This window comes from Melanerpes formicivorus, unplaced genomic scaffold (genome assembly GCF_026170545.1).
Source record: "Melanerpes formicivorus ecotype bairdi unplaced genomic scaffold, bMelFor1.0.p_v2 SCAF_4, whole genome shotgun sequence".
NCBI classification, from domain to species: domain Eukaryota; kingdom Metazoa; phylum Chordata; class Aves; order Piciformes; family Picidae; genus Melanerpes; species Melanerpes formicivorus.
In genome coordinates, this window is record NW_027142356.1 from 33,128,603 (window position 1) to 33,261,739 (window position 133,137).

A 133,137-nucleotide genomic window follows, 5' to 3' on the forward strand; every position below is an offset into this window, starting at 1 on the left:
GGTGTGGGGAGCTAAGAGTATACCTATGAGGCACTAGTAGACACCTGTTTAGCCAAATAATTTGATCTTGAGATCATAGAATCCCATGAATTGCATTGGCTTGGTAGTGACCTCTAGAGGTCATCTAGTCCAACCCCCCTGCAGTGATCAGGGACATCCCTAGGCAGCCTGTTCCAGTGTTCCACCACCCTCATAGTAAAGAATTTCTCCCTAATGTCCAAACTAAACCTACCCTCCTCTAGCTTAAAACCATTGTCTCTTGCCCTATCACTACAAGCCCTTGTACAAAGTCCCAAGCCTGCTTTCTTGTAAGCCCCCTTCAGGTACTGGGTGGCTGCTAGAAAGTCTCCTCAGAAGCTTCTCCAGGCTGAACAGCCCCCGCTCTCTCAGCCTGTCTTCATAGAAGTGCTCCAGCACCTCTGATGAGTCCATTAATAAAGATGGATTAGGATTCCACAGAAGCTGGCACTTGAAATATTCAAATTTCTGGACACAGTTACTCATATTTTGTTCATTCTTCTCTGCAGTGCTATAGACCACTAGTTATGAACATGCTGGAGGACAGCACTCAGCAACAGTGACATGCCATGGCAACACTGCTGAAGGTACAGGCTGTACAGTTGTGCAAAGGTTTTGCAGAGCATTGCTCATGGCAACAGAAAAGGCAAAAAATCTCTCTCACACGCCTTCAGTAACATCCTGTAACTGCTGGAATAGAAGAAAAGGCACAAAAAAACACAGGAAGTTGTCAGACAGCTGCTGGATCAGCTCACATCACACAAATGCTGCCTGATGTCACAGCACATCTCTTGTATCGGAACTATCCCTACACGGCTTTGATCTGCTAGAGCAATGTACTGGGCTCACATCCAGAAGAAAGAAGTGACCTCCCTTCAGCTTCATTACATGTAAAGGAGTTAGAATCAAGACTTTTTGTCTGGCCTTTTACCATTTCAGCAAGGGCACCTGGCATCAACACTACCAGTACCACTTCTTAAGAACAATTCTTGTGAGAAGCAGGTGAGGGGACTGGGGTTGTTTAGTTTGGGGAGAGGAGGCTGAGGGAAGACCTTCTGGCTCTCTACAACTTCCTGAGAGGAGGCTGGAGCCGTGTGGGATTTGGTCTTTTCTCCTTAGTAATCAGTGACAGGGCAAGAGAAAATGGCCTCAAGTTGCACCAAGGGAGGTTTAGGTTTGATATTAGACAAGACTTTTTGACTGACAGGGTTCTCAAACTCTGAAACAGGCTCCCTAGAGTTGCAACATATGATCTTTCAAAGTCCCTTCCAACCCCTAACATTCTGTGATTCTGTGTGGTTGAATCCCCGTCCGTGGAAGTGTTCCAAAGCTGGAGAGATGTGGTGCTGAGGGACACGGTTTAGTACCAGATTGGCAGAGTGACCTTAAAGGCCTTTTCCAACTGAAACAATTCTATTCTTTATCACCTTGTGCTTAACTCTGTAATGAGTAATCTGCAAACTATTTCAGAGTTGTTTATTTTCTAATGGGGAACTTTAGTTCTCAGCTCCAATTTCACAGCTATCCCCACATTAGCAATTTACATTGTGTTGCATGGGTCTGGAAAAGAGGGCTCACAGGTCTTTATCCCAGGCTGATGTAAACCCACAGGAGGTTCAAATTCTCACATCCTATCCAGGAGACAAATCATGAGCTGAAGTGTACACGTGGCAGAATGTGCACTGTATACATTTTGGTAGCTAGAGTCACCTGAGCTCCCAAACTGCCTTTCTATGCATCCCTAGGAAGTCTGCAACCTCAAGTGATGCATCTGTGTCTTTCTCCCTGATCAGCATTCAGCACTTTGACTCTTCCTCATAACACTTTTCACTTTCAACAACTCTAACATTCAACATTCTAACAAACTTTTAAAAAACCCCTTATTTTCACAGCCCAGTCATCTCACTAGAGAAACTGGGGAAAGCAGTACAGTTACTGATACACTGATTATAGCATATGTCAGCCTGACCTTTATGTCAGATGCTTCCAGTACCCTTATTAATTGCCATTTATTCATGGTCAGAGCAAGGAATGTTCCAGGAATTCATGCCTGTATTTTGTGAACTACTCTTCCCTTTCTCCTTTTCAGTCTGAAGTAACTCCATTGGAAGATTTTAGGTTCAGACGAAACTATTTTTCTTTCTTCTGCAGTACTTCCTCTCCCTTTCCTCACATTTTAATTCTCTGTCTACAGAGTGGATGATTTGTGGTTTATCAGACAAAATGGTTTTAGAATTCTCATCCTCAGCTCATGTTTTGTGCCAACTACCTGAAAGGAGGTTTTAGCCAGGTGGGGGTCAGTCTCTTCTCCCAAGCAACCAGCACCAGAACAAAAGACCAGGGGAGGTTTAGGCTGGATGTTAGGAAGAAGTTCTTCACAGAAAGAGAGATTGCCCATTGGAATGGGCTGCCCAGGGAGGTGGTGGAGTCACCATCACTGGAGGTGTTTAGGAAGAGACTGGATGGGGTGCTTGGTGCCATGGTTTAGCTGATTAGATGGTGTTGGATGATAGGCTGGACTTGATCTCGCAGGTCTTTTCCAACCTGGCTAAGTCTATTCTATAATTGCAGAATTGTTTTGGTTGGAAGATAGCTTTAAGATCATTGAGTCCAACCTTCCACCTAACACCACCATGGGCATTAAACCATGTCCCAAAGTGCCATGTCCACATGTTTCTCAAACACCTCAGGGATGGACGCTCCTCCACCTCCCTGGGCAGCCTGTTCTAATGCCTGACATTTTTCCTAGTATCCAACCTAAACCTCCTCTGGCACAATTTCAGTGTTAGATGATAGGTTAGACTCGATCTCAAAGGTCCATTCTATTCTATTCTATCATCAGCAGGAAGCCCAAAGTACGTGGGGACAAGGATAGGAAGAATGCAGCCATATTTTTGTATTTGGAACTGCTATATTAGGTCTCAGCTCATGTTTTGCACCAAAATCAGCAGGAAGCCCCAAGTACGTGAGGAGAAGGGTAGGAAGAACCCAGACACATAAAGCACAGCAAGGTCCGAAGTGTTACTAGGTTCAAGAGGTCCACAGTTTAGTGTTGCAAGTTTCAGCAGTGATGCTAGCAGCAGGCTTATTCAGAACAGGTTCATGTATTTGGGATCCTTAGATCCTCATATTTTAAATGCCACATTCTTTAAAGAGGCAGGCTATTAGAGCAGAACCCTTTCACATCATTTCCCAAACTCAAAAAGGAACACATGCAAGGCAAACCTGGTGATCCAGATAACACCTAATACATCTCAGCTCTCAGAGACATTTTTGCTTGCAGTTGAGACAGTAATTGTGGGAGAAAAGAAATAAACAAACTCAGAGAGCAGCCAGAGGAATCTGCCAGAAAAGTCAATCTGAAATGTTTTATACAACAGAACCAGCCACAAAATTCTTCAGATCAGTTATAAAGCAATAAATGAGACTAAAACAAGAAATAGGAAAGAAAAAAACATCTATCTGTAAGCACAATACCTCTCAAAGTGAGTTTGGCTTAAGGAAGTTGGGGCTGTTCAGTCTGGAGAAAAGAAGGCTCTGAGGTGACCTTATTGTGGGCTTCCAGTATCTGAAGGGGGTCTGCAAGAAGACTGGGGAGGGACTTCTCAGGATCTCAGGTAGTGATAGGACTAGGGGGAATGGAATGAAGCTGGAGGTGGGGAGATTCAGGCTGGATGTGAGGAAGAACTTCTTCACTATGAGAGTGGTGAAACCCTGGAATGGGTTGTTCACAGAGGTGGTAGTGACCCCATCCCTGGAGGTGTTTAAGCCCAGGCTGGCTGAGGCTCTGGCCACCCTGATCTAGTGTGGGGTGTCCCTGCCCACGGCAGGGGGGTTGGAACTAGATGATCCTTGTGGTCCCTTCCAACTTTGACTGATTCTATGATAATCACACTATTCGACCTACTAAACATAGGAGGGATCATATCATGAATCCAGAATAGCAAAGAGGGGGGAGGGGGAGAAATAACAGAAAGAAAATTAGAGGAGCTGAAGTCACAGAGGTCCTGAAGGCTGTAAGTTATGATAAAATTTGTCTTTGAATGCCCTCATCTTGCAGATACTGGATACCAAGCGCAGACAGGATATTAGAATCAAGTTCACACCACTGAAACACAGCCCATGTTTATTACATTTAGGGCTTCATAACAGTTCAAACATCATCTACTTCCTCCTTTATCTCTTCCAGAGTCTGAGAGGCAACAGCACTTTGTATATTCCATGAGAGCTAAAAGCCTGCGTTTCCATGGTTTGAACATTACAATCCATTTTCCAAGTGTTTAGAGCTGATAACAGGCAGAATCTCTGCTTTGAGCTCCACTTCCAATGCAACAGCACAGTCCTAGAGCACACAGCAGATGAACCTCACTGCTGGTGACAAATGGTTAAGCACATCTAAAAACTTGAATTTGCTGGGGCCCTTACCAAGCATTAAGAAATATTTCTGTTTTCCCACATGTAAGATTTGTGGACTGTTCCATCATCTGCAAACAGTTTGTTTAGTTATGTCCAGCTTAAGCCAGTGAATACCATTAGCTGCAAAATCACTTTGGTTATGAAGAAAGGCTGAGGGAGCTGGGTCTCTTTAGCTTGGAGAAGAGGATACTGGGGGTGTCCTCATTTAAAGGTGTGAAGGGCAAGTGGTGGGAGGATGGAGCCAGGCTCTGCTTGGTGATGTCCAGTGATAGGGCAAGAAGCAATGGGTGCAAGCTGGAGCACAGGAGGTTCCACGTGAACATGAGGAACAGCTTTTTCACTTTTAGGACGACACAGCCTTGAAACAGGCTGCACAGAGAGGCTGTGGAGTCTCCTTCTCTGGAGATACTCAAAGCCTGCCTGGAGTGTTCCTGTGAGACCTACCCTAGGCGATCCTGCTCTGGCAGTGGGGGTTGGACTAGATGATCTTTCCAGGTCCCTTCCAACCCCTAACATTCTGTGATTCTATAACTGGTTGTGCTCAAGTATGGCTGTTCCAAAACCTAAGCTATGGTATGCCTGAACTCTACCTTCTGTAAAGTATTAATGTTCTTCTTCGTGTGTTGGTGTTTGGCTTTTTGGTTTGGGTTTTTTTTCCCCAGTTATGCTGCTGTACACAACTTGATTTGTTTTTAACATGCACTTAGATGATAATTACTTAATGGGAAAGAGAAAATGGGTCCAGACTCTTCCACAAAGTGCACAACAGAGGAAATTGTCCACTGTGCCATGGGTCAGGTTTTGGGACAAGTTGGAAACACTCAGAATTCATCTCAACAAACCCCAGATTTTCCAGGTGAGTTTTGAGCATCCCAAACCTCCTATTTGAATGAGGTTTAAAGCAACCTCCAGAGCTTCTGTCCAAGATAAATTCTTCTCTGATTCCATAACTGACAGATAAGTTCAAATACCATTTTGGCCCATAAAGAAATCAAAGTAAATCAAAGTAAAGTAAAGAAATCAAAGTAAAGTATAGAATCATAGAATTGTTTTGGTTGGAAAAACACCCTTCAGATCATGAAGTCCAACCATTTTCTAAGCCTATCAAGGCTGGTGCTAAACCATGTCCCTCAGCACCACAATCTCTGTGGCTTTTAAACACCTCCAGGGATGGGGATTCAACCACCTCCCTGGGCAGCCTGTTCTACTCTTTGAGAATCCTTTCAGCCAAAAAGTTTCTTCTAATACCCAACGTAAACTTCCCCTGGTGCAACTTGAGGCCATTTCCTCTCATCCTATCATCTGTTAATAGGAAGAACAGGCTACAGCTTCTCAAATACTTCTTTTGAAGTTGGACCCTCCTGAAAATCTGCAGCACCTCTTTGATAATCCTTTAAAGAGCAGCACATGTGAGACATTATCATACTCTGAAATCAGACCACAGGGTTTGCTTTCTTTACCAGACACCTTTCCTTTAATCCTTCTTTCTATTATTGGTGTTGAGATATTTAAGTGCTCTACAGCTTTCAAATAACAGAAGTTAAAAGTGCCTTGCAGGTAATGTTGGTTATTTTAACTCCTGTTTGCTCTCCACAAGATATACACTGCTAATTCCTCAGCAGTTGGCAATGATGATCCCCCTTAAAGATGAGATCCTAAGTACTTAGCACCTACACACTCACTTCCTGATTCCAAATGGTGAGGTTATTACCCAAGTGGTGAGGTTGTTTATGCAACCAGCTAGGAAATAATAATCAGCTATAACAAAATTTTCCCTGCAGTTGAGTAAAGCTGCCTAAGTATGACTCCCAAAAGAGGTGTTCCCAAGCACACAGCTGGGAGCAGTGGGTGAGCACCTGCACTCCAGAAAACCAGCTGCTGGTCCTCTGTGGACCCTAACCTGCAGCTGCACATCCAGACAGCGGTGAGGGAGATGCAGAAGCTGAAAATATCTCACTGGCTTGTTCTCAGACTTCTTACATCACTTTTCCTGCAATCATCCAATAATTCAGTTCAACAAAGAACAAAAACTGCCCATCCCAAAACTTTCTGCAGTCTAGCAGAGACTGAATCACAATTGGCAAGCCAGAACTTGTTAAGGCATTGCCAGTAGATTCAAAGATATCTAATGATTTTAATGAGATGCTGCTGTTGTAGTTTAAAGCACTAATCACTTCTCACATTGAAGAGAATAGCCCATGTATGCCCAGAAAAAGCAGCACGAGCCAATCACAGCAGAAAGAGAGAGCAAATTTAAATCTGGAATTTCAGGGTGACTCATTGACCTGCCTTTTCAAAAGGAGCCTTTGAACAGCTGTCATAACTAAAACAGTGTCAAAACAAGCAAATATTTTAAGAATGCTCACTTTACTCCCTTATACAATGAATCAAGCCATCTGTGCTATACTGGTCCTTAACTGATATTCCAGCCACATAAAAGGCATCAAAAATCTTGGCAGTTGAGTCCTCTCAGCCAGTTTATGCCTCTAAGATGCTCTCCAGAGAGAGACAGACAGAAGAGGAAAACAAGCAGTCACATTTAGGATAACTAAGAGACATTCAAGGTGAAACTTGATGGGACCCTGAGCAACCTAACTAAAGATGTCTCTTCTCACTGGAGGGAGTTTGGATTAGATGAACTTCAAGGGTCCCTTCCAATCTGATGCATTCTATGATTCTGCTTCTGCCTTCCCTTTTGTCTTCTAGGATGACACAAAAGGATTCTGTGGCTGTTCAGAATCACAATGTTCTCAAAACCCTGGGAAGATCACAGAATCATTTTGGTTTGAAGAGACCTTTAAGATCAAGTACAACCATTACCTAAATCTATCAAGGCCGTTGCTAAACCACATCCCTCAGCACCACATCTTTGTGGCTTTTAAACACCTCCAGAGATGGGGATTCAACCACCTCTCTGGGGACCCTGCTCCAGTCTAAGAACCCTTTCAGTCAAGAAGCTTCTTCTAACATCTGACCTAGAACTCCTCTGGTGCAACTTGAGGCCTTTTCTTCTCACCATATCACTTGTTACTAGGGAGAAGAGACCAATCCCCAACTCATTGAAACCTTTATTTTTAGAATAAACCAAACCAGGTTGGAAAAGATCTTCAAGATCATCGCATCCAACCCACCCAAACAACTAACCCATGGCACCAAGCACCCCATCAAGCCTCCTCCTGAACACCTCCAATGATGGCGACTCCACCACCTCCCCAGGCAGCCCATTCCAATGGGCAATCACTTTCTCTGTATAGAACTTCTTCCTAATATCCAACCTAAACCTCCCCTGATGCAGCCTGAGACTGTGTCCTCTTGTTCTGGTGCTGGCTGCCTGGGAGAAGAGACCAACCTCTGCCTGTCTACAACCTCCCTTCAGGTAGCTGTAGAGAGTGATAAGGTCACCCCTGAGTCTCCTCTTCTCCAGGCTGAGCAATCCCAGCTCCCTCAGTCTTTCTTCATAGAGCTTGTGTTCCAAACCCCTCACCAACTTCATTGCCCTTCTCTGGACTCGTTCCAGCAAGTCAACATCCTCCCTAAACCTTCTTTTGGGGAGTTGTAAAGATCCTCCCGACAGCAGAGAGCTGCACCTTCAACAATTCCAGCTCTTAAGAATGTTTTTTCTCTCAGACTACAAATTCCAGTCCTCTTCTACATGCATAGATTCAATGACTTGATTACAATGCACAAAATTGCTTCTATTTAGTGACAGTGTTGAAAAGGCACAATCTTATCTTTAGTTCCTTCCAGATCTGCATGAGTGTCTTAATTAGCATTGGAGCATCCCAACTTGGCACCCTGTGGCTTTTCTATGCCTCTCTCAGCAACATGTTTATTGCTTTTTCCTCAAGGCTGTGATTGTATATTTTACCAGAACAGGGACACAATTGTAAGGCTGTGAGGAGCTCCAAAGTATGAAGAGATTTAATCTGCATTTTCTAATCTCTGAAAGCAACACAAAAAAAAAGGAGGAAGAACATTTTATCATTGCCTTCTGCTCATGCTGAGAATGAAGATTCAATTGGCAGAGCACAACACAAAAGTACAATTGCTGTTAGCAACAGGTTACTTCACAAAAAGTCAGCTGGGTTTGTTTCACTTAATCTAAACCTTGCAAATATTTAACAGGTTTTGGGGTTCAGGCTTGGGGTTTTGCTTGGGGGGGATTTGCTTGGAGTTTTGGCTGGGTTGTTTTGGGGGTTTTGTTGGAGTTTGGTTGTTAGGGGTTTTTTTTGGGGGGGGGGTTGATTGGTTGGTTGTTTTGGGGGGGGTTGGGTGGTGTTGTCATTGCCTTTTAAAGAAAAGGTTTCACTGCTTTCTAATACTGGATGACAATCACTTAATCACCACAATAAGAAGAAAGAGGGTTACAGGAGCAATTTCTCAAAGTTCTGTGAGGAATTCTTCTGGAAGTCAGATGAATTTAAGAGACTAGGAGAAACAGACCACTGCTAGTGAATTACACACACTTTCACCTCTAAGTCCCTTGTAATTCTTTGGGTTGATCAGCAACAATACCTATACATACCCAACACTTCGAGCCAGTTTCTTTCATAATGCCATAGGAATGGAGCTGGAGAGCACAGCAGTTCTCTCCATTTCATCTTCCTGTGCAGTATTGCTGAGGCAGCCAGTTGGATCCACGTTAAAGCCAGACTGAAGGTCAATGCACAGACAATACAAGCTTGATGTAATGGCTTACCAGTGAGCTCAAGCTAAGAAAAGTGACCTCCTGTCAATTGGCAGGGCTGGAGCAGCCACTAAAGAAGTGAGAGACTCTCCATGAACCCCTTTCCTTTTCCACAGGGAATAAGAGAGGGACATTTCCAGGGCAGATAATTAAAACCGCTCAAATCAAAGCCAACTGAAGATTTGCTTATCAACAGAAAGAACCTCCCTGGCCCAGAAACTCACATCACTTTTGTCAAAAAGAACAGCACTGTGCTCCAAAACCCGCAATAGGGCCTTTGTTTCCAGGAAAGCAAATAAATACATTGCAAAACCAAGAGTGACAAACAAACCACAAAACCAAAACAAACATAAGAAACACCACAACAAAACCACCACCTTTGCCACAGAGATTTTAAAAAGTGACACCAAAGCAGCTCTTAAACTTAGTGATCTCTGAAGCTAAGCTGGACTCATCCTTGAGCATTACTTTTTTGGATCAGGCTTTTGTGGAAAGATCCAAGGAAACTGCTAGACAAATGTGTAGCTTCATAGTTCATGAGGAAAATAAACATACATTCAATATTACAGAATCATTTTGGTTGGAAAAGACCTCTAAGGTGGAGTCCAACAATCAACCCAACACCACCATGGCCATTAAATCATGTCCCCAAGTGCCTTGTCTACATGTTTACTCTTCATAAGAAAGAAGAGTTTAGAACATATCTGCAGAATGAGAGAGCAAAAATCAACAGAGCACTCCTCTGAATACCTTCTGCTTCTCAGCAGGGCTATTTTTCCCCAGTGCTATGACTTTGGGATGCATCCCTAATGGCTGAATAATCTAAGCACCCTCATTCAGAGCTCTCTATGGGTGGTGCAACATGTTATGTAGATAGAGCCTAAATGTTGGCAGCGTAGGCTTAGATAATGATCTCACTCAATGATCCTAAAGGTCTGCAGTTCTATTAATAATATAAAGTTACAAGAGTAAATTGCATCTAAAGTTAGGTCATGAGCTTGCTGTAGTCAAGTCAGAATTAAGTTCTTGACCCCACCTGGAGTACTACTTCCATCTCTGGAGCTCTCAACACAAGGAAGACATGGAACTGTTCAAGCAGGTCCACAGGTGGGTCATGAAGATGATCAGAGGGGTGGAGCACCTCTCCACCCACTTTACATTCTAATGAAATGACTACCAGACACAAACAAATGAAAGGCCAACCTCCTGATCTCTAGACATAGATTAATTATTCAGTAGGACTAGAGAACGATAGACCTTCCTTTCTTTTGGAGGGCTAAATCTTCAGCCAGCTTTCTCACCAGTTCAGTTTTGAAGATGCTCACGTCAGCTGAGCACATCATTTGTGAAAAAGGGTTCCTTAGGCTAAAGTTGCCAACAAGTCCTGTAAGAAAATTGAGTAATCTCTTGATCCAGCTGAAGAGTTTAAATGAGTATAAATATGTATCGTGTGAGCATAGTTCTTCACATGTTGATGAGAAGGATTTATTTGAGAGAAAAAACAGGGGAAACAAACTCATCACTCTTTAAATGCCTTTCCTGGGGGCCTGTTCAGTAGCCACTGAAGTTAGCCCAGAAATGGCTTAATTCCCTAGAATAAGAGCATCACTATTTCCAACTGTTCATTCCTATATCCTTCCAACTACAGAAAATACCAGGAAGAGATGAAGTCACCTAAAAGCCATTTTAAATATAGAATTACAAGTGTGGCCTCATAGAGCCTAAAGATGAAAATTGCACGTTATTTAAATGTTACTATGAATTTAAAATACCAGGAGAGGAAATACTGCATTTTTCCACACCTCATTTCATATCTACAAGGTTATTTTTTTACTGCAAGACTAACATGGAAATTTTACTGTGATAGGGACAAGAGATGAGCCTGCCAATTGAGTCTTCATCTGCTAATAAGCATATTGCAAATTAAGTTATGGGATTAATTGCCTCTCAGATGTGGCACTTGAATCACAGAACTAAACCATGGCACCAAGTGCCACATCCAGGCCCTTCTTGAACACCTCCAGGAATGGTGACTCCACCACCTCCCTGGGCAGCACATTCCAATGGCTAACAACTCTCTCTGGGAAGAACTTTCTCCTCACATCCAGCCTAAACTTTCCCTGGTGCTGCTTGAGACTGTGTCCTCTTGTTCTGGTGCTGGTTGCCTGGGAGAAGAGACCAACCCCCTTCTGACTACAACCACCCTTCAGGTACTTGTAGAGAGCAATAAGGTCTCCTCTGAGCCTCCTCTTCTCCAGGCTAAACAACCCCAGCTCCCTCAGCCTCTCCTCACAGGGCTGTGCTTGAGGCCTCTCCCCAGCTTCATTGCCCTTCTCTGGACATGTTCAAGTGTCTCAATGACCTTCTTGAACTGAGGGACCCAGAACTGGACACAGGACTCAAGGTGTGGCCTAACCAATGCTGAGTACAGGGGCACAAAAGCCATGGTTTAGTTGTCAGGAGGTGTTAGGTAATAGGTTGGACTTGATCTCCAAGGTCTTTTGCAACCTGGTTGATTCTGTGAGTCAGATGTATTTTTATAATCATTTGCTCTTAAGCTTCATACAGGTCTTTTCACTCAATCTATTGGGATTTACTCATTAAAAAGCAAAAAACGTTCTGTTTGGAGCAAGTCCAGAGGAGGGCCACAAAGATGATCAAAGGACTGGAGCACCTCTGCTATGAGGCTAGGCTTAGGGAGCCAGGGTTGCTCAGCCTGGAGAAGAGTAGACTCCAGAGGGACCTTAGAGCTTCCTACTATAACTGTCTTCTAGTATCTGAAGGGAACACTTAGAAAGGCTGGAGAGGGAGTTTTCATAATAGCATCTACTGACAGGACAAGGGAGAATGTTTTTAAGCTGGAGAAGAGTAGGTTTAGACTGGATCTTAGGAAGAAGTTCTTCAGTACTTGAGACTCTGGAAAGGGATGCCCAGAATGGTTGTGGGTGTCCCCTTCCTGAAGGTGCTCAAGGCCAGGCTGGATGAGGCCTTGAGCAGCCAAGTGTAGTTGAGAGGCATCCCTGCCCACAGCAGGGGGGTTGGAGTAGATGAGCTACGAAGTCCCTTCCAGCCTAAGCCATTCTTTGATTCTATGACTATGCACAACTAAAGCGACAGAGCAACTGCCTGTTGGACAAATACAAGTCAAAAACGTGCATTTTGTGGTAAATAACAGCATAAGTACCTCTCACCAGTTTAATTATAATATACTGGAAGCAATAAGTGATTGCGTTTCGTGAAGAGGAACTGAAACGCTAATTAGCACGTTTTTAACAAGTGTTTCAGCTTATACAAGTGTTTACTGCCAACAAAAAAAGGATTAATATAGCTCTCCTTTTGCACAGTTGCATTTAAATTTGCCATTACATTAGCTTTATACAGAGCTTTTTTTTTCCTTTTTAGAAAGCCAGCATGGAGGTGCATGCATCAATAATTCTTTTAACTTTACACTTGAAACAAAGTAAGTCAGGGAAATGAGGACTGGTGCAATAGGGCTTGAATACTTCTGTTCCTATTGATCTCCAGAGTTAGGATTCCCAGTCTGACATGCTTTCACCTGAAATGTATTGCTTTTCATATCATCAGCTAAACAAACACAGGATCACATTCATTTCCCAGGCAACCAGAACAAGAGGACACAGTCTCAAGCTGCACCAAGGGAGGTTTAGACTGGAAATTCTTCCCAAAAAGAGAGATTGGCCATTGGAATGAGCTTCCCAGGGAGGTGGCAGAGTCACCATCCCTGGAGGTGTTTAGGAAGAGACTGGATGGGGTACTTGGTGCCATGGTTTAGTTGATTATATGGTGTTGGATGATAGGCTGGACTCTCCGATCTCCAGTCTTTTCCATCCCGATTAATTCTATTTTCACAGACTCTGCATTTATTTCCACAACTATGAATTTCTTTGTGTGACTGCTTCTATAGAATCCTAGAATGGTTTGGGTTGAAAGGGACCTTGAAGATCCTCTAAATTCAGCCCCCCTGACATGGGCAGGGACACCTCCCACTAGACCAGGTTGCTCAAGGCCCCATCCAACCTGGCAACACTTCCAGGTTTGCTTCCTTACTTCTCATTCATGGACAAAGTTACCTACAAACAATTCTACATGAATGACCTCCTGATCAATACCCTGTTCAAAACAGGATATCCCTAATCAAAATGTATGTCAAGTATCAGTTTCTCCTTCCTATTGATCTTATTTCTTCTCCTGAGCTTCATAGGTCACAACATACTAACCTTGTATTTGATATGTATGTAAAATACAAGCCAGACAGAGAGAGCTCTTCAGATGGGTGCAGACAAAACAATACAGGGACACTGAGTTAATCATCTACAACCAGTATGGCAGATAAGACAGCTTTGACCTAGCTATTAGGAACACAGAGTCCAAAGCCTGCTCAGGTAGTATTAAGTAGCTTGCCAAATTTGAGTTGTGACAGATCTAGGCTGTTTCTGGTCTCCCATCTCCAATGTGCTAAATGACACACCCTTAGTGTGGTGCCAGCCAGGATCGTGAGTCTAGGTACTTACAAGCTAATCCATGCAAGGTCAGAGGGGACTACTACTTCAGCTCTAATTCAGATTAAATTTATAAGGCTCTAAGACCTGTCAAACCCTGCCTACAGAGATTTTCCCTGATTTATTTGGAGGCACTGGTAGAATTGTACCTATGAGACCCTATTTTGTCAAGTCTGTTCTGGTTTCCAATTCATTTCTCACGTAGAGGTGAGACAAACTGACAAACCATACATGTTTTGGCACTCACCTGTCTTCAGTCTTAATCATAGAATCATTTGGGATGGAAAAGTGCAACCATTAACCCAATGCAGCCAAGGCCATCACTAAACCACGTTGCTCAGCAGCACAACTATGCTGCTTTTTAAACATCTCCAGGGATGGGGATTCAATCACCTCATTGGGAAACCTTTTCCAGTGTTTGAGAACCCTTTCAATCAAGAAGTTTTTTCTCATATCCAACCAAAACCTCCCCTGGTACAACTTGAGCCCATTTCCTCTCCTCCTGTCACTTCTTACTAGGGAGAAGAGAGCAATACCCACCTAGATCCAACCTCTCAGAAATCATCTGAATTCCTCCTTCAAAACCCATCATCTGCAAATCTCCTTCTAAAATGATGTTTTTGAAGATGAGTAGCAGCTTCACCCACAGCTAATTCACTCTTTAGCAAACAAGGTAGTGTATTGGAGCCGGCACAATTACACCCACCAGCACTATGGTTACTCCAGATTTATATCAAGACTAATAGAGCCCTTAAATTTTGATGACTTGCTGCTTGTGCTGAAGGTCTATTTCCTCCCTAGCTACACTACATTTCATAGGCTGCCATCTGGCCCTTGGAAAGCAGCCTTACAGAGACAAAAATAAAGCAAACTTCCATAGCTTAGGTCTATAGTACGAATGAAAGTTAAAACGGCTTAGTCGTCTCCTGAAGCTATTTTGAACACTAGTTTTGTGGTCATGGTGATGTTGGGTTGATGGTTGGACTTGATGATCTTAGAGGTCTTTTTCAACCTCAGTGATTCTATGATTTGTCCCAATATACACATTACTTAGCATTTGTGTGACATCCAACAGGGCTTACTCTAAAATCAGATTTTACTCTGTATGAGGAGATTGCATCTTGTGCAAAATGCTTGCTAGCAACCAGAACAGAAGGGTTTGCTCCTCTCTTTTAAATACTCAGTAACTGACACTGGGAGCATTTCTTTGACATGAATATGTAGATATGTGAAAATCTGTGTTCAAAACAAAACAGTCTCTGATGAAAGGTCAAATCTGACAGGCTGGGAAAACAAAGCCTTAAGGCTCCTCTTCAGATCAAGTTTGAGTTTCCTTCAAAGGTCAATGTCACTGTGACCCATTTCAAATTTTCTTCATTAACAGGCTTGAGGAATGTTTTGAAATGTTATTGTTTTAAGCATTTGGGGAAAACCTCAAAACTAATAAGAATTTCTCACTGCATGAGCAGCTCAAAGCAGCCTCCACAGCATGTCAGAGCCAGTGATTAGAGTCTTCTATCAAACAACTTTGCATTACCATCCTCATGAGGTTCAATAAGACCAAGGGCAGGCTCCTGCATCTGGGTCAAGGCAATCCCAGGCACAAATCCAGGCTGGGCAGGGACTGTCTGGAAAGCAGCCCTGAGGAGAGAGACTTGGGGGTGCTGGTGGATGAAAAGCTCAACATGAGCTCTCAGTGTGCACTTGCAGCCCGCAAAGCCAATCAGATCCTGGGCTGCATCAGGAGAAGTGTGGCTAGCAGGTCGAGGGAGGTGATCCTCCCCCTCTGCTCAGCTCTGGTGAGACCCCACCTGGAGTACTGCCTCCAGTTCTGGAGCCCCTATTACAAGAGGGATCTGGAGGTGCTGGAACATGTCTAGAGAAGGGCCAGGAGGATGATCAGAGGGCTGGAGCACCTCTCCTATGAGGGCAGACTGAAGGAGTTGGGGCTGATTTTTCACTGTGTTAAACCAAACAAACAAAACCCCAACCAAACATAAAAGTACAACCCCGCTCTATCAATATCTCACAGCCTAATCAATGTTCCCCCCATTATTTTTTGCTTCACCCTGCATTCCAAGCAATCTGATTCTTGGGCTTTATTCAGCCAATGGATTTTGCCCTCCTAGTGCATACAAGCCACTGGTCATTAGAGCACTCACATGAAAGAAATCAAGACAATACCTATTTGTGACTTTTTCCCCCAGGAGGCTTCCTCAAGCATCCTGCAAAGCTGACACATCCTGTCTGTTCAGGTCTAGTGACTACTGCAGCAACTGGCATCACAAAGAAGACCCATAATTATCAACTAAAGGTACTTCAAAACCCAAAACATTTCATAAGAATAATGAAACATGTAGGTATGGAAGACTATTAGAGTTTGACTTCGACTGGTGTCCATTTCAGAAGAAATTACACAAACTGACTGTATGAAGGTCATGTTGTGGGTAACTGCAAAGTTCAATTTAGATTTCAAGTTGAGTCTTCAAGCTATTTTTATTTCAGCTAATTTACACTGCATTAAAAGCACTCCAAAGTCATCGATTCCCTTGAAATAGTTTGCAGGGAAGACAGGAAGAGATGGAAAGAGGCAGTGGGCATGTATAGAATCATACAGTCATTTTGGTTGGAAAAGAACTTTAAGATCATCAAATCCAACCAGGATCTAACTCTATCAAGTCTGGTGCTAAACCATAGCCTTCAGCATCACATCTCTTCACCTCTGAAACACTTCAAGAGATGGGGAATCAACCACCTCCCTGGGAAACCTGTTCCAGTCTTCGAGAACCCTTTCAAGCAAGGATTTCCTTCTACTATCCAACCTAAACCTCCCCTGGTGCAGCTTGAGGCCATTTCCTCTCATCCTGTCACTTGTTACTAGGGAAGAGAGACCAAACCCCACCTCACTCCAACCTCCTTCAAGGGACTTGTAAACAGCCATGAGGTCTTTCCTCAGCCTCCTTTTCACCAGACTAAATAACCCCAGTTCCCTCAGTTGTTAATGATCAAAAATGATCAAATCCCTCCCCAGCCACAGATTAAACAGAAGTCAGGTCTAATGTTTCCCCATTGCACAAATACCACTCAGGAAGGTACCTGGACCAGGCAGTGTTCCTATCCAGTTACTCATCTTTCAAGTACAGTAAGTATTATATAATACAGCAAGAGACAAGTTAGAGAGCTCTCACTTCACCTACCTTAATAAATCTAAATGGGATAGCTACATACATTTGTCTACATCAAAGAAAAAAACCCTCAACAAAACTATTCCTGGTAGGGTCTCTCCAGTCAGGCTTGAAATTTTGTACCTTGTTATGCAAGTTTAATATTCATAAAAGTAAGGGGACATGACAACATGATATCCTAGCATCATATTTTATGAAGCACCTTTCAAAAGTGTAGAGTTTCTCTGACAAGTCACAGATCAAAGTTCTCTGTAATTATCATCAATACACATCACAACTAGGTACCTTTAAAAAAAGAAGCTACAGGTCATGATCACATTATTCCTGATGTACTGAGGATGGTCCACCCATCATTTTAAAAAGGCTGATCATGCTCTATATGCCATAAGAAGCTTTCCTAAATGGCATTTGAGTGCTTTGGAATTTTGCTTTAGTTGCAAGGACAAGGGGAAATGGCCTCAAGTTGTACCAGGGGAGATTTAGGTTGGATATTAGAAGAAACTTCCTGGCTGAAAGGATTCTCAAAGACTGGAACAGGCTGCCCACAGAGGTGATTGAATCCCCATCCCTGGAAGTGTTTAAAAGAGGCAGAGATGTGGTGCTGAGGGATACATTTTAGCACCACCTTGGTAGAGTTAGATGACTGGACTCAATGGTCTTAAAGGTCTTTGCCAACCAAAATGATTCCCTGATTCAAGGACAGGGACTGATAATGGTTGACATGATATTTGTTTTATTAGCAACATGAAATTTAATGCAAGGCCAAGTTAGCATAATCTAACTCTTGCAGACAGGGGGACATCTCAACTATCACATCTCTCTCCCTCTCACTAAGAAATTGTTTGTTGCAGCTTCCACTCAAGCACATCCAGAGCATCTGGGGACAGCACCTCTGTGTCAGCACCTGGCTAACTTCAAACCATTTGATAACATTAAACAGCCTGTTACACTGAGATCTTGGGTCAGACACCTGAAAGCCATTACAGCAAGAAAAGCTGAGTAGTCCTCAACTCCAACACCTGTAGGCCTCACAAAGCTATTTTGAAGATAAAGAGGAGGTGTGGGAAAGGGATTGGCATTCATAGGCAGCATAAGCAGCTGCAGATAGCTCTGCTGGAGGTGGAAGTTTTGCTTGCAGCTCCTGAAATTCATAATTGCTACCCTGCATGCAAGTGTTTCTACCATACTTGTACAGACAAATTTCACACTTCACTAAGACACCAATTCTCCTTCAATCAAGGAGCAGTTTAAAGAGATTTCTTTGCACAGATTTTGAGCAACTGTTTCATCCAGGCTCAGAGTTACTTCACAGAGAGGTATTGCCTACAAGAACAAAGGCCATTCTTCAGTAGATCCTGCAGGTGCCTGTTGCAAAATTTCAGTCACTAGCTCTGCTCACTCATCTGGAGCCCAGATACAAGCCTCAGACAGATGTATGGATTAGCAAACCATACAAGAACAGCAGCCACACTAGATAAAGGTTTACCAAGCCTGCTTCAGAGTAAAACTAGGCTCTATACAAAGTAATATAAGACAAATTGAGAGAACAGCCTGCAAGAAGTAGACAACATTTGAATTTCTATACTCAGATGAGGATGATTGCCTGATCAGCACAACTCAGTGGTCACTGACTGGATTAAAAACCAAGCAAAGTCTTCCTGTCCCTTCTCTCTCACCCTTTTCTCCTCCTGAAGGGTGTTTTCTTTCCTGCCATACTCAAGGAGGCTGTGAGCACACCACAGAGCCACATTTGCTTACACACAAACCCATCCTGCAGGTAGGAGTAGTGACATCTAAAGTCATCTCACTGCGCCAGCAGCAAACCAGTGTGCATGGGCTGTGCACAGAGAGGAGGAGATTGTTCAATACCCCACAACTGACAGATATCCCACTCATTAAAGAAGATTATTTATGTGCATTAGCAAAAAGCATCTCCACAGGACAGCGTGATCAAATACAACTGCAGCATCAAGGATCCAGCTGTGATTGGGGGGGAAGGGAAAGGAAAAAAATCCTCACCACAGATATTTTTTAGACTGAACTGCATGTTTTTGCAGACTTCTTTCTGAATCACAGCAATACCTCTGGCATGACCACTTGGCAGGGGGATCAGATATGCAGTTGTGTGATCCTCTGACTAATAATAACCACTTTACAAAACCTACAACACAAGAAAGCACTTCCTCAGGGAATGACAGGGACTGGAAGAGACCTCTAGAGATCATCTTGTCCAACCCCTCTGCCAGAGTAGGATCATGCAGAGAAGGTTGCACAGGAGAGCTGGAGCACCTCTTCTACGAAGACAGGCTGAAAGAGAAGGTTCTGGAGGGACCTTATAGCAGCATTTTAGTATCTACAGGGGACCTACAGGAAGGCTGGCACAGAACTGTTTAGAAGGGCTTGTAGTGATAGCACGAGGGGCAATAGTCTGAGTCTGGAGAAGGGTAGATTCAAGTTGGACAGTAGGAGAAAGTTCTTTACAATGAGAGTCATAAAATACTGGAACTGGTTGCCCATGGATGTGGTTGAGCCCCTTCTCCCTGGAGACATTCAAGATGAGACTTGCTGTGGCCCTGGGCAGCCTGCTCTATTTGGAGGTGTCCCTGATTACTGCAGGGAGGTTGGAGAAAATGACCTTTGAGAGTTCCTTCCAACCCAATGCAATCTGTGAATCTGTGAACATGTCCAGGCAGGTTTTGAATTACTCCAGTGACAAAAGACACCATCACCTCTCTGGGCAGCCTGCTCCAGTGATCTACCAGCCTCAAAGCCTCTCAGCCTTTGCATATTCCCTTTGCAGGGCAGCCTCGCAATATTCCCGAAGAAGAGAGGCATTATGGAGCAAGTTTATCTCAAGGGGGAAATCAGGGAAACATTACCAGAAATCCTTTTATAAGCCTTTCCTCTTGTATTTCCATGGAAATGCCTCATCACAAACCAGTAGATCAGAGTGCTGTGGTCAGAGCAAAGCTACAGCTTCTATTCTCCTGCAGTTGCACACATAAGTACATTTCTCCTCAGCTTCCCTTAATGGAGTCACACATTCCTTTTCAATATTTGCAAGGGGATGGAAACATTCATGGGGTTTGAGACTAAAAATCAGAATATGCTGAACCATACTACAACAACACAGACACACACACACAACACATCTTTGAGGTCCTCTTGGCTTTAAATTACTTTTTCTGATCCTACCTCAACAAGAAACCCACAGCCTCTTCCCAGAAACTGTTGCCTTCCTCTCTTTTTCTTCCCTAACTCCTAGAAAAATTAGCTCCTACTTACCCTTTTTTTTCCTCCTTCCACAAGCAGACAGAAAGTTGCATCCCACTGTATTTCATTAAAAAAATAATCCCAAACAGAGCCAGCAAACCAATCCTCCAGGCACCTTTGTGACTTCAGGAGAGTCAAAAAGCACAAAGCAATCCCCAGGAAACCACACAAACAACAACATGGCTTTCTTCTCATTTTAAAGTGCAGCTGCCACCTGGCCTGCTACACCACAGGTGGTTTAGGTTGAAAGAGAATTTGAAGATAATTTAGTTCCAATTCTCCTATTATGGGCAGGGACAACTTGCAGTAGATCAGGTTGCTCAATGCCTCATCCAGAGTGGACTTGAATAGGTTGGAAAAGACCTCAAAGATCATCAAGTCCAACCTGTCACCACAGACCTCATGACTAGACCATGGCACCAAGTGCCACATCCAGGCCCCTCTTGAACACCTCCAGGGATGGTGACTCCACCATCTCCCTGGGCAGACCATTCCAATGCCTAACAACTCTCTCAGTGAATAACTTTCTCCTCACCTCAAGCCTAAACTTCCCCTGGTGCAGCTTGAGACTGTGTCCTCTTGTTCTGGTGCTGATTGCCTGGGAGAAGAGACCAATCCCCTCCTGGCTACAACCACCCTTCAGGTAGTTGTAGACAGCAATAAGGTCTCCCCTGAGCCTTCTCTTCTCCAGGCTAAACAACCCCAGCTCCCTCAGCCTCTCCTGTCCAAGTCCCTCTGGATGGCATCCCTTCCCCCCAGCATATCACACAGACCACACAGCTTGGTGTCATCCACAAACTTGCTGAGGGTGCCTCAGTGTCATATCTCTGACAAAGATGTTAAGCAGCAGTGGTCCCCCAGTGAGGGACACTACTTGACACTACTTGTCACTCTTCTGCATTTGGACATTGTGATGCTGACTGCAACTCTCTGAGTGCAGCTACCTAGCTAACTCCTCACCCAGCGGGTGGTCTACCCCTCAAGTCCACAATTCCCCAATTTGGTGACCAGGATGTCATGTGAGGCAGTATCAAATGCTTTACACAAGTCCAGGTAGATAATATCAGGTGTTCTTCCCTATTCCACTGATGCTGTAACTCCATCATAGAAAGCCACCAACTTCATCAGGCATGATATGCCCTTGGTGAAGCCATGCTGGTTACCACCAATCACCTCTCCTTCATTTTCTGTATGCCTTTACAAGGACTTCAGGAGGATATGCTCCATGATCTTGCGAGACACAGAGGTGAGACTGACTGGCCTATAGTTTCCAGGGCCTCCCTCTTTTCCCTGTTTGAAGATGGGCGTTATGTTTCCCTTTTTCCAGGCAGCAGGGACTTCACCAGACTGCCATGAGTTTCCAAGTCTGATGGACAGCAGTTTGGCAACTTCATCTGCCAGTGCCCTCAGGCCCCATGGACAGATCCCATCAGGCCCCATGGACTTGTGCACCTTCACATTCTTTAAATAATCTTCAACCCACCCTTCACTTACAGTGAGCAGATCTTCCTTTTCCCACTCCCTACCTGTGTTCTCTGGAGCTTGGACTTGGAGCTTGGAGCCCTTGCTGGTGAACAGAGAGGCAATGTAGTTGTTGAGCACCTCAGCCTTCTCGGTATCCATCATGACCAGGTCTCCATTCTGGTCTCATCAGGGTCAAATGGGGAGCACCTGTTCCATGGCCTCTATTTTTCTTTATATGCAATGAGTTCATAGCCCTTTCAATTAGTTTTCAGAGCTTAGAAAGAGCTGCAATGTCAGTAACTGGGATGTCAGTAACATCACTAATTCTAGTGACCCCTTGCCAGGTTTCCACAGGTCTTTCACTCAGAGGCAGCTAATAGCACTGCTGGTTAAAAATGCCTGTACTGAGGCACTATTTTTCAGGAAGCAGCAGCTTGAGGGGTTGGGGTTTTTTTTTAGCTGTTTTTAAATGATTTATGAGAACTTTAGTTCTGTGCAATCTGGAACACATTTTCTTCAATCAAATAGTAGCTTGCATTCTTTTATTAGTTATTTGTTTTCTGTAGACAAAACCAGATGCCCTAATTATCTCTTCTGGACCTCATCAAAACAGGGCAGTTAGTCTGTGGCATTTCTATATGCCAGAGATTGCTGAATAGCCTTCTTTTACTGACTTAAACCTTTCACAGACCCTGAAAAGGAAGTAATTGACTTACAGTTTAGGAACCTTGAGATACCAGAAAGGAATTGACTGAGTAAGTCTTAGCTACCAAAACATGATGTGTTAGCACCAGGGCAAATTAATCCCAACCAAGACTAATCTTCTGACGCAGATGACCTGAGACAGATTTAACTCCAGCTGTACCTCTTCATCATAGTTGCAGCTGAGTTACTACTTTGTAGCCTCTCTCTTTACCAAACCAAGGCACTTAAAGGGTCAGTTTTCATTCTGCACCCCTCTCAAAAACAGAAAATAAAAAGCTGAACCAGCAAGAGAATAACAGGCTTGTGTCTAAAAAAGGCACAGTGCTGTTGTGCTTTTCTTTTTTCATCTCTCCTTGATTTGCACATGCTGAGGGGACTGGAACATCTCTTTTACAAGGAGAGAGTGAGACCTGGGGCTGTTTAGCCCTGAGAAGAGAAGACTGAGAGGGGATTTTACCAATGCTGATCAACAACTAAAGGGTAGGGGGCAAGAGGATGGGACAGGGCTCTTTTCAGTGGTACCCAGTATAGGACAAGGGGCAACAGGCACAAACTGGAACACAGGAGGTTCCACTTAAACTTAAGGAAAATATTTCCTTTGAGGATGAAGAGCTGGAACAGGTTGCCCAGAGAGGTTGTGGAATTTTCTTCTCTGGTGACTTTCAAAACCTGCCTGGATGTGTTGCTGTGCAACCTGTTCTGGGTGACCCTACTTTATCATGGGACTTGGACTAGGTGATCTACGGAGGTCCCTTCCAATCCCTAGCATTCTGTGATTCTGTGGAAGCAGCTTGTTCAGTGAATTCAGCCTGAACAGTGCTTCCTTCTGCTTTTGCTCAAGCCATGGTTTGACACAGGGACCGGTGCAGCTGCTGCTATAGGTGTGAAGCTTTCACCTCTCACCACAATCACTGCCCAGAAGCCAGCAGCACCAACCAGCCATATCCCCACTCCCAGCAGTGAGAAGAAAACACACGTCACAAGGGATCTCAAAGCCCAAATCTGTCCCATGCAGCTGACAAAACTGTGGCAGGCTACAGCTAAGCAAAGAAGACATTCCTTATCCAAGTGCTGGATCTCTTTTCCCTAGATGCCATACGTTTGGGATTGTTGGGAAACGTTTCTTGCAGGAATCCTAGTTAGCATATGTGATGGAAGTTATCTGACTGCCAGCAGCTAAGGAAGTGTGGGTGCCAGTGTGTGAATACCAAATAATAAAGGAATCCCCAGGAGACATCTGATTCAATTTCCTCTCTACTACAAGACAAACATGAAAATTCATTGTCTTGATTAGCCCTAGTGCAGGGAAACATCTTCCACAGCTGATTGTAAATCTTCTGAATGGTCTCATTTAGCTTTTAACCTTCCTCTCTTTTCCATTCTGCAAAGATTATTCCAGCCCAGACATCCATTTATTTAAACAGCCTAAGACATGCATATGTTGTCTCCAGTCACAGTGAGAAGCTTCAGAAGTGTGCAAATAAGTCTAAGAAAATTATAAACATCCTTCAGAGCTTCTTAGTGCAGCCCTAGAGCAGCATGGACTTAGCTTGGACATTAGGAGGAAGTTCTTCACAATGAGGGTCCTGAAATAGTGGAACAGTTGCCCAGAGAGGTGTTACAGGCCCCATCCCTGGAGATATTAAAAATTAAACTTGATGGGGCCCTGAGCAATCTGATCTAGTTAAAGATGTCCTGGCTCACTGTGGGGGGATTGGACAAGATGACCTTCAAGTGTCCCTTCCAAACCAGTGCACTCTATGATTCTGTGATATACTGCAGACAGAGGTACTTCTTTAATTTAAGGGTGATAGAGTACTGGAACAGACTGTCCAGAGAGGTGGTGGAGTCTCCATCTCTGGAGGTATTCAAAACACACCTTTATTTTTAGAATAAACCTTTATTTAGAATAAACCAAACCAGGTTGGAAGAGACCTTCAAGATCATCATGTCCAACCCATCAACCAATCCAACCCACCCAAACAGCTAACCCATGGCACCAAGCACCCCATCAAGTCTCCTCCTGAACACCTCCAATGACGGCGACTCTACCACCTCCCTGGGCAGCCCATTCCAATGGGCAATGGACATGTTCTGGTGTGATCTTCTCTAGGTGAACCTGCCTTGGCTGGGGGCTTGCACTCAATGATACCCAGAGGTCCCTTCCAACCCTTATCATTGTGATTTGTAGATTCATAGAATGGGTTGGGTTGGAAGGGACCTTCAAGATCATCTAGGTCCAACCCTCCTGGCATTGGCAGGGACACCTTCCACTCAACCAGGTCACTCAAGGCCTCATCCAGCCTGGTTTTGAACACCTCAAGGAAGGGGGCATCCCTGGGCAACCTGTTCCAGTGTCTCACCATGCTTACTGTACAGAATTTCTTCCATTCATATAAGTAACAAAACTATAAGGAGCATCCCCATCACAGATAAATTACACCTACTCTCCTCAAGCATGCTAGAATTAAAGTCAGGGACTGGAGGAATAGTTCAGAAAGTGGAGACTGCACCCTGTGTTTTAAATCACCACATTTCTAAGGATCTCCACACTGATATGAAAGCCAGGAATGTGCAGAAGTGTGGTGCCAGGGTAGGTCACAGAATGAGGGGGTGAGTGCTGTGATCTAAGGAGACACTGGCAGCATGCATTTTTCTTACCGCATCTGGTTTATCTGTGCCGACTCCTCTGCCCTTCCACTGCTTCATCTCTGATGTTTCCCTTACACTTACCAAAGGAACTTTTCAACTGTCAAAAAGTGTTATGACCAAGAGAGAAATCACTCTCTGGCATGTCTTTTTTTTTCCCCAGAATTTTATTAATGCAAATGATGATGGAAATTACTGATCAGCTCTCCAAAGGCCTCTGAGTGATTAAATCACAAACAGAACGTCATACCTGGTTTCAATCAGTATTCTTCCTCCTAGGTCAGGAGAATCTAAGATCAAAGTTGTTCCATGCTTCACTAGGCAAAACACGAGGAATCAAGACTTCAAAAAATAAAGAGTCTTACCTCAGACACTCTTTGGCCTTCATCAACTTCTATTAGCTATTAATTTTACAGGATCTTCATGAAATAGCTAACCATTGCCTTCTCATAGCTGTAAAATGTCCAAAGAAATTAGAATGTGATTTTTCTTCCCCCCACCATCTTTTGCTAATACAAACATCAGGAAGCAACAAAGGTGAGGAGTATTTTGTGTGTTCTTTATTCACACACATGTCAACAAGACTTTAGAATGATGATGAAAATAATGCCTACCTTCAATTGCAGCTTAAAGACACAAAGATTAAGGACATCTCATCTTAATTCTTCAAGTTTATATCTCATCTAAACTAGCTACCTAGGTTTCCTCCACAATCTGCAGAGAAAGATGGGAATGTTTAACCAGGTATTCAATTCATGTATCTCAAAGCCTCTCAGGATGCAATGTAGAGCCTATTTTTTCTTGGCATGAATGATGACAGCCCAAATGATTGCTTTAAACTAGACTTAGAAAACTGACCTACAAAAATCCTACCTAAACTCTTCATGGTAGATTTTCTGTACTACCTACCCAGAGAGAAGAAATAAGTAACAAATAATCACAAAATGGTTTGGGTTGGAAGTAGCCTTAAAGATCATCTTGTTCCAACCCTGCTGCCAGAGGCAGGGACACCTCCTGCTAGACCAGCTTGCTCAAGGCCCCATCCAGCCTGCCTTTCAATAATTCCAGCCTTGGAGCCTCCACAACTTCTCTGAGCAGCCTGTTTCAGTGCCTCACGACCCTCATGGGGAAGAATTTCTTCCTTATGTCTCATCTCAATCCAGCTTCTTCCAGTTTGAAGCCATTACCCCTTGGCCCATCACTATGTGCCTCTGTAAACTGTCACCTTTTTTGTACACATTTTGTCTTTTTCTAGTTATTTTATTATAAAATCAATAATACAGCAAAAGTGTTGAGACAGACTGAGGATACCTGGCCAGACATCCACCAACCATTGTTATGTCGATGCCAGATGCACATGTGGTCAACCAAAATCAGAGAAGTCTAGAGGGAACTGATTAAAGACTGCCACCTCTTGGTGAATTAAAAAGTACCAAAATTGCCTTATCACCTGGCAAATGACATGCCATGTGTATTGACTTCACCTTCATTTGAATGAATGCAGTCAGCAACACATAGAACCCTGGAATGCAGTGGGTTGGAAGGGACCCCCCTGCAGCAAGAAAGAACACCCCCCTCAAGCCTGACCTTGAATGTCTCCAGGAACGGGGCCTCCACCACCTCCCTGAGCAGCCTGTTCCAGTGTTTCACCACTTAAAGTACTTCCTAATGACCAGTCTAAATCTACCCTTCTCTAGTTTAAAACCACTGCCCCTTGTCCTAGTGCTACGAGCCCCTGAAAACAGTCCCTCTCCAGCTTTCTTGTAAGTCCCCTTCAGGTAGTGGAAGTCCACAATGAGGTCTCCTTGGAGCCTTCTCTTCTCTAGGCTGAAAAGTCCCAATTCTCTCCACCTGTCTTTGCAGGAGAAGTGTTCCAGCCCTCTGATTATTTTCGTGGCCCTACTCTGGACCCTCTCCATCAGGTCCATGTTTTTCTTGTCTGACTCTGGAGCTGGACAGAGTACTCCAGGTGAGGTCTCACCAGATCAAAGTGGCAGAATCACCTCTCCTGATGTGCTGGCCACATTTCATCATTGATGTCATACCAGTATGCTTGTCAGTGCCATAAAACAATTACATAAAATCACAGAGTCATCCACAGGCCAAGATCACAGAAGTTCCATAAGAGAAGAGCTGAGTTTCCATTCAGAAATATACCTAGACTGTCCAAGTTTAACACCAGCTGAGGTGATGTCTTCCATTCCAAAGAGATGATGCACAGTGAATAACATTAAAACAGGCCCCATAAATTTTGTATATGTATCATGTCAAAGAGATCAGCCCTCCCCAACCTCTAAGATGAAGTCACTGCTAAGCTCTTCTTCATCTAACCTTCAATGGATGAGAAGCCAAAGTGACTTCTATGCAGTATGCTTAGCACACACTGATATGAGCTAACAATTTCCTTTCCCCCCCCCAAAAAATCTAAGATTGCTTTGTAAAAAATTACCAATTCCTATAAATTGTCTGCTGGTTCAACACCACAATTTGAATGATCCTTTTTTTCCCTCATCCTTGGCAACAGTTCTGAAGCTTTCATTAAAGTTTTGTAATATCAATAAAATCCCCAAAGCAGCAATAGCAGCAGTGCAAGAGTTGCTGCTGTTGCTGTTTCTATCAAAGACCTTCAGATTGAATTCAATCTAATAATAACTCTGCAAGGTGTCAATAAATATCAACATGCATTTGCAGTAACTTTGCTCTTGTATTTATATCTGGTGCCTTGATCCAGCTCGTCCTCCTGCCTGACACTGGACAGCAAGCTGACAGGGATATAATCCACATCTTTTTTAATTCAGGTAAAAGCCTATGAGATAAATACAGAGTTGATGCATTGACATGACATTTGTTTCTGTTGCATTTCTTCTTGATGAAGAATTGGCACATTTATTCCTCTGACCAATACTAAGAAGATCACAGAATCATAGAATCATAGAATTGTTAGGGTTGGAAGGGGCCCCAAGGATCATCTAGTTACAACCCTGCTGCCACAGGCAGGGACACCTCACACTAGATCAGGTTGCTCAGAGCCTCACCAGCCTGGCCTTAAAAACCTCCAGGGATGAGGTTTCTACCACCTCCCTGGGCAACCTGTTCCAGTGTCCCACCACCCTCATAGTGAAAAACTTCTTCCCAACATCCAGGCTGAACCTACCCAATCTGAATCACAGAATGATAGGCATTGGAAGGGACCTCTGAAGATCCTCTCATCCAATTCCCTGCTAAAGTGGGATCACCTAGATAAGGTTGCACAGGAACACGTCCAGGTGGGCTTGGAATGTCTTCAGAGGAGACTCTTCCCTGGGGGTGTTCAGTGCCAGGCTGTATGAGGCCTTGAGCAGCCAAGTCTAGTAGAGAGGCATCCCTGCCCATGGTGGGGGAGGTTGGAGTAGGTAATCTGGTTGATGGTAGGCTGAACATGAGCCTGCAGTGTGCCCAGGCGGCCAAGAGGGCCAATGGCATTCTGGCCTGCATCAAGAACAGTGTGGCCAGCAGGAGCAGGGAGGTCATTCTGCCCCTGTACACGGCACTGGTTAGGCCACACCTCGAGTACTGTGTCCAGTTCTGGGCCCCTCAGTTTAAGAAGGAGGTTGACTTGCTGGAACGAGTCCAGAGAAGGGCAACGAAGTTGGTGAGGGGTTTGGAACACAAGCCCTATGCGGAGAGGCTGAGGGAGCAGGGGCTGCTTAGCCTGGAGAAGAGGAGGCTTAGGGGTGACCTTATTGCTGTTTACAACTACCTGAAGGGGGGTTGTAGACAGGCAGAGGTTGGTCTCTTCTCCCAGGCAGCCAGCACCAGAACAAGAGGACACAGTCTCAGGCTGCGCCAGGGGAGGTTCAGGCTGGAGGTCAGGAGGAAGTTTTACACAGAGAGAGTGATTGCCCACTGGAATGGGCTGCCCAGGGAGGTGGTGGAGTCACCATCACTGGAGGGGTTCAGGAGGAGATTTGATAGGGTGCTTGGTTGTATGGGTTAGTTGATTAGGTGGTGTTGGATGATAGGTTGGACGTGATGATCTTGAATGTCTCTTCCAACCTGGTCTGGTCTATTCTATTCTATTCTATTCTATTCTATTCTATTCTATTCTATTCTATAAAGTCCCTTCCAACCTAAGCCGTTCTATGGCACAGTTGCCCTCTGTGCTGCCAGTGACCATTGCCAGCTCATGTTGATTTTTTCACCAACTGACACCTTCTCCTCAAGACCACTCTCAAGCCATTCCTTACCCAGCCTATACTGAATGTGCTCAGGAAAGTTGTATCAGAATAATTGCTTTGAAGAAGGCATTTTTGATGCTGCTCATTGGCTCCATGTTCACAGCTGGCTGTGTCTCATTAGGCATTATATCCCTCTGCAGTGTAGAATAAGGTACCACCAGGTATTTATGGAATAAATAAAAACATTTGAGCATCAAAGAAGTATTTAAGCCTTTCATGGATGGATTACCAGCTCTATCTCTGAAGAGGTGAACAGACAAATAGACGTATTGTTGCTAAACTGACATAGAAGAATTACTCCCACTACAGACATGTCCTGCAGAAGAGAAAATTAATTAATCTCATAGTGCAGATAAATTTGCTTCATGGTACAGGCCTCACTTAAGCAGCAGAGTAAATTGTGGACTGAATTTTCACAGAAGATCTGTACAGGATGACTTAGCTTAATGACACCTAACTTGCCAGAGATTGTTTTTTTTTCCTGTTCTCTGCAGAGCTTTCTGACTTCTGAGCAAAATCCTCAGTCCAAATGATGCTTAGAGTAAGATGCTTAGAGAATCACAAAAAAGAACCCTTGAGTGTCAGCATGAAGAGTTTGATTTTACAACAGCAAAGACGTTCCTAGTAGCATGAAACATTCTTGTAGCCTCTTAAATTCTGTTTTCTGGACTTCTGAGTATGAATTACTTCTACAGCTGACTATCTCTCTAGTAGGCATTTCCATATTATTTAGAGATGACTTATTTTGGCCTATTAAGGTCCAGGGCTTACTCTACACTTTCATTAGTCTAACCATCACATGCTCCTCCCCACAGCTGGCCTCTGACCATTATCTGCATCATAACTGCATATTCATATCATAGAACATAGGATCATAGAACTGTTTCATTTGGAAAAGACTTCTAAGACCATTGAGTCCAGCAATCAACCCAACACCACCATGGCCACTAAACCATGTCCTAAAGTGCCATGGCCATACATTTCTTTAACATCTCCAGGGACAGAGATTCTACCACCTCCTTGGGCAGCCTGTTCCAACGCCTGACCACTCTTTCAGGAAAGAAATCTTTCCTAATATCTAATCTAAACCTCCTTGATGCAACTTGAGGCCATTTCCTATCTTGTTACTAGGGAGAAGAGACCAACACCCACCTCATTCCAGCCTCCTTTCAGAGAGTGAGATGGCCTCCCCTCAACCTCACCTTCTCAGACTAAAGAACTTCAGCTGCTCCTCACAAGACCTTTTCTCCGAACCCTTCACCAGCTTCATTGCCCTTCTCTGGACCTACTCCAGCATCTCAGTGTCCTTCTTGGTGTGAATGCCCCCAAACTGAACTTAGTACTCAGAGTGTGGCTTCACCAATCTTGAATACACAGAGACAATCACTTCCCTGGTCCTGATGGCCACACTATTGCTGATCCAGTCCAGGATGCTGCTGGCCTTCTTGACCACCTGGGCACACACTGGCGCATGTTCAGCTGGCTGTCCATCAATGCCCCCAAGTCTTTCTCTGCTGGGCAGTCTCCAGCCACTCTGCACCAAGCCTGGAGCATTCATGGGGTTGTTGTGACCCAAGTGCAGGACCCAGCACTTGGCCTTGTTGAATCTCATACAGTCAGCCTCAGACCACGGATACAGCCTGTTCAGACCACTCTGCAGAGCCATCCTATCTTGGAGCAGACCAACACTTCCACCTGATTTGTTGCCATATGCACACAGCATTGCCACCTGCTAGACTTGGAGTCACCCAAGCACACAATGAAAAATACAAAGCACTAAATTGAGATCAAGTCACCTCACCTAGGATTTGGCCTGCATCATACTTGTGATCTGCTCTCTGGGTGCTAAACAAACCTCTTCCATCCTGTTTTATGTATCCTCTTAGCAGGGCTGACATACTTCTCACAAAAAGCTTTTTCCCTCCCACAGGTGGGCTACAGCTACTCTGTACCTGTCCTAAAGATTTGATATATTAGGGGCAACTTGAATGAGTGGCAAGCACAGCATGTGTGCTGTTTGAGTCCAATCACCTTCTTCAAACACTTCAAACATGTCCATCTGGATGCAGCTGATTTGAGCTTGGGAGGCACAGACTGCTTCTGAGGGGTCAGCAGGTTGCTGGCTGGAAATGAGGATGTTCAGAGATTTGGCACTTTTATCTTTGGGGCAAAATGAGCTTGTGGTGTAGAGATTTGTGAAGTAAATGTATCACTGGTATCTGAGGAGGTACAGAAAATCTTATCCTCCTAGTAATGTAGTAAAGAAGTTATGCCATTATGTCAGGCTCTGCTGCCATTGCAGAACCTCATCTGTAGCCAGGAACTCTGAAGCATTGCTATCTCCACTGCAAAATAATCTAGCAGAGGATCAGAGCAGGAGCTGTAGATGCTGTCACCAACAATTTGTGATGTCTAGGTGGGTGAGGCAAAGATAGTCCATATGGCAGAGATAACACAGTGTGGAACTTGAGCTTAATTCCTCAGAAAACCCACTACACAAGTATTTTTAAAAGCTGGTTTTAGGTCCCTCATCATTCATATTTAATTCAGTAAAAAAATCATCCATGTTCTACTTTGAATAGTTGGTCACTCTGAATATTTTAGTTGGACACTTCAGAGTTAATTTACTCATAAAATTTGTGTTTAATTCTGACTAGACAAAGGCATTTAAATCAATCCAAAGGCATAATGCAGTGGAATTCTACAAATATGTAAAATATCTACCTTGCCTCCTGAAATATCAAGATAATTCCATCACACATTATCATTTCCCTGGCCATTTTAGCCACTGCTTAGTAATTTTTCATATCAGCTTCTCTTGTGCTTCTACTAGCTATGAGCTGCCTGGACTGACAATAGCAGAGAGGATATTAATGTAGCACCGAAGATCCTTGCTGTAGTTTGACCCAAATATATCCCATTGTTGTGGGATTGCTTGCTGAAATCTTGTGGCTCCTGGAGTTAAATTTGTTCTGGAAATGTTCTGGTGAAGGCTGAGTGCTCCAGGAGATGGAACTTAGTAGACTCAAGAGCTCTTGATGGTCCAGGAGTGCCTGTACCCAGGATCTTCCCAAAGTCAGGAGTACAGCTCTTTCCAGGTCCACATTTTCAGGGAGGATCTTTTGAGGAACACCCCAGAGTTTATAGCCATCCACTGCAGCACTCAGTTGTGTGAGTCACCTCACTGTGCTTCCATGATGTCATAGTTTCCCTGGCTTCTATCTCCTTCTGTTTGTTGCCCATGCTATGTGCATTGGTCTAGATGCACTCATTTGGGCTATTTATCCCATCACCTTTTGTAGGGGTGAAGCCCTAATTTCTTTGTGACCACTCTCAGGAGCTCCTGTTCCATCAACAACCCTGGTGTCTTTGCTGCTGCATGGATCTCCATCTTCTGCTTCCAGTGAGACAGCAGACTGAAGGACCTCACAAGCACATCATCCCTCAAACATCAGTGTGCTGCCCCCATGCAGTCTCATTTTATATCTTGCTCCCTTCAAACCTAGTGTAAAGCCCTTTTGACAAGCACTGGCTACTGCTGTGCTAGGATCCCTTTGCCTTGTTTGTGACCCTGTCTGTTGCCAGTGGGCCTAGTGTTCTGTAAACCAACCCATAGTCAAAACCCCAAAACTTCTGCCTGTGACACCAGGCTGGGAGCCAGGTATTGATCAGCTGGCTCTTCCTGTTTATTTTCTCATCAATCCCTGCCACCGGAAGGATAGAGAACATTACTTGTGCTCCTGACCCCTCAACCAGTTGTCCCAAGGCACTGAAGTCTCTCTTGATTGCCCTCAGATTTCTTCTTGGAACATCATCACTGTTTTCCTGAAAAGCCAAACAAACACTTATCTGAGGGTTGTACCAGGGTAAGAAGCTTTCTCTTCACATCTTTATCCCAGGCCCCAGGCAGGCAGCAGAGTTCCCTAAGAAGTGTGTCCAGTCCGCATATTGGACCTTCAGTTCCCTTCAGAAGGCAGTCAAGTCGCCTATGACAACAACCCATTTGTTTTTCTTTAGGGAAGCAGGTTTGATGCCAAGCACTGCACAGCTTAACCTCAGCAACACCTCCAAGCCAAATGAGACAACATCCTTGCTATTGATAGGTTTCACCTGCAAAGCCTCATACCTCTTATGCAAAGGCACCTGGGAAGGTGGTGTAGTCCCAGAGGAGATGGATAGGATAGGATAGGATAGGATAGGATAGGATAGGATAGGATAGGATAGGATAGGATAGAATAGAAATAGAAATAGAAATAGAAATAGAAATAGAAATAGAAATAGAAATAGAAATAGAATAGATTTAATCAGCCAAGCAGGAGCTTGTCACTGTTGCCCCTTGTCCCTTGAGTCACTGTGTTCAGTCAGCCACAGAGAGTATAGGTAACCCCTGGTACCATGTCCTGTCTGCCTGTTGGGCCTGACCCAGGCAAGGTAGAGTACAATTCCAGTAGTCAATCTCCCTCTTGCACTCCCCAATGCTCCTACTGGAGCTCTGCCACTAAGTGGAGAAGTTCTTCTAGGTGGACACAACTACCACAGGTGTGCTCACTGCTGCTGTCCTGTAGCAGTGTGCCTGCATGGCTGCACAGGAGCTCTGCCTGGGAAGCTGCATCAGATGTGGTGGATGCAGAGCTCAGAAAAGCCATGGCTTTCTGCTGTGTGGATATCATCATCAAAGCAACTCCCATCATCATATACTTATGTATTTGCTTATTAATAGCTAATCCATTCCTGCATATGAGCAGCTGATCTCCAGAGAAGCCTACAGTTAGGCCTACTTGTCTGAATCTAGAGCTGAAAGCTTGCAAGACAGATGCATCCACTGAAGAGAGAAAAAGACTGCTCTTTTCTTCTGAGAAATGTTGGTGTTCTTGCTAGCAGATAGACTAAGAGTGCTTTTCTGGTATGGGTGTGGAATGGCAACATTGATAGTTCCCTTTTGTCTTCATTGACCTTTCTGACTCTTTAGATGGAGATAATCTTCAGTGAATAAAATCTAATTATACTCCTTTGCAAGCCCACTGGAAAAAATGAAAGTAGAAGGAACCTGCAGCCCCTTTCCTAGCTCAAAAAAGCACAGGAGAATAGAAAGAGTTAAGGATATCAATGCACTGAGAATATTATTTTAGTCAGCTCTGTGTGCAGAAGTCAACTTGAAATTACTGTGATGATGGAGCTGAGCAATGACCTGCTTAAAATGTGGGTTTAAAATATTAGTCTGGGATTTGAAATCTGGTAGTAGCTACCTCTAACAGAGACTTCCTCATCAGCTTAAGCAGTGCAGAGGGCCCAGGAGACATGGAAAAAAACCCAAACAGCTGAGTATTTTGTAAATATGGGGAGGTTTTAATGAGAGCTGTCCCCACAAAGCACAATTGCTAAGCAGTCTTGCAGCGAGCCAGTTCTTCTCCTTTCATCTTTTCTGAGTTTAGAAATAATTTATCAAACTCAAAGATATTAAAATTGTGGAAAGAAAAACCAGAAGAGAAACCATGACACAGGTCACACACAATTCTGGTTTGTTTTTTTTCCCTGAATCTCCCTCAGGATCACTGCAGAATTGTAATGTCCTACTCGATAAACCAAACTGAAGCCTTCATTCTGTAGTTTAGCCCTGTTAGGAAGAGCATTAAAGCTGCCATCCACAGCTTCAATACTCAAACTGCCCACACAGAAACGGCTGCTCAAAAGAAATAATCAAATTCCACTTCCTCTAAAAGATCAGAGCAAACACAGGAGACATCAAGAGGAAGTTCTTCACAAGGAAGGTAGTGAAATGCTGGTACATATTGCCCAGGGAGGTGGTGGAGGCCCCACCTCTGGAGACATTCAAGGTCAAATTGATGGGGCCCTGGGCAACCTAATCTTCAGTGGGGTCAGACAAGATGACCTTCAATGGTCCCTTCCAACCTGATGCATTCTTTGAGTTTTGCCTCTGAAAACCCATTGCAACAGAAGTCTCCAGCACAACTTCCATCAGGACTAGACATGCCCCTTCTTTAATACCTGGATGGTCTCAAATTAAGCCCCCAGGCATCAGTCCCTTCTTTATTCTCCTCATTTTGCTTGGCAGGAGCCATCTCAAACCTTTTTACAAGGGCTGGTAGTGATAAGACAATGGGCAATGGCCTTAAGCTGGAAGAGGGGAGATTTAGACTGGACATGAAGAAGAAATTCTTTACAGTGAGGGTGGTGAAACACTGGAACAGGTTGCCTGGGGAAGTGTGGATGCCCCCTCCCTGGGGCTGTTCAAAGTCATGTTGGATGGGGCCTTCAGCAACCTGGTCTAGTGGGAGGTTGGAGCTAGATGACCTTTAATGCCCCTTCCAAGCCAAACCATTCTGTGATTCTATGATCTGCCTCACATCCTCCTGTGACACCTCTCTGAAACCCTTCCCAAAGACACTGCTCTGGTACCTGACTGCAGGCACTTTTGGCTGCATAGTTGTTAAGCAGGGAAGTGCAAATCATCTCAGCCTCACCAGATGGGAAATAGTGGTGCGATCAGGACATGGCCTCTGCAGTTTTCTATGATGACTGTCACTGTGGGGAGGTAGCTGCTACATCCTGAGTCTGTGCAGGCAAAATGCCACCAGGAAATACTATTATAGATGTTTCACACTTAAATAAGCAACAGAATACATCATTGCCTTTCATTCATACCAGAGCTGTCTGCAACTTAGCTAAATGCTTCTGAGTCTAGGCCATGCCACTCTTACTGCTCCTGTAATAAACCATCTTTATCCTGCCACAACCTCTTTCCTCCTCCATAACCTTCTCCTGCTTGACTTTGCTTGCTACTGTCCTTCTACTTTTTCACTACACTGGCATCTTTCCTTCTCATTGACACCCAAGGATTCACTGGTATTTTCTGCTCTCTTAACTCTAGTTTCTCTCTTTAGCTTTTGTTCCTGGTAATACTACCATGGAGCATGGTTGCTCTGGGAAGAGAATCCAAAATACATTTGTGGGTCCCCTTCATTTCAAAGCTCCTTGAAAAGGGCACTAACCTCTACTATACCACCCTTCTTTATGTTGCTTCCAGATCTTTCTGGGATACCGAGCATCAGTAAACAGTGGTGAGCAGTTGTGTTGTGCCTCCTTGGCTTTCTTGGGTTATACTTCATCTTCTTCCTGTTATCTTCCTTTTCATCACCATTATTATTGCAATTATTGTTTTTAGTATTTTATTCTTATTGGAATTATTGAACTGTTCTTATCTCAAGCTATGAGTTTTACTTGCTTTCAATTCTCCTCAGGGGGACAGGAGTAAGTGAGCACCTGTGTGGTGCTCATTGCTGGTGGGGTTAAACCATGACACACAGCATGTTCAAAAACTGTGGAAAGGACCCTCTTATCCTCCTGAGAAGAGGATACTCTGTACTTTTATGAGGAGAGTAAGAAGAGAATAATTCTAGAAATCATAGAATCCCTTTCATTCAAGAAGTTTCTTCTAATATCCAACCTAAACCTCCCCTCCCATTTCCTCTCTCCGCACTTTCTACTTACATCCATGACACAGAGCTTCAAAATGGACACTGCAGCAAACAAACTAAAGCTTGCTCTTTGAAAGATCTTCATTTTGGATAACTCTGGTTTTCACCATCCACTTTGGGAAGACTGGAACTAGTTTTCTGCTTACTATGTACCACTCTGACAGAATATTTGCGACTATGGGAACAGGTTGCCCAGAGAAGTTGTGGAGGTTCCAACCCTGGAAGTGATCAGAACCAGGTTGGATGAGACCTTGATCAAGCTGGTCTAGTATGAGGGATTGCTGCCTCTGGAGGGGCACTGGAACTAGGTGATCTTGAAGGAGTTGGAATTAGGTGTCCCTGACCATGGCAGGGGAATTAGAACTAGGTGATTTTGAAGGTCTCTTCCAACACAAACCATTCTAGAATTTCATAATTGGCTCAGCCCTAAAAATTACTGACCCTCTTTGTAAGTATACAGGGTTTCCTGTGACCACCAGGATGTCCATGGAGGGCAGTCACTCTGGGAAGACCATTGCAATATTGCAATATCATTCTTTTTGCTCTAGAGTGTTCAGGTTTTTCTCTGGAATGCTGCCCAGTTCTTCCTGACAAGATGGTTCTGTTGCAAGCCCACTGGTGTGCTGTAATGCAATTAAAAATGAGGGGAGTTTGCATCAATTTCTTCCAATTTAGAAGAAGTAAGCTCTGTCATTCCTCTTTGCTCCCCCACGGGAAATGCATCATCAAGTGTAGAGCTTGCACCACTCAAATGGGAAATTTTCCCTTTTATTTGGGCAAATAGCCAGGCAATGAAGACTTTATTATCCAGAAGAACTAATGGCTGCCTCTGTCACCTTTTCCCTTCAATTATTTAGACTTCCCACACACTTAGGCTGGCTTCCTGCTGGGAGTGCTGAGGATTATGTCTATTAATCATTAACTGTCATTGTGCTTTAAAAGAAGGAAAGTGAAAAGATTTGCTCCAGAACAAAAATAGACCCTTCTGGTGGTTTTTTGTCATTTTTTTTCCTGACAGCTCTGTGCTATCTGGATTTGCAGTGTCTTCAAATATGTCTCCTTTTTTTCCCAAGAAGTCATTAACATTCTAGACAAGCAAGGCAAATTGGCTGTTCCCAGTAAGTCCATATTTCAGGGCTCCCTTGTCATAGCAAGGTTTGGTAGCCTCTGTTAAAGCTTCAGATTCCTCCGCTGCCACCACCTCCAGACAAGTATCAAGGGCACAGGATTATGTTCTACATGCAATTCTGGAGGCCTAGCTTGTTAAATCAGTGGGAAGCTATCTTTTCCAGTGGGCAACTTGACCTCCTTCACCATTGCCCAGCAACCCTCCCAGCAGTACCTACTCTCAGCCCTTCTCTGGTGTCGCTTCCTGCACAGACCTCTTGTAGACCACAGCCAGGATCCTCCTCTTCAAGTCCTTCTACATGGTGATGAGGGACATGGGTTGTGTTCACCTGGCAGTGCTGGGTTAATGGTTGGACTCAATTTTAAAGGCATTTCCCACTTCAAGAGGGACAAGGATATATTAGAGAGAGTCCAACAGAGAGCTATGAAGTTGACTGTGGGACTGGAACATCTCTCCTGTGAAGAGAGACTGAGACCTGGGGCTATTTAGTCTTGAGAAGAGAAGGCTGAGAGGCAACCTTCTCAGCATCTATAAATAACTGCAGGGTGGGTGTCAAGGAGAAGGGTCCAGTCTATTTTCAGTGGTGTGCTGCAATAGAACAAGGAGCCATTAATGGTTCCACCTCAACATGAGGAGAAATTTCTTTACTGTGAGGGTGATGGAGCACTAGACCAGGCTGCCCAGAGAGGCTGTGGAGTCTCCTTCTCTGCAGACTTTCAAAACCCACCTGGATGTATTCCTGTGTGACCTGCCCTAGATGATCCTGCTTTGGCAGGGGCATTGAACTAGATGATATTCAAAGGTCCCTTCCAACCCCTACCATTCTATGATTCTATGGCCTCCCTGTGGAGTGCACAAAGAACTTCTAGGTCCAGAGTCTCTCTCCCTAACACCTGGACTCCCCACAGCCTGTTTTTTTTAACAGGTCTTCCTCTCCCTGAATTGTGTGCTCCTCCTCTGGAAACCATAGGCACAACTGAATGCTTGTCAGTGCCAAGACAGACATTGCAGAACACAAGTGTTTCCCAAGCCCTGTGCTTTAAAGAGACATAAAGCTCACAACAGCTTAGAAGAGGGGAAAACACTCCAGCTTTCACTTCAAAATACACTCTCAGTTTCAGTTCTTAGAGGCTGAAAAGCCACTACAAGCAGAAAATCACATCGAACTGCTTCTATTCACTGCACTCTTTTTCATTTGGAACAAACTCTTGCCACATGCCTGACCCAGTCACTCCAATAAATAATTCATGGTAAGTCTCACTCCAGTGCCTTCCTGCAGGGTCCCAGAAAAGAGGATTTCAAAGTAAAGAATATGTCCTGTGAAGATATGGCCTTGGATAGAGCATAATGAAAATCCTCCTTGAGCTGCAGTATATCCTGCTAGAGACAGAAGTCAGCCCCAGCTGACAGAAGTGAAGCAGATGCAAGAACTCAAAAGAGTGGAATCTCTATGGCCAAAACACTTTGAAGTGTTGGTTGGTTTGGACCTAAGTAACAAGCTCTCCCTTGTCTCATTAGGAATTAAATACACAGGCTATGCTGTGCAGATGCTTCCATATCAGCTTCCACTGCATTTTATTCTGTTATGGACACCATGTTGCTGAATATTTTGGGAAACACTCTCCAGGGAAAAACATCTGCTGTTTATAGCACTAAATCTTGACTTCATTCACCACAGGGTATTCACATATTTATAATATTACACTCTTACTATCATGCCATAGTATTATAATACTATCTATGTACTATTATCACAGTATCACAGTATCACTTAGGTTGGAAAGGACCTCGAGGATCATCGAGTCCAACCTATCAACACAGACCCCATGCCTAGACCATGGCACCAAGTGCCACGTCCAATCTCCTCTTGAACACCTCCAGGGTCGATGACTCCACCACCTCCCTGGGCAGCACATTCCAATGACTAACGACTCGCTCGGTGAAGAACTTCCTCCTCACCTCGAGTCTAAACCTCCCCTGGCGCAGCTTGAGACTGTGTCCCCTTGTTCTGGTGCTCACGGGAAGGACATTGAGGTGCTAGAACTGGTCCAGAGAAGGGCAACAAAGCTGGTGGAGGGTCTGGAGAACAGGGCTGGTGAGAAGCAGCTATGGGAACTGGGGTTGTTCAGTCTGAAGCAGAGGACACTGAGGGGAGACCTTCTTGTTCTCTACAACTCTCTTCTCCTCTTCTCCTTAGCATCAATTGATAGGACAAGAGGAAGTGGCCTCAAGTTGTGCCAGTAGAGATTTTGTTTGGATATTGGGACAAATTTCTGTCCTGAAAGAGTGGCCAGGCACTGGAACAGGCTGCCCAGGATGGTGATGGTGCCACCATCCCTGAAGGTGTTCAAAAACCTGTGTGGACATGGCACTGGACAACATGGTTTAATGGCCATGGTAGTATTGGTTCAGCAGTTGGCCTTGATGATTTTGGAGGTCATTGCCAACAGAAAAAAAATCTATGATTTTATGATTCTATATTATTACATGCTATTAAATATTTGCAATAGCATTCATAAGAATTGTCCTCATAAATGTCAGGCACTCGTGGCTTTAGATATATTAGCAACAATTAGAATGCTAATCAGTTTGGATGGGCTCTGTGTGTTCAAACAGGGATGTCTAAGTTCTCACCTAGCATGTACACCACAGCTGTCAGCAGATGATGCACGTGGCTGGGCTGGTTTGAAGCATCTGAAGTTTCATCACAAGTGAGTTTTTATGAACAGTGGAAGAGAATGATATCAAAGGTGCTGACTATAAGGGAGACAAGACATTAGCCACATTTTCTGCCTAAAACTGATTATCTAGCAGTACAGAGAAGCTGGATCAGCAGATTAAACCATTTCCTGGCAACCTTATTTCTGATCTTTCAGTTGCACAGCAATTAAAATGGTGCCATTCAAATAATCAGTAATAATGCACAAAAATGTTATTTCTTTTCTGGCTGCTGAAAAAAACCCATACAAATCCTGAGGCCTGCCTTTTTTACAGAGAAGGGAGATTAATGCTAGAACAGGTTGACCAGAGATGTGGTTCAGGCTCCATCGCTGGAGACATTAAAGTTCAAACTTGATGGGGCCTTGAGCAACCTGATCTAGTTGGAGATGTCATTGCTCAGTGCAGGGAAAGGTGGAAAAGGTGAGCCTGGAGGTTGTCTTTGAACCCAATGCATTTTGTGATTTTGTGATATTTTCTGGTCCTTGTTTTCTGGAAACTACCAACAGGAAAAGGTATGTTCATGACAGCTTTGTCAGGTAGGTCTACATTAGCAAGAAGTGCAGAGTAAAACTGTTGATGCAGAGGTCTCTACACCAACAGCACACACATTTTAGGGTTTGATATTTTACTTCAGATTATCTCCAGCCTGGCCCCATGGGCTGAATGCCACAGCTTGTTTTGCAGTTTAGTACTACCTGAGAAGAATCCAGTTCATGCACTCCAAGACTACTGTATGATGCCAGCCAAAACCCAGTGAGTGGGGACAACTGGGAGAGGCATCTCAAGGTGCACTTCAACCCACACTGAATATAGATGCACTTCCCTGTAAGGTAGTGGTGCCTGCCCTTTCACTGCTGTCACTTGTAGGTTTCAAAATCAAATCTGCACCACAGAATGCAAGGCTCTTCAGCTTTCACTACTTCATTAACTATAGTGTGGATGTTTAGTTGCAAGGGAAAGCAGGGCAGATGGGACCAAAAAATAGTAATGCAAATATCTCTTAAGAGATTAATTACATTATGGCATGGGTATGATAGCAAATCAATTCACACTTAAGAAAACTACAACTAGATGTAATCCTGTTTACCTGGCATACACGTGAAAGGGGCTTTGAGAAAGCTGGTGCAGTAGGAGGTGTCCCTGCTCATGGCAGGGGGTTGGAACTAAGTGATCTTTAAGGTCCCTTCCAACCCAAACCATGCTGTGATTTTCTGATTCTATGAGAAAAGATATCTGCCCACCTTGGTGCTTCCTGCAAACACAGCAAGACTGAGATGTAGCAGCTGGAAGGTGCCACCTACTTCTATACTGGTGAAAAATGTCATCAAAGCCCTTGAGAGTACAGAAGTAAACAGCTCTATGTGTTTCACTGTGATAGCTAATTAAGTTTATGAGTAATAAGCTTGTGAGATGAGAGTTTGTGAGACTTCACCCCTGACAGACATTCTCAGTGCTGTTTTCTCTGAACAGCCATGGTACCATCACACTCTGAAGACAGAGCCAGTTATTTGCTCAACAGATTATCTGGCACTGAGCTTTTATCTTCTGAACAGCATAGCTGTCCATCTCCTCTGTGGAGCAGGGAGCAACCTCTGTGACACCCTCAATATGAGGAATGAAACTTTAATTCTTTCCTAAACACAAACTACCTCTATGTCAAGAAGCCTCTGTGCTTCTGGCTTCCCAAAACACCTGCCAGGCAGCTCTGTAGAGGTGGCCATGCCCAGCAATGCAAGCAGCCTCAGCACATGGTTTGAGCTCACAACATCTCACACATCAAATGTTGTGTTTTCAGATAAAACTGTTTGATCTGAAAAGCTTGGTCTCAGTGCTACACCTGAAAACCAAACCAGAAACAGGAAGCAGTGTCCTGAAAAATGCAGTTCTCTGCTGCTCAAGGGAACCATGAAATGGAAATCACCAAGGAGGTACCATGGTAACTTGCAACACCCATCTGCTCTCACAGATTCAATACCACAGAAAGAATTTAGCACAGGATATGGATCAAAATAGTGTTTTCCAGGTGGAAAGCTAAATGGCATCTTATGCACTTGGGTTACAAGAGTACCAAAAGTAACCCTGTCAAGAGGAGTAGATTTAAGTCTGTTCTCCTGGTCAACCTCTGACTTGGCAAATTAGATTATTTCAGGGTTTTTTTAATTAAGATCTTCCTCTTTAATGATCACAACCACTGAAATCAGTAGTAGCTGGAGGGTCTCATGCTCGTGACAGCTAATGCTTACAGCATGCCTGTGAGGTGAGGAGATATTACTGCTTGTATCTTAGCTTCTTGACAGCTTACAAATGAGGAAATGGTGCATAGAAACTCACTGCTAAAGCTGCTCAGTCCTCAGCCCTTAGCTTGGACTCCCTGGCTCCAGAACATCCATGGGATGAATTATTCTCCAGACTAAGCAACCCCAGTTCCCTCACCAGACCTCTTCTCCAGACACTTCACCAGCTTTGCTGCCCTTCTCTGGACACATGCCAGCAACTCAACGTCCTTCTTGTAGTGAGGGCCCCAAAACTTAGTGGAAAAGAGCTGCCCATTGTACAAATTGTGGGGACCCCTCCCCAGCGCTGACCCTGGAAGCAGCCCTGGGACGTTGAGTGATGCTTTAACGGCCGTGGTAGTGTTAGGTTGACAGTTGGACTCAATGATCTTTGAAGTCCTTTCCAGCCAAAACAATTCCATGATTCTATGAAAGAAGCTCTCAGAAGACATAAGGTTGAATGAACTAAATTAGTAATTATGGAGCTAAGGATTCAGCAGCCAAACAACAATTGTGATCACCTGGAGTTGTATCTTTACATTTCTCAGTAGACCTAGTTGTAATTCACTTGCTTAGTCATTGCACAGGAAACTTTGACAGGCCTGTGAGTTAAATCCAAGTCTCCTGACACCCTGAACTTGCCTCATTCAGTAGACAAGTCTCTGAATGACTTGAAGAGAACACATAACATATATTTGGGCCAAAGCAAGCCTATAAGGAACTCCCTTTTACTTAGTTACGTCTTATTTCACACTATAACACATTTTTCAACACCCAGCAACAAACTGAAGCCTGTATATTTTCCACAACACTATAGAGTCACAAAATTACTGAAGGCATGAGAATTTGTGGGGTGAAAATACTCACTGACTGCTTGAAGCAGATCAAGCCACAAATAAGTGTGAGGAGGAACAATAGCCAGCAGTACCAGCCAACCTGGCCTTTAGGGAATCAGCTTCCTGACTCAGATTTAGCAATCTAGCTATGTGTGTGCACAAAATATAACCTAGCTGGGAGCAGAGGTTTCAGTGAGGTGGGGGTTGGTCTCTTCTCCCTAATAGCAAATGATAGGATGAGAGGAAATGGCCTCAAGGTGCACCAGGGGAGGTTTAGGTTGGATATTAGTAAAAATTTCTTTCCTGCAAGAGTGGTCAGGCACTGGAACAGGCTGCCCGGGGAGGTGGTGGAGTCGCCATCTCTGTAGGTGTTCAGCAAATGTGTAGAACTGGCACTTTGGGGCATGGTTTAATGGCCATGGTTGTCTTAGGTGGACAGTTGAATGCAATGATCTTAGATGTCTTTTCCAGTCAAAACAATTCTATGATACCATCTCTAGCTGAGTTCTGTCTCTTACTGAAATCACCAGGACTCACACCCTCAGAGGAAGGGACTTCTCCTCGGCTTGCACACTGTTATGTGCTTTCATGAACACAGGGGCAGAGCAGGATAGGTGATAAAATGCTGTCAGTTGACTTTTTTCTTTTGTTTTTATTAACCAAAAACAAGAGTAAGAACTGAACTGAGTTTCAGGCAGTTCAATTGAGACCTAAGAATTCAGGATTCGGTCCCCCCCTTCCCCCTCCCCAAAAAAGGACAATAAGGGAAATTTATACAATCCTTGTAGAAGAGCTCTATTTCTGCAGGAGAGGGAATTCATTACTTTTAGGGTTTGGTTGGGGTTTTTTCGTTTGTTTGTTTGTGTGGTGGGGTTTTTTTTTGGTTGGTTGGTTGGTTGGTTGGTGGGTGGGTTTTTTTGTGGGTAGTAAGATACCTTAAAGCAAAGCTCTTCATTAGAGTGTGACCGTTTCAGGCTGTGCCTTTAAGAAAGGGACAGCTGCTGGAACACTCTGGCTGAGTATTTTGAAAACAAAGATAGGTCTAAAGGAATTTCGTTGGTAGGTTGGTAGAATGCAACTTGAAGTTTTAGTTCAGTTTGAGTCTGTCTCTTTTTCAGTCTGTTCTGCTTTTCCAGCCTCTCTGCTTCTGAGCAACTAGCCGAAGCTGACCTTGAGATAAGAAAAACTAATCCCTGCATGTGCTTTTGAAGCCTAACAAAATTTCATCCTTATTAATTACCTTTTCTCTCAATCTAGCCCTTTTTGGGGAAAAAGGGAGGTAGGGGGAGAGAAGGGGGTACAGGAGGGGAACCCTCCTCTATCCGGAGGGGGGAGTTTTGTTCTGTATTACTTTCTTTGCTGTGTATTTCTGTATATATTGTAAATACTGTACATTGTGTATATATATAACCTGCATTTCATCTTGCTTGTAAATATAGCCTTTACCCTTTGCTTCTCTGACTGAGCTAGCTGTGGTTTCTTTCTTTGTGAGAGATGGAGAACTGAACCTTCTCTCACCACCACATTGAGAATAACTTTTAGAAAAGATTTAGAATAGAATAGAATAGAATAGAATAGAATAGAATAGAATAGAATAGAATAGAATAGAATAGAATAGAATAGAATAGAATAGAATAGACCAGGTTGGAAGAGACCTTCAAGATCATCACGTCCAACCTATCATCCAGCACTACCTAATCAACTAACCCATGCAACCAAGCACCCTGTCAAGTCTCCTCCTGAACACCTCCAGTGATGGCGATTCCACCACCTCCCCAGGCAGCACATTCCAGTGGGCAATCACTCTCTCTGTGTAAAACTTCCTCCTGACCTCCAGCCTCAACCTCCCCTGGCGCAGCCTGAAACTGTGTCCTCTTGTTCTGGTGCTGGCTGCCTGGGAGAAGAGACCAACCTCTGCCTGTCTACAACCTCCCTTCAGGTAGTTGTAGAGAGCAATAAGGTCACCCCTGAGTCTCCTCTTCTCCAGGCTAAGCAGCCTCAGCTCCCTCAGCCTCTCCTCAGAGGGCTTGTGTTCCAAACCCCTCATCAACTTTGTTGCCCTTCTCTGGACACGCTCCAGCAAGTCAGCATCCTTCCTAAGCTGAGGGGCCCAGAACTGGACACAGTACTCGAGGTGTGGCCTAACCAGTTAAAGCTGTCCAACTCATTTCAGTTGGCATTCAAACAAACAAGAGAAAACTGTGTCTCTTGAAAAGCCAGGCACCAGTTCTTTCACACAGGAAAAACTAAAACAAACAGTAACTGCACCCATCAGGCAGCTCAGCCAACGAGCAAGACCCTTCTCCCCATAAACAAGTGACAGGAGGAGAGGAAATGGCCTCAAGTTGAACCAGGGGAGGTTTAGGTTGGATATTAGAAGAAACTTCTGGAGTGGAAGGGTTCTTAAACAATGGCACAGGCTGCCCAGGGAGGTGGTTGAATCCTCATCCCTGGAGGTGTTTCAAAGGGATGAAGTGACATGGTTTAGCACCAGACTTGGTACAGTTAGATAATGGTCAGACTGGATGACCTTAAAGGTCTTTTCCAACCAAAATGATTCTGTGGTTCTGTGATTCTAAATCACACGTTCAGCACTTACCTGCTCACAAAATACTTTGCAAAGACTGAGTCAGAGGCTGGTGTCTGGAGTAAGCAGTCAGTGAGTATAGGGACATTTGTCTCTCTGTCTGGTGCCTGTTTGCAGCCCAGCCATGCAGATTTTCTTCAGAAGGGAAGCAATGCACAAGAGGGTGGTGTCAGCTCGATGGCTGGACTTAGGATGGATGATGTTAAGAGGTCTTTTCCAACCAAAGCAATTCTATGATTCTATGATCTCACCATTACAGCAACCTTGATGTAACTGTATAGCTGAGAGCTTTGAAACATTTTGGGACCTTACAGTTCATAGATACCCAAACTGCTGAAAGGGCAGATTCTGGGGCCATTGTTTACAATAAGCAGTGCATAACTCACTATAGAAACCGACTGAATTATTTAAATGGCATATCAAATATGATTAACTCTCAAGAGTAGATCCAAACTGGTCTGTTAAAAAAAATTAACATCATTTTAGAGAAGCAATGACCCAAATGACAGATTTTATTTGGGGAGAAAGATTCTTTCAAATTAAAATTCACCCTTGGATGACGATAGTCGTCCTCATGGTTCTTCAGCAAATGTTTTTACATCCCAGCTGCCTAAGGGCCTTCATAACACTTCAGAGCACAGCGCTGTACAATTGTGGCACAGTAATGGTTGCAAAACATGTCTGTGATGGCATTTGGTAATAAGGTACTCCATGCTCCATCAACTTACAGAAATCAGGATTAGCAACAGTAGACTAGAGACAGAAATCCACTGCCATCATCTCTGTGGCAGAATGACCAGATTCACGCAGACAAATTCCCATTTCCTCTCAATTCCTGTCTCCAAGATTATTAAATACTTTGTTCTGGACTTGGAGCAGGTGGAGAGCTTCCTTCTCCCCCAGCAGTGCTGCAGTATCAATTCAGGAGCCAGATGAAAAATGATGGCATATACTAAATACGACTAAAAAAAGTGACAGCTGCTTTTCCACAAGCCCTGCAGGTAAAATGAAGCTTAGCAAGTATAGTTTGGGGTGTTTTTTCTTTCTTAGCACTAAGAAGGCAAATTAATGTTGCTATTATAGTCCCATTCCCCTGGATCTTCATATGCCTAAAATAAACTTGCCATGTCAATAAATCTCATAAAATCACATTAACAATGGAGTGCAAATGGCTTAATTTTCTATTAGCATAGAAACATCAGAGCGTAGTGATTTTATTTCCCATCTCCTATGCACAAACAAACAAATACACACATACACAGACGTGCAGAACCACACCATCGAGCTTTATTCAGCAGCCTTGCAGCAGGAAATGCTTGGACTCGCCTATTTCAAATTCACTTGCCACATGTGCAGCAGGTGTAGATCAGAGAGAAGAAGAAAACCCTCCTGATATGCTGCAGAGCAGATGGCCTGATCTAAACTCTACTGCAGACACATAAGTGCTCCCCAGGCTCAGCCTCCCCCTAATTGCTGTTTTGGGTATGATTCCAAGATGCCTTGCCTTAACAATCTATGCAGAAGCTGGGCTGCAGAAACTTGGACTGACTCGCAAAGAAACATCTCAGCCTTCTGTCCCTCCTCCTCCTTTACTTTCTGGCTCCTGTTTGGATTGTGTTTCCTCAGAGGAAGTGCAATGTGTATTTTCTTCACTGCCGAAAGTAACTCCTGCACCCAAAAGCCTCTAGGTTCATCTCAAATGTTCACCGAACCATGGAATTGCCGTGGTTGGGAAAGACTTCCAAGATCATCATGTGAAACCATTCTCTAATTTTACCAGGGCCACTATTACACTACTACAGCCTATCCTTAAGCACCACATCTAGACAGCTTTTAAATACATCCAGGGATGTTAATTCAGCCACCTCCCTGGGCAGCCTCACCATATGTTCTCATCATATGGAACTTCACCACTACCAGTACAGATTTTTAAAGACTAAGGCTCCTTTTTACTGTCCTAGGAGAAGTGTGCGTCAGGGAGCAGCAGGGGCCTCCCTGGGATGGAAGGGAGCAGAGCAGGCAGAGGGGAAAGGGAGGACCAAAATTTAATGTGGAACTGGGGAGAATCACAGCATGGTAGGAGTTGGATCCAGAGATCACTAAGTCCAGTCCTCCTGCTACAGCAGGATCACCTAGATCAGGTTGCACAGGAATGCGTCCAGGGCAGATCTGAAAGTCTGCAGAGAAGGAAATTCCACAACCTTGAGCTGAGAAAGGGAACTAAAGACAGGCCTGGAGAGTCATGAACCCTAGAAACCACAGGAACAGATGAGCTGAAACTGAGTGGTTGGCCACTGAGGACAAGTGGAGAGAGAGAAAACAAACACTGAGATTGCACAAAGAGCGTAATGGGAGACTAGGCCCTATAGCTGAAAGAGGATGAAAATAGACGGTGGGCAATGCAACAAGATAGACATATTGGAGAAGAATCTGGGGAAAGAATGAAAGCACTGAGTAAGATACATTGAATGGGATAAGGAAATGGAGAGGGAAGCAGCATAAAGTCCCTAGGGAAGCACATGGGAAGACTGTGATTGCGGGGCTGAGGAGGGAAATTACAGCTTACCTAACAAAGTTAAAGACATGTGGGAACATATTTTGCCTATTTTGTTGTCACTATGGCTAACCTTTAAGGATGAGAGAAGACTGTAAAACAAAGCAGATTGCTCATTTATTTTTAGCTGAGGTGCAGGAATGAGGCAAAGAATTACAGGAAAAGAAAAGATCATTTCCTGGCTAAGAAAGTGCAGGTTGCTCCAGATGAGGAGGGAATTACACTCCATCCTGGCTTCTACCAGGATGCCTAATTAAGTAATGAAAATGTTTTGGGGGTGGTCATCAATTCTAATTCGTTGTTTTCTGGGCGCCTCACTTGGAGTTCGGAAGGTTGAAACACCAAAAACATTTAACACTCCCAACTACAACCAAAGCTGATCAAAATCATGTCCTGTACCAGTTACTTTGAAAAAAAAAAACAGCCCTTGGTCTCTCAGAGAGGGCATCCAAAATTAACACATACTTTAGGTGTTAGTTTTCCTGTGCTTCTGTGGAACAAGCGTGCTGCAGTAATGAAACTTTGTCTGGTTTGGGTGTTACCCAGATTTGGAAACACTAATCTATCTACTAGCTTGAGAAATGGTATGGATGAACTCAGGGGAAGTTTAGGCTGGAGGTGAGGAGAAAGTGCTTCACAGAGTTGTTAGCCATTGGAATGGGCTGCCCAGGGAGGTGGTGGAGTCACCGTCCCTGGAGGTGTTCAAGAGGGGACTGGATGTGGCACTTGGTGCCATGGTTTAGTAGTCATGAGGTGTTGGGTGACAGGTTGGACTTGATGATCTTTGAGGTCTTTTCCAACCTTATTAATTCTATGATTCTATGATTCTGTCTTCTAACAGAGTTCGAATGGTGAGCCTCAAGCATACCACCAAATGCACACTGACCAGTAGATGAATACTGCTCATGAAGTGATCACCTCTCTTGCCTGCACTGACTTATGTCAAGAAATCATAGAGTACTGGCTCAGTTAATTAAAGATTGCTACAAGCCATATGTGTAACAGGGTAAAATATAAAGTCATGTAGGCAAATTTGAATTACTCACTTGGAAATCTTGCTATTATGTAGTTCTTGAGTGAATTTAGCAATCCATACATCCTGGTGTGTCTTTGAGTGTGTTTATGTGTGCATGAACCTATCCTTGTGTGCAAGAGGACACTAATTCTGTAGGGGAAAACAAACCCAAACAAGTAACACATTTCTTTTAAGCTTCCAGTAGAAACTAAGACAAAAATAATCTCCATGTCTTCATCATGTTATTTTAGCTGCAAAGAACCTTTCAATCAAGTGTGACATGAGATAAGAATACAGAAGTGGTGTAGCCACTTACAACATTTTAGGAGAAAAGGTTACATTTGCCTTGAGAAAAACAGAACATTTCTAAAGAAGCTCAAAAAGAAGAACAAAAACTCCCCCAAAGCCCACAAACCCAGCCATACAGACCTCTTCTGTCTCCAGATCATTGTCCTTCCAGGGGGTAAGGCAAATTCCTGGTGGATGAAGTAGAATTCCTTCTGCCAGCGCCAGCTGGCAAATAAGACAGGCACTTGGAGATGAGAATGAAGTACCACTGTACCTACAAAGGTACCTAACCAGCCTGGAGGTATTATCTTCCCTGTTTCCCTTGAAATATAAACTAATTTGTACATTGTGCAGGTGCATAATTACACTGCTTGGCAGCTCCTGAAAACCAGGATTGTTCTTATGCTTCTCTATTTGGAAATCTTATTGCAGGCTGGAGTCCCTCCTTAGGACTTGTGAAAGTGATGTGGTTGGAAAGCTTAACACTTATACCACTACTGCAGATTCAATAGCAAAATGGGAAATAATCCACCTTTTCCACTAGTAAATTGTGCAGAGAACATGAACAAGCTGCCAGAATTTTGTTACAGGCTCACCCACAGCAGAAATGTATTCATGGAATGAAAACCAGAGAAGCTCAAGCTTGTCTTTGCTTTATGAGCCCAAAGTTTAGCTTCTTTTTCTGGATGTAGTACTGCAGATGTTTCAGAGAAAGTGTAAGAACATTCTGGTGGGCCAATCTGCCTCCCATACATCTCCTCTTGATGTGACAATAAAGTTGCAAAGTCTAATAAGATAAACCTTTATTTAGAATAAACCAAACCAGGTTGGAAGAGACCTTCAAGATCATCGCGTCCAACCCATCAACCAATCCAACCCACCCAAACAGCTAACCCATGGCACCAAGCACCCCAGCAAGTCTCCTCCTGAACACCTCCAGTGACGGCGACTCCACCACCTCCACAGGCAGCCCATTCCAATGGGCAATTTCTCTGTCTGTGTAGAATTTCTTCCTAACCTCCAGCCTAAACCTCCCCTGGAGCAGCTTGAGACTGTGTCTTGTTATGGTGCTGGTTGCCTGGGAGAAGAGACCAGCCCCCACCTGGCTACCAGTACCTAAGTCTATCTAGGGCTAAACCATGGCCCTCAGCAATACATCTCTGCAGCTTTGAAACACCTCCAGGGATGGGGATTCAGTATTTCCTACCCTGCTATTAAGGAGCGTGATGTCTGATGAAGGTTGACCTATCACTGCTTTCAATGCATGCCTTTGGAGGACACAATAAACTTAAGTGTGAATTTAACACAAACCAGCACAGTGTCATCTATCAGACACTGCAGTCATCTCACAAAACTCTGAGGCTCCAAGCAGCTCCTCTGAAGAGCAGTAGAGCAAAACAATAATCACTCTGGAGAGGTTCTCTTGTGCAGATTGTAACCATGCTATCAGTGAGTCTAAAGGCTACTGTTCAGTCTACCCATTGGCAAAACCTAATACAGCTACCTATTAACAGTGTGGAAGAGTTTCACCCCAAAAACCTAGAGGAGTCAGAGCACAAGCGGGGGGGGGGGGGGGGGGTGTTGGAAAGAAAGGAAACAAATATTTTTAGCTCTTGGGTAGAAGATGGAAGTCTACATTGAACTAACTGAGCCCTGAAATGGCTGCAAAAGGTCCTCCTGGGAACCCAGTACCCATGTAAGATTTGCTAAGACAGCTCCTATTTCTTCCAATCAGTTTTCTGACACAAATATAAACTCAGTAAGTCTCAGCAGCCTGTCATTCCTAATTTGCAAAGATAATAATAACAGGGTGGTTTTGTAGGGGTTTTTTTAAGTGAAGCATGAATTCTGTGAGCTCTCTAGTCTCAGCACATCTGCCCCTGCTCTCCTGCCAATCCAACCACCCCAGCAAAAGTAATACAGCACTGCACAGGAAAAGGAGCACAGAAGGAGCACAGCAAAGTTTCTCCCCCCAGTTTCAGCAGCAGCAAGCTGAAACAGAGACCTGAATAAACAGATAGGACATTCAAACAACGGGGCTGTGGCCACAGCTGCTGTAGCAAGGAGCTTGCTCAGCCTCAGCACATCAGCAGCTTGGGGACAATGACTCCTGGGGAATCCTTATCAAACAGACAGGAAGAGGCACAGAGTCATAGGGTCTCTGTCTTGCCTCCTCTTGCCTGTCGCTCTAGGCAACTGCCTGCTTTGCCTGCTCCTAAAACTGGGCCAGCTTGCTAGGGAGCTGCAAAACCCACTTGGCTTTAAGTGAGTATTCCATCAGAAGACGTCACTCCATACAGGAGTCCTTTAGCTTCTACATGAAAGGGGAGATGCTGGTCAGTTGGATGACCCTGAAACTTTGATTCTTGACCCAATCTTACAATTTTGCCTTAGCAGCTCCTGAAAACAGTTACCATTTTGGAAGGAAGACAATAGGAAGGCTGAACATGCAGCCCCTGGCAGAAGCAGACTTTAAACATCTGAGGAGACCCAATGAGTATTTTAAGTACCTGGGTCATAGCTCAGTAACTGTACTTTGATGCAGGACAAAACACTTACTGAACCATAGAAACAAAATCAAGGAACCCTTACGGTTGGAAAAGACCTTTTAGATCACCAAGCCAAACCATTCTCTACAATGGCTGGGGCTAAACCCTGCCTCTCAGCACTACATCTAGGCAGCTTTTAAACACCTCCAGGGATGGGGATTCAATCACCTCCCTGGGGAGCCTGTTTCAGTGTTTGAGAACCTTTTCAGTCAATAATTTTCTTCTAATATCCAACCTAAACCTCTCCTGGTGCAACATGAGGCTATTTCCTCTCATCCTATCACTTGTTACTAGAGAGAAGAGACCATCCCCCACCTGGCTTCAACCTGTGAGGTAGATGTAAAGACTGAGAGGTCTCCCCATAGCCTTTCACTTTACTTGAAAGACATAAAAAAGCCCTCTTCAGCTATTATGACCCTGTTGCATATTTGGTGTAGGGTTTCCAGAAGTGCTACCTACAGGCATGCCTTCACTTCAACAAAATTGGTGAGCATGCCTCCAGTGATTGCAGGGAGATTGGACTGACCCATTGCTGAGCACTTCTGCACACCCCACAATACGTGTTGAAGTGCTTATGAAGAAGAGCATACCTTTAACTTGCAGACAGCTTAAATTTTTTCCTCATAGTTAAGTCTGTATCACAACTCTGCCTGTAGCCATCACTCGAGTTACCTCACAAGTTCTTCAGACTGTTAGAGCTGATCTTTAGTGCTTATTTTTGCACAAAGCTTGACTCAAAACGACATGTCTCAGGCAGTCATTTGTGAACTGCAAACCTTTATCCACGCTGAGTTTAAGCCAAACAACTTGGTGTAATTTTTATTGATCTGGATCAGGATTTCTGAGGCGTCCTTCACACCTTCAGTGTCTCATCATTTCCTGTGGGATTGCTCAAGAAGTAAAGAATTACTATGAACTACAGCAGGATCAGGCCATCAGGAAGACCTTGGGTTTACTAATGTGTTTTACCAAGGGATGCATTCTGTAGCTTCATTTAAACAGATCTGAGCTTGGAGCAAATGAGGGCAGAAGGATACTCAAGAACCATCCTGGTAAAAGGGAAAATGTATATACTGAATGCATACAAGTAAAGATTCCCTGCTGCTTTACTGATTTAGTTTTCCAGGATCAAGCTACTAGCCATGTTTACATGATGTCACTTGCAGAACTACGGATCTCTTTTTATTCCTGTTCAGCACAAGGATATTTTTTGCATTATCTATGTTGACAGACACTAAAGATCTGCTTCAAGTGCAGTAAAGTCAGTGTGAAAGTTTAGGGCTCATGCCTTCGGGCTATGTTCTGCAATCATTTTCTGGAGGATGAGAATCTCTGCTCAGGCAGCTTCCACATAACTAGTCTGGGACTCAAAACACAGGCACTGATTCTAAAGCATCACTTCTAAAGTAGTGCATTTGCCTAAATGACCAATTTACAAAGTCTGTTATTCAGTGAGAAACAGGATCTTTTTGATGTATGTTTTCTCATGAACACAGCAGTATCTTCTCCATAGTTCCTGTTTGGGTTTACATAACATTCTTTAATAGACTTTTTCTTCCTGTTGAATTAGCAAAGTAATTAGTTTTTTATTCAAGAAAACCTATCAACTAATCTCCAAACAGAGTTATCCCAGGGAGTTTTCGTACTACTCAAGTCCTGATCAGGTGAAGCACTAATTGGTTTTAGTGCAATCATTTCTTTATCCTCTCCATTTCAGCCTCATTGTGCTTCATTCCCAGCATTTTATACTCACAGGGGCTGAACCTGAGGATGTTGAGCCCCAAATGCAGACAGATTGAAGCTGGACAGCTGAAGTGATCACCACTTAGAGGCATCTGTCCAGTTCAGCTTCTGCAGAGGTGGCAGCCACCGTGACAAGAAGCTGAGTCATGCATAAAGGCCAGGTTTCAGATCAAAATAGTAAGATAGATCAGCACGGGCTCTGAACTGCACAGCAGGAGCCTGTGAGCTGCACAGACTACCTGCTCCATACACCCTGCAACTGTGCCTGCCACAGGAGAGGTAACACCCAGGCAACGGACAGACAGGGTGAGCAGCTGGAACTGACAAGCCTGGTCCTGTTTCAGCCAGCCTCTGGGTTCCAGAGACAATATATTCAGTCAAAAGCTGATGCTGTTGTCAGTGCTGTCAAAGACACAATTCCAAAAGAATTGAAATGATGCAAACTCAAGTTTTCAATTAGTAAAAATGCCTGCCAAGGAGTCTTTAACAATCCACTGCATTATGGCTGTCATGGTAAAGGGGCAGATTAATGAGCTTCATCTTCCAAAGAAGCTGCCTGAGAAATGTATCAATGACAACACTAAGGCAGCAGCAATCTGAAGTGGGAGTCTCTGCACCCTTACCAGGAGCTGCTTCCAGAAGCACATTCATACTGAAGAACTGCCGGATACTTTCTGATGGAGAAGCAAATGAGATAGCCCAGCTCAGAGCCAGTCCCAGCAAAGTACCTAAGACGTCATTCAGCCTACACTATAAATCATTTCCTTCATGCATTCATTATCTGTCTGTAGCCTCAAGGAGCTGCTTTTCAGCTCTGTACCAGAGAATTTACCTGCTTGTGACATGAGCCAGAAGAAGGCAGGTCTATGCACACTGACTACACAAAGGGAAGGGAAGTGCAGATAAGACCAATAGCTCTGTAAGCACTGACATATATGAAGACTCATTTCTGAGGACACTGCATCTCATGACTGTCAGATCTTTTAACTGAATTATATACCAAAGCTTCAGGCTTGTCTTAAACAGAGCATCAGAGAATCCACAGAGAAGAGAAACAGGCATGTCTACCAAGAAAGGCTTCAGGGGAGATTTGCTCCTTATTGGAAACCACTGAATCCTGCAAGAAACATAGAATCTTTTTCATTGGAAAAGACCTTTAAGATCATCAAGTCCAACCATTATCTAACTCTGCCAAGTCTGGTGCTGAACCACATCCCTCAGCACCACATCTCTGCAGCTTTTGAACACCTCCAGGGATGGGGATTCACCCACCTCCCTGGGCAGCCGATCCCAGTGATGCACACTTAGATCAAAGGAAGGATTTTCCAATTCCAAGGCATTCACTTCCCAACACAGCAGCACAACTCCTCAGCCCAGCACTGATGTTTCAGTATTAAGGGTCTAACTGCATGCTGCAGATTTTCCTTCTTGCAGGTAAGCACACTCCCCCCTGCCCAGCTGTGCTCAGAGAACTTACAGGAATATTCTCTTGGAGAAGTAGTATCTTAAAATCTACCCCTCTGTTTCACCTGGTTGAAATTAGCCCCCAATTACAGGGTGCAGAATTAATAAAGCAACAGCAAAGAGTAACAAAATGACTCCCCTGTACTCACAGGCACATACACATGGGGGAACAGTTTTGCTTATGACTTAAGCTTTTAAGAAACCAGGATTTAAAAAGAAAAAAATCTGTTCAGCAATACTCAGGGAACCCATCTGGCTGTCACTGGCATTTCTGAAACAGAGCTGAGCGGTTTGCTTTTGCCTACTCTAGCAGCATCACCTCTGTGAAAGCCAGCTCAGCCTCTGCCGGCTACAGCAGGCTGCTGCTCCGGCTGGGACCCCAGCGGGGCTAAGGGACAGTAAGAGAGGACCAAAAGAACAGGGGGAGCAAATCTCACCTCTTAAATCACAGAATCAAAATCACAGCACGGTGAGGGTTGGAAGGGAGCCCTAGAGATCACCTAGTACACCCTAAAGCAGGATCACTCAGAGTAAATCACACAGGAACGTGTCCAGGTTTGAATGCCTCCAGAGAAGACTCCACAGTCTCTCTGAGCAGCCTGTTCCAGGTCTCTGCCAACCTCAAAGTGAGAATTTAGTTCTTCTGCTTATGTGGAGCCTCCCGTGTTTCAGTCTGCGCCCACTGCCCCTTGTCCTATCACTGGACACCACTGAGAAGAGTCTGGCTTCCAGATACCGTGTATGAACACACATTAAGTTTGTCAAACACACATTATAGTGCATTACACATTTGTATAAATACACAAGCCAGATTTGTACTATATATAGCATATGGAATAACCTAGAGATACCACCTGCATTAAAGACTTTTCTTTCCAGACAGACTTGGTAGAGTTGAATCTATGATCTTAGAGGTCTTTTACAATTCTATGATTTCATGATTCTAAGATTCTAGGATTCTAAAATCCTAAGCCTGCAGAAACCCCTGCAGCTCCCACCGTCAATAGCTGCCCCGTCCCCCTAGAAGGCATTCCCCCAGCCGCCAGCCCCACCGGGCTAATTTAAACTCGGTTGCCACCCCTCCCTTACCCCTCCACAGCCCCTCCCCTCCGCTCTGCTGCCAGCTCCCTGCCTGCCCAGCCCCTCCCGGGGAGGTTTCAAAGCCCCGTGGCCCCGACCCCGCCGCCCTGCTAAATATTTGATGGGCGCTGCCCGGCGGGACGCCCCGCCACTGACTGCTGCAAAGGGAACCGCATCCCACGGCTGCTGCTCTCGCTGCTTCCTGTCTTCCTTCCTCTGGCATTCTTCCAACGGCGGCTTTTCATTTATTCCGATAAATAAATAACTGATTAAAAAGAAAAAAAAATAAAATAAAAGAAGAAAAAAAAACCCAAACAGCAAGAGCATCCCTTTTGTCTCTGAGCAGGTGGACTCCTGTGCAGGCGATCACAAACCCAAGCAGGGCTCTGAACTCTTCGGAGCCCCAAGGATGAGCCGGCAGCAGTTCTCCTATAAAAACCCGGTCTCGGGGCTGTGACACACTCGGAGGAGGGAAGGCGTCGGCAGCCTCACCGGAGACGTCCCTGCTTTGGACACCGCGAACCCTCGGCAGAGGGGAAGCCGAGAGACTCGCTCCGAGCGCGCCGCGGCTTCTCCTCCCGGCGCTCGGCTCTTCGGGGCCGGGGCCGGGCGGCGCTGGGAGGGGGGCGGCTGCCACCGCGCCTGGCACCGCTCCTCCGCAAACTTTCTTTCCGCGGCCCCAGCCCCAGCCGCGCCGCGCAGCCGGAGTGTCCGCATGGCCGCTACCGTCACTGCCGCCGCCGCCGTCCTGGGGCTGTGAGCCGGGGCGCGGCGGCCGCCTGCCAGGATCGCCCTGCAGCGCGGCGGGATGTGGGCGGCCGGGGCGGGCGGCAGGTTGCCCTGCCCGCGGGACGCGGCCCTGAGGCGGGCAGCTTTCTCCGGTAACCTCTCGGCGCTGCCGTCCCACCTAGTACCGAGCGGCAGGAGCGTCCGCGTCTTCATCAGCGCCAACCCCGAAGGTAACCCGCGGCCCGCCGGGCCCCACCGCTCCCTCAGGCCCGCCCCGCAGCTCCCCCTGCCGCCCGCGGCCACCGCTCTGTCTCTCGGCCCCGGCCCCGCCGCTCCCGAGCATCTCGGGGAGCTCCGCGGTGCGGCAGAGATCGGCTCCTCGTCCCGACCGGAGCGTTGCGGGGAGCGTGTGGGGCGAGGCAGCCGTGGGCCATGTGGGCTGGCAGGGCGAGGCGTGGGGGCAATGCCGCTTTGCTGGGTGTGCGAGCTCGGAGCGGGGCTGGAGGAGCCGAAATGCACCTCTCCTGAAGTTTTATCCCGATAAATGACACGTCTGAAAGGCACCAGGGCGGGGAAGGTGCCTCTGTTTTGCGGTGTAGGAGCAGCGGGGCACACGGGGGCTTGAGGACACGGGAGCGAGCTGCTTTCCAGCAGCCTTCCCGGGGAAGGTTTACCCAGGGTGGGTGTTTTGTAGAGCTTTCCTCGGAAGGCTGGTTAATAGAGTTTGCGATGATTTCATGGCACAGTGAAAACGGGTCTCAGCCGGCTGTGGTTACAGCAGATGTGGTCCTTAGATCTCGTTCTTGCCTTGTTTCCGAGAAAGCAGGCGCTGAAACCTGCGGGCTGAGCCTCATCAAGTCGGGATCGCTACTCTGTATCCGAACTACCTAATTAGGCAGCTTGCTACTTACAGCCTATTTTTAAAATCACCCTTTGAGACGAGGCATTTGCATTCACTCAGGAGGTGTCATTCCCACTCGGAAGATTTAAGTCGCTGAAGCATATTCCCACTCGAAGCAGGGAAATAATTAATTAAGCTTTCACACCTATGGCTTTTCTTGTCTGAAAAAATGAGTCGGCTGCATTCACAATTCTCTTCCACACCACCGCCCACCACCTTCCCCCCAACACTCCTAATTCAACAGTACAATCACCTTTTATGCCAACATCAGAGAGCTGAAAATCAAGCCCGAAATGACAAAAGAGTTTGAATTTTGAAGTGAAAATTGCTTTGGCACCAGTACTTACGGGAGGATGAGAAATAGTGCTCACAAGCAGAAAAAAAAGTGGGCACAGCATTGCCTTGAATTCCCACACCTTCAGGGCTCAGCCCAAGGAAACTCTCAGCTCTCACATCTAACATCCCTGCTAAAAAGGTGCCATTTCTTAAGGAGGGCATGAAAATGTTTGTGGTTTATTGTTGAAATCTAAGCAAAGTTATATAAAGAGTGATAATTGAAGGGGGGAAAGTGTATTTGGCTCCGAAATAAAGGATATTTAGAAGTTATGTTATTCATGAGAGGTGGATTTCTGCCAGCTTCACCCTAACCGAGGAGCTACTGCTGCCTCCGTGCTTGACGTGAGTGGCATTTCTCATCAGGACAGCTTGCTGGGTTAGCTGGGTATTTGCTAAAACAAATTTAAAGAAACATCACTAAACTCATTCTAAAAGTTAGGGTTTGAGGCTCTATGTCTCCATTGCCTTGTTACTTCAACATTTCAGCTTTGAAACAAACCCCACACTTAAAGAAGAAGGAGGAGAGTAATTCGGTCAGTCAGGGATTATTTATGTTAGCTCCATTGTAGGATCACACATGCAGAGCGATTCTCTCAGATCACAGTAGATTAACACTTCTCATGTCCAGAACTGTATCTGCAATGTGAATGCTTCCAGAAATGATCATTTGGGGGATGGAAATTTCAGAGCAGTTACAGATTTTGATTGTGAACACAATCAAAACAACCATGAAACAGTCATGACTCTTTATCAGTGGTATCACTGACACAAGTATTACTCACTGCAGGTCACCTTACAAAGAGAATGCATGGATAAACCTACCTAGAAATAAAAATGCTCTTTGCAGATACCTGGAAGAGTTGACAGTGCAAGAGGTCTGGAGGGGAAGGTTAAACTTTTCCAATTTAGTAAACTATTTAGCATGTTTAAGCCCCAGCTCACACCGTGTGTTTGCAAGATTAAAGGCTTTCTGTACTTTCAGCATCTTAGTACAGTTTATACCCATCCTTTAATTGTAGAGGTAAAACTCTCAGAGGTAAGAAGTGAGTACCCCTTGGCTGTGCTCTTGTCCTGGTTTGATGGGATGGAGCTAATTTTCCTTCTTGCTAGCGAGAAGAGTGCTGTGTTTTGTTGCTTGGTTGCTAGCTGAGGTTAAACCATGACAGCTCTGTGTGTATCTACCATGATGCCAGAGAAACTTGCAGGTTAACCCTACTAAAAATCACATGAGAACTTCATCCACAGTTTAAAGTGTCCCAACTTGCAAGTAGTTTTCTTGAGTTATATCAATTTAGTACAGGAAATACTTGTAATAGTTGAGATAATTTTATATTGGAGAAGTTTGGTGCATCAGGGTTTGGTTTGTACTTTATGAACATACTTCCACAGGACTGAAATATATGGGTGTGGGTTTATTATGCAACTAGGAAAATGATGATTTAAATTCCTTAAACAGGAATCCCTAGAAAGACCAGTAAGTGGTGACAGTGAGCATGTGATGTAGGACCAAAATTGCTTCCTTTGACAGTCTCTGGTTTCCTAGGGGAAATTTTGTAGATAAGTAAAATTCTTTTCCCCTAGTAGTTAACAGTATTGTTTTGCTCAGGTTGTTGATACCAATTAATCAATCAACTGTGCAGCCTGATCTAGCTGGAGGTGTCCCTCCTCACTGCAGGGTGGTTGGACAAGAGGACCATTGAGGGTCCCTTCCAACCCAATGCAATCTGTGAATTAAACAATGATATTGGATCTTTAGGAATGTTGAAGTTCCTTTATTACTTGACTATAAATAAGTTCGTTTTCTCATTTATGGAATCATAATTGGTAGGAAAAGACCTTTAAGATCATCAAGTCCAACCATTATCTAACTCTACCAAGGCTGGTGCTGAGCTGGGTCCCTCAGCGCATTTCTGTGGCTTTGAAACTCCTCCAGGGATGGAGAATCAACCATCTTCCTGGATAGCTTGTTTCAGTGTTTGAGAACCCTTTCACTCAAGAAGTTTCTTCTGATCTCCAACCTAAGCCTCTCCTGGTGCAACTTGAAGCCATTTCCTCTTGTCCTGTCAATAGTTACTTGTTCTATTTCAATACATAAAAGCAATCAGACATATTTTTAAATCTATATTTTGGCTAACAAGGGCTGAGGATTTTGCTTGTAAAAATTCACTGATTTTTATCAGGATGTTATTATTGCTGCAGACTAGTAAAAGTAAGTTGGATTCAACTGATTGTAATAAATGCTTTTACTGTTTCATGTAGAAACCTGTGGACTGTAACAGCAATCAGTTAATGACTCTGCTGCTCAGCAGTGCCAGTGTAGATGCCTGTCATAAACATACGATTCAGAGTAAATACAATAGGTATAAAATTCCATATGGTCCCATCAGATGAAGCCGCCACATCAGCACTGGGTTGGTTCAGAGCCATGCAGTGGTTCTCACCACTACATCAAAGAGAAAATGGAGTTACAAAGTTTGCTATTTCAAGAAATGATGTGGTTATCTCAGGCAATCTTAACATGCCCAAGTTGAAACTGGTGCCTTAACTGGAGTTAGGAATTTGTCCTGAAAGTGAAATCCTGTGAACTGGAACCCAGAGTCAAAGCTTTGATAGCTTCCAATTCTCTTGGCGCTCCTGGAAATGGGAATGTTATCCCTTTGCTTGTTTGACTACAGGTATTATTGCTTTAAGACACTGATTTTTTTAATTGTTTTTTTTTACTCTCAGCTCTTTCAGCATGATTATGAAAGTGCCTTTGACATCTGTCATTTAGCAGAGACAAATGAATGTGCTGCTGAAGGATGTGTATGAAGTCAAATCCTACACACAGGTGGTTCCTTTGAAGACTGCAGGATGATGGTACCTTTATATAGCATCTGAGTGTGTCCTGGCAGATGTGGTGTTAGCCAGTCTTACCTCAAAGTGTAAACAAGGCTGCATCTAGCACTTCAGGTGGCAAGGATGCTCCCTTTTCATCCATTACTTCAGCTGCAGGCTGCTCTCTCTCTGCATGCTTCTGAAGTTCCAGCACAGCACTGCTTCTTCTGGATCTTGCTAGTTAATACTTTCTAGCCATTCAAAACATTTCTGTGGTACAAACAGAAACAACCAGGATGAGATCATGAACAAGGTTTGTTTTCACAGCCATTTACAGCTCTGTTCCTCAGGCTTTCTGTGCCTCTAGGACCCATTCTTCTAAATCATAAAGCCAACCACTTACAGAAAACCTAATTCATGCTAGATTTGGCATGATAATCTTAAGTATGAAGTCCTCAATATAGAGGAAGGAATGTAAATAAAGATAACCTTCTAATAGGAATATCACTCATATTGCCAGCACTTCAGTGCCTCCATGGTACAAGCAAGGTATAACACACCTGTAGAGCTGGAACTTCACCAGCTTCCCCAAAGACTGCCTGAGAGAGGTTTCCTTGCCATACACTGTTGAACGAGTTGGAGTTTCCTAGAGCTATGATAGAGTTTTTCAACTTCATTCATTTCCATGGACATGCACCATCCAAAACATTGCATTAATTAAAACACACTCAAGTCTAATGAGGGACAAATTTTTTATACCAAATTTCTATCTTTTCTCATGAGCCTGATCTAGTGTAGGGTGTCTCTGCCCATGGCAGGGGGGTTGGAACTAGATGATCCTTGTGGTCTCTTCCAACCCTGAATGAAACTATGAAACTATGAAACTATGATACGTGAAGGAGAATTCTCACCTGCAGACCAGAAAATGATTGTTCCTATAAATGATGACTGCAGAAGTGGATTGTACCCATGGTTTTGTTTGGACCTGTTGTTGGAGGCTGCTTTGCAGGAATTGGATATGGTTTTATGCATGTGCATATGCATGTGAAAATCAAAAACATAGAAATGTTGTGTGCATTTGTAGCTTAGTGCTGCTGAACATGAGGGTGGGTAGCTCCTAACAGATGAAGAATTGTGATTGCTTTAGCTGCAGAGTTACTGCCATATGTGACAAGGCAAAGGTATCAGTTTACATTCTTGGCATGTTCCAGCTGCATTGTATTATTTATTTTTTTTCTCCCTGAAATCTTATTGTCTTTAAGAAAAATATAATTGAGGAGATGTTCAAGTGGGAGAATACTCAAAAGTCAGGATAATGCTTAGCTAATGATGGTCCATTTTGGCCAACCCCAGATACCATATGGTGTCCCCTCTTGGATGCAGTGCATGAAGATCTTTTTATAAAGACAATTTTATATAATCTGGGTGGAATTTATTCCTTAGCTAAAGGAAAACACAGATGTTCAAGTGTATGAAATTGCAAGGGAGGTGTTGCGGAGATGTGGAGACAAATAACTCAAGGACTTTTTTTGTGCTAAGTGTTAGTTCTGGTTACCTAACTTTGTACCTATTTATGGCTTTACGTGACGCACATCACTGTAGTGGCTGAGCTACAAACCAAGCTACACTTGGCAGGGTGGGGGGGAAGTTCAATAGTTACAAAGTTGAGTATCTCAAGAGCTCGGGAGAGTAGCATGGTTCAAGTATCTCAGTTTGCTATGGGCCTTGACATGAAATATATCTGATTGCAGGAGGCCCGAAAGGTTGGAAAGAAACCTGAAATTTTCACTGTTTCTGCCTCTATGTGGAGTTTTCTCTTTTCTCTTATGCCACAGAACAGCTCAGTTGTTGGTGTGGTTAAGCAGAAAGCAAGACCTTGCGACTGTATGACCAAGTCTCATGTAGGCAGATTGCAAGCAGAACCAGTAGGAGGTGACATTTTGCTGGGTGGATTCTCCAAGCCTTTGTTCCTCTTAGAGGAAATTATCATTTTGGGCTAGGATGGGAGACTGAGTTGGATTGAAGTTTATTCTGCTGGGACAGATAAACCTAAGAAACTGTTGATAAACTGTGTAAAAAGAACTGTTCTTTACGGCCTCATCTGCTTTTTCTGGGTTCTTCGCTTATGCAAGGACTGGGCTAAGGATTTGCTGTAAATGTGCCAAATAATAATGATGATGATGATGATGATGATGATGATAATAATAATAATAATAATTTTTTAAAAAAAACAACAGGTTGGAAGAGACCTTCAAGATCATTGCATCCAACCCATCAACCAATCCAACCCACCCAAAAAACTGACCCATGGCACCAAGCACCCCATCAAGTCTCCTCCTGAACACCTCCAATGATGGCGACTCCACCACCTCCCCAGGCAGCCCATTCCAATGGGCAATCACTCTTTCTGTATAGAACTTCTTCCTAACATCCAACCTAAACCGCCCCTGGTGCAGCCTGAGACTGTGTCCTCTTGTTCTGGTACTGGCTGCCTGGGAGAAGAGACCAACATCTGCCTGTCTAGAACTTTCCTTCAGGTATCTGTAGAGAACAATAAGATCACCTGTGAGTCTCCTCCTTTCCAGGCTAAGCAATCCCAGCTCCCTCAGTCTCTCCTTGTGTTCCAAACCCCTCACCAATTTAATTGCCCTTCTCTGGTGGAACATTCAGGTGGAAGCATTGGCAACTTTTGTTGAATTTTCAAGGAAATTTCTATTCTCATGCTCAAAAGGTACAATGTGCCTTTGGGGAAGAAGAGCAGGAGCAGGAGCAGGGAGGTCATTCTGCCCCTGTACACGGCACTGGTTAGGCCACACCTCGAGTACTGTGTCCAGTTCTGGGCCCCTCAGTTTAGGAAGTCAACAGACTTGCTGGAACGAGTCCAGAGAAGGGCAACGAAGTTGGTGAGGGGCTTGGAACACAAGCCCTATGAGGAGAGGCTGAGGGAGCTGGGGTTGCTCAGCCTGGAGAAGAGGAGACTCAGGGGTGACCTTATCACTCTCTACAACTACCTGAAGAGAGGTTGTAGACAGGTGGATGTTGGTCTCTTCTCCCAGGCAGCCAGTACCAGAACAAGAGGACACAGTCTCAGGCTGCACCAGGGGAGGTTTAGGTTGGATGTTAGCAAGAAGTCCTATACGGAAAGAGTGATTGCCCATTGGAATGGGCTGCCTGGGGAGGTAGTCAAGTCACCATCATTGGAGGTGTTCAGGAGGAGACTTGATGGGGTGCTTGGTGCTATGGGTTAGCTGTTTGGGTGGGTTGGATTGGTTGATGGGTTGGACGCGATGATCTTGAAGGTCTCTTCCAACCTGGTTTATTCTAAATAAATTCTAAATAAGATTAAGCTCAAAAGGTGTGGGGTTGCTTCTATTTATTTTTTTTTCTTTGTAAAACAGGAAACCATTTAGTTTGTTGGGTTTGTTCTTTCTTGAACTAGTAAAATTACCTGGAACCCTGTCACCTTCCTGCCAAGCAGCATCTGGCATTATCAGCTACAAAAAAATTTGGACCACTTTGTGTTTTAAATCCACATGACTCATCTTTTTTAACCTCTAAAAATATTAACATTTTATCTTCTTGTACATTTTTTTTGTCCATATACACAAATGTACTGTATAAAATACTGTGAAAATGGTATAAATGGATATATGAAACTTAAGGCATGTTGTCATAGACCGTTTTCACACTTGTTGAGGACCCCTCGTGAGAACTATTTATGTTCCAAGGGCATCACTCAAGGTTGTAACTCTGGCAGTACTGAAGAACAGCCTTGACTGTGTCAAATGCTGTTGCAGAAGTAAAAGTAAATGCTTTACAGAAGAGTTTAGATTATTTGTCCACAAGTAAACTTAGAAACATTCAGGGTTGTTTGCCACCTGCAGCTTAGGTTCTGTGACAGTTTTTTCTTAGACAGAAAAGAGAAGGTTTTGGGGAGGTCTTAGAGTAGATGTCCAGCATTTGAAGGGAGCCTCAGGCAAGCTGAGGAGGGACTTTTGACAAAGGTATAGAGTGACAGGACAAGGGGTGATGACTTCAAACTGAAAGAAGCTGGATTAAGATGAGACATAAGGAAGAAATTCTTCCCCATGAGGGTGGTGAGGCACTGGGAGAGGTTGTCCGGGGAAGTTGTGGAGGCTTCAAGCCTGGAGGGGTTGAAAGCCAAGCTGGGTGGGGCCTTGAGCACCCTGGTGTAGTAGAAAGTGTCTGTGGCAGGGGGATTGGAACTAGATGATCTTGAAGGTGCCTTCCAACCCAAACCATTCTATGGTTCTATGACTAAATTAATTGTTCCCAGGGCAAGACATGAGACCTAGCTGGAAATGAGAGGTAGCACCATTGCAGTGCCTTTCCCCATCCACACAGAAGCTTCTTTCCAGCTTGATCAAGGGCAATGGGATGACCTCACAGCTGAGCAGCAGTCTGCTGTGCAGCAAACTCAGGAGGATTTCCAAGGCTGTGTTTCAAGGAGACCATGTGCAGTCCATGATGAGATTTGTGTAATCACATAAGAACAGGGTAGTACAAAGGGAGTCTTACCTCTAAGCTTATGCAGCAAAACAAGTCCTTTAAGGAACTTGCATACATGACTATGAGGGCAGTTGCGTGTGTCCACAGATGTGTGAACACAAGAGAGAATCCTGCAGTAGGCTTTAAGCTTTGTTTGGAGAATCTTATAGATAGTGAACTTTAGATCAAGGAGTTACTGAACTTCTAGCTCACAATATGAGGGCAGTGTCTAAGCAGCAGATTGTTTTCTATCTGAAACATATGAAATTCCTTTGAATTTTCCTCAGTTCAAAGAGTATTTTGTGATAAGACATCCTTTCAGGCTGCAGTAATAGTACCTTAGTAATATTTAGCTACCAGTAATTGAAGTTTTTAATATATTGAAGGTGGTAGATCTAATGTGGTTGCAGATAGCCATGTGCATGGGATGCAGAGAAATCTGGCAGATTTTTTAATCTGGGCAGTGCTGTTCAAGGCAACTGCTTTATCCCCTTACTGGAATTTTAATTAAAGAAGGATAATAATAGATAGAATTAGAGACCTAATTTAATCACGGTGCTGCCAGTGCAACACTAAAATAACTCCACTGGCCTGATGCTACTAATTTAGGTTTTGTATCAGAGAGAGGCTTTTATGTATAAAATCTTTAGTCAGGAGGGGAGTAGGACTAAATCACGGGTAGCTGAACATGAGAAGTGCAGCAAGGTAAAAGGAAGGGAGCTCTGGGTCAGTGCAGAGTACCACCATGTGCATGCTGCTGTGCTGGGCAAGAGAGAGGTGTACCATATACAACTCATAAACCAGCCCATCACCATCATATTTTGACTTGCTGTTAAACTCCCCCTATAGACTTCTGCTATTGCCCATTGCTCCCAAACAGAGAGGGACCTGGGGGTGCTGATTGACAGCCGCCTAAACATGAGCCAGCAGTGTGCCCAGGTGGCCAAGAAGGCCAATGGCATCCTGGCCTGCATTAGGAATAGTGGGGCCAGCAGGAGCAGGGAAGTCATTGTGCCCCTGGACTCTGCATTGGTTAGGCCACACCTTGAGTACTGTGTCCAGTTCTGGGCCCCTCAGTTTAAGAAGGACATCGAAACACTTGAACGTGTCCAGAGAAGGGCAACAAGGCTGGGGAGAGGCCTTGAGCACAAGGCCTATGAGGAGAGGCTGAGGGAGCTGGGATTGTTTAGCCTGGAGAAGAGGAGGCTCAGGGGTGACCTCATTGCCCTCTACAACTACCTGAAAAGTGGTTGTAGCCAGGAAGGGGTTGGTCTCTTCTCCCAGGCAACCAGCACCAGAACAAGGGGACACAGTCTCACGCTGTGCCTAGGAAAGTTTAGGCTCAAGGTGAGGAGAAAGTTCTTCACTGAGCGAGTCGTTCGTCATTGGAATGTGCTGCCCAGGGAGGTGGTGGAGTCACCGACCCTGGAGGTGTTCAAGAGGAGATTGGACGTGGCACTTGGTGCCATGGTCTAGTCATGGGGTCTGTGGTGACAGGTTGGACTCGATGATCTTTGAGGTCTCTTCCAGCCTTAGTGATACTGTGATACTGTGATTGTTGTAGCCAAGATGCTGTGGTGGACAGCCCTTATGCCTGACCAGCTACAGCCATTCTTGTACAGAATATCCATCTCGAGAAAAAGTCACCTTTACAAGCCAGATTTATCAGGCTGTTCAAAACACGCTTGGCTGGTGCCAGAAGTTGGAAGGACTAGCAAATGGCAGGACTTTCACACTGGACTTCATCCAGAGCCACACTGTTGCTAAGTATCAGCCATTGGGGCTGATCAAATAGCTCAACAGAGCAGATTTCAAACTGTCAGAGCCTGACAATGCTCTTGTACAGCCTGCTCATAGCATTTGCTTGGGGTGGCACAGCTGCTGCAGTCTTCAGCTTGCCTCTGTGGTGTGATTAAACTCTTGAAAATGTTTAATATTAGAGTCCATTTATTACAGAATCATAGAATCATCTAGGCTGGAAAAGACCTTTAAGGTCATTGAGTCCCTTAATTGTTACTAGTTAAAGCTATTAATGTTACATTAATATGCATTAATGTACATTGTATACATACATGTTTATAGTATAATGTGCATAATATGCATTGATGTACATTAAGAGTTACAACTACAGATGTCATTATGTAGTTTTAACTATTTCATCATCATTTCACTCTGCTAGGAACTGGGTTCCTTTGCAGCCTCACCTATGCTTTAGAAATCTCTCAGAATCACAGAATGGTAGGGCCTGGAGAGATTTCTAGAGATCATCTAGTCCAAACCCCCTTCTAAAGCAAGGTGACCCAGGGCAGGTTGCAGAAGAATATGTCCAGGTCTTGAAAGTCTCCAGAGTAGGAGACTCCACAACCTCTCTGGGCAGCCTGGTCCAGTGCTCTGGTACCCTCAAAGTGAAGAAGTTTCTCCTCATGTTGGAGTGAAACCTCCTGTGTAGCAGTTTGTGCCCATAACTCCTTGTCCTATCACTGGGCAACAGTGAGAAGAGCTCAGCCCCATCCTCTTGACCCCCCCCCACCCTTTAGTTCAGCCCCTCTCAGGCTGCTCTCCTCCTGGCTAAACAACCTCAGGTCTTTCAGCCAAAAGATAGCTAACATGGAATCATAGAATCAATAAGGTTGGAAAAGACCTCAAAGATCATCAAGTCCAACTTGTCACCCAACACCTCCTGACTACTAAACCATTAATCAATAAACTCCAAAAAGGATTAATTTGCCATGGGTATGTGTCCTGCAGTGGTTTGCTTGTTCCAGGTTAAGCTTTCCTGCATGGGAGGTGTTTCTGAAGTGTCCAATTGCTCAGACTATAGGTTTTCCTTTGGGGGTTTATTTATGAATGAGAGGAGGAGACTTGTTTACAGGATTCCTCTTATTTACCTGGTCATTTCTTCTGTAGGATGTTTGTTATATTTGAGATTAGTGTAGAATCATAAGTCATAGAATGGTCTGTGTTGGAAGGGACCTCCAAAAGTCATCTAGTCCAACCCCCTCTGCACTCAGCAGGGGCATCCTCGACTAGATCAGGTTGCCCAGAGCCCTGTTGAGCCTAACCTTGACAATCTCCACCAATGGGGCCTCAACTACTTCTCTGGGCTTCTTGTTCCAGTGTTCCACTACCCTCGTGGTAAAGAACCTATTCCTAACTTCCAATCTAAATCTACTCTAGGGGCTATTGCCCCTTGTCCTATCACCACAGGCCTTTGTAAACAATCTCTCTCCAGCCTTCTTGTAGGCCCACTTTGGGTACTGGAAGGCTGTTACTGGGTCTCCCCAGAGCCTTCTGTTCTCCAGGCAGCCCCAGCTCCCTCAGCCTGTCCTCAACCAATGTGGTGAGCAAGTGGAAGTGATTTATAAAATCTGGAACAAGAAAACAATGTCTAGTAAATTCAGTGCATTACTTGACTTATAAAAACAGATCCATTATAGAATTTCTTTTAAATGGCCTTTTCAACTGGATTATATAATCCTCCCTAAAAATAAGGCTTAGATGAATCATTAGTAAGGGGGTAAGGGAGAACAGAGGTAAGATAACTCACTCTTCCTCTACATGTCAGTCACTATTTCCCTCAGATGTTACATAATCTGTCAAAATGAGCCAGTTTTATGAATTACTTGGTCATGTTCAACAACTTTGTTAGCAGAGACCCCCACCTGGAATTCTCAGTTTTAAAATCTGCTGTACTGCAGTGCCTGGAAGTGGGTGTTCAGAGCTAGGCAGAAGTTGTCTGTCACTATGTGAAATAGTCCTGTAAAGGTTGACTGAGGTTCTCTTATTTAGGCAAAGTGTGGTTGAGTTTCTGGCACCCCTCCCTCACACAGTCCCCTTGTTCTAGGCTTAATGCCCTCTTGCAGCTGTTCTCCTGTGCTGGGATTGTCATTCAGTTTCTTCATCTTTGGGAACTGCTTCTACAGGCAGCCAAGAACTATTCTGACTGTGCAGTGCCATTTAATATTCCTCTACATTTAGCATCAAGGAAAAGAAGTCTGTTGCAAAGAAAACTCCTCTTTATTGATGCAGGCTTACTGCACTGATAGCAAGCAGTGCCTCTCACGTCTTCTGTGGGTGTCTGTACACACCCACAAGCGTCAGGTTCAAGTCTTTTTCATCTTCTGATGTAAAAGTCTTCACATCTTTCACTTAAAACCCATACAGTACAGCTACATTTAACAGTCATGCTTTTTCCAGCTGGCCTGACTGACTTCAGCTGGTTTGTTGTGATGCAAACAGGGACATCACTGCCTTCACCAAACTGAAGAAAGAATGCAGAATCATAGAATCATTAAGCTTGGAAAAGACCTCTAAGATCATCAAGTTCAACCACCAACCAAATACCACCATGGCCATTAAACCATATCCCAAAGTGCCATGTCTACATTTTTCTTGAACACCTCCAGGGATGGTGACTCTACCACCTCCCTGAGCAGCCTGTTCCAATGCCTGACCACTCTTTCAGTAAAGAAAATTTTCCTCATATACAACCTAAACCACCCCTGGCACAACGTGAGGCCACTTCCTCTCATCCTGTTGCTAGCTACCTGGGAAAAGAAACCAACACTCATCTCACTCCAGTCTCCTCAGCCTCCTCTTCTCCAGACTAAACAATCTCAGTTCTCTCATTTGCTCCCCATAAGACCTGTTTTAGAACTTAATGGCTTGTGAATTTGCATAGAAAGGACAACTTTAGTGGAGAGCCAGCAGTGCTTCCAGAATTATTCCATAGCCTTTCCAGATGAAAAGTCCTATAGGAGTGTTGACTGGAATTTCTCCAGAATAAGATCTTCTGCCAGCCTGCACTGTGCAATCTGTGTGTGCTTTTACAAGCCTTGCTCCCCCATGAGTTTTTATGTCTCACCTCTGCTTTATACCTTCTCAAAACCTAAAACCTACTGCATCATTCACTTCCAGGACTTGACCCTGCAGTTCAGCTAGGAGGCGAAATGTCTGTGAGATCCCATTGCTCTATTGATTGCCACTGCCTCATTACCTCAAGTACTTTAGTAATGTACCCTGATTGTCTTCTCCTTGGTCTAGTGATGTCAGAAAAAAAAATTAAAGCTACTGCAGTACACACAACTTCATTCTGGAAAGCGGATTCCAACATTGTATAGCATTTTTTCTGCTTTCTAGGTAACTCCATCATGTTTTGAAGTGTGAGCTGATACCTCTAGATTAATTAGTAGGATTTTTTTCGTGATCCTCCCCCTCTGCTCAGCTCTGGTGAGACCCCACCTGGAGTACTGCCTCCAGTTCTGGAGCCCCTATTACAAGAGGGATATGGAGGTGCTGGAAGGTGTCCAGAGAAGGGCCATGAGGATGATCAGAGGGCTGGAGCACCTCTCCTATGAGGACAGACTGAAGGAGTTGGGGCTGTTCAGTCTGCAGAAGAGAAGGCTCCGAGGTGACCTAATTGTGGCCTTCCAGTATCTGAAGGGGGCCTACAGGAAGACTGGGGAGGGACTTGTCAGGATCTCAGGTAGTGATAGGACTAGGAGGAATGGAATGAAGCTGGAGGTGGGGAGATTCAGGCTGGAGATGAGGAGGAAGTTCTTCACCATGAGAGTGGTGAAACCCTGGAATGGGTTGTCCAGGGAGGTGGTTGAGGCCCCGTCCCTGGAGGTTGGGCTGGATGTGGCTCTGTCCAGCCTGATCTAGTGTGGGGTGTCCCTGCCCATGGCAGGGGGGTTGGAACTAGATGATCCTTGTGGTCCGTTCCAACCCTGACTGATACTATGATACTATGGTTTTTGCATGTGTCTCTGTTACTGTACTGGCGTACTGGCCCTTCTTACATCTTCTCTTACCCCTTTAGCACAACTCATTGAAAAGTCCTCAGTCAGATTTCACAAGTAGTTTTAATTCCACATTAATTTTGATTGTAGTTGCAAATTCTTGTCCTTGCAGGCTTTGCTGTTATCCAGGGCTTCATTGTGATAAGCTTTGGTGATCTGCAGAGATAATTTCCAGGCTGAATCTTGGTGTTCCCGAACGTGCTGTGTCTTCAGTTTCTCCTGCCACATCGTTTAATTGTATGACAATAATTGTTTGGAAGTTGCCATGTTTTCAGGACCTTTTCTTAGTTTGCTTTATCAAATGAAAAATTGGGTTTTGAGGAATTCTTCTGCTTCATGCAGTTTGCAGAATGTGAAATTGTCCCCCTGTAGAGAGAGGTTCTGCCTGCGACCTGTGGTGCTGCTGAAGCTCCCACTGTGCCTTGGCATTCCTATGCAGATGCATTTGCAGTGCTTCCCGCGAGCGGCAGTCGAGGGAGGCAAGAGCTGCCCAGGCACCCAAGCCACAATCTGGGGACTGTTTCCAAGTTTGGGAAAGGATTCCGGGTCAACCCAACACTACTTCTTTTTTTTTTCTCTTTAAGAACCTCCACATATTGTGCAGCTGATCTTAAAGGTGCTGTGCTCCTGAGGCATAATGTGAGGTTAGTTATTAAAAGATAAAACTCTGCTTCAGAATCATAGAATCAATAAGGTTGGAAAAGACCTCAAAGATCATCAAGTCCAACCTGTCACCCAACACCTCATGACTACTAAACCATGGCTTCAAGTGCCACGTCCAATCCTTTTTTGAACACATCCAGGGACGGTGACTCCACCACCTCCCTGGGCAGCACATTCCAATGGCTAACAACTCTCTTTCTGAAGAACTTTCTCCTCACCTCAAGCCTAAACTTCCTCTGGCACAACTTGAGACTGTGTCCTCTTGTTCTGGTGCTGCTTGCCTGGGAGAAGAGATCAACCCAGAGTCCTCACTCACACCATACCCACTAGATTTCATGAGCAGTGTTTGTTTATTCATTTATTTATGGATGGAAGGTTTCATCCAAAGTCTGTGGAAGACAGTAAGACATCAGAAGGTACAGGGTGTCAATACGTGCCACCAATGCAGAACTACTTTAAAATCTGCTGAGATTAACAGATCTTTCCATTAACTTCTTTAACCTTTGGATCAGACTCCAAATTTGTTTCATGTAAGCATACACCACCTCCCAGGAAGGTGGTGGAGTCACCATCCCTGGAGGCGTTCAAGAGGGGATTGGACGTGGCACTTGGTGCCATGGTCTAGTCATGAGGTCTGTGGTGATAGGTTGGACTCAATGATCCTCGAGGTCTCTTCCAACCTTGGTTATACTGTGATACTATGTGATACTCATACTGTACCCATAGCTGAACCAGACTCTCAGAACCCACTATTTGTTTAAATAGAGAACACAATTGTGTGTGAATAGTGAAGATTTGAACCTCAGAACAGCTTCTCAAAGAAACACAGAATCACAAAATAGTTTTGGTTGGAAAAGATCTCTAAGATCATTGAGCCCAACCATGATCTGATTCTACTAAGTCTGGAACTAAACCATGTCCATCAGCATCACATCTCTGTGGCTGTTGAACACCTCCAGGAATGGGGATTCACCCACCTCCTTGGGGAACCTGTTCCATTCTTTGAGAACCGTTTCAGTCAAGGAGTTTCGTCTGTTATCCAACCTAAACCTCCCCTGCTGCAACTTGTAGCCATTTCCCATCATCTTATTGGTTGTTACTAGGGAGAAGAGACTAACCCTCATCTGGGTCCAACCTCCTTTCAGAGGGTTGTGGAGAGTGGGAAGGTCTCCTCTCAGACTTCTTTTCTCCAAACTATCAGCCACTCCTCACAAGATCTTTTCCCAGACCCTTCACCAGCTTTGTTGCCCTTCTGTCGTGTCAGTTCTACAGATATATTTCTTCTATGATCTGTATTTTAACTTGGGCCTTGACCCCTTTGATTTTACCAGTTGCCTCATGTTTTTGTCTGGATAAAAAGGCTGCCCAGAGTGGCTGTGGATTCTCCTTCTGTGGAGACATTCAAAACCCGCCTGGATGTGTTCCTTTGTGACCCACTCTAGGTGATCCTGCTCTGGCAGGGGGACTGGACTAGATGATCTCCAGAGGTTCCTTCCAACCCCTAATGTTCTGTGATTCTGCAAAATAGAGGGACCTGGGGGTACTGGTCGATGGTAGGCTGAACATGAGCCTGCAGTGTGCCCAGGCAGCCAAGAGGGCCAATGGCATCCTGGCCTGCATCAAGAACAGTGTGGCCAGCAGGAGCAGGGAGGTCATTCTGCCCCTGTACACTGCACTGGTTAGGCCACACCTCGAGTACTGTGTCCAGTTCTGGGCCCCTCAGTTTAGGAAGGAGGTTGACTTGCTGGAATGAGTCCAGAGAAGGGCAACGAAGTTGGTGAGGGGTTTGGAACACAAGCCTTATGAGGAAAGACTGAGGGAGCTGGGATTGCTTAGCCTGGAGAAGAGGAGACTCAGGGGTGACCTTATCACTCTCTACAACTACCTGAAGGGAGGTTGTAGACAGGCAGATGTTGGTCTCTTCTCCCAGGCAGCCAGTAGCAGAACAAGAGGACACAGTCTCAGGCTGCACCAGGGGAGGTTCAGGTTGGTTGTTAGGAAGAAGTTCTATATAGAAAGAGTGATTGCCCATTGGAATGGGCTGCCTGGGGAGGTGGTGGAGTTGCCGTCACTGGAGGTGTTCAGGAGGAGACTTGATGGGGTGCTTGGTGCCATGGGTTAGTTGTTTAGGTGGGTTGGATTGGTTGATGGGTTGGACACGATGATCTTGAAGGTCTCTTCCAACCTGGTTTGGTTTATTCTATTCTATTATTCTAAAATTGCCACCTGGGTGTCATTGCTGAGCCAATAGGTGGCACTGGTCAATCGTATTGACAGTCAAGACACAGAACTATGATGTCAGTGTGAAATGTGGCCAGCTATTGAATATTGAATAATTAAACAAAAAAAATAGATCCATATTCTAGATGCTGGGTTACATTTCTCATCTTCCAGACTCGACAGCAGGGAACATTTCAGAGAGGCAGGGTTTAGAGCAACCTCTTGTTTTAAATTGGATATTGTATGATTTGAGGGCTGAAAAAGAAGAGCTCATTGCTGCACATAGACATTATAGGCTTGTAATTATGCCCTACATTTTGAGTCCTGCCTCAGACAGTTAGAGCTTTTGTGTGGAAAATGTGTTTGTTTAAATGTTCTGGTGTAGACCACAAATTTGTAGTCATATCCTATCATTTCTTTACAATTGAGAGGCACATTTCAGGACTGATTACCAATTTCATGCTATTTTTCTTGATTTCTTCTGATTTTCATGCCAAGCACCCATTCTTTTGGGCTCAAATGCCCAAAGAACTGAGAGGGCTGACAAGAGGGTGATGCCACCAAGTCTTCTTACACATTAGCCTGGTGGCTAAACTCTGAGCTGAAGGACTATAATCTAGGTTCTCCCTAGTCTGATAGGGATACACACAGTTCATAGATTCATAGAATGGTTTAGGTTGGAAGGGACCTTCAAGTTCCAGCTACTCCTGCCATGGGCAGGGATGCCTTCCACTAAACCAGGTTGCTCAAGGCCTCACTCAACCTGGCCTTGAAGACCTCCAGGGAGGATCATCCATGACCTCCCTGGGCAACCTTCCTGCACATCCCATGAGAGGGCTCCCACCATCATTCTGGATAAGGACATCACAGTAATGCTGCAGTGTTTTGGCAGTCAGAATTTGTTTGGAGGGCTGCAGTCAGTCGTGGGGTTTAGTTTCATGAATGATCTTCAGTCTGTCCAGTTTCTCATTTGCCTTCTTAGAGAGCCTGTACAGACTTGAAGGTTGGCAGTGTGGTCTGGGGAGGAGACAGTGGAAGAAGTGACCAAGACCAATCTGTTCCCATTCCCAGTCTATCTAAAAAGAGTCTTGGGAAGCTTTTGGTGCTTATTATAATTCTCTCTGCTCACAGAAACCTTGAGGGAATGAAACAAGAGTCTCTGGAGCTCATTTTCTAGGAGGGCAAGAGTACTAAGTAGCTCAAATCATTTTTTTCCCCCTCTCTTACCAGCTAGGATTGAAAATCCTTGCTTGCAAAGTGCTCTGAGATTCTCAGATGAAAGGCACTATAGAAATGCAAATGACTTGTTATTATGGTATTATTCTCAAAGACAAAGTTTCCATAATATTTAGGGACATTTGTTACCTAGTGGTATTAAAAGATTTAGTAGCAGGGGTAACAGACAAAGCTATTGTGTGCTACTACTGGTAAAAAGGCAGTTTAAAAGGAATCATTCAGATGTGTAGTCATATGTGACAAGGACATGCTAGCATTAAGGATCTTGGCAGCCACTTCTTTACTTGCTATTGCTGCTGAGTAATTTTTAACCTTATTTGCATCACATCCTTAGATAAATCAAGTGCAGAAATTTTCACTGCAGTTAATAGACAATGGTTATCAAGTACCCACATTCTTTACTATTGCAATCCATTCAAAAAGAAATCCCATGGCAAGAACCTGTCCTATCCATCCAGCAGATCTAAGGATGTGGAGTGCTGGGAGGAAGCAAACAGCTGGGTGTCTTCGTGGATGTGCATTCAGGACTAGATCAGAAGTTCTCTGCACATCCAAGGCTTCACAGTATCACAGTATAACTTAGGTTGGAAAGGACCTCGAGGATCATCGAGTCCAACCTATCAACACAGACCCCATGACTAGACCATGGCACCAAGTGCCACGTCCAATCCCCTCTTGAACGCCTCCAGGGACAGTGACTCCACCACCTCCCTGGGCAGCACATTCCTCGCTCAGTGAAGAACTTCCTCCTCACCTCGAGTCTAAACCTCCCCTGGCACAGCTTGAGACTGTGTCCCCTTGTTCTGCTTCCATAGTTGCACAAGAGATTCTGACATTCCATAATAATAAAGATATGGGGAGGTTTAGAGTGGGTATTAGGAAAATTGTATTTACTGGAGAGTGGTCAGGCTTTGGAACAGGCTGCTGAGGGTAGTGGTGGAGTCACTCCCCCGGAGGTGTTCAAAAAATATGTAAACATGGCACTTCAAGACATGGTTTAATGGCCAAGGTGGTGTTGGGTTGAAGGTTGGACTTGATGATCCCAGAGGGCTTTTCCAGCCAAAACAATTCTATGATTCTGCTACATCTGTGTGCCACTGTGCGGGAGACTAAGCTAGCAGAGAAGCAGGCTGTGAAAAAGGTGAGGTCAAGACTCCCAGCAACCTTCTGCCCCAACCTACTGCAAAGTGCAGAAACACCAAGGACAGGGGAGGAATACCTGATCTAGTTGAGGATGTCCCTGCTTGCTGTGGAGGGGGTTGCACTAGATGACCTTTGGAGCTCCCTTCCAACTATGGTTCTATGATTCTATAAAACTGCATCTCCTGTGCATAGAAGGAGCTGTTCTTTCCTGAGTGGTGGGCTGGAGGTGAAACCTGCAGGCAGTTCTGTGACCTTGTATGACGTTCATTTCTTGGTGCCTTGAACAGCTGCAAAGGCAGCTTTTTTACTTCTTGATTTTTCTGCCTTGGTTCTTCCAGGTTCAGCTGCCTGCCTCAACCTGTTAGTGTCAGTCAATAATTTTCCTGCCAGCTCCCACAAGCTGGGTCATGCAGCATCGCTCTGTCAGTCAAACTGTGGCAGCACAAACACCCTCCCTCCCTTAGGGCTGTCCCCTGCTTGAGGGCCTCAGCTTGCATCATGGGGCTGAGCAACCTTCATATTCAGCTGTGGCAAGCTTTGGTTGAATAAGTGTCATCATGTGACTGCAGCCTATGTGTGTCTTTTGCAAGGGCTTGTGGTGATAGGATGAGGGACAATGGATTGAAGCTTGAAGAGGGGAGGTTTAGACTGGATATTAGGAAGAAATTCTTTACAGGGAGGGTGGTGAGACAGTGAAACAGGTCACCCAGGGACGTTGTGGGTGCCCCTTCCCTGGATGGGTTCAAAACCAGGTTGGATGAAGCCTTGAGCAGCCTGGTCTAGTGGGAAGTGTCCACACCCATGGCAGGGATGTAGGAACTAGATTACTTTTAAGGTCCTTCCAATCCAAGCCATTCTATGGATCTATGAAACAGCCATTCCCATCACTATGGCTGAACTCAGACCAGTATCACCACCAGCAAAAAGAGAAGCTCTTTGGTGTTAGGGCACAATGACTGGTGAGCAGTTTCCTTCAGGGTTCCATGTTAACTCTTTCAGTTCATTTGCATAAATGTTTTGACATTTTGTTTAATTAGGCTATTTTCCATGCTAGGAACAAGTTCCTTACCATGAGTTCTGGGCCCCTCAATTTAAGAAGATCATTGAGACTCTTGAATGTGTCCAGAGAAGGGCAATGAGGCTGGGGAGAGGCCTCGAGCACAAGCCCCATGAGGAGAGGCTGAGTGGCCTGGGATTGTTTAGCCTGGAGAAGAGGAGGTTCAGGGGAGACCTTACTGCTGTCTACAACTACCTGAATGGAGGCTGTAGCCAGGAGGGGTTTGGTCTCTTCTCCCAGGCAACCAGCACCAGAATAGGAGGACACAGTCTCAAGCTGTGCCAGGGGAAGTTTAGGCTGGAGGTGAGGAGAAAGTTCTTCACAGAAAGAGTGATTGGCCATTGGAATGGGCTGCCCAGGGAGGTGGTGGAGTCACCATCCCTGGAAGTGTTCAAAAAAGGATTGGACATGACACTTGAAGCCATGGTTTACTTAGTCATGAGGTGTTAGGTAAGAGGTTGGACTTGATGATCTCTGAGATCTTTTCCAACCTTATTGTTTCTATGACATGATTCTATGAGGGTGGTGCAACACTGGAACGGGTTGTGCAGGGAGGTAGTTGAGGCCCCATCTCTGGAGATATTCAAGGTGAGGCTCGACAGGGCTCTGGGCAACCTGATCTACTTGAGGATCCCCCTACTGAGTAGAGAGGGGGCTGGACTAGATAACCTTAGGAGGTCCCTTCCAACCCAGGCCATTCTATGATACTATGATTCTGTTTTCCATGACCCATTTCATCCCAGAGATGACTTCTTGGCAACTGTTTGTAAATTCAAATAATCTGTTTACTAACACAAGAATGTAAAATGTGCTTTTCCTATTAAAAATAAAACAAGCAACTGTAATAGCAGAACAGCTTGAGTTTGAAGGTCAGGCTTTGGCATGGAAGTAGTTCACGTTGAGAAGCAGAACCGTGGAGTGCTCTAATGAAAACTGGCAGTGATTTGACTGAGCCACAAGCCTTCAGAAATCACACCTAATACAAACAATCATGTTTGAACAGCAATTGCCTGATGCTGGAAAAAAGGCTGTAAATGCCTGTGTGGGTAATTCAGAGAAGGCTCACCATTGTGTGGGGAGAGGAGAGCTGCCGTGGCATCCCCAGTCAGTTCAGGGTGTAGGGGTGGGCAGGATGCCGTGGCTATGCGGCTTAGGAGGGAACCAGGGAATCATTGTTTTGGTTGGAAAAGACCTTTAAGATCATCAAGTCAAACCTTTATCTCTACAAAGGCTGGGCCTAAACCCTGCCTCTCAGCACTAAATCTGGGTAGCTTTTAAACACCTCTAGGGATGGAGATTCAATCACCTCCCTGTTTCAGTCTTTAAGAACCCTTTCAGTCAGGAGGTTTCTTTTTGTATCCAACCTCAACCTCCATTGGTACAACTTGAGGCTGTTTCCTCTCATCCTATCACTTGTTACTAGGGAGAAGAGACCAACATCCACTTGGCTCCAGCCGCCTTACTGGGCTTTGTAGATAGCCAGGAGGTCTCTCCTCAGCCTCCTTTTCTCCAGGCTAAACAACCCCAGGTCCCTCAGCTGCTCCTCCCCAGACCCGTTCTCCAGACCCTTCGCCAGTTTAGTTGCCCTTCTCTGGACCTGCTCCAGCACCTCAATGTCTTTCTTCTAGTGAAGGCCCCAAAACTGAACACAATACTCAAGGTGTGGCCCCACCAGTGTTGACTACAGGGGGACAATCATTTCCCTGGTCCTGCTGGTCATACTATTCCTGACCCAGGCCAGGATGCTGTTGGCCTTCTTAGTCACCTGGGCACACACTGGCTCATGTTCATCCAGCTGCCAAGAAACACCGCTAGGTCTTTGCTGGGCAGTTTCCAACCACTCTGCTCCAAGCCTGGAGCTTTCATGGTGTTGTGACTCAGGTGCATGACCCAGCACTTGGCCTCACTGAATCTTATACAATTGGCCTCAGCCTATCAACCATCTTCAAGAGTTAGCACAGAAGATGTGCATGCAGGCAGCCACTGTCTCTTGCTCGAGATCATGTCATGTTTTGGTTTCAGTTAAATGGTGAAGACAGGTTCAGGGTTTGGTTGGTTGGGTTTTTTATGCTGGTTTACGTTTTTGCAGATGTAGTTTCATTCCCATCTTTTGCTGTGGACTATCATTTGGATTTTGTGGTATAAGAATTAGTGTGAGGAGGTGTATAAAGCTCATCTCACAGCTACTGTCTCTTTTTGGCTGCCCGAAGAATGTAATTTAGTTAATCCGTTCATCTGCAGCAGCAGCCTGGAAGGTGGAATTTGCCTGTGTGACATTATTGTTGTTAGGATCTGCCAGCTTCACAGATTTGCTGTCACTGTAAATCAGGTTAGACTTTATTTAATTAAACCAGCTTATCTGCCATCCATACTAATTATTGTAGTCCATCTTAACTGCCTGCACTTCTGTTTCCTTAAAGTTTCACAATCTGTGACGAATACAAGAATTCTTTACATTCATTAACATAAGCACTCCACTCAGGTTCTAATTAAATGGGCACATCCCATTCAATCTGGAGGTGGGAATGAAAAAATACAGGATGGCTATGCCAGGTGTGTTATGCAGAACATGGGTCCAGCTGAAAGAATGCTTCTGCTTCTGTTTGATAGATACGTAGCACTACTCTTGCTGTGCTTTGTGTCGTTTTCTGAACAAGACTCCACAAAGCACTGTGCTCTAAAATGAGAGGCAGTGGACTTTGCACTGTAAAGCCCATGGGCATCAATAGAGAGCAGCAGAAGATGGCTTTATCTGTTGTGTAGCTCAGACAATATCTTTCCCATTTACCATTTAGTCATCATTATTCTTTACTTCTGACCTTTTCCAATACTTTTGTTCCTGCAGCTTAGTCTATTTGAGTTCCCTAGTAGGACCATTCTGTCCTTTGTCATGTTGGTCATTTCAGTAACTGCAGACAGTAACTGTGAATTGTTGTTTCCTCACTAACAAACCTGTATTCATGATTAATTTTCATTTAGAGAAGCAAGAATCATTTTGGTTTATAGAATCATAGATTTATTCCAGTTGGAAAAGACCTTTGAGATCATCAAGTCCAACCATGGTCTAACTCTACCAAGTCTGGTGCTAAACCATGTCCCTCAACACCACATCTCTATGATTTTTAAACACCTCCAGGGATGGGATTCAATCACCCTGGGGAGCCTATTCTGATGTTGGAGAGCAATTTCTGTCAAGTTTCTTCTAATATCCAAGGTAAACCTCATTTGGTGCAACTTGAAGCCATTCTTCTCATCCCATCACTTGTTACTAGGGAGAAGAGACCAGCAACCAACCTCTTTTCAGGGAGTTGTAGAGAGCAATGAGGTCTTAGAATAGAATGGAATAGAGTGGGACAGAATTAACCAGGCTGGAAAAGACCTTTGAGATCATCGAGTCCAACCTATCATCCAACAGCTTCTTCTACTCCAGACTAAACAATCCCAGTTCCTTCAGCTGGTCCTCATAAAAATTGTTTTCCAGAGCCTATTTATCTTAGTGCCTGAGTAGTAAGCTGGTCTTCAACAGGTTTTCTTGTATTCATTCATGAAGATATGACGCCTTTGTGTTGTCATAGACTGGTATGCCAAAACTGACTTGTGCTGAAGCAAAGAATATAGAAGACAGTCTTCTGTCTCTGACTGATCTAAGGTCCTCAGTTCCTGGGAAGGTGAAAACAAAAAGTGAAGTGTTTCAAATGAAGCAGAGTAGGCAGGTAGCTTTTACCACAAGGTGCAGCAGCACTGAGCAGTACAGTGACTCCAAGCTAGCACTGAGAAAAGTTGCTTTGGAGCCAAAATAATGCTGCTGTGTTGGCACAGTACAAGCCTCTGGCCAATTAGCCTTGTGAGCTGTGTACTACATTCTGCAAGAAAAGGTTGACTCAGGCAGTAAAGTATGGGAGGAAATTAATGACTATGCTTCCTGAGGAGGGAGCAACTCATCTGTCCCTCTGTTCCTTGTGTAGTAATTCAGGCAGCTCTGGGCTGAAGGTGTTGGGTTTTGCACTCCATTCCTAAATATTTGTAGGATGTGTCTTTATTCATCCAGATCTGTAGTACATTTCTGAAGTGAATCCTGTGTTCATCACTGTCTAACATGTCTCACATCATAGAGCAGGAGCAGGAAGGTGACAGTGCCCCTGTACTCAGCATTGGTAAGGCCACTCCTCAAGTACTGTGTTCTGTTCTGGCCCTCTCACCACAGGAGGGATATTGAGGTGCTGGAGTGAGTCCAGAGAAGGGCAACCAGGCTCATGAAGGGCCTGGGGCACATGGCTTATGAGGAGCATCTGAGGGAGCTGGGGTTATTCATTCTGGAGAAGAGGAGGCTGAGGGGAGACATAATTGCTCTCTACAGCTACCTGAAAGGGAGGCTGGAGCAAGGAGGGAGCCAGCCTCTTCTCCTTGGTGGCAAGCAACAGGACTAGAGGAAATGGTTTCAAGCTGCACCATGGGAAGTTCAGCCTGGAAAGGTTTCTCAAACTTTGGAATGGTCTGCCCAGGGCAGTGGTGGAGTCACCATCTCTGAGGGTGTGGACCTGGCACTTGGGGACATAGTTTAGTGTTGACCCTTCAGTGCTGGGTCAAAGGTCGGACTGGATGATCTTTGAGGTCTCTTCCAACTGGACATTTTCTGTGATTCTGTGATATGCATAAACTGGATTCCTTTTGGATGAAAAGCAGGAATATAATACCAGGATCTCACCTAATGCACTCCAAAAGTTTGTGGTAGTTGAGCTCAATACAAAGTAAAATGTCCTGAAATAGATACGGCATGGACATTGACACCAGAGGTGTCATCTCTCTGTGTCTTAAGTCAGTTGACAGTGTTCACAGCCAAGATCTAGCAAAATCCAACACATACCTTCATTTTGTTGGGAAAGACAATAAAATGTATTAACTATGCAAGATTGCATTACTGACTACATTTATTTTTGACAGGATGTTTCTTGAGTGATGTGGTTGACAGAGATGTGCTCAGGTTAATCTGAAGAGACAGAGCTTACTCATAATTTTGGTGTCATTGCCATATTGTCCTTCCTTATCAAAACACAGGTCATTTTGCATAGTAAGAACAATCTGATGTCAGTATGACAGCATTTAGTCAGAATTTATGTCAGCACTTAGTATGATAGCAGCAATTAACTGAACCAAAAGTTACCATAATTAATGCCATCAAGAGCTTCCTTCCTTTTGAGCAGAAAAAAAGATTAAAGATGGGGAAAGAAGTTATAATTTGGCACAATGTTTTTAATTCATGTTATCGATTTACTTCTAAGTATGGAGATCCCTTTTATCTTTGACATTGTGGTGGTTTGGCCCTGGCCTGGAGGCCAGATGCCCACCAAGGCCACTCTATTACTCCCCCTCTTAAGTGGACAGGGAAAGAAGGGAAAAGATATAACAGAAGCCAGGAAGAGGATAGAAGCAATATTAATAACAAAAATAAGCAAACAGCAACAGACAGCGTGGAAGCAAAAAGCAGAGAGAGAGAGATGTTAGTCTCTACTTCCCATCAGCTGGATGATGGTCGGTCTTGGGAAGCAGGGCTCTCTAAGTTTGGTGGCTATTTGGTAGGATAGATGCCATGGATGAACCCCCCACTTCCTTCTTTTACTTCATGCTTATATCTGAGCTGACATCGTATGGTATGGAATACCTCTTTGGCCAGTCTGGGTCAGCTGGCTCAGCCATGTCCCCTCCCAAGGTCTTGCCCACCCCTCAATGTACTCTTGGGGCAGGGAAATGTTGAAAGGACACAGCCTGGATACTTATTCAACAGTAGCCAAAACACTGCTGTGTTATCAACTACTGTGGCAAAACACAGCACTAGAAAGATGCTGTGAGGAGAATTAACTCCAGCTCGGTCCACCCCAATACAGATGTATTTCTTTGTTCCATGGGATTTCTAATTCATAAAATTCAGCTTCCTGAAAATGAAGTAGAAGGCAAACTGACAAATTCTGTCTGCTGAATTACACAATTAATTCATCTGCATTCTGTTGAAGTGTGCTGCAGTATTAAGGGTGTAGATGAAGCCTAATGTGGAACTTAGAGACACATTTATGTGTTTGTACAACATATAGTTTGGAGGTAAAATCCCAGCACTTGATTTTCCTTAGGTTTGTGTCTGTGTATGCTAAGGGCTCTTTATGTGGTAAATCTTACCTCTGAATAAAAGAAGAGAGTTCATGTAAATATGGTTTAGTACTGGCCTTGGTGGACTTAGGTAATGGTTGGATCCAATGATCTTAAAGGTCTTGTCCAACCCAAACCATTCTGTGATCGTTACTAACATCTTTTTCCCCACCACAGATACCATAGCTGAGAGGAGCGCCCTAAGAGAACACGTATATCCAAAGCTGAGAGAATTCTGCAGGGAAAACTATGGCCTGGAATTTCAGGTAGGTTTTGGTGTGTTGAATCTTGCATTATTTTTTTCTTGAAGATAACTCCCTTTCAAACAGATAACATTTCAAAACATCCTTGGTAAAACAGTAATGGCTTCAAAGTGGAAGAAGCTTGATTTCGATTAGACATTAGGAAAAAATTCTTCCCCATGAGGAGGGTGCTGAGGCACTGGAACAGGTTGCTCAGAGAAGATGTGGAGGCTGCAAACCTGGAAGTGTTCAAAGCCATGCTGGTTAGGGGCTTGCACAGTCTGTAGGCTGTCCCTAGGCTGGAACCAGGTGATCTTTAAGGTCCCTTCCAACCCAAACCATTCTGTGACTCTGTGAAAAATCTCCTTTTATATGTTAATTGAACTGATGTAACAAAATCATTTTAGTGTCATATTTGAGGTAAATTCTGAACAGATGAAAAAACCACACAGTTTTACAATCCGGTGTTGCACTGACAGTGAAAAAGATGTGGCAACAAAGTGGCTGAGTTTCACTTTAGACACTTACTAAAACCAGGTCTATTGTAAATATTGCAAGTGTTTCAGAAGAAGTAATGTTACACCTAAATTGATGTGTTGTAATTACACAAACCATACTTAATGCAACCTGGTTTTAATGACATGTGGTACCATCTGGATATCATAATTCTTGCAATCTGACTACAGGTTTGTCTTTCACTGGCATGTAGAAAATAAGTCAACTAGGTGAATATTGAAACTGGTTACCAAAATCAGTTGAAAGTGGAACATTTCAGCAGTGATTGTTCTCTGCGGAATTTGCTTCCTTCCATGTGCATTGCAAAATCCCCATTGCTTCAGTCAGTTCATGTTTTCCTTTGTCTTATGGAAGACATAGACCCACCTGCACCTTTGTAAGAGCCAATTGGTGGTAAACACACTTCGTGAGATTTAAAACACAGGAGTTTGGGATCATAGTTTAAGTCTTGTGTACCTGTAAGTCACGTATGTCTTAATCAACAGTCCAGGATTCATCCAGTAAAGTCCTGTATATATCACCAGGTGTGGAGCTGGTGCTGTGCTTAGAGGTAGAAATCATAGAATCATAGAATCATTAAGGTTGGAAAAGACCTCAAAGATGATCAAGTCCAATCTGTCACCCAAGACCTCATGACTACTAAACCATGGCTTCAAGTGCCACACCCAATCCCCTCTTGAACACCTCCAGGGATGGTGACTCCACCACCTCCCTGGGCAGCACATTCCAATGGCTAACAACTCTCTCTGTGAAGAACTTCCTTCTCACCTCGAGCCTAAACTTCCCCTGGTGCAGTTTGACACTGTGTCCTCGTTCTGGTGCTGGTTGCTTGGGAGAAGAGACCAACCCCTACATGTGAGGATGTAAAAATGTTTTCCAGTTTTTCAAACATCCTGATTCCACATCCTGAAGCCTTCCTCATGCACTAGTAGTAATCTCCCATCTTAGTGACCCCAAAAACTGAGCTCTCCAGAGTGCAGCCTGGAAACAGCTAATACCATTTCTGCAACATCCTGCTCCTCCCAGCGTATTATTCTTGATGCACATGCAGCTGGTTTTTAATCAAAATAACAAGTTCTTAAATTAGGATATTTGGGTTTAATTCCCTGAGTCACTTGGACTTGCTGAATCTGCATGGTGATAAATTCCAGAGTGATTTTTGATTATGGCTATAAAAGAATTTCATCTGAAGGTCCTAGCTCATCAGCTGATTGGGAAGTCCCAGCTGCAGTGGTACATGCAAGGAATAGCAAAAGGTATTTAAATAATGAAGCGTTTTTCTCCTGGTACTACCGTGTGATATTAATGGAAAATATAAACTCTATTTCTCAGTCATCTTTGAGGAGACATCTCAGTGACAGGAGGGAAATGTCTCTTCAAAGTAGATCATAATCCACCAAATACTTTGTGAGAGGAAACATGTCTTTCTCCAAATGGATTGTAATGTAGTCTTGAGGGGAGGAATAATTAAGTTTAGTCTACTTGATATTCATGGGAGCAAATTCTTTTATTACATAGTTTCAACACCAGGAGCATCTCTATGTAATATGAGGTCTGAGAGACAGCTCCTCTGATATGTTTCTGAAAACAGCTAGAAAGCTCTCACATTTCTGTGGAAGCAAAGGAGGAAAACCTGCACAAAAAATTGCCCAGGGAAAGGAGTAAAGCATTTCAGAGGAGGCTGTGAGGTAGACTTTAGCAAAACTGTCTTGTTTTGTTTTGTTTCTTTCCTTTTGCATTCCTGATACACTAAGTTCATTAGGTTACCATCGACTGAGCATCAGCTTTACAGTGAGGGTGGTGAGACACTGGAACAGGTTGCCCAGGGAGGTTGTGGATGCCCCCTCCCTGGAGGTGTTCAAGGCCAGGTTGGATGAGGCCTTGAGCAACCTGATCTAGTGGAAGGTGTCTCTACCCATGGCAGGGGGATTGGAACTAGATGATCTTGAAGGTCCCTTCCAACCCAAACTGTTCTGTGAATGTATGAACTTAGTATCAAGACTAGAGTTTCCTGTCCAGTGGTGTCAAGAAAGCATTATGTGCTTTTCAGATAGAGGGATACATTTCTATTTCTCTGCACAGAGCAGAACACATAACAGCTATATAATCTACTGATAAAACAAGCACTGCCCTGCATGCTACTAGCACAAATGCAGGGTGTCCTGAAGACACCCTCTTCCGGGTAGATCATGACCCAAATGAAATCCATTTGAGTGCATTCATTGCTCCAGCTTCCTCTGAGTCATCTGGCTGCACTAGTATTGTTCCACTTGTTGCAAAGCATGAGATCTATCAGGTGTCATCAAGTTTGGAAGAGATGTGAAAGAACATGGTGTGTGTGGAAGCAGAACTGAATATATTCAACTGCTCTATGAATCCATTTGCTCAGTGGGCTTCCTTTTCCACTGAATCAGAAAACAGTTCTGACAAACAGGTATTGGTGAAGGCAGAAAGCAAGTAAGCTGAAAGAATGAACTCCAGAGTGCATGGTGTTTTGTACCTGCTATACAACGTTCTGTAGGGGAGGACAGAGAGGGTAAAAAAGGAGTTGTAATAGAAAAATTTTGGAGAATAACTGCCATAGTTAATTAGCAGCACACACTTTTCTTCTTGGGAACCATTAAGTGCTCTAAATCATTCTCATCACATGATGTGTGCTAGAAGGAAAATGGAATTTTGCATGAATAAAAATGTTTAGTGGTTTTCTGAGCACTTGGAGAAAAGGAGGCTGAGGTGAGACGTCCTCACTCTCTACAACTCCCTGAAAGGAGGTTAGAGCCAGGAGGGGGTTGGTTTCTTCTCCCAACTAGTGATAGATGGAACAAAGATGGCTTCAGGTTCCACCAGGGGTGGTTTAGGTTGGATAGGAGAAGAAACTTCGTCACTGAAAGGGTTCTCAAAGACTGAAACAGGCTGCCCAGGGAGATGGTTGAATCCCCATCTTTGGAGATGTTTAAAAGCCACAGAGATGTGGTGCTGAGGCACGTGGTTTAGCACCAGAATTGGTAGAGTTAGATGCTGGCTGGAGTCAATGATCTTAAAGGACTTTTCCAGACGAAATGATTCCATGATTCTATGGCAAAGATGAAATTATTTCATTTCCTTAGAAAAATCTGTGAGATTGTAGGATTGGTACAACAAAAGCTAAAAGAAGCAAAAGGAAGCACTGAATTAGGAACAAAAATCCTCTCTTAGGGGACTAGTGAACTAGTGAACTGAACCAGACCAGTGTCAGCCCACTGTTTGTGAGCAGTTCTCACACAGGGCACTGGCTGTCCTCTCACTTTGACAGCCTCACTTAGAGTCAGTGTTCATCACAATTTTACTAAATAGAAGTAAAAATGTGCTTTAACACCAGATTCCTGTATTCCTGTTCCCTCTCTTTGATTTGGTAAACCCTACTTGTTTCAGCTATCAGAAGGAATAACTGAAGAGCCTCTCATTTTGATATTTTTGGTGCTTATAGACACTTGATGGCTAAAATATTTCACCTTGCATGACAAAACTAATGCATGTTAAGGTAGTATGGGCCAAAGTCATGTTACTCAATGAAAGTAATCTACAGTGTTGTAACAAAGAGAATTTGCTCTTCACATTGACAAGAGTTAGTGTGATTTCTGAAAAGTTAATTAGAATAGAAATTGCTTTTATGTTTCAGATGGACTTGAGCAGCACATTAAATTCATTCAACCAGTAATTCAAATATTCTTGACTGTATGCTGAGATGCTCTAATTTTATGACTGGAATACTTAAGCTCTGCCATACATCATTCAAGTAATCAGACAGCTGAATGCAATGTGAGGTTCAGTAATGAAGTCATACAGACAAAAAACAGAAGGGAGAAAGGAAGAAGGGAACACTTTTTTCCTATTCACTTTTTACCTGCCCTCTTCCTAATAAGAGGGCAGAAAAAATCTGTGCTATGAGGGAGATAAGAAGGCTGTTTGAGATGCACTTCTGTAAAGCAGAAGCTGCTTGTTTCAGCAAAATTTGGGAACAGAGCTTGTGTAAAAACCAAAGATATTAAGTGTATTTTCTTGGCAGTGTAGCTAGAATGTATCTTACACACGGGGCTGTTTCACTCATCATCAGTCAGACTGTATATTACCTCTCTTGTTTGGCAACAGCGTGCCCACTCCAGCAAACACTGACACACATCCCAAACTTTTCTGGCAGAAGAAACCAACAAGGCTGTTGGTAGGAAAACTAAACATGGGCATAAATGTGAATAGAATAGAATAGAATAGAATAGAATAGAATAGAATACAATACAATACAATACAATACAATACAATACAATACAATACAATACAATACAATACAATAAATAAGGTTTGAAAACACCTCAAAGATCATCAAGTCCAACCTTTCACCCAGGACCTCATGACTACTAAACCATGCAACCAAGTGTCACATCCAATCTCCTCTTGAACACCTCCAGGGATGGTGACTCCACCACCTTCCTGGGCAGCACGTTCCAATGGCTAACAACTCTCTTTCTGAAGAACTTGCTCCTCCCCTCGAGCCTAAACTTCCCCTGGCACAGCTTGAGACTGTGTCCTCATGTTCTGGTGCTGGTTGCCTGGGAGAAGAGACAAACCCCCTCCTGGCTACAACCTCCCTTCAGGTAGTTGTAGACAGCAATAAAGTCTCCCCTGAGCCTCCTCTTCTCCAGGCTAAACAACCCCAGCTCCCTCAGCCTCTCCTTGGAGGGCTTGTGCTTGAGGCTTCTCCCAGCCTCGTTGCCTTTCTCTGGACACATTCAAGAGTCTCAATGTCCTTCTTAAACTGGGGGGCCCAGAACTGGACACAGTACTCAGGGTGTGGCCTAACCAGTGCTGAGTACAGGGGCACAATGACTTCCCTGCTCCTGCTGGCCACACTATTCCTAATGTAGGCAACACTATTCTTTTTGTTCCAAAAGAAATGTGTACATATGATCCCTATTCTTTTAAAGCCAATTTCCCACAGTAAGAATTCAGCCTTTTAGTTAAAATATGTAGTGAAACCCCACTTCATAATTTAATTTCTTCCAAGAAGTTTTAGCCTCCATGTTCCAGTTTCTTCCAGGAGTTTGTTTGCAAGTAATTAGCATAACAATACTGAGACGGTAGCTCGAGATGAAAGGCAGAACAGCAAGCTGTCTGCCACTGCATATCTCTAATCTCTGCTCCCAGAGTAACAAAGAGCAGCTGACAAAGGAAGTAGGATATTGCAGAGCTCCACATCATCTTTCTTTCTAGCCATTTGCACAGGATGAGTTTATATCCTGTGGATACAAGTGACTCAGGGTGTCAAGTCACGGTCTCGACTGTGATCCACAGCAAAACTCCCATTCATTTCCATGGAGCCAGGATTTGATCAGTGCTTTTGTTGTTATCCTTACCTATCCATTCTGGGCAGTCCAGCAGCAAAGTAAAGACTACATCAAATCAATATCTTGTCATGCTAATCTCTGCACAAAAAATATGAATAGGAAATGCGAGACTGTCCCAGGAGGGACTCTCTGGGAAGGAAAGTAAGAGACCTGAGTTGTCATTTACCTCAGGAAACCTTGCCAGTCACTGTCAGGACTGCATGTAGAGGTCACCGTCTTTGGCAATGCTTAGCAGTACATGAAATGTTGACGAAGTTGATTATTAATTGATGGGTAAAAAGGGCATCTGATAAAGTACCAATGTTGGATCCTCTTTTCCAGGTCATAGACTTATACTGGGGAGTTGAAGCAGATGAATGGGACAGTCCTGAGCTGCAGAAGACTCGAATGAAGCTGTTGGAAGATTGCTTGAAAAGTTCTGCAGGTCCATGCTTTGTTGTGGGTATAAAAATACTGTTTTATTTTACCACAAAAACATAACTAGCATGCATGATTCAGTAACAAATGCATTCTTTTAGTCTCTCTGTTTGATATTCCTGACTGTACATTTGCTGTTCTGCATCCAAATGTTTCCCTGCACAGCACTGTAGACTAACAGTGATTATTCAGTATTAGTGGAAAGAAGGATCTTTAATGATCAGTTCCCATTGCAAGATGGATGTAGAAACCACAAGGTATGCCTGTGCTGCTCTCACTGCAGAAGTATGGACTACCTGTTTAAGGAGCCATTAATTAATTCTCGCCACTTGTCACACATGCATTATTGGCTGGCCTAGGAGGACTGATCAATGCAGTGCATCCCAAACCTGTCCTCTGTGATCTGTGTTTTGCTTGTTTGTGTCATAAAGCCAGGACAAGATAGGATCCAGGTAAGAGACTGTGAAAAGACTGGGGGTTGGTGACCACCTGAGGAGGGTCTGAATCTTGGTATTTTTCCTACTCTCTGCCTACTCCTTACTGTTACCAAAACAGAGATTCTTGCTCTGACTGCAACTCACTCAAAGAAGTAGCCCCAGTAGATCACTACACAATACTTACCTCCTAACCTCACAGCATACAACTGTTCTAGTGATGTCTCTATGATTTAAGATGCACTCTGAAACCTTCTATATGCCCTCTGCAGCACTGTGAGGAAGAGTGATTTTGGGGTGAAAAGAAATTCCTGCTTCTGACATGCTGTTACCATGACTTTCAGGCATGCTGCATCACAGTTCTTTCTGCTTTAGTTCATCTGTTAAACAGAGATGAAATCTGAAAGCCTTGAATCACAGAATTACAGAATCATTTCAATTGGAAAAGACCTTTAAGATCGTCAAGTCCAGCCATTATCTAACTCTGCCAAGTCTGGTGCTAAACCATGGCCCTCAGCACCACATCTCGACAGTTTTTAAACACCTCCAGGGATGGAGATTCAGCCACCTCCCTGGGGAGCCTGTTCTAGTCTTTGAGAACCCTTTCAGCCAAGAAGTTTCATTTAATGTCCAACTTAAAGCTCCCCTGATGCAACTTGAGGTCATTTCCTCTCCTCCTATCACGTATTACTAGAGAGAAGAGACCATGTGGCTCCAACCTTCTTTGAGGGAGTTGACAGAAGGTCTCTCCTCAGACTCCTTTTCACTAGGCTAAACAACCCCAGGTCCCTCAGCTGCTCCTCACCAGATCTGTTCTCCAGATCCTTCACCAGCTTCATTGCCCTTCACTGGACTAGCTCCAGCACCTCAATGTCCTTCTTGTAGTGAGGGCCTCAAAACTGAACAAGTACTCAAAGACACAAGAATTTCAGTGGCAGAGAATAAAATTCAGTATTAGACCTTGAAGCAGCCTTCCAGTATTTGAAGGGCACTACAGGAGAGATGGAGAAAGACTTTTGACAAAGACATTTAATGATAGGATGAAGGGTAATGGCTTCAAACTGGAAGAAGCTGGGTTGAGTTGAGACATGAGGAAGAAATTCTTCCCCATGAGAGTGGTGAGGCACGGCAACAGGTTGCCCAGAGAAGCTATGGAGGCTCCAAGTGTTGAAATCCAGGTTGGACAAGGCCTTGAGCAAGCTGGTCTAGTAGGAGGTGTCTCTGCCCATGGCAGAGGGTTGGAAATAGATGATCTTCAAGGTTGCTTCCAACCCACACCACTCTATGAATCTATATTAGGATAACTCTCAAGTGAAATTAACATCTGTGACACTTCATTTGTGTTTAAGAGGACAACCAGCATCATTTTAAGACAAAGTGCTTGTAGAGAGGAAAACAGACATCCTGCCTTCATTAGATAAATTCAATTCCACCTTCATTCTAGTGCTGAAGATGTACCAGAGCACACAGTGCAAAGACAGACTTGCTCAGTATCTGTCAGGCTGGATGTTTTCAAGTAAAGCTGCCTCATCCTTCTTAACAAATCTGTCAATTATACAATTATAGAAGTTTTACTGAACTACAGGGCTTTTGCTTTTACATGTCTTTATAAGGATTGCTCTGAAAGTAGATGAACACTGCTTTTGTTTAGTGCTGATGTACTACTGCTTGTCTTCTCCATAGTCACTTGTCACAGCTGGAAGGGTAGTGGAACTGCTTGTCACTCAGATACCTGAAGAACACCTGCCACTCTTCTTTGATAGCTTTAATGCCAACTTACCAGACTGTGTTTTGGTGTTAAGATTTCAGTGGAAAACAATTTTAAGACCATGCCTTTGCTATTCCAATTTTTTCCCCATATTTCCTAAGAAAATAATCTAGAAAAGGTAGATTTCTCCCCTGTACCTAAATGCAGCTAAGTGAAATCTGAATTGTCATAGCAAGATAGAGAAGAAAAATTGTTGAGTCATAGAATTACAGAATGGCTTAGGTTGGAAGGGACCTCAGAGATCATCTACGCCAAATCTTCTACCATAGGCAGGCTACTCTCACCTAGATTTGGTTGCCCAAGGCCTTATCCAGTCTGGCCTTAAATACTTCCAGGGAGTGAGCATCCACAACCACTCTGGGCAAACTATTCCAGAGTCTCACCACCCTCATACTGAAGACTTCTTTGTAAGATCCAGTCTAAACCTACTCTCCCTCAGCTTAAAACCATTCCCCCTTGTCCTGTCTCTAGACACCCTTATGAAAAGTCCTTCTCCAGCCTTCCTGTAAAAGTTCCCTTCTGGTATTGGAAGGGAGATCACAGTATCACAGTATCACAGCATAACTAAGGTTGGAAGAGAGCTCGAGGATCATCGAGTCCAACCTGTCACCACAGACCTCATGACTAGACCATGGCACCAAGTGCCACATCCAATCTCCTCTTGAACACCTCCAGGGACAGTGACTCCACCACCTGCCTGGGCAGCACATTCCAATGACAAATGACTCGCTTGGTGAAGAACTTTCTCCTCACCTCAAGTCTAAACCTCCCCTGGCGCAGCTTGAGACTGTGTCCTCTTGTTCTGGTGCTGGTTGCCTGGGAGAAGAGACCAACCTCTTCCTGGCTACAACCACCTTTCTTTTCCAGGCTAAACAATCCCAGCTCCCTCAGCCTCTCCTCATAGGGCTTGTGTTCAAGGCCTCTCCCCAGCCTTGTTGCCCTTCTCTGGACACGTTCAAGTGTCTCAATGTCCTTCTTAAACTGAGGGGCCCAGATATAAAGTCCTCCCCAGACTTCTTTTCTGCAGGCTGAACAACCCCAGCTCCCTCAGCCTGTCCTCACAGCAGAGGTTCTTCAGCCCTTGGATCATCCTTGTGGCCACTGATTCTATTGTTTTTTTTCTATGGGGAGAATTTGAAAGATTGAGTGAACTGAGAGCACAGAATCCCATGGAAGTGGAGGGGATACAAAGCACTGCCTGGTGTGAAGGCTGGAGATGATGTCTCTCCATAGCAAATATGCAAAGAGGAAGCTGTAGTATGTGTTGTTCTGTACTTTCATCACACCCTTACAACCACTTTGCTGGCTCTGTTTCATTCACCTACTTGCCTCACTGTCATTTAGCTTCAGCGCCTTGGGGAACAAAGACCATCCTCAGCATTTGATGAGCCCAGGGCGTGGAGTTCTGTGTCTGGGCTGAGTTTGATGCTGTCAGGACAGTGTTTTTCACAAGGACACACTGCCCCAGATCTCCAGACAGTTTGGGTAGCTTCCATCTTTCATGACTAAATTTAGTTTTCTAGGTTTAGTTTTCTATTTTTTTCTCTTTCATTTGATGGAGAAAGAGAGTTGGAGCAGCAAGTCATGGCACTGTAGCAACACCCAGTGTCCTTAGGCATAGATGTTCTCTGACAGTGAAGGAAACCTCTTCATGTGCCCTTGCTGCATATTTTAGCAACTCAGAATTTTGAAGCTGTTAAGAAGTGCATGCCTGAAATGGTTACTAAGGAAAGAAACCAAGGCAAACCAGGAAGTTAAAACAGAACAGTTAATGAAGAAGTTGCAGTCAGACAACAACTTCAGTATTGGTTCCAGGTTTTTTAGGCCAGCATGACAATAGACTGGCAAAACCTATACCTGAAAGGGGCCTTTAACAAAGCCAGGAAGAGACTTTTTACAAGGGCTCGTAGTGATAAGACACTAGAGAATGAATTGAAGCTTGAGGAGGGCAGATTTAGACTGAAGATTAGGAAGCAATTCTTTAGAGTGAGGGTGGTGAGACGCTGGAGCAGGTTGCACAGAGAGGTCATGGATGATCCCTCCCTGGAGGTGTTCAAGAAGAGGTTAGATGAGGCCTTGGTGCCACCCAGTCTAGCTAGGAGGTGTCCCTGCCCATAGCAGGGGCGTTGGAACTGGTCTTTAAGGTCCCTTCCAAGCCAAACCATTCTATGAATCTATAAAAAACAACAGAATTTTGTTTTCTGCTTTGTTCACAGAATTACAGAATGCTGGGGGTTAGAAGGGACTTCTGGAGATCCTCTAGTCCAATCCCCCTGCCAGAGCAGGATCACATAGGGCAGGCTGCACAGGAACACATCCAGACAGGTTTTGAAATTCTCCAACAACCTCTCTGAGCAGCTTGTTTCGGTGCTCAGGCACCCTCAGCATGAAAAAGTGTCTCCTCATGTTGAGGTAGAATCTCTTGTGTTCTAGTTTGCATCCATTGCCCCCCATCTTGTCACAGGGCACCACTGAAAAGAGACTGGCCCCTTCTTCTTGACACCCACCTTTCAGATATTTGTAACCATTAATAAGATCCCCTCTCAGTCTTCTCCAGGCCAAAACAGCCCCATGTCTCTCAGCCCTTCCTCAGATATTCCAGTCCCTTCATCATCCTTGTAGCACTCTGTTGGAATCTCTCTAGTATCTCCCTCTCTGTCTGGAACTGAGGAGCCCAAAACTAGACACAATACTCCAGATGTGGTCTCACCAGGGCAGGAGGAGAGCCTCATTCAACCAGTCTCTTCTTAATGCACTCAGTAGTGATCATGAATGGGATTTGTCTATTACAGATCTGTTAATAACTAGTAGAAAGATATAGGTAGCTCCATGAATATCTGAGTCACCTTCTGGATGACAGTTTCTCCATTAACAGCAAGAAGACACGAAGGAGTTAGACTAATAATTTAGGAAGCCAAGTACAGTGCTTAATACCAATTAAGGCACCAAGCTCTTTAGGGTGTCTTTAGTCTGTAGTGACTACTTGCAGAATTGGTTTAATGCCCTTTTATCAGGGCTCCCTGATTTATATTCCAGCTTGTAGAATCCTACAATCATAGAAAGGTTTTGATTGGAAAAGACCTTTAAGATTATCAAGTCCAACCTAACTCTACTAAGTCCGCTGCTAAACCATGGCCCTCAGCACCATGCCTCTGCAGCTTTGAAACACCTCCAGGAATGGGGATTCCACCACCTCCCTGGGCAGCCTGTTCCAGTCTTTGAGAACGCTTTCAGTCAGAAGGTTTCTTCTAATACCCAATCTAAACCTTATGTCTTAGTTCAGATGAGAGAACTGGCAGGCTTCTCTGCACTTCTCTTCAAACACAGCCTGCGAGTTCTAACACGTGTGCTCTGTTCCATCTGTGCAGCACCACACAGTCTCTGCCTGAACTGCTGTTCTTGCATGACTGTGTCCTGAAAAAGTGTGAAATGAAGGGGAGAAATGGAAATGAAATCGTTTGTAGCCTGTCATGATTTGCTTAATTTGATATGTTTGGGTTTGTACAAACCTAAGAGATTCTCTCCACTCATCATTCGAATAATCTGGTCCCAAGAAGAGTGAAAACATTTTCTACCTACTCCAAACAGCTGTTGCAATATACATTACTCCTCTCCAATTATTGACAGCTTGTTGTTAACTTCAGCATTAATAAACCACTGAAAACAGATCATTATAAAACTGAGATTCCTGTAGGAATTATGTATTAGCAATTTACAGTATTTGGCATGTCCTTAAATCACCCTGAAACTGAATACAAAATACAGAAAATAGAGGACTGAAATGGTTTTTACATCCTTGGATCTTTTTGTTCCTACAGCAGCACACAGCCCATGAATTACACTACTAGTTGGCTCTCTTTGCTTAGTACAAATGGCTGATCATTAATTCTGATCACATTCCAGCTCAGAGAAAATTCCAAATGATATTACTCCAGCTCTGTTCAATCTCCTCAACTCCCATTGCAGTTCTGGTGTTGCATTAGGATTTATTTCCAAAGTGAAAACCAAATATATCCAGGTTCTGGAACACCTGAGTTATGTTTTGCTTCTGCTCTCTGGTAAAATGGCCATGGCATAAGTTATGGGAGGCTGAAGTCAGTCAAAGGTGTCTGTAGTGAGACAGCCATCTTATGGGGACTACCCAGCACCCAGTGCTCTTAGGGAATTCAGCAGAAGTGACACATGCTTGGTTCATTTCAGAATTGACTTTTCCTCAAGGAAGCAGCTCTGTACATAGTTTTTAAGTGAATGGGGAGAAATAGAATCACAGAATTGTTGTCGTTGGAAAAGATCTTTAAGATACTTTAAGTCCAACCATAATCAGTAACTCTGCCAAGTCTGGTGCTAAACCAAGTCCCTCAGCACCACATCTATCACAGTATCACAGTATAACTTAGGTTGGAAAGGACCTCGAGGATCATCGAGTCCAACCTATCAACACAGACCCCATGACTAGACCATGGCACCAAGTGCCACGTCCAATCTCCTCTTGAACGCCTCCAGGGACGGTGACTCCACCACCTCCCTGGGCAGCACATTCCAATGACAAATGACTCGCTCGGTGAAGAACTTCCTCCTCACCTCGAGTCTAAACCTCCCCTGGCACAGCCTGAGACTGTGTCCCCTTGTTCTGGTGCTGGTTGCCTGGGAGAAGAGACCAACCCCTTCCTGGCTACAACCAACTTTCAGGTAGTTGTAGAGGGCAATGAGGTCACCCCTGAGCCTCCTCTTCTCCAGGCTAAACAATCCCATTCTCCCTCAGCCTCTCCTCTCTGTGACTTTGAAACACCTCCAGGGGTGTGGATCCAACACCTCCCTGTGGAGTCTATTCTAGTGTTTTGAGAACACTTTCAATCAAGAAGTTTCTCCTAATATCCAACCTAAACCTCCCCTGGTGCAACTTGAGGCCATTTCCTCTCATCCTCAGTAGCTGGAACCAGACGTGGCACAAGAGCACATCACTCCCAATAAAGCATATTGCAAGGAACAAATACCAGGCTGAGTTTTCTTCTCACTCTGCATCTGGTGCAAATCACAGCTCCCTGTAACGTAAGTGGGTTTGGTGTCATACAGCACGTCAGGAGGGGCTCCAGTGAATGTGTTGACATTAATCTGAAGCGAGGTGTATGTCTGTGGACACTAATCCTGTTTCAGATAGACTTGCCCAGCAGGAAAGATTTTTCTGTGAATGTCAAAGTGGAGCTTTGTGTATTTTTTTAATCTTCCAGAACAGAAAAAGTGATTCCATTTTAAAGACAGAGTATGCAGCCTTCCCCTCAGCAAGACCTGGTCTTCTTTCACAGTCTCCAGACTGACAGGCAAAGGTTGTACACTCACCTCCTTGTTTGTCTCTGAACACCACACATACACAGAGTGGAATCAAGCACAGGGCGAAGTTCTGTGATTGAGCTATTGTGAGTGAGTTCCTTGGTGTGCTTTAGGGCTGGGAATGTATTATCCTGTCAATCATCTCTGATTCTCTGAAAGTCAAATCTAGAGTCTAAAAATGCTTACCCATTTTTTAAACATGTGCCACTGAGAAGTGCTCCAAGACTCATCAGGCAGCATTTTGGTGGAACACAGAAACTGCATGGGTCTTGATGTGGTCTTAAAATAGTTTGCATTTTCAGCCTACAGTCATATTTTCTGCTAAGTCACTGTATTTGGTTTTCTTGACATCAAGAGAAGTTTTGGTGCTGCCTTGCAGAAAGGTTAGGTATTATGTTTAATATAAATGATCATATTAGTGAGAACAAGAGTAGTGTAAGCTCAGATTTCCATCATTCTGTGTATAATGTGTAGAAGAAAAAACAGGCTCCATGAGACATGGGAGATTTGTTTTCTCTCCTGTTTTCTCAGGAGCTTTACCAAACTGCTTCTGAGGTCATATTGTCGTAAGCTAGATGTAATGTTCTGATCTACAAATAAGACTGTAGATCAGAAAGCCAGCATTGGCTATTCTGCAGAAGTAAGAAGGGGAGGGGGTGTGAAATCCCAAATCTTGCAGTCCTAGTTTTGGGTTGGAAGCGACCTTGAAGATCACCTAGTTCCAACCCCTCTGCCATGGGCAGGGACACCTTCCACTAGACCAGATTGCCCAAGGCCTCATTCAACCTGGCCTTGAACACCTCCAAGGAGAGGCAATCCATGACCTCCGTGGCCAACCTGTCCCAGTGTCTTGCCACCCTCACTGTAAAGAACTTCTCCAGTCTAAATCTACCCTCCTCAAGCTTCAATCCATTCCTCCTCATCCTATCACAACAAGCCCCTGTAAAAAGTCCCTTTGTAACTTTCTTGTAGCCCCCTTCATGTAATGTAAGGGTGCTATAAGTAACAGACCAAGAAACAGCTACCCAGTTTTCAGTCTGATTACCTTGAGTACTGTGTCCAGTTCTGGGTCCCTCAGTTTTAGGAGAGATGTTGACTTGCCAGAAGAGGTCCAGAGAAGAGCAACAAGGCTGATAGAGGGGCTTGGAACACAAGCCCTAGGAGGGCTGAGGGAGCTGGGGTTGTTTAGCCTGGAGAAGAGGAGACTCAGGGGAGACCTTATTGCTGTCTACAACTACCTGAAGGGAGATTGTAGCCAGCTGGGGGTTGGTCTCTTCTCCTGGGTGGCCAGCATCAGAACAAGAGGACACAGTCTCAAGCTGCACCAGGGGAGGTTTAGGTTGGATGTTAGGAAGAAATTCTTCATAGAAAGAGTGATTGGCCATTGGAATGTGCTGCCCAGGGAGGTGGTGGAGTCACCATCACTGGAGGTGTTCAGGAGGAGACTTGATGGGGTGTTTGGTGCCCTGGCTTAGTTGATTAGATAGAGTTGGATGATAGGTTGGACTCGATCTCAAAGGTCTCTTCCAACCTGGTTAATTCTATTCTATTCTATTGCTAAATCCACCTAGCAGTAACTTGGTCAGTTGGGTTTTTTTTTTGTATAACCAGACTGTATAGCTTCACAGGGTCCTTTTTTCCTTCCCTGAAAGATAAGAAGTTACAAAAGTAAACCAAGAGACAGTATCAGTGTTCTTCATAGTGATTCTGGTATGCATACGTGAGGTATTGCCTCTTTTCTCTTCAAATCCTTGGGTTTGGTGCAAAGTGCTTTTTTTGGAGTTCCTGTTCTGTTGGCATGCCGTGTAGCAGCTAATTATCTTTCTTTCATAACTGGAAAACCTCACAGAGTAACTTTTTATTCCATTCCAACTCAAGAAAAAGCAAAAGCAAAATCAGAGAATTTTTGCTTAGAATCATAGAACCATGGAGTTGTTCAGCTGCTCTTCACCACACCTGTTCTCCAGCCCCTTCACCTACTTCATTGCCCTTCTCTGCACATGCTCCAGCACTTCCATTTCTTTCTTGTAGTGAGAATCCAAAAACTGAACCCAGTACTGAAGGTGTGGCCTCACCAGTGCTGAGCACAGGGGCACAACCACTTCCCTGGTCCTGCTGGCCATGCTATTGCTCATCCAGGCCAGGATGCTGTTGGCCTTCTTGGCCACCTGGGCACACACTGGCTCATGTTCAGCCAGTTGTTGACCAACACCCTCAGGTCTCTCTCTGCTGGGCAGTTTCCAGCCACTTTGCCCCAGGTCTAGAGTGTTCATGGGGTTGTTGTGACCCAAGTGCAGGCCCCAGCGCTTGGCCTTGTTGAATCTCATGCAGTGGCCACAGGCCATCAATCCAGTCTGGGCAGGTCCCTCTACCCTCAAGCGGAACAACACTCCCATCCATCTTGGTGTCCTGTGGAAACTTACTGAGGATGCAACAATCCCCTCATCCAGATCATTGATAAAGATATTAAAGAGAACTAGTCCCAGTCCTGAGCCCTGGGGAACACTACTTCTGACTGATCACACACTGGATTGAAGTCCATTCACCACCACTCTTTGGGCCTGGCCATCCAGCCAGTTTTTTACCCAGGGAAGCATCCACCCACCCAAGCCATGAGCAGCCAGTTTCTCCAGGAGAGTGCTGTAGGAGATAGCACCAAGGGCTCTACTAAAGTCCTGGTGAACAACACCCACAGCCTTTCCCTCATCCACTAAGGAGGTCACCTTGTTGTGAGGAGGTGCTATGGAGATGCTATGGAGCCTGTAATTATGATGAATAAGCTATGTGTTCTTTCCTGGTTTGCATGCTATAGAAATTACTGTTTAAAAAGAATTTGGAATAATAGTGCAGCTCCTGGCTGGCAAAGCAGTTGTGCCTGGCCACACACTTTTGCAGAGCACAGACTCTGCCTCTTGGCCATTCCATTGCATGGCATAGGGGAGGTAGTGTTTTAATTGAGAGAAGTGTCGTGACCCGACGTTCTTTGCTGCATTTCATTTGTTTTCCCTGGGGATTTGCTACAGAATTTTTTAACATTTAGCTAATGACTTGACCTGTTCCCTGCAGGCAGTATCTAGCATTTAGTGCTTGTACACTTACAATTAATATTAGATCTGATTACCTTTTGGTTAAAAATTAGTGTTAGAAGAGGCCTGAAGATAACCCAGCAGAAAGCTACTGCAGGCAAGGTTTGGTGTTAAGCTATTCCAGTCTTGAAGATGTATGGTATGGGAAAGCTCAGAGGACATATAAAGGTGATTTTTTTTCCATCTGTATTATAAATGGAAAACTAATATTGGGTAGAAATGAAGACAAGAGTTCTTGAAATGTGGCAGTGGAGGTGGCTTTATGAGAAGATGGATTTGTATTTAATATAAATGAAATTAGAAGGTTTAGCATTCTCATTGTAATATTTGGTGATGTGAATTAACTGTAAAGATTGTTGACACTCTGAATACTTAAAGTAATATTATTTCTTGTCAGCTGCAGGCAAGGGTGTAAGGGGTGTGGTTTATGAAGCCAAGACAAGCTTTAATCTTTGTCATCAGAGTGCTTACTTTAGTCCTTTTCCTTCAGATCAGCTTTTTTTAAAGGTCCCTTTCACATTTTCTTTCTCTCCTTAGCGGTTATTAAAGTTTAGATTATTAGTTCCTTTCACAGGCATTAGTTCATTTCATCCTGTAAGTATGCTACTGCCCTTTCCAGCCTCCCACAAATTTATAATATGTTAATACAGCAGAAAAAAGCCACAAACATTCTTCCCCTCAAAACACGTGAAACATAGGGGACACATGCAAAGAATAGGATAGGATAGGATAGGATAGGATAGGATAGGATAGGATAGGATAGGATAGGATAGGATAGGATGGAATGGAATGGAATGGAATGGAATGGAATGGAATAGAATAGAATAGAATAGAATAGAATAGAATAGAATAGAATAGAATAGAATAGAATAGAATAGAATAGAATAGAATAGAATAGAATAGAATAGAATAGAATAGAATAGAATAGAATAGAATTAACCAGGTTGGAAAAGACCTTTGGCATCATCGAGTCCATCCTATCATCCAACTCTATCTAATCAACTAAACCATGGCACCAAGCACCCCATCCAGTCTCTTTCTAAACACCTCCAATGATGGTGACTCCACCACCTCCCTGGGCAGTACATTCCAATGGCAAATCACTCTTTCTATGAAGAACTTCTTCCTAACATCCAGCCTAAACCTCCCCTGGTGCAGCTTGAGACTGTGTCCTCTTGTTCTGGTGCTGGTTGCCTGGGAGAAGAGACCAACCCCCAGCTGGCTACAACCTCCCTTAAGGTAGTTGTAGAGAGCAATAAGGTCTCCTCCTAGCCTCCTCTTTTCCAGGCTAAGCAAGCTCAGCTCCCTCAGCCTCTCCTCATGGGGCTTGTGCTCCAAACCCCTCCCCAGCTTTGTTGCCCTTCTCTGGACACATTCCAGCAAGTCAACTTCTTTCCTAAACTGAAGGGCCCAGAAGTGGACACAGTACTAGTTCCATGTCAGTCCAAAGCTGAGTGGACCATCATACTACTAGCATTGTTGTGGAAGGAAACGAAGTGTCACGTATGGAACTTCACAGAGACTAAGAAGCATAAGTGGGAGGAGTGATCCCATGAAGATCAGGAAAAGATCATTTGATCAGGTCTTTCACCGGCAACAAAACTGTATCTTAATGAATCTGAAGCTTTCTCTGTTGACAAAACAGCAAGAGGATTGTTGCTCTGAAGTTGACAAGTGTGTGAAATCATTTCACAAAATATTCTATTATATTCTTGTTTTATTTAGATGCTCATGAAATCTCCTAGCTGGAATAAAATACACCTGGCTTCTCAAACACTGGAACAGGCTCCCCAGGGAGCTTGTGGAATCCTCATCCATGAAAGTGTTTAAAAGCTGCAGAGGTGTGGTGCTGAGGGACACAGCGTGGCATCAGACTTGGTAGAGTTAGATACTGGTTGGGCTTGATGATCCTAGATGTCTTTGCCAACCAAAATGATTCAGTGATTCTATGATTCTATTAAATTTCCCTTTGTTCTGCATTAATGAAAGGGATGGTATTAGGGGTCCTGGCCATTTTAGTGATGAAGTCTGAACATGAGATGCACTATGAATCCATCATATCAGGATCAAATCCAAATCTGGTTTCCTCTCCCTGCTCATTGTTGTGACTGTGCCTATAATTTTCATACCTTTGTACTCCAAGAAGATCAGAGGGGGAAATATTCTGCATCAGGATCTAACCAGTCATTTCTTATTCATTAAATAGGAACTCAGCAAAGCTAAGAAGACTACTGCTGATTTTTGCCCTGTGTTAATTCATGGATTCATAGAATGGTTTGGGCAGGGACACCTCATAGTATCATAGTATCATAGTATCAGTCAGGGTTGGAAAGGACCACAAGGATCATCTAGTTCCAACCCCCCTGCCATGGGCAGGGACACCCCACACTAGATCAGGCTGCCCAGAGCCTCATCCAGCCTGGGCTTAAACACCTCCAGGGATGGCGCCTCAACCACCTCCCTGGACAACCCATTCCAGGGTCTCACCACTCTCATGGTGAAGAACCTCCTCCTCACACCCAGCCTGAATCTCTCCACCTCCAGCTTCATTCCATTCCCCCTAGTCCTATCACTACCTGAGATCCTGACAAATTCCTCCCCAGCCTTCCTGTAGGCCCCCTTCAGATACTGGAAGGCCATAATAAGGTCACCTAAATTTTTTTCCTGACTAGACTGTGTGGCTCCAGGGCCTCATCCAACCTGGCCTTGAACACCTCCAGGGAGGGGGCATCCATGACCTCACTGGGCAGCTTATTCCAGTGTCTCACCACCCTCACTGTAAAGAATTTCTTCCTAATATCTAGTCTAAATCTGCCCTCCCCAAGCCTCAATCCATTTAAAATTCTATAAAGTTTTGTTAGATACAAATGGTTGCTGAGGGTTTTATGCATGTTTGGCAGCCTGGTAGCTTTAAACAGTTCAATTACCTTCAATCTTATGAGTCTTTAATTTGTTGGTTTACTATTAAAGGAAAATGACTCATCAGGTGGGAGATTTTGATTCACAGGTCTACATATAAAGCTGTCTCTTGATACTGAACACAGCATAAATATTACTGTTCCCTTTAGAAATAATTTCCTATAATAATCATCAAAATGCTGCAGTGTTGTTATCACACATCCAAGCTGGAGGTTATTACTGTAGAGTACTGGGGTGTTTTTCACACTGGTCTGAAACAACAGTATTGTTATTTGCAGGCTGAGTAGGAAATAACATGAAGGTTGTGAGAAATTGTATTTTCTGTCATTTCTGTTGCTTCATATTTCTTCGTTTTTCTATGAAGAAATTTGCCTTGGCAGATATTTCCAAAGGCTGATGGCCATGAATCCAGTTTAGACACCAAAGCCACTGGAAGTAAACTTCAATTCAGAGCTTCTCATTTAGGTCTCTAAAGGCTGGAGTGTTTTTGTGGTACCCTGGTAGAATACACTCACACAGCCAGGTATAAATTTAACCATAACAATGCTAAAAGAATGGAGGGGAGGTAGCTATTCTACTCTGCTTTAGTGAGACCACACCTGCAATACTGTGTCCAGTTTGGGGCTCCCCAATTCAAGATAGTCAGGGATCTGCTGGAGAGAGTCCAATGGAGAGCTAGAAAGATGACTCTGGGACTGGAACATCTCTTCTGTGGAGAGAGACTGAGAGACCTGGGGCTATTTAGTCCCGAGAAGGCTGAGAGGGGTTATGATCAATATCTATAACTATCTGAGGGGTGGGTGGCAAGAAGAAAGTGCCAGTTTCTTTTCAGTGGTGCCATGTAATAGGACTAGGAGCAATGGGTACAAGTGAGAACACAGGAGGTTCCACCTCAACACAAGGAACAAGCTGCCCAGAGAGGTTGTGGAGTCTCCTTATCTGAAGGCTTTCTGGATGCATTACTATGCAGCCTGCCCTAAGTGATCCTGCTTTGGCAGGGGAATTGGACTCAATGATCTCCGGAGGTCCCTTCCAACCCCTAACTGTCTGTGATTCTATTCCCTGGTACCAGCTAGGAGGAGATACTTCTAAGCCTCACCTCTGTATCTAGAGATGGGGTGATGTAGCTTTCACAGCTTGTGTGTGCAAATGCACCCGACCTAAGGCTGCCACATAGCCTTAGAAGCAGTTTATTAGGATCCTGGTGAACACAATCATCTGCTTCTCCTCCTTAGTCTTTTTTTAATTGGTGACCACTGTTACTGGCAAATGTGCAGTGCAGCTGGAGGAAGGTGTGCTTTGGTGAAGAACTGTTCCCCAGAAACTTGATGTGTTTGTGTGATGTAGCTCAGCAGAGCTGCTTTCAGCAGAGAACAGCTGCACTTCCTCAGCATGCCTCCCGCTTCCAGCTCTGGGCTGTGATATTGCAGTCCTCTAGGAAAACAGCATCACCTACTTTTGTCCTCTCCAGAAAAACAAAGTTGTGTGTCAGTCCCTCAGTTAAATGGCCAGTGAAACTGGGACACTTCCTAGCTAGACCAGGTTGCTCGAGGCCCCATCCAACCTGTCCTTGAACACCTCCAGGGAGGGGGCATCCACAACCTCCCTGGGTAACTTGTTGCAGTGTCTCACCACCCTCATTTTAAAGAATTTCTTTCTAATATCCAGTCTAAGTCTGTCCTCTTCCAGTTACAAAAGACTTCTCTTCACCATGCTGCCTGCTGTTCACTGGGCAGATCTCAAGACAAAAACACATTGTAGTGGGGTTACTGGCATGGCCTTTGCAGCTTCTTTGTTTTTCCTGGTCTACTTTTTATGTTCTAGAACTAAATGGTTTAGCACATTTAGATCCTTATATGGTGCCCAACTGATGTGGTCCTTTCTTGGTACAGATGTGAGCTTCAGGCTCTCCTGAACACTAGATGTCAAGGACAACAAACTACACTCAGTTTTCACCTTGTAGTGTCGCATATATTCACTCAGACTTCTCTTCCCTCCACACTTCCTCATTCCTTCTCTTCCTACCACTGTGCATGTGTCATCTTTCAAGATCAACCTTCATTTCCATAAACCACAAATAAACACAAAGAGGAGAAATACCTCAAAACAAAATAATGCAAGGCTTGTTCTGTTATCTGTTAAGCTTTATGGATGCTCACTGTCACCATCCCAAATGGAGGACACTCTTGTGTGTGCATCTCCTCTGCAGTATATGGCCCTTTTTCCTTCAGCAAGTGCAAAATGTTAGCAATGCCATCTATAGCATCAAGGTACACAGTGATAAATGTATAGCCTCTGCTGTTTAAGATTTGATTTTATGAAATGTGAAGGCTTTCAAATAGTATTTGCATAGGCCTCTGTTTTATTTAAAAGGTCATGATGCTGTCATCCCCAGTGATTCCAGCATTCTGATCATGTCCAAGTTCTTTTTTATTCTGTTTCATTTTGGTAGCCAGGAGGATGATCCCTAGCACAAGATTATTTACATAATGTCTGTTGCAATGACAGACAAGATAGAAGGAAAAAACATCTTTCTTTTCATTTTAAAGTACTGCCTTTTGTTATTTACCTATAGTACAGAGGAGAGAGAGAACAGCATGAACTGTACCAGAGAAGCAGAAAAGTACACAGGATAATGCCAAAACAAATCTAGTTGATTAAATGCAGTACATTAAACCCAGACATTTTAGTGTTGACATTTTAGTATGGTTAATGAAGGGCCCAGCTATTGAACTTTGCTTGGGCAACTCTCTATTGAATCCACTGGACTTCAATGCAGAAAAAAGAGCAGCCTAATGAATTTCAAGCAGTAATTGCTTTGAGATAATTACATAATTTGCATGATGCATCTAGCATGATACAGCCTTTCAGTGTTTGAAGGGGGCCTCCAGGAGAGCTGGAAAGGGACATTTGACAAAGGTATGGAATGGCAGGATGAGGGGTAATAGTTTCAAACTGGAAGAAGCTCAACTGAGGAAGGTGGAAGTTCTTCCCCATGAGGGTGGTGAGGCACTGAAACAGGTTGCCCAGAGAAGCTGTGGAGGCTCCAAAGTGGAAGGGTTGAAAGCCAGGTTGGATGGGGCCCTGAACAAGCAGTTGTAGTAGGAGGTGTCTGTGTCTGTGGAAGGTCACTTCCAACACAAACCATTCTAGGATTCTATGAGCCCCTTGTGTACCTGCAGCATTACTGGATTCAGAAAAGGCCTCTGCAGCCTCATGCTTTTATGAGTGAGGCAAGCTTCATCATCATCAGTTACTCATTGTCAGGGTTTAGTTACAGCTGGAAAAGTCTGAAACAGCTTCTCATGCTGATGAGTGCTTTCATGATAATGAACTTTTACATTTGTATTATTTACCAACCAGGTCATTTACCTTTTTAGGGTACCACTGTATTTGCCCTGGTGTGACCTTACTAAGATCTTGCTGATTCAGATCAGGATGCCAATACTGTTGGTTCCTCTCTGCATTAAGCACTCGTCATTAACTCTTGAGTCTTTGCTGAATACATTTAAATAAGGGAAGAAATAAAAAATCCTACTTCAAAGGAAGTGATAGTTCTCACTGACTCCTCTGGACCAAGATTTGAATGCAGAATTAAGCTGATGATCACAGACTTGTCAAAAGAATCCAGGAATGTCCTGCAACTTTATCTTCTATAAAGTTTTTGTCCATTCTCTTTTTATAAATATTTATGGACAGCAGACTATGGAAATAAATTCAAAATTCACAGCATTGTAACCAGCATTTTAATCCTCAATGTTGAAATCTCTCATGCCACAGTTTCAGAAATGACTTCCTCAAACCTTTGCCTGCATAGAATCACAGAGTAGCTTAGGTTAGAAGGGAGCTCAGAGATCATCTACTCCTGCCCCCCTGCCATGAGCAGGGATTCCTCTCAACTAGACTTGGTTGCTCAAGGCCTCATCCAACATGGCTTTAAACACCTCTAGAGAGGAGGCATCCACAACCACTGTGGACAACCTATCCCAGAGTCTCACCACCCTTGTGCTGAAGAAATTCTCCTTTAACATCCAGTCTAAACCTACTCTCCCTCAGCTTAAAACCATTCCCCCTTGTCCTGTTGCTAAACATCCTTATGAAAAGTCCCTCTCCATTTTTCCTGCAGGCTCCCTTTGGCATTTGCATGCCAAATATGTGCATTTAGGTGCTGACATTTCTATTTCTATTTGGTAGTTGATCAAACCCACTTTTCCCTTGCCCCACTGCTCCCTCCACTGAGCAGCTGCTGGGGCAAAGACATTGAGCATTTTTGCAATAAGGGAAAGCAGCTTGTGGTTGGGCAACATTGATCCTTGGTATGGCTGGTGTAAGCCACATTTTTAATAGTATCAGCACAAGCTGTACATAACATCATGTCAATTCTCATCAAACAGATCATAAAATCTGTTTCATTGGTGTGGAAACTAAGAATAAACACAGAGATAAAGGGACCAGAGATTCAGCCTGAGTCCAGAGGAATGGGTTTCAACATTGGCTTTTTTATGCAAGATTAATGCCAACCTATGACTAATGGGAATCAATAATACATGAGTCAGTATTGTGCTAAGGAAGTAGGTTGGGTATTTTTTAATTTCTTCCCTTCACAGAATTATAGAATCATTTTGGTTGGAAAAGACCTTTGAGGTCGCTGAGTCCAATCATAATCTAACTACCAAACCAAGTCCCTCAGTACCACATCTCTGTGGGTTTTAAACACCTATAAGGATGGGAATTCAATGACATGTCTTAGGATCATTTGTGGTTTTTGAAAGCCTTTTGGTTTTAGTACCAGTTAATACTACAAAAGACAATGGGTCCACCTGAAACTATCAAGTCACCATAGTAGAATGCAGATCAGTTCAGTACCCTCAACAGTAATGCCTCTCACATTGTATTTCCTAGGATCATAGAATGGGTTTGACTGGAAAAGACCTCTGAGATCATCAAGTCCAACCATGAACCTAACGCCACCATGGTCATTGCTTGAACACCTCCAGCGATGGCAACTCCACCACTTCCCTGGGTAGCCTGTTCCAATGCCTGACCACTCTTGCAGGAAATAGATTTTCTCCAATATCCAATGTAAACCTTCCCAGGCACAATTTCAGGCCATTCCCTCTCATCCTATACTAGGGAGAAGAGACCAACCCCCACCTCACTACAGCCTCCTTTCAGGAAGCCTTAGAGAGCAATGAAGTCTCCCTTCAGCCTGCTCTTCTCCAGACTAAACCACCCTAGGTCCCTCAGCTGCTCCTCACCAGACCTGTTCCCCAGACCCTTCACCAGCTTCATTGCCCTTCTCTGGACTTGCCCCAGCACCTCAATATCTTTCTTGCAGTGAGGGCCCCAAAACTGAACACAGTATTCAAGGTGCAGCCTCACCAGTGCTGAGTACAGGGGGACAGTCACTTCCCTGGTCCTGCTGGACACAGTATTCCTTATCCAGGTCAGAATGCTGTTGTCCTTCTTGGCCACCTGAGCACACTGCTGGCTCATATTTAGCCCACTGTCATCCAGCACCTCCAGGTGATTCTCTGCCAGTCAACTTTCCAGCCATGCTGCCACAAGGCTGGAGCGTTGCATGGGATTTATTTATCTTCCTAGTAATTTCAAAGTCATTAAAGTATTGCCATTCTGATTTCTATGAAATTCAGGTGCTGTGGAGGGTTTTACATAGCCCAAAATCAAAATTTAATCTGTACTTTCCTGCAAATACACAGGGCCTGTTGGGAGAGAAGTATGGCAACATCCGAATCCCAGGGGAGGTTGAGTCAGCAGAATTTGAAATGATCCTGGATGCTGCTGTAGAAGCCAAGCTAGAGACAAGGATTTTAGAGGAGTGGTACTGCAGGGATGAGAATGCAGTGCCACCAGCCTATTACCTCAGACCAAAATCTGAAATGCTGAAGAACTACCAGAACACGGTAAGTCCTAGTCACCTCCTCACAAAATTCTTCTCAGTCAGTGGCACTGGTGGGCAGTCCCCAGGGCCAGGCACTGAATTAGCTTCTCCAGCCCTGTGCACATCCAAGCAACTGGTGCTGTGGTGGTGCTCCTTTCCCAGACAGGGTGCAGGGAGCAGCTGTGAAACACCAAGAAACACAACAGGTCGTGTCTCCTGTGCTGATAACACCTAGAGCAAGGAGATTAGGAATAGAATAGAATAGAATAGAATAGAATAGAATAGAATAGAATAGAATAGAATAGAATAGAATAGAATAGAATAGAATAGAATAGACCAGACCAGACCAGACCAGACCAGGTTGGAAGAGACCTTCAAGATCATCGTGTCCAACCTATCATCCAACACCACCTAATCAATTAAGCCATGCAACCAAGCACCCTGTCAAGTCTCCTCCTGAACACCTCCAGTGATGGCAACTCCACCACCTCCTCGGGCAGCATCACCTGCTGGGGAGCAGTGGGGCAGTTGTATGGATTTCTCTTCCCTGATGATGGAGCTCAGGCTCTCCTGCCCTGCTCTTGTGCTTTTGCTAGATTTCAGTCAACAGGATTTGCAGAGGAGATAAACATCTTCCCTTCTGCCTGTACAAGAAAGCTCTTTAACAGCCAAACAAGTGCTCAGTGCTGCCCTGAGTCAGAACTGATACTTTCAACTTATTTACTCTATTCTAACAGATTTTTGAACTCTGTTAATTATCATTTGTAAATGAGAAATGTCTTTAATTGATGACAATAAAACCTGTGTATTACCCAGGGCTCAATTCTGCCCTCCTACACATCCTATATACCTAAGGACAGATTTCAGTGTACAAAACAGGGAAGTTCTTACCAGAGTGCTCACTTCATTTTGAGTGCACTCTGTATTGTGCAAGAAAATGAAATGAAACCATTGTACTGCATTCACTTATCACATGGCACAACATTTATTTATCTGTTGTAAGAAAAAACATAGACATGGAACGAGTTTTAAAGAGCTGAAGGCAGTATAATGTGGCTACTTATTGAAAACAGCTTTTCATCATGATGAGTGCTTAAAAAGTGATGAATATTCAGATTTTTGTTTGTTTGTTTACAATCAAGGTCAGGTAGGTTTTTAGGGGATTTCTGTATTTAGGCTACTAGTGATCACAGGGGGAATGCAAGTTTTGTAACTCTGCATTGTTCTGCTAACAGCCACAGCATCCCTTTTATTAAAGCTTGGCTGTTTTGTTGTTACAGACCCTGTACCTTTCCTCAAGCTACTGATTCTGAGTTATATCTCATAAGCTTACAGAAAGTAATAACAGATACACAGCTCTGAACATGTCAAGAAGGAAGTGTTAGGAAGCTTATCCTGGAGGTTGCTCTTTTTCCTATTACACGCTCCAGGAAAACTGGAGACCTCGTAAACACTTTCCCTACAGTAAGTAATGCAGCAGTGACTGCCTTAGAGGAGCCTCCACTGTGGCATCTGGGAGATACCATCTGAAAGGAGTAGTGAATTTCCATCCTTCTCTGATGAAAGTAATGTTACTGTTACTAGAGCAATGGGTGAACAAAAGTCAAGTAATAGTATTTTTCAAATAGAGTAGCTGATATGAGATGCATAATCACAGGAAACTCTTTTCAGTTTCCTCTAGGAACCTCATTTTCAGTTTTGGGATCCAAATGTAAATGATTATTATTATTTCTTCCAATTAAAGGAGCAATAAGTTTAGCAGTATGACTGCTTTATGATCATTATTTCAGGCTTGGTTTCCAATATTCTCTTTCTATAAAAGTGTTACTGCTCTTATTCCTCCAAAATATAACATTAGCTGCCTAGGGTAGGAATTCAGAAAATACTCCAAGTAGCTAACCTCATTCCAAACTGGAATACATAGTCATTTTCTGCAGCATTAAAAGCTGAAGTCTTCTTTATTTCTTCTTATTGTAAGCATTTCCTTGTTACCACGTTACTTCTGGCCATGGATAGTAAGCTTTTCCTTTCTGAAGTTGTAGATGTGTGTATGACAGCTACTGTTTAACTCTGGGTATTTTTAAAAGATGGAATCCTCTTCAAACTCCACGACTGAGGCCAAATGGCAAGATGTATCGGAAGAGATTAAGAAGATTTTTAAGACCTCTGTGAAATTGCTGTACGAGAAAGGAAAAATGAAACACAGCCAAGCAAAGAGATATCTTTCCTCTGGTAAAGTTCAGACTATTTCTGTATATTCATGTATTGTCTTTTCCATCAGCCTTTCCACAAACATGAAAATCTATTTTCTGTTTTCATCTAACTGAAGAGAAAGACACAAGGTTCATTGTGTTTGCTTGAGACCAAAACCCACACAAAAGCAGCCAGCAATTTTTTTTCTGTTTTCTTTTACGGAAAACAGACACAAACATTCCCAACTCTGCATGCTGGGGGTGGGGGAGGATCTTGAACTCTTTCAAAAAGAATAAAAAAGATAACAGAGACTCTGTGTTCTCTTTTCGTCCTTCAGCTATTGAAGATGAACTGGATTTTGCCTTGGGTAAACAAACCCCAGCTTTCCTAAAGAAGTGCGTTTGCTACATCCGGAAAATTGCCAACATCGAGCGTTTCGTGAAGATTCCAGAGATGGGAAAGTACATGGATGTGGTGCACACAGCTGGGAAGTTCCTACGAGATCCCGAAGCCCATGAGAAGCTGATCAAGCTCAGGGATGAATTCATTCCCACCATCGTCGCATCATCCAATCTGAGAGTCTACACATCCGTCACTCACTGTGACATGAAACTGGGCTACTCCCCAGAAGTGGAGAACCATTACATCGAAGGACTCGGCAAACAGTTCTATGAAGACATGATTGATATCATCCAAGCAACAGTGCAGCAGAATTTTGACACCGAGACAGACTTGCTGTATGATGAGGTCCTCCAGCACTCATCTCTCTGTAAAATGTACTCCACCTTCTATGAGTATCGATGCGAGGCACTAAACATAGTTCACAAGTACATCCTGCCGAGCAAGATAGGACACGTTAACCCTCTCATCGTCTACGGAGGGCCTTGCACTGGGAAGACTCTTTTGTTAGCTGAAGTGGCAAAGAAGGTAATTTAATGTTTCACATACACAGAATTACAGAATGGGAGGGGTTGGAAGAGAGCTCTAGGGATCGGTGAGTCCAACCCTCCTGCCAAAGTGGGATCACCTAGAGCAGGCCACAGAGAAATGTGTCCAGACAGTTTTTGAAAGTCTTCAGAAAAGGCTCCACAACCTCTCTGGGCAGCCTGTTCCAGTGCTCCAGCAGCCTCACACTAAAGAAGTTTGCATTGGGTTGGAAGGGACCCATGAAGGTGATCTTGTCCAGCCCCCCTTGCAGTCAGCAGGGACATCTTCAACTAGATCAGGCTTCCCGGGGCCACATCAAGTCCAGTCTTGAATGTCTCCAGGGACAGGGCCTCAAACACATCCCTGAGCAACCTGTTCCAGTATTTCACCATTCCCACTGTGAAAAACTTCCTTCTAATGTCCAGCATAAATCTATCCTGCTCCAGTTTCAGACCATTGCCCCTTGTCCAATCAACACAAGCCCTTCTAAACTGTCCCTCCCCATCCTTCCTGTATGTCACCTTCAGGTATTGAAATACAGCTATAAGTTCTCCTGGGAGCCTTCCATTTTCCAGGCAGAACAGCCCCAATTCTTTCAGTCTGTCTTCACAGGAGAGGTGCTCCAGCCCTCTGATCATCTTTGTGGCTGTCTTCTGGACCCACTCCAGCAGGTCCATGTCTCTCCTATGTTGGAGTAGAACTGATGCTGAGGTGGAACTTTCTATGTTCCACTTTGTACCCATTGCCCCTCACAATATGGTGATGGTAGGAGCTTTAGTGTGTAAGGGCTTGGTTCTCATTCTTCCTTTTATCAGCACATCTGATGTCATGCCTCAGTATATAAAATATATTCTGCAAATTCAGGAAAAGATTTTGCATAATAATGTGTCTGTATCACATGCTTAGCCAAAACAAAAGTATCTCATCAGAGCTCTTAAAAGCCTAAGTGGAATCGATGGAGTTTTAAGCTAACAACATATATTTTAGAAGGATCTCTTTCCCTCTTTTCCTGCTGAGGTCCTATGAATCAGGAACCATCTAAACATCATGTGCTGGTTTTAGTCTTACTTCCAAATACAACATGCCTTTCCAAGTCATTCCATCTTATCTTGTCATCAGAAGTTATTCCAGAATTAGTCTGATACACCTGCTACCTGCCTGTCTGTAATGCCCTGCAGAAATACTTGTACTCTTTTGTCTGCCATAGGCTGTTGAAGTGATTCAGCTGAGTACTACAGGGAGATGAGCAAAACACTTCTGCAAGGCAGGACCAGATGCAGAAGATGACCAAGATGACATATCTAAGCCTAATTCTCCATCTGAGAGTCACAACTTTGAGTTCCCTGAAGGGTGCTCAGAGATGTTAGGGCTGGGAAACAGCTGAATCATCCAGAAGGAAATGGAGAAAGGAACAATAATGTTTAAAATCCCATATCTTTCCCAAATGTGACTTCCTATAGGTTGCCATTAGTTGCATGAATGAATCTCAGATTTGCAGCTCAAGATCTACTTTCAGATCTGCATACATAAATTAATCTAGAGACTCAGTTTTTACAGTTAAAATATTCTGTAATAACTGAAAGTGAGGTGACAAGATTTACCAAGTAAGAAAACTGTGTTAGCCTGCACAGACTGAGAGGATTTAAAGCCACATTCCCCAATTGCTTTGAGTATGGTAAGCAAAGAAAACAAACAGCAAGAGATATTTTTCACCCGTTGCAGCAGGGTGTAAGAGCAAAAGTCATAGGCACACTAAGACAGAGTGTACTTCTGTGATCCAGGAATTAAGGTAGCCTGCTAGGAAAGGACAATCTGTACTTTGTTCCCTGCTCTCCAAAGCTCTCAGGGCATGCATTCATACTCAGCTGGGAATCAATGTTAAACGGGTTTAAGTGGCAAGCTGGTCTGCCTGGCCAAGGATGACATTGCTTAGTGTCTGAGGAAGTTTGTTGATAAGATGATCTGCCTACTGGCTTTCAGAAGTGAGACAGGGATTTTGCAAGGAGTACCCTGGGGTTTATGGACTACATTTTCCTCATGTCCCCTTAGACATAATCCTTTTTGTGTATCTGGGTCTTAGTGTTTTGGGATACTGCCTGAGCTAAAGAAATGATACATGGTAGGAAGTTGATTCAGTGCATGTAAGTCAAACCAGCCTTGAACTCTGACAGTGAAAGCATTTCTGTTCAACTAGTAAAGTTTGCAAATGTTTATTTGTGTATAGCCAGTCACTACTCACAAACTCTGCTAGTGTGCTTATATATGAACTAAACTGTGCTCTGTATTCTAGTCCTATTCCTGGCTGCAAGAAGAGATGGGACCAGATTCTGACCCTGTGGTAGTGATAAGATTTTTGGGATCCACCGAAACAAGTACAGATCTGAAGAACATCCTTCAAAGCATTTGTGAGCAGTTAGCAGTCAACTATCGTTGCCTTGTACAAAGCTACCCAAAAAAGATTCATGACCTTCGGGACTTGTTCATCAATCTCTTGAATGAGTCTTCATTCCACAGGCCGCTGGTAATAATCTTTGATGCCCTAGAGCAGCTGACAGATAGTGACGATGGCCGGAAGCTCTGGTGGCTTCCCATTCACCTTCCCCGTTCTGTACGGATCATTTTGTCAACACTGCCAAACAAGCATGGGATCCTGCAAAAACTGAGGTGCCTTATTCATGAAGAAGACAACTACATTGAATTGACTGCAAGGGACAGAAAGATGTGTAGCCAAGTACTGAAACATCAGCTGCTGCGAGTTAAAAGAAAAGTAACATCAGGGCAACAAATCTACGTCAATGAAGCGTTCTCCAAGTGCACACTGCCTATGTTTGTGAACTTGACCTTCAGAGAGGTCAGGAACTGGAGATCTCACAAAGATGTGGATGAGTCCTCCCTCTGCGTCACTGTCCATGAAAGCATAGAACAGTTGTTTTGGTCACTGGAAAACAAGTGCGGATCAAAACTATTGTCAAGAGCTCTTGGCTACATCACTATGTCCAAATCTGGCCTGAGTGAAATGGAGCTGGAAGATATTTTAGCCCTTGACAACAGTGTCATGTATGAACTGAGAGAGAGCGTCAGGGAAAGTAACCCGCTGAGAATTCCATATATATACATTGCAAGGCTTAAGGAGGGCTTGCAGGGCTACTTGATAGAGCGGCAGGTGAAAAATGTGACTCTTCTTCTATGGGCAAATAGGCACTTGCAGCTCATTGCCCAGAAACTGTACCTCCACAATGAAGAAGACTTACATGAGATGCACACAGTCATGGCAGAGTATTTCCTTGGGGTTTGGTCAGGTGGACGAAGAAAACCTTTCTACAGCAAAGACCAGTACCTGAATGGATGCCCTGACCGTGACGGTAGAGGCCTGCATGTGGATGAAAAGCACTGCACGGATCAGATTGCTTTTGACAGGCAGGCACCTGATCAGCCATGGGTCTTTCAGTGTAATCCATTAGAGCCTGATATCTTTTTTATCAATCACAGAAAAATGACAGAGCTCATTCATCATTTGACAAGATGTGGAAAAACAGATGATCTTCTGTATGGAGTCATTATGAACTTCAGCTGGCTGTACACCATGATTAGAATAGGGCAGTTTGATAAAGCGCTTGCTGACATAGAACTGGCTTACAGCTACTCTCAAGAAAAGGAGCTGAAGTTTCTGGCCAGTACCCTCCGCAGCATAAAATTCAAAGTAGTCAAATACCCAGGTTCACTCTCTGCTGAGCTGCAGCAGAGGCTTCTCCCAGTGGTAAGTTCATTGCCTAAGCTCAGACATCTCCTCTTAGAGTGTGACAAGGACGGACCCAAATACTGCTCTATTGTCCCTTTGCATTCCTCCATGGATGTGACCTACAGCCCCGAGCGCCTCCCGCTCTCGTCCAGCTGTGTACATGTCACTGAGATTCTGCCTACTTTTAATCCCAGCACCATTATTGCTGCTTTAGAAAATGGCTCCATCAGCACTTGGGACGTAGAGACTCGCCAGTTACTCAGGCAGATTACAACAGCTCCGTCAGTTATCTTAGGGATGAAGCTCACGACCGATGAGAAGTACCTTGTAGTGGCTACAACAAACAACACTCTGTTGATATATGATAACATAAACTCCTGTCTTTTGTCTGAGGTGGAAATTAAGGGGTCAAAGCATTGCGGGATTGGAGGGGGCTCCAGTTTTATAAATGGATTTACATTATCAGTCAACCATGCCCTCGCTTGGCTGGAAGCCAGCAAAGATGTTACTGTCATAGACCTGCTTTATGGTTGGCCTCTCTATCACTTCCACTGCTGGTATGAGGTGACCTGTGTGCAGTGCTCTCCAGATGGAGCCTATGCGTTCTGTGGACAGTACTTGAACACTGCAACCATTTTCCACTTGGGCAGTGGAGAGAAGCTGGCCACTGTAACCTCTGAATTTTCTAGTGGATTCGTGAAATTCCTTCTCATCCTGGACACCGCCCAAGAAATGGTGATGGTGGACAATGAGGGTAGCCTCTCTGTTTGGAATACAGAGGACATCACGAATCCCCAGCTTACAGATGACTTTGACTGCAGGAGAGAAGACAGTGAAGTTGTCAGCATAGAGCTTTCTGAAGACCAAAGTGCAATTTTAATCTGTAAGGCTCTCAGCATTGAACTTCTTGACACTCATGTGTGGAAGGTGGCTGAAAAGTTCCGAGCTAAACACAACGAGCGCTTCATATCCGCCGTGCTGTCCAAAAATGGCAACTGTATAATTGCTTCAATGGAAAATACCTCAGCCATTTTTGTTTGGAGAAGAGATACGGGACAGTGTATGGCAAGCTTACAGGAAATCTCAGGAACTATAGTCAGGCTAATTAAATCAAATCATCACAACATGCTGCTATCTTTATCCACCAGTGGTGTCCTTTCGATTTGGGATATAGACATCATCACCGCGATGTCCAATATTGACAAGTCTGGCAAGCCTATCCACAGACTGGTGTTGCCAGCCAGAGGGGAATTGATATACACCTTGGATGGATCAGATTCTGTCCACAGGTGGAACTTCAGCACTGGATTTATTGAAGCTGTGTACAAGCATGAAGGTATTGTTGAAAACTGCGTGCTGACCTCATCTGGAGAGATAATGGTTACCTCAGATGACAAGTGCAGCCAGTACGTGTGGCACACTGTTAGTGGCGAAAATATCTTTCGCATTAACGGACAAAAAATCTCAGAGCTCATGATTACTCATAATGATCAATTTGTGGTCTCCCTCTGTGAGCAGAATGCGTCCAGAGTCTGGCGGCTGGCTACAGGACATAGGGTTTGCAATATTTTAGTTGCCTTACAGAACGCATTTATAACAACTGCAAATACATTCGTGGTCGGAATGGCGAAGAACAAAGTGTTGGCAGTGAGTCTGTGGACAGGCAGTATAACCAAGAAGTTTTGCTGCGACGACGGCGCAAGCATTGTGGATATTAAGCTGATACCAGACTGCCCAGATATTATAGTGTTTATAACATCTACTGAAACTGTGAACATCTGGAGCCTGACAGAGGAGGTCATCTGCAGGCGTGTGCAGTTGCCTACCAACTTCTTGAAAACTCTGGAAGACTTTGAAATCTCCCCAAACGGGAAGCTAGGAATTATAACCCGTGGTGATGAGAACATCAACGTGCTTGATCTGTACAGCGGCAAACTTCGTGTGGTTCATGCTCCAGGTGTCATCTGGCGGCAGAGGCTGTCCCGGGATGGGCGCTACCTCGTGTACATCTGTTTTCGCAGTGAAGAAGATGATGACAACGGCGCAGTCTCGACTTTAATAGTAATGAGGCTAGCAGATGGCAAAAACATCGGTGCCTGTTCTCTTTATAAAACTCCCACTTTTCTTGCACTCTCTCAGAGGCATTTGAATATTATCATTGGATTTGATGATGGAAGTATAGGTACTTACACTGTAGTGGATCGAGTTGACGCTGCGCTGAAAATCAAAATTGCCACTTCAAACAGCCGTCAGATTTTCAACAATGCGACGCAAGTGATTAGGCCAAAATGTCACAATTACAGCTTCAAAGCAACCGCAGACTGCATTTGGAGGGAGTCAACCGAGGTATTTGCAAGGGATAGCCCCATTACTGTTACAGAGCCTGAGGTGAGTGAAGCAACCCCAACCAAAAAACACAACTATTGCTATGAGAAAGTGTGTGCAGCCATTGATTGTCGGGGACACGGCTTTACTGCTGACAACTGAGTAACTCCCTGGACTGGATTCTCTGAGTAATAGTATAGATGCATAGAGTTGTCTTCTGAATTCACATAAAAATCAGTGCGTTTCTTGGAAGACAGATGGGAACAGCAGAGGGCAGACCAGCTGGGTTTTCCTCCACAAATATCCTCACAGAGAAAAAAAAAAACCAAAAGCAAACGTAAAGCAAATGGGCTGCAGGGTTGGGTTTTGTTACATTTCAGAATACAAAGTTCAGTCCAAGATTTCACCAGGGCCTTGATTAAAAATTTCTAGCAATACTATCAAAATTGTTAGGTAATCTTATCTGGGATTGACAGACTCTTTTAACTAGAAGTAAAGCTCCACGTGAGAAGAGTCAGACCACTATTTTATATCCCAAGTCGCCTAGATGGGTCTATAGTTAACAGTCGACTTTAATACCCACTTGCAAAAACGTGTTTTCATGCTTGATGGTGCAATGACAAGATGTCACCTGCCAACCTGGAACACTTGATACATTCCATCCTTTATAAATATCTAATTTTTGTTGCTGTTTTTTTAACTAGGATTAATCTTTGAGTTGAAAGGAGTGGGTACCAGTCAGATGCAAAAAAAAATATATATATAAATGTGAGCTGCTAAGTATTTGCTCACCTCAATGAATGGACTGAAAGGTTTGGTTTGGTTTGTTTTTTTTTCATTGCATGCAGGGATTTCAGGTTTCTGTATTGTGATAAAAATGATAAGAACCTAGGTCATACAAGGAATGTAGGTTTGGGGAGGTTATTTTTGGTTTGGGGGAATTTTCTTTTGTCTTCACAGTGTGTATTAGTACAGGTCATCCTGAAAATGCTTTCAAAATGAAAGGGTGTTACAGATGAAAAGTTAAAACACCTTCATTTCTTTATGTTAAAAGGGTTGCTATCCATTTTGTGGTAAGAAAATCTGAAGTATCTCCTGTGTCCCCAAAGTAACCTTAACAGAAAGTTTTCAGCGATACCATGTATTAATCTCGATGATGTTTGCCTTACTGTCATTTCTGTTCTTTCCCATGATAAATACAGATCAGATGACCAAACACTCTGGGACTGCTTATACATGTGCTGAAATACTCCACTAAATGTAAAGACTGTCCAAAGGTTCTTTACTGGTCCAGTTTGTAATGGGCTTTTCTTATTCCCACGTGCTTACAAGCTTCACTTTCTGCTTTAGAACTGTTCTGAGCCTTTTGTACACTTTTACCAGTTTCAAGGCAGAAATTGTGAAATAATAACAAAAGCTTTAAGAAATAAATTCATTTTTTTTGCCCAAGTGAAGAAAATACAATCAAATGAAAATACTGGACAACATCTGAAAGGATAAAAAGCGTTTTTCCCTCCTCAAGTTGGCACACCTGTGGAAATTTCTTCCAGGTATTTAAACAAAAGCAGTTTTCTTTCTACAAAGCAGATCTCCCTGCCACAAATCTCCAAGAAATGAATGCTGAGCTAGAATTTGATGTAGTGTGTGAATGTTCAGTGTCCAAGCCAATATAGTATATTAAGTGACTTGAATGAGTTTTTTCCTAACTTGTTTGCAACTATTAGATCATACTGAATGTTTTTATGTAAACTTTGTATTGTTGGGGAAAAAAACAAAACAAAACAAAACAAAGAAAACAACCCTACCCAATCAGAGATTTATATTTTCATAAATGTCAAATTTAGTTAAATTTTGTTACAGAGTTGTTAAATTAGAAATCTATTGCAGTCTTCAAACAATATACAGTCTTGTGTATTCATTGTTTGTACTAATAAACTAAGGAAACGGATTTGTGTCTCTTCCTTAATTTCAGGGAAATTTACCTCTGGCAGAGGGGCATAGGGCATTGGCAGACTAGGCTAAACTAGACTAGACTAGACTAGAGTAGACTAGACTAGACCAGGTTGGAAGAGACCTTCAAGATCATCACATCCAACCTATCATCCAACACCACCTAATCAACTAACCCATGGCACCAAGCACCCTATCAAGTCTCCTCCTAAACACCTCCAATGATGGTGACTCCACCACCTCCCCAGGCAGCACATTCCAATGGGCAATCACTCTCTGTGTAGAATTTGTTCCTAACATCCAGTCTGAACCTCCCCTGGCACAGTTTGAGACTGTGTCCTCTTGTTCTGGTGCTGGTTGCCTGGGAGAAGAGACCAGTCCCTGCCTGTCTACAACCTCCCCTCAGGGAGTTGGAGAGAGCAATAAGGTCTCCCCTGAGCCTCCTCTTCTCCAGGCTAAGCAACCCCAGCTCCATCAGCCTCTCTTCATAGGCCTTGTGCTCCAAACCCCTCCCCAACTTTGTTGCCCTTCTCTGGACACATTCCAGCTCCCATTAGCCTGTATTTAAATAATTCTTTTAAGGGCTATATCCATAAGGAACAAATCCAGTGGTTTTCTCAATCAGAGCATTCTAAAAACAATTAAATTCACCCCCAAAAAAGTCATTCCATACTGCCAGTGTACGAGTCAACAGACACAAAGGCTTCTGTGACCTACTCAGGGGAACACCTGAAATCCCACTCTCCTCTGGATCTTTGGAACTATGGGAAGGGGCTGTGGAATCTATGCCTCCCAGGATCCTGTCCTGAAGGTAAGCAAATTCCACCTGCTTTCAAACACTGGACTTGACTCACATATTTTCACCTTGAACTACTCATGCATAAGCTGCATGATGTTGGAAATTCAGTACCTTGGAAGAGTAGAAATATGTCTATCTGCCAGGAGAGGCTAATTTGGGGTAGTAAAAGGGTGTAGCAGAAAAAAAGCAAGAGACAGAAGCAGAGAAATGTTCTTCTTCTAGAGAAGCATGACCACAGCCCTGCTGGTCCCAGCTCAGCTGAGTGCCATATTGATAGACTTGCTTCTCATGTTTTCTGGCTCAGTGAACTTTGTGGTCTTCTGCACAAGGGCACAGCTTCTTGGGGCAGAAGATAGTTCCCACCAAAAGAGAGGACTGACCTAAAAGTGAGATCAGTCTTCCCTTCATCTCAGGTCAAAGTAGGAACTGATTTTAGGCCTTGTCTAGTTGGTCAAAGCAATAGGCTGACACTTGGAAGTAGTGCTGACATACATAAAATGGAATGGGTGCTCTTGTCTTGCTTTCAACCTTAGTCTTTTATGTTCTAGCCAAGAGAGGGACAGAATTACTACTTTTCTTAGTTGTAAAACAATGAAAAAGACAAGCAACAATATGACTCCTAATCCACTTAAGCCCTTCAGATAAATACCAGATTCCTAATCTCATTCCATTGCCCTGGAGGTGTTCAAAAACATGTAGATGTAGACTTCAGGATATGGTTTAATGGCCACGGTGGTGTTGGGCTGCTAATTGAACTCAATGATCCTAGGAGTCTTTTCCAACTAAAAAAATTCTGTGATTCAAGGATGCTGTTGAAGTCCTGTCCCTCCTCATAGTTTATCTGTGTCTTAACAGACTCTTTCATTCAGCTTTCCAGCTTTCTGAATCTATTTCTCAGGGATCAGACTTCTCACATTGAGCCTGAGCAGCAGACACAGACTTCTGAATGGCATTAGCACAGTTACATCTCATCCAACCACCCTGCAGTGAGCAAGGACACCTCCAACTAGATCAGCCTGCCCAGGGCCACATCAAGTCTGATCCTGAATGTCTCCAGCGATGGGGACTCAACCACATCCCTGGACAATCTGTTACAGTATTTTACCACTCATTGTGAAGAACTTCCTCCTTATGTCCAACATAAATCTACCCTGCTCCAGGTTAAAACCATTACCCCTTGTTGCTACAAGCCCTTCTAAACAGTCCCTCCCAGCTTTCCTGTAGGTCCCCCTCAGATATTGCAATGAAGTTATTAAGGCTCTTCAGTGTCCAAATACTTGGTACTGTGAGAGTGAGCACTTCACAGCCCCTCACAAGTCTGTCCTCAGGTATGTCTGTGCTGTGGTACAAGGACAAAGTAGTTTCTCTAACAATGAGCCATCCAAATGCCAAGTGCTGTACCCCTAGGTAGGAATAGAGTGACTTGCTTTCTTTTTAGGAGCACTATTTGCATATGTAGAACAAAGCTTTCCTTTATTCTTTATCTCAAGTGCACATCAATAAACAGGCTGAGATGGGGTCCATATTTTCTGACACAGAAGATTCTAGGAATAGGCTGTGGCCTTTAGAGGGGAACCAGCCGGAAATTCTTTGGCAGACAAAGGTAAGCCAGAGGTCAGCTAGAAAAAATATTTTCATCAGTCATTTCCTTTGCACCACAGCTGGGGAATGCACAGCCCGTGACTTCATTTCATGCAGCCCGTGGCCATTCCACTTCTTTCACATTATTATCAGATAACATCACAATGTGAGTTAACATGTTGCCTGGAAAAGGCATTCAGGTTTCAGTGGCTCCCCAGCCCTGCTTTCTCCACGGTGCAAAGGGAATTTAGAGCAAAACTACATCAATAATATGGTGTTCATATTCAGAGGGGACTATTTCAGCCCCAGGTCAGCTTAAAATCTTGAGACTTGGCTCTTTGGCAAACAAACTCCTTATGTGTGTCTGTGTGGTACATCACAAAATGGGTCCTTTGGATCATTGCCATTAGGCTATTAGCAACAATCTCCACTGTTCCATTTTGTTGGTAAAAATAGCTATTTTAGCATAGATTCATAGATTAATATAACAGTTTGGGTTGGAAGGGACCTGAAGATCATCTAGTTCCAACCCCCCTGCCATGGGCAGGGACACTTTCCACTAGACCAGATTGGTCAAAGCCTCATCCAGCCTGGCCTTGAACATCTCCAGGGAGGGAGCATCCATGATCCCCCCTGGGCTGAAATCTATTTTCATTTCTTCTAGTTATGAAACCAGAGACATCACACATTATTTTTTATGTAACCATAAAATGAATTTTGTGGTCATTCAAAGATGGGCTAAAGCCTTCTGGGTAGTTTGTGTTAACAAAAGTTTGTTGTTTAGAATCATTATCAAGCATTTCTGCTATAGATGTGACCTACCACAAAGTTCTTGTACCATGTTAAGGGGTACAAGATACCTCAATAGCTCTTCCCAGAACACCATATCACTGCAAGGAGAGCAATGAGCAATACCTTTATTCCCATGGTTCATCATTCCAGCCTAGTCACTGGGCACAATTCCTTGCATCTTGCATCCTGACATATGATGTGATAGTCATAGTCCCAAATCTTAGTTTCAACAGGAAGGTCAAATGCTGACGGAATAGTCATCACAACCCTTCCCAGGGTGGGATGAAGTATTTTACCATGTGCTTCTCCAGAAGGGGAAGTTTGCACCAGCATCCTTCTGTGAAAAAGGAACGTTCACTATTGAGGACCAGCTATGCAGGTCTAAATTCCCTTGAAATCACAGGGAACATGCTCCCAACACATCCAGTCCAGCAGCATGTGCTCTTCAAATCACCAATGGTTCCCAAGGTGACTGTTAAAATCTGCCTTTGGCAAACTCTTCTTCCAGCCTCTGCTGCCCCATCAACCTAGGCCCATGTTGCTCCTGCTTACCAGAGTGGCTGATGCTCTCAGCATAGCACAGCCATGGTACACCAGCAGCACATGCCCTTTTGGCAGCATGGAGTCCTAGAATCATTTTGGTTGGAAAAGACCTCTAAGATCATTGAGTCCAACCACTGACCAAACACCACCACTGCCGTTAGAACACATCCCAGAGTGCCATGCCCACTGGCTCCTTCTCCAGCCTCAGCAGGGAATACAGAAAAGCAGATTCAAGATGCCTTCACATGTTCCCACTGTCACAGCTTTCACTACACATCACACTTGCTACAGGTTGTACTTCTACTTAGCATGAAACAAAGAGAAATAAAATCATCTCCCCTCATTGTTGGCTCTGATTCTACAGGCACTTCAGTGTGTGTGAGAAAGCTTCTAGACCAAAATAGATCTATTGAGTGGATTTAAAGTGAAATACAGAAAGTTGCAAGGCAAAAGGGGAAATTAAAATGCAGATGTATCATAGTATAAGTCAGGGTTGGAAGAGACAACAAGGATCATCTAGTTCCCACCCCCTGCCATGGGCAGGGACACCCCACACTAGATCAGGCTGCCCAGAGCCTCATCCAGCCTGGGCTTAAACACCTCCAGGGATGGGGCCTCAACCACCTCCCTGGACAACCCATTCCAGGGCTTCACCACTCTCATGGTGAAGAACCTCCTCCTCACATCCAGTCTGAATCTCCCCACCTCCAGCTTCATTCCATTCCCCCTAGTCCTATCACTACCTGAGATCCTGAGAAGTCCCTCCCCAGCCTTCTTGCAGACCCCCTTCAGATACTGGAAGGCCACTATTAGGTCACCTCGGAGCCTTCTCTTCTCCAGACTGAACAGCCCCAACTCCTTCAGTCTGTCCTCATAGGAGAGGTGCTCCAGCCCTCTGATCATCTGTGCTGCAGCACAGGTGAAAACAGAACATCTCAAAAGCAACAGGACAGTTTGCTGCCCTTTGTCTCCATTATCCCCTTGTCTGCTAGTAAATTACCTGGCATTTGCCACTGTAATATCATATTGACAACAGTAGCTGAAGTTACAGATTTGACCTTTTGGGCTGTGCTTTTTCCAGGCAGACTTCTGTCACAGCAGGAATGTTCTCCAAAAAAACCTCAGCCAAAACAGTTGACTAAGGTACAAGAATGAGATTAGAGGAAAAAGAGGATTTCTGCAGGCTGAATGTCTCAACTACTTTTCCTTTGAAAAAAAAACCATTTGTCGTGATCCTGTTTTTGAACCAGGACAGTGGATTGGTGAGAGAAATTATCATTTCCTGCAGGACACATCTATGAAAACCTGACCAAACCATCAGCCTCAAAAGGTCTCAGCAGGTTGTACATAGTTATAGAAAACATTACAGAACCATAGCATGGTAGGGGTTGGAAGGGAACTCTGGAGATCATCAAGTCTAACCCCTCTGCTATAGCAGGGTCACCTAGGGCAAGTCACACAGGAATGCATCCAGGCAGCTTTTGAAAGTCTTCAGAGAAGACTCCACAACCTCTCTGGACAGCCTGTGGCAGTGCTTCAGCATCCCCAAAGTAAAAAAGTTTTCCTTCATGTTTAAGTGAAACCTCCTGTGTTCTAGCTTGTGTCTTTTGCCCCTTGTCCTATCACTAGGCAGCACTGCAAAGAGTCTGGCCTCATCCTCTTGACCCATACCTACTGACAAGCATCAAGAAGATCCCCTCTCAGTCTTCTTTTCTCCAGACTAAACAGCCCCAGGTGTGTCAGCCTCTCTTCATAAGAGAGATGCTCCAGTCTCATCAGCATCTTTGTGGCCTCCATTGGACTCTCTCCAGTAGTTCCCCATCTCTCTACAGGTTACTTACGGGACAGGTTTCAGAAAGAGCACTATAGGAGCAGTGCAAGAGCTGGGGCAGAAATACCAGCTGTGGGGTTAAGGAACTGCAAGGATGAATGGCCTGTGGAATGCCAAAACCACAGGAGCTCAGAAAAAGGTCTGAGGAGGAGGAGGATGTCAGGTGTCAGGAGAAAGGGTGAAGCAGTCTCCCTGAGGTCACTTCCAGTGGCCTCCTCATTCACCACATAGCTTTTCAACTGTGACACTTCTCAGCCTGTTAGCCCAAGCAGCATGCGGGTAATGGCCACACACCACCAGATACAGAGGTGGCCCACTGGGGCCAGCCCCAGCTTGGCAGGGCTGTAAACTGGGCACACAGCATGGGTCTGAGCACAGCATCATGCTCCACACTGCAGAGATGGGCCCCAGCTGTTGCATCTCCCACCTTCCTCACTTCCTCCAACAACCTGGGCATCTGGTAGCCTGACAATTCTTCCCTCACTGACCAGAGAGCCTTTGGGAGAGCTTAGCAGAGGTTTTATGAAGGTTTAGTGAAGGGTTTTTTGAGACATTTCCTGGCTTTCAAAGTCTGTTTTCAGCTGGCACTAAACGATTGCAGAAGGGGAAAAAAAAAATTAAAATTAAAATCAGGCAGAGAGCTGCTGCAGAGCTTTGCAGTTTGCTAGCTCACAGCCTGTGAATGATATTTGGCCTTCACATGATGACACTGCTTAAAATAACCATATCCAAAGCAGCTTTTATTCACTTCTTTGCTGGCATCTGATGTTTCAACCCCCAGTGCACGGCACCACCGTGGGAGCCCAGGGGCAGGTGGTGTGGTGCAGCTCAGCCTCTGCCCCCCAGCACAGGACCCATCTGCTTGCTCTCCTCAGCACACTACTGAGCTGGATAGTCTTACCTCCCCCTCACGAAACATAACAGGACAAACTTCTGCTACTGGAATGGGATTTGAGGAGGGTACTTTGCATGAGAAAGACGAGCAGGACTCCAGTTGAAACCCACCATTATTTAAGGTGAGAACAGCACACCTACTCCTACAGGAGCTGGACCTGCTGTAGCTGCTTCCATGAGGCTTAACATCACAAGCAAACACAAGACTTAGCAGAGCATTTCCAAACTGCTACGGAGTAGGCTCTGGCAGTGCTGCTTTGGACTGTCTCCAGCTGTGACACGCACATTTAGGTTATGCAATGTTAGTGCAGGTTCTTTCTGGGAGGTGTGGGGTGGGTTTTGTGTTGGTTGGTTTGGTTATTTTTAGTTTCCAGGTATCTCGATACACGTTAAAGTTTAGAGCTGGGAAACCCCTGACCCAGCTGCTTGCAGGTATTACCTAAGTGAAATCCCAGGGAGCACCCTCCTAACTGGATTGTGACAGCAGAACATCTTTCATCCCGCTTTTGGAAACACCGCACTCAAACCAAAATGATTCCAGGAAAGTCGGCAGCAACTTTCTGAGGTAACTGCAATGCCTGCAAATCCACCTTAGAACAGAGTTGCTCCAGGGAACATCACCCAGAACAGTGGGGATTAAATGTCAGTGGTAGACAAAAGTACCTGATGTAACCAGAGCAACTTTCTGCAGCACCGTTTGTGACCTGGGGAGATTTAGTTTTAAGAAGCTGAAAACAGCATCATTCACAGACTGAGAGGCTCAGACCTGTGGCTCTTGCAAGTGACTATCCTGGAGGAAAAGGAATTACTTGGCACGTGTCCTTCCTCCTGTCTTTTCTCAACCCCTGACCAGAAAACAGTGAGTTCTGTCAGGTTTTCAGCCAGCTTGCAGGTAAAGGGTTACAGATTCTAGGAAGTATTAAATGCAAACTTTAAAGGATTTTATTTTCATCTACAGTCACATGATGCCTTAATACCCAATGACACTAACTACAGTGTCTCATTAAGAGGTCATGCAAACTCCCCAGCTCCACAAGGCATTCTTACATATTTAACATTCAAATGCAGAAGCCCAGCTAAGCCATGGAAGATTGTAATCAGAAACAAGCTACACTTCCTGAGCCGCACAAAAGCTACAGGTAGGAAAAGTTCTTCTGCCTTTAAACTCGCAACGCTGTGCTTTACAGAGAAACTGTTTGCAGGGTGTGTTTTGTGCCCTCTTTCTTTTTTTAGCTGCCAGAACAGTCTAAAGAGTTTTATCCTGAGAATATCTGACCTCACTTGTTCCACCTGTTGTAGAGTCAGTATTGTTTTTATACTCGGAAGCAGGGCCGGAGATATAAACAAGGAGAGATACAAACAAAAGCAATTTTAAAGCCAAAACTTCGTACAAAAAGTAGCATTTGAAAAGATTTCTTCGTTGTTGAAGTGGTTGTGATAGAGTACGTGGGGTGTAGGGGGAGTTAATGTGTCTTTGATGTCTGAAACGAAGGGATTTAGAACTCTTGGCTTCACTTACCCCCATGAATTGCACGTTGTTTCAGTCACTTCTATCGAAGTGAATTTTAACAGATGGGGCTTCCTCACTGAACTTACGCATTTCTGATTTCCCCTCCTATAATCTGGTGCATTAAAAGAAAAAAATCTTACAGAAGCAAATGAAAGGCAGCTGGGGAGTGTTACAGTGAGAAAAACATACAAAATAGGGAGTAAGAGGAAAGTCAGTTGAAACCCAGTTAATCCCAAATTCAAATTACACTAAAGAGCATCCATTTTCACACGGAGTGAGAAGGGTTTGGTGACAATTGCTGGCAATATTGCAGGAGTTGGGGTGTTTTAATTGTGCTAAAGGATTTTTTTTCAGGGTCCAGCATTAGCATTTGTATCACAAAGATCTTTTCCTCATCACAATTTGTCTTTAAACGGTGATTATTTTCAGACAATGCTCTAAATACTCAGCATTCTAATCCCTTTATAGGACTGTAGTTGCAGACTACATTCTATAGAGCTACAGCATCTATACTTACTAAAAGATCTCCAGTGAATCAGAAGATTTCCACCCCCTGAGGATTCCAACTGCACAGAATCAGCAAGCAGTGATTACTGGTTTACTCCTACAGTGGTTAGGTGGTGATTGCAAGCAATGTATATTTCCCATAGTTTATTCTATAAAACCCATCTCCTTTTCTTCTTCCCACACAAGCTCTCAATTTTGTTTGGGGTAAAAGACAAAACAAACAAACAAACAAAAAGAGTTTTATCAGTACCAATACTGGTACCAGTACATTAGAGATTTGAAACTAGATGATCTTGAAGGTGCCTTCCAACCCAAACCAGTCTATGATGCTAAAATTTTAGCCTCAACAAGTTTAGAATCCTATGATGGTTTGGGTTGGAAAGCACCTTCAAGATAACTTAGTTCCACCCCCCCTGCCATGGGTAAGGACACCTCCTGTTAAAGTTCACCAGTAAAGCTTAAAAATTTGAATGCTGTAGCTCACTTTCAGAGTGCTAATGTCAAAATACAGCAGGTCTAACGTTGAGAAGGACTAAGATCCTAGTATGGCCTAGTGTATGTTCAAGCTGAGACATCAAAACTATATACCTAATTGTACCTCTAACCTCCCAGCAGTGGAGCTCAGAACTGCACTGGTGGGAACATAACAAGAAGCTACTGCATTTCTCTTCATAATTTACTACAACTGTCCTCTGAGCTTCAACTATGTACAAAATCCATGCAGAAACTCTTGGAGATAAGGGGCTTATTTGCTAACCTAAATGTAAAGCTTAAGGGAGTGAGGGGAACTCACCAGCTCCCAGATAAACAGCCATTCTATTCCCCAGGCTTTCACTGAGGAGTAACCTTGCACCTGACATGCTAGGAGCAGCTTGCCATGGCCAGAAATGTTTGTACAAATGGGGTGTGCCACAGTAAACCAGCACTTAGCAGCTCAGCAGGTAACTTTGTTCAGTATTAATTACACAACTATGTTTGTGGAGTGAAGGGCAGGACAAACACTGAGGTTTCTTTACCAGAGAGACAGGCTAGCCATGGAATGAGAGGGACCAGTAGTTTCTTTCCCCAAGAAAGGAATACAAGTGGAGCACTGGAACAGGCTGCCCAGAGAGGTTGTGGAGTTTTCTTCTTTAGAGACTTTCAAGACCCATCTGGATTCATTCCTTTGTGACCTGCTCTCGGTGATCCTGCTTTGGCAGGGAGGTTGAACTTGATGATCTCTGGAGGTCCTTTCCAACCCCTACCATTCTATGATTTGCTGTCTGGCTCTCCAGCAGTTGAGGTGTTCCTTATAGCCACAATTTTACACTCATTACAGGAATCTGCACTGTTTTTATTATTGCATTTTTTCCCCCTAATGAAATAAGCCATCCTTTGTCACAGCAATAGAGTCAAAAATAGTGTTTCATGGGGAGTACAGATAAATCAAGTAATTCCTGCTCATAAGCAAGAAAAGAGAGGTTCTTGGAAATAGAGATTTTGAGTTTTTTTCAATTGGACTTTCAAGGAAGTCAAACAACCATAAAAATCAAAACACTGCCAGAAGTTTGAAGTTTCCTCTTTACCCTAAAACCACAACACAGGCATTGGTCAAAAGACTTGAAAATCTCAGGAAGCTTGTACCAGGTTTAATGCCACCAACCTGATGAGTTTTGTGCAGCCCTAGGTAGGTAGGAAGGCAGAACAAAGGGAAGGGAATTGTGGCTTCCTTGGAAAGTCTGACTGAATGTGGTCACCATACAAGGTAAACATTTGTGAGTGCTGAGGCCATTCTCTAACCACAGGGTTGTTTGTACCTGATCTCAAGGAAACAATCTTACTTCAAGTGTTTGCTCTCAGGCTTTACTGAATGAAAGCCAAGGAAAGCCTTTCTTCAGGCCTTTCAGGAAGGGATGGTCTTTTGCTGTGTTTGCTCACTATCTGGTTAAACAAGGCTTGCCTACATCTTCCACTGATGCCATTTCACAAAAGACTTGGGGCATGGGAAGTCAACACAAACAAACAAATGAAAGATGACAAAATTTAGTGAAGTGATAAATATTTGTTTCAAACTAACAAAGCCTCCTTCAGACCCTGTTTATCTGAGGGTTATACATGGTCGTGTTTTACATACAACAAAGTTATCATGGATGAGGCACGGCTGACACAGAGCAGAAGCTAGATCCTCACTGCTCCTTGACCAGGAGCATCTCATTTAGCATCTGCTCCTGCAGGAGAAGTAATGTCAAAGCTTCATGCCCAAGCAATGGTGCGTGGCAAGCACTGATTTTTGCTGGCAAGCAGGGTGTGTTGCTAAGGAGAATAGTTATAAAACACGATGGAGTTTCACTTATTGAAAGCTTGGTATCAAAACGGACAAAATAAATGAGTTTTGGTAGAAAGGTCAAAAGGGATTATCAGGGAGAGGGAAAAAAAAAGGGGAAAGCAAGCAGCAATTTTTCTGTGAGCTCTCCTCTGAGTCACTTTCACTCAGACATATGGAGGAACTTCAAAATTTTATTAAGAATGGAGCACATTGTTTAGAAACTAAACATTTAATCACTTACAGCAGGAAGCAAAGAAAAAAGACCCAAGTTTTCTCTCTTTTTCTGTGATTTTTTTCTGTCTGCAGTTTTTGTACAACTTTAACTTCCATTTTTTTCCACTTTAACCACAGCTGTTTGATGCAAAAACCACAGATGCTTTCTGGTTAGAAAAACTATTTCCAGTTGAATATTCTATTATTAATTCACATAAGTTACTTTTCCTTTGGAATAGTAAAACATCTTCAGGCTTACAATTTTTTTGATGTTACCAACTGGGCCTGGATTAAGTTGGCATAATTTCCCAACTATTAAAGAACAGTTAGCTGTGACAGAAGAAGAGGAAATGGCTTCAAGTTGCATCAGGAGTGGTTTAGGTTGGATATTAGAAGAAAATTTCTGGCTGCAAGTGTTCTCAAAGACTGGAACAGGGAGGTGGTTGAATCCCCATCCCCAGAGGTATTTAAAAGCCAGAGAGATGTGGTGCTGAGGGACATGGCTTATCACTAGTCTTGGTAGAGTTAGCTAATGATTGGACTTGATAATCACAAAGGTCTTTTCCAACTGAAACAATTCTATGATTGTCTAATTTTATATAAACAAGGTCCAGTTGAT

The 133,137-nt window shown here is 44.1% G+C and overlaps 1 protein-coding gene across 2 annotated transcripts; it reads left to right on the plus strand.

The window, feature by feature from the left end:
• The first annotated feature begins 56,966 nt into the window (after positions 1 to 56,966).
• On the plus strand, positions 56,967 to 121,535 carry NWD2 (NACHT and WD repeat domain containing 2). Of its 2 annotated transcripts, XM_068137549.1 has the most exons (7): positions 56,967 to 57,828; positions 84,597 to 84,685; positions 90,877 to 90,993; positions 110,228 to 110,431; positions 112,497 to 112,641; positions 112,940 to 113,529; positions 115,820 to 121,535. In XM_068137549.1, exons 1-7 carry the CDS (start codon positions 57,678 to 57,680, stop codon positions 119,753 to 119,755), a joined length of 5,232 nt encoding a protein of 1,743 aa, XP_067993650.1. In that variant the 5' UTR covers positions 56,967 to 57,677; the 3' UTR covers positions 119,756 to 121,535. The 2 variants fall into 2 exon arrangements, with proteins under 2 accessions (XP_067993650.1, XP_067993651.1); XM_068137550.1 differs by lacking the exons at positions 56,967 to 57,828; positions 84,597 to 84,685 and having other exon boundaries at positions 90,914 to 90,979.
• Positions 121,536 to 133,137: the final 11,602 nt, after the last annotated feature.

Bases quoted from the DNA above. Each gene is read 5' to 3' on its own strand.
- NWD2 (XM_068137549.1), top strand. From the start codon at position 57,678: ATGTGGGCGGCCGGGGCGGGCGGCAGGTTGCCCTGCCCGCGGGACGCG. The intron at 112,642-112,939 runs GTAAAGTTCAGA...TTCGTCCTTCAG, and splicing joins AAAGAGATATCTTTCCTCTG to CTATTGAAGATGAACTGGAT. The intron at 113,530-115,819 runs GTAATTTAATGT...TCTGTATTCTAG, and splicing joins TAGCTGAAGTGGCAAAGAAG to TCCTATTCCTGGCTGCAAGA.